The 143175-nt window shown below is 38.6% G+C and overlaps 11 protein-coding genes across 11 annotated transcripts in view; 5 read left to right on the top strand and 6 right to left on the bottom strand.

Moving 5' to 3' along the window:
• LOC140953986 (dihydropyrimidine dehydrogenase [NADP(+)]-like) overlaps positions 1-2870 on the bottom strand; it is a 35375-nt gene extending 32505 nt beyond the window's left edge. The window contains exon 1 of the mRNA XM_073403371.1: positions 2775-2870. Coding sequence (XP_073259472.1) covers positions 2775-2807 — 33 coding nt within the window. The 5' untranslated portion in view covers positions 2808-2870. The remainder of the gene's footprint in view (positions 1-2774) is intronic.
• A 12516-nt stretch (positions 2871-15386) lies between these two features.
• Positions 15387-18103, top strand: LOC140953730 (uncharacterized). Its single transcript, XM_073403130.1, has 4 exons — positions 15387-15504; positions 15751-15887; positions 16816-16924; positions 17901-18103. The coding sequence occupies exons 1-4, from the start codon at positions 15441-15443 to the stop codon at positions 18101-18103; spliced, it is 513 nt and encodes a 170-aa protein (XP_073259231.1). The 5' UTR covers positions 15387-15440.
• A 9282-nt stretch (positions 18104-27385) lies between these two features.
• LOC140954060 (RING finger and CHY zinc finger domain-containing protein 1-like) lies at positions 27386-39684 on the bottom strand. Its single transcript, XM_073403463.1, has 10 exons — positions 39554-39684; positions 38304-38423; positions 36899-37017; positions 35731-35809; positions 32995-33039; positions 31259-31317; positions 30284-30313; positions 29569-29689; positions 29086-29109; positions 27386-28096 (listed from the first exon to the last, which is right to left on the bottom strand). Exons 1-10 carry the CDS (start codon positions 39596-39598, stop codon positions 27800-27802), a joined length of 939 nt encoding a protein of 312 aa, XP_073259564.1. The 5' UTR covers positions 39599-39684; the 3' UTR covers positions 27386-27799.
• A 3317-nt stretch (positions 39685-43001) lies between these two features.
• LOC140921362 (dipeptidyl peptidase 2-like) lies at positions 43002-61731 on the bottom strand. The gene is made up of 11 exons (XM_073371363.1): positions 61499-61731; positions 56000-56136; positions 55155-55318; positions 51888-52026; positions 49808-49895; positions 48752-48810; positions 48306-48587; positions 44766-44922; positions 44382-44446; positions 43810-43880; positions 43002-43125 (listed from the first exon to the last, which is right to left on the bottom strand). The coding sequence occupies exons 1-11, from the start codon at positions 61650-61652 to the stop codon at positions 43044-43046; spliced, it is 1398 nt and encodes a 465-aa protein (XP_073227464.1). The 5' UTR covers positions 61653-61731; the 3' UTR covers positions 43002-43043.
• Positions 61732-63306: 1575 nt separating this feature from the next.
• On the bottom strand, positions 63307-77857 carry LOC140953967 (dipeptidyl peptidase 2-like). The gene is made up of 11 exons (XM_073403353.1): positions 77633-77857; positions 74046-74182; positions 73169-73332; positions 70043-70181; positions 69009-69096; positions 68132-68190; positions 67293-67583; positions 65436-65592; positions 65218-65282; positions 64579-64649; positions 63307-63621 (listed from the first exon to the last, which is right to left on the bottom strand). Exons 1-11 carry the CDS (start codon positions 77787-77789, stop codon positions 63540-63542), a joined length of 1410 nt encoding a protein of 469 aa, XP_073259454.1. The 5' UTR covers positions 77790-77857; the 3' UTR covers positions 63307-63539.
• An 83-nt stretch (positions 77858-77940) lies between these two features.
• Positions 77941-101696, top strand: LOC140953966 (dynein axonemal intermediate chain 3-like). The gene is made up of 25 exons (XM_073403352.1): positions 77941-78285; positions 78373-78477; positions 79863-80021; positions 80193-80351; positions 82372-82412; positions 83440-83559; positions 84479-84590; positions 85100-85178; positions 86295-86419; positions 86826-86915; positions 88530-88622; positions 90927-91052; positions 92677-92750; positions 93701-93833; positions 95283-95370; positions 95803-95927; positions 96462-96525; positions 97324-97454; positions 97561-97633; positions 98517-98574; positions 98872-98945; positions 99638-99729; positions 100134-100256; positions 100807-100860; positions 101247-101696. Exons 1-25 carry the CDS (start codon positions 78037-78039, stop codon positions 101331-101333), a joined length of 2634 nt encoding a protein of 877 aa, XP_073259453.1. The 5' UTR covers positions 77941-78036; the 3' UTR covers positions 101334-101696.
• Positions 101697-105483: 3787 nt separating this feature from the next.
• Positions 105484-108408, top strand: LOC140921567 (histamine H2 receptor-like). The gene has a single exon (XM_073371568.1). It carries the CDS (start codon positions 105618-105620, stop codon positions 106722-106724), a length of 1107 nt encoding a protein of 368 aa, XP_073227669.1. The 5' UTR covers positions 105484-105617; the 3' UTR covers positions 106725-108408.
• Positions 108409-109076: 668 nt separating this feature from the next.
• Positions 109077-110551, top strand: LOC140921695 (beta-1 adrenergic receptor-like). Its single transcript, XM_073371705.1, has one exon. It carries the CDS (start codon positions 109148-109150, stop codon positions 110252-110254), a length of 1107 nt encoding a protein of 368 aa, XP_073227806.1. The 5' UTR covers positions 109077-109147; the 3' UTR covers positions 110255-110551.
• An 8777-nt stretch (positions 110552-119328) lies between these two features.
• LOC140921557 (NADH-cytochrome b5 reductase-like) lies at positions 119329-127402 on the bottom strand. Its single transcript, XM_073371559.1, has 5 exons — positions 126406-127402; positions 123992-124079; positions 123328-123432; positions 120858-121061; positions 119329-119997 (listed from the first exon to the last, which is right to left on the bottom strand). Exons 1-5 carry the CDS (start codon positions 126759-126761, stop codon positions 119794-119796), a joined length of 957 nt encoding a protein of 318 aa, XP_073227660.1. The 5' UTR covers positions 126762-127402; the 3' UTR covers positions 119329-119793.
• A 2836-nt stretch (positions 127403-130238) lies between these two features.
• On the top strand, positions 130239-131884 carry LOC140921303 (QRFP-like peptide receptor). Its single transcript, XM_073371296.1, has one exon. It carries the CDS (start codon positions 130492-130494, stop codon positions 131494-131496), a length of 1005 nt encoding a protein of 334 aa, XP_073227397.1. The 5' UTR covers positions 130239-130491; the 3' UTR covers positions 131497-131884.
• A 4766-nt stretch (positions 131885-136650) lies between these two features.
• Positions 136651-143175, bottom strand: part of LOC140953729 (uncharacterized) — a 45295-nt gene continuing 38770 nt past the window's right edge. Inside the window, exons 18-24 of the mRNA XM_073403129.1 lie at positions 142834-143175; positions 141981-142075; positions 140808-140976; positions 139184-139253; positions 138073-138356; positions 137798-137942; positions 136651-136887 (exon numbers count right to left, since the gene is read on the bottom strand). The exon at positions 142834-143175 is cut by the window's right edge and continues 68 nt beyond it. Coding sequence (XP_073259230.1) covers positions 136688-136887; positions 137798-137942; positions 138073-138356; positions 139184-139253; positions 140808-140976; positions 141981-142075; positions 142834-143175 — 1305 coding nt within the window. The 3' untranslated portion in view covers positions 136651-136687. The remainder of the gene's footprint in view (positions 136888-137797; positions 137943-138072; positions 138357-139183; positions 139254-140807; positions 140977-141980; positions 142076-142833) is intronic.

Here is a 143175-nt window from a genome sequence, read left to right as displayed (position 1 = left end):
TTCCTTTTAGGTTTGTTTGTTATGGAGGAGGGAAGTCTAAAACGTAGACATGTACCTACGTTCGACTCTCCGGGTAAACCCGAGAGCAAGCGCCGATCTCATGAATCGTCATGGAACACAGATACACCTAGAGCAAGGCGCTCCATCACTTGACTTCACGTTGATACAACAAGGCGATTTTACTCCAGTTAATTTCGACATCACATCATCCGAGTCGGGCAACATTACTAGTCTTCGTTCCGACAAATCCCACATGAACAAAAAGTGGCCGTAAACAAGCTTGACCTTCAAAAGTGGAAAGCTTTTGACTGTAAGCTCGAATCGGCTTTCCAGATCGATACAATGAAGCCATACGTAGCGATTATCTTTGAATAGCTTCACGTCGCACGGCCTTCTCTCCACGGCGTCCATCTTGAACTAACAGTATCACGTGACGAATAGAGTTTGATAATATAGTTCAAACGCAAAGCATGATGGGATATATGCAAACTCCTCCTTTATCTGGGGAGAAGAAAGAGATGATAGCAGAAAAGAGAAGAAGATAAAAGAGTTCATGATGAAGTTCCCCGTACCAGTTTGTGAATCACAGAAAAGCCAATGAGTGGAAAGGATCCAGTGAATCAAGAAAGTCAAGCATTGATGTCTTAAGTCAGTGGAATTGGGAGTTGTTCCTGTATGGCCATGAAAGACAGTAAGCCTGCCTGCTTTACGAACTGCTTAACTTAATCTTTAACCTAAGTAATTATAACAGTGTATAACTAAATAAACAATAGTTAAAAAGGGTAACTGCTCATTGTTACACTCTTGTTGTGTGCCTTATATCATACTCAGGAGTTCTTTTAACTTATGCCTTGTTCGCGGACATCTCTTGGTTATTCCGGCACGTAACAATGGATATCAAATGCACTGCTTTTTGTTCTGAATGCATGAAAAGCTAATGATCAAATTTTCTCCATGGGCAGCAAGCACTTGTAAAGCATCTTGTTGTTATTTAATAGAGTGCAACTACTGGACAAGAGCTTTTTTTCAAAACAACCCTCACCAGGACGATCAGACTATATTAACTACACTGGACTAATACTTCTGGGTTCCAACCATTTACTAAAGAACGCATTGTAATTAGAGGAAATTGACCATGAAAAGCTAATATAATAATTCTTCTTTCAAGCAGAAAGGCTACATACAGACATGTAGATGACCTGAGAAAAAAGAATATAATATTGTAATCCTCATTTGCATACAGACAGACATGTAGATGACATGGGAAAGAATTGTTATCTTCGTTTGCTTTCACCTATACGTACGTAGCTGACAGTCAAATTCATGAGTTCAAAACCAAGGAGATATTAGTTTATTTCCGTACAAAAAAAAACACAGAGAAGGAATTACAAAATTTGGAGTGATCAACAACTTCGTAGGCATGCAAGTACTTGTAAAGATATGAAAGGAAGAGCAAGTGAGGACTCGGCTAAACTATGTAGGAACTCTAAGATTAATTTTGAAGGCACCATTAGATACCCTTAAAGTAGATAAAGTCTAGTAGACCTTTCAAGTTTAGGATTGCCTGCTTTGCTCACACAAGAAAAAAAATTCACACTCAAAACATTCAGTTAAGGCAATGACAAAAAAGAAAACGAGCCATGTAGTAAATCCTTCATTGACCAAGCACATTTCCTCAAACAGTTTTTACATGTTCTGCCTTAGGAACTTAAGCCAATACCATCTTGACCATTCAATGACCCATATATATCATATACTATGAATATAAATATTATATCCATGACTAATCTTTTAGTAAACCGTTAATTGAATTAAAAGTAGTAAATAGCTATCAAAACTGCGATTTAATAGCCCACGTTCGATGTATTAAAATCTTAACATGACTTTGAGGCTTTAGAGGTCAAAATTGAAAATTTTTCACAACTCCATTGTCTCACAATTCCCAGAAGAGACTTAAACAAAAAAGAAAACCAAACCAAATATAGAAAAATGACCAGAAAGCGTCCGAGTCATTATTTTAATAATTATATCGAACGTGGGCTATGATGCGTAGTACTACATATAAAACACACATCAATGAGTCATTATGATGACTATTAAACAATGAGAACACTTTTAAGAAAAACAATAAAAATCTCACACGTGTAAACTTATACATGGACCTGAGGTTTGTGAATTTTTCTAAGAAAAACTCAAAAGCACCCAAGCTTAAGTTTACTTGCGCTATAAGAAACACAATTTACAATGTCTAATAGAGTCGAATACAAGTTTACATGTATGGTTTCAGCTTAAGTTTAATGAACAACACGTGCGGCGGCGATTCCGATATGACGGGTTATGTAATTATATGATACATCAATAAACAGAAGTTGCGTTCCGTTTTACCGAAGTTAAGACAACATAAGCTGCTTACAGTGCTTTCTGTGATGCTTTTTTGGTTGTTTATTGGTCTTTTACTGCAAAAGACCAAGCGAACAAGTTGATGAGGCCTACGTGAAGGCTGTAGCGAGCCTCCATCGAATACCTAGTGGTTGATCAGTTTCTTTCGCTGCCATTTGAATAAAGCCCCTCTACAATGAAGACGTTTTTGCAAACGTACCTACAATCGACAGCTCCACAACTAGACTGCAAGGTCGAATGACTTCCCTCTTGCTTAACCTACCTTTTGATTTCCACTAAGGTTTAGACCACTTGGCGACCATTTGCATGTGGATATTCCTAAGATTAACAATGTTTTCTCATTTAACGTTTGTTAAAGGCTGATTGCAACTTACCTCGATATCCGCGGAGTGTTTAGACAAAGCCATTATGGCACCATGTACTTGGAAGACTTCACTTACGCACGCCTCTGATTGTGCAATTTAGACCACGTGACACGATCCGTCTGGACTGCGGCGCATGTAACATCATTATGTTTTGACCGGCAAAAAGACCGAAAAGGTCTCCTCAGCTCCCAGTACAGTGCTGTCAACTCTCCCGGGAGACTCCAGATTTTGGACCGTTTTTCCCGGTCTCCAGATTAGAGTTTGAAATCTCCCCGATAATCACCGAAGTTTACCGTTTCTTCAGTAGACTTAGACTACTTTCCGACCATAAAATTTCAACTATTTTGCATTGTTTGAGGTATTTTAATGTTCACATCAAATTAAACGTTTCCTTATAAACGGCTCCGATATTTGATGGGACATAAGCCAATGAGGTCATATGTTACGAGACAAAAAACATCTTTTTAGCGCGTTCACGGTGTCATCGCAAATTCATGAGGATGGGAGAGTATTTTATGTACAAATGACGTCATGTGCCGTGCGTTATGACGTCATCTACCATCCCTCCCCTATCAATTCTCAATTCAAAGTGGACAGACTGCAAATTATAGTAGTTGCTAAAAAATATATATCTACGTGTCGCAACTGTTCATCAGTAGGATGCCTAAAATGCGTTCAATTCCACAATTGGTTTCGGCTCCACTAAATTTGGTTATCTTTAAAATAAGGAACGGGGAATCTGGGAATGGGAATGGGAATGGAAATGGAAATGGGAACGAGGAACGGGGAATCTTTAAAAGCGGGAATCTTTAAAATGAGGAATCTTTAAAACGGGGAATGCACTTTAAAAGCGGAAATCTTTAAATATTTAGAATAAAAGGACACTGTTTATTAAGTCGGACTAATATCAGCTTTATTAATCATTCGAAGCCAAATATTGCAGCTATTCACTTTTCTTCTAAAATCGAGAAAACCCATTTTATGAAGGATTTTTAGCCCGGGGAATTTTAAAACCACGACAACATGAAGGTTGGTGAATTACAAATTTGAAACAACGACGACATAAATATGTATTATTTCAACTATCATCTATGACATGTAAAAAATATAATAATATAATAAATGATGTACCGTAAGATACGTTTCGGGCGATCTTCAATAACAGCAACAGTAACAACAGCAATTTATGTTTTCCTTTTTCTACATTAAATTGTCCCAAAGATAGATCCAGTTTTAGGTTTTTAACCACTACTACGGAAAAGAAAATTTACACACATTCAGCACATTGTCCTAACGGTCAACCGGAACAAGAACAAAAGGAACGCAACTGTGAAACAAAACATAAGGGTGAAACAAGACTTTAAACGATGTATTTTTGCATGTGTTTCTGTCTAGGGTAATGTGAATATCCTCTCTTTGCTTAATGAACTAAATCTAGACAGTAGGAGATCGACTGGTGCTGACTACCTCCGTCGATGACTAACAAAAGTCCTCTTGTTTTCCTTTGCTAGAAACGCGCATTATGTATTAAGGTATTGAAAACCTCGTAATGTACCTTGCAATTACAGGTAAAGCCAGCCACAGGATATTTAACAAGTACCACGACGGAGCAAGACTGGCAGGCCCTACCGTTGGTTGCTGAAATAACGGCCTAAAATGAATATCGAAGTTAATATTTTGGGCTACAGGACGATCGAGGCATGTAAATAACAAAAATTTGGACCTAAGGAAAATGCAATCTAACTCTTGTTAGCGGTTTGCTTCGAGTTAACTATGTCTTGATTACTTTCTTTCTTGAGGTTGTAAGTTGAAATTACCATGACAACGGTAGAACCACATGTTGTAAAGAGGTAAAACGAAGCACGTAGTGGTTACAACTACACGAATATTCCCGCCAAAATCCTGGGCAAAAATTGAGAATTTCTCTTTAGAGCACTGTATAAAGTCGTCATGAAATATGGGTCATGAAATATACCGGGGGGTCTGTTTGATTTTTATTTTTTGAAAGGTAAACCGGATCGCAGCTTATAGATGAATGAGCTACAAACTGTAGTAGCTGAGCGGTGATAACCATAGTCTTTTTAAGAGCGACCGCCAAGAAAAATTGAGCAAATTCTCGATTTCATCGGAGGGAAGGAAAAACATTTACACACAACACTGTATCTTTTCACGCGGTTGCTTACCCGTTAAGATGGCGCCCAAAACCGTGATTCGATTTAGTGCCCTCCTTCCAATAAGTCCCCCTTTCGAATAAGCGCCCCTTTAAATCACTGCGGGCTTTTTAAAGAAAAGTGAATATAAGAAAGGAAAGTTCCATTGGCACATGCCCAACAAGTTTCAAGGTAAGTCCCTCACGTTAACTGAACATTCACCGTCATTATTTGTTACTCTTACAGTTTCAAATATTTTTCGTTTTTAAATAAATATTAAAGTTTTTTTTAACTTTTGGTTGTTTCTCAAAAAAGAACAAAGCGTCCTGTCCCGAATAAGCGTCCTCCCTAGAGGCACCACAGTAAATAAGCGCCCTGGGCGCCAAATCGAATCAACTAGTTCAACTAGTTGATTCGATTTGGCGCCCAGGGCGCTTACCTAATTTTAAGCTTCAGGCAAAAAACCTGGAGATATCGCATGTATTACTAACAGTAAGTCTATTGTTTTACTGGTCACGCGCTTAAAACATGGTTCGGGTTATCGAAGGTAAAATTGTATAGAAATGATCTCCCCGAAGAGAAACAAAACCTAGTATTACTTGTATAAATTCCGTCTTTTAGTATATTCCGTATATTTCGTATTGTAGGATATTCCGTGTATTCCGCCATTCCGTTCCATCATTCCGTCAGTCCGCCATTCCGCCCAATAGGGTCACCCTTTCGAAAGGCACGATACATTGACGATCGTTATAGAGAGCGAGCTATCGTGAACTTTTACCTGGTCTCAAATGATAACTCGTCGGTGTAGGTAGGTGCAAATCTGTCTATTTCATCCTCAAGAGCGTGCAACATGTGGGTTTTATGCAATTTTTTTTTCAAGATTTATCAAACAACTTTTACGCACTGGTACTGCCGGATAATTCACAGCATGTTTTAAAAAAAATAAAAACTGTATTAAACAATGTTATGAAAAATATAACTTGATAAGGATATGTTAAAATATCATTAAAAAAAGGAAAACTCTTTAATCCATTTTACGCCCACAGTGCAGTTTAAACAGGGGAAGGTCATGAAATCTTAAAACTACCCACCATAGCTTCTGGAATTTGTGCGTGCATTTTTTGCTCTTATTCCCGACAAGGCTTCCTCGCCCGAAAAAGCTATATGACCTATATACAACAAGTATATGTGCTGTATATGACTGTATGATACATTTTTGGTTCTAACTTCAACGATCTTAATCTGTTCCAGATCAGCCTACTCACTATTCTGATTCTCAGAAGGTACAAGTCACTCTCTCCAGAGCGATCGATCTGGATGGCTGGACCGTTTCAGATTCAGGCTACCTGTTTACAGACCGTCTAATTTTCTTAAGGGGGTCTCTCAACATCATCGAGTTTGTGCATGAGAACAAAAATACAACCTTAGGGATTCGATTGCAGAAGTGCAATTTTTGAAAGCATCGAACAATTATTTGAACTATTTGTCATGCTCTCATAAACTGGCGAAGACAAATAGGGGAAATACGAAACAAAAATATATATCCACATACATCCTACATTAGTAAACCACGGAAATTTTTAGGGTAATTGGAGTGAAAATAACGTCGGATCAACGGATCAGGCAAAAAAATAGCACGGATCGGGGGATTTGCATACCCCTACTCAACCCCCTCTTCAAGGTTTCGGAGCTGAAGCGGATCCAGTGATGGTTCGGGTTTGTTCGGTCGAACACCATAAACTAAAACATCACCAACTTTAACTATACGTTTGCTTTTGAAAATGAAGGAAAAAGTGGCGGAAAACACGGGAATTCATGTTGCGTGTTTTGTTGTACCTGGGGGAGTATACACCCAGAACCCCCTAGAGGCTCCACTTTTCGTGGAGAATTCTCAGACTTCTCAGAACCCCCTTAACAAAATCCTGGATCCGCAGAAGACTTTATACTATGTGAGGTCTTGTGATGCCTTATGATAGTGTTTGAGGCCTTGTGATGCTGTGTGAGGCCTTTTGATGCTGTGTAAAGCCTTGTGATGCAGTGTGATGCCTTGTGAAGCTGTGTGAGGCCTTGTGATGCTGTGTGAGGCCTTGTGATGCCGTGTGAAGCCTTGTGAGGCCTTCTGATGCTGTGTGATGCCTTTTGATGCTGTGTGAAGCCTTGTGATGCCTTTTGATGCTGTGTGAGGCCTTGTGATGCCTTGTGACGCTGTGTGAGGCCTTGTTATGCTGTGTGAGGCCTTGTGATACTGTGTGAGGCCTTGTGATGCTGCGTGATGCCTTGTGATGCTGTGTCTTGTGCCCAGGGGGGGTACTCGGGATTTCAAGTGACGGGGATGATCGAAGGATTTTTTTGGGTTTGAAATTTTTGATTCCGGGATTTTTTTGGGTACGAAAATTTGGCAAGTATTTTTTTGGGTAGCTTGATTTGAGTAGAGATTTTTTGGGGTAATAAAAAGAATCGGTTGTGCCCTGGCTGCGTAGTTCTGCGAATAAAGTACAAACAAACGTGTTTTGCTATTGTTTAAATTTCCAATGTTTTTCTTTGTGTTATAGCATTACCCCTTTCTGGAACTTTTAAGGGCCACAAAATCGGCATGAGATTTTTTGGGGGTTAATTTTTGGTCCAGGGATTTTTGGGGGTTTTTCTGGAAGCCCTAGGGATTTTTTTGGGTCTTGACTTTTGCATGGCTCCATTCGATCATCCCCGTCACTTGAAATCACGAGTACCCCCCCCCCCCCCCCCCCCCCCGCGGTCTTGTGATGCCTTGTGATGTTGTGTGAGGCCTTGTGATGCTGTGTGATGCCTTGTGTGAGGCCTTATGATGCTGTGTGAGGCCTTCTAATGCTGTGTTATGCCTTGTGATGCTGTGTGATGCCTTGCGATGCTGTGTCAGGCCTTGTGGTGCTGTGTGAGGCCTTATGATGCTGTGTGAGGCCTTCTATTGCTGTGTTATGCCTTGTGATGCTGTGTGATGCCTTGCGATGCTGTGTGAGGCCTTGCATTGTGACGCAGTGTGATGCTTTGTGATGCTGTGTGATGCCTTGTGAAGCTGTGTGAGGCCTTGTGATGCTGTGTGAGGCCTTGTGCTGCTGTGTCAGCGAATTCATAGTATTCTTGGTCGTTCAGTAGCTCTTTGAAATATACCGATTCATAATGAAGATTTTCACATATTCCATAGTATTGCTGGTTTTCAGTGTCACGCCATTCAAAATAGATCAAAATAAAAATCAAAACCGTTCAATAGATAAAGTCCAGAATCCGGGAAATGAAAGGAGGTACATAAACAAAGACCCTCCCCAAGATTCAGGTCAGAAGAATATTTCGCATACAAGATATCCGAAGAAATGTTTTATTCAAACTTATAGAGATTTGTATGGAGACGCCATGCTGGTGCTCACCTGGATGATCTCCAACATGGCGGACGGAAACCAACAGAAACATCTGTTAGTTTTGCTACAAAATCGTTAATTTAATCTCCGAGAAACTCATAAACATTAACGTAATGCTTTTTCTAATACATGAACTGTTTAGATAGCAAAATTTCCTGAAATAAGTCATTTTTTTAATCTACATGACAGCTCTCTTGTCCGTCATGTAAATGCCGCGTCACGCAAAAGCTTGGAAATTCAAGCGACCTCTATCACAAAACTAAGAACCCTTTTGAGGCGAAAATTTGTACGGAAATTAGTTTTCAGCTGCTTTAATGCATCGTGAAAGTAAAATCTCGGTAGGATAGATAGTTTTTTGGTTTGAATTTTAGTGACGTCATGTGAAAACCAACAATTATATCACCTGTATTATAGTGTTCAGTACTCGATGGAAAGAAAGTCGACTAAACGGCGTTTAAACCGGCCATAGGACACAGAATGGCTATGAACTAAAGGTAAGGGAGCTTTTTGAATCAATATTTCGCGTAATCATGATTTTTTTTTGCTAAGCGTCGTAGATTCGAATACATGTTATAAAATTCGAACAATAAGGGCCCGAGTCACATGTAATAATGCAAGAAATATCGACCTTCGTTATCTTAAAGGCTACTAGTACAGATGGACAAACAAGAAGACTTCATATCTTTAAGATTTTTGCATTTATTTGGCATCAGATAATACACTAATAATTCTAGAATATTCCGACCAAATGACCTCTGAAGCCCGAACCTTACATAGTGTACTTGGGCTGCCTGTGCTAAAAGTCTCCGAATCGCGATAAACGTATTGAAATTACCTTATGAAGCCAATGGCAAGCATCTAAGGTCACTATGAGATCTTGAAAATTCTCCGCAATGTTTTTCAGAAAAGGAAGCAGTGTTTTGACCCTGGTTTTGATTCATCTCTCTCACGAGATTTTTATTTTTATTTTTTATTGACAACAAATTAACAACATTAATACGCAGCAGAAAGTAAAAGAATAAATAAGTAAATAAATATGTCAGTAAGTAACAAAACAAATTATAATAAAAATAAAAAGTATTGGACAATATATATAAAAAAAACCTGTCAGTTGCCACACATATTCAATATTGTTTGCAACAATTTTCAATGCGACATTGTTCAAAGACCTTACTAGCCTGCGTAGCTGGCGGTATTGTGTAGTAGTCGAGTGAGATTTGGCGGGGGAGCCGTTGTAATATAGTCGAGTGAGATTTGACGGCGGAGCCGTCACGAGCGGCGAAGCCCTACTTTTTTTGGAACTTTTTTTGGAACACGGCTCCGCCGCCAAAACTTTAATCTCGCACCCACACAATACCGCCAGCTACGCAGGCTAAGACCTTACGTAAAAATTCCTCCAAATTAGGTTTCGTTACAATGTTCTTGCAAGTATACAAGTATTTCTTTTGCAGTAAAACCAATAGACGAAGTTTGCGTTGAGTTGAAATTGGCATTTGCATTGGAAGGGAATCATGGAACGTGTTAAATAAAATTTGCTTGTTCGAAAGTTGTACGGCTCTCTTTATGATATTCATTAAACCACCTTAAAGTTCTGGAAAATAATTCCTTTGACTCTTGGCAATATAAAAAGGTGTGTTCAACTGAATCTGGATTAAGGCAGAAAGGACATTTATCATCCGAGGCTAATTTATATTTCAGTAGTTCTTTCTTTGTCGTAATTATTCTGTGCACAACCCTAAAAGTGAACTGTCTAAGCTTATTATCTTTCGAGGACTTGTATATATTCACAAAACAATCACGCCAATCAGGAAGTTCTGAAAAGCTTTTTTTCCAAGCCCTTACTGCGGAGGGTTCTGAAACAAGTTTCTCGATGAACAGACTGCAGTAATTTTTACAGCTCGCATCTCTCTCACGAGATGCGAACTCGACCGGGTCACGATTGAAATGAGGCACATAACAGTTTTACCCATGAACCTTTGTGAGTCGTGACGCACACCGCCTGCGGGGGCAATAAGCGACACGTAGGCAAACGACCTCATCGCCTGATGAAGACTAGCAGAAATAGTAGTTGAAACGTCGCGATTAACATCCCAAAGTGACTCCATCGTGAGACAAATAAAAAGGGGTTCACCTATTAAATATCCACGAATTACGGTTAGATTTGAACCTAGCAGAGACAGATATCCCACAAAAAACTTTTTTTTTGGGGGGGGGGGGGGGGGGGCAGTACCCTGGGTACCAGAATTTTTTTTTTTCTCACCTGCGACGGGGAGCTTCGTTTCGTCGGCCTACACGTGTTCGCGGGAGACGGGAAACCGCGCATGAAAAGCCCCTGGCACCCTAACCTGAGATCAGGCGTTATTATTATTTTTTTTTGCTTCTTTGTTTCTTTGGCTCGAGAGGGAAAAAAATAACGCCTGATACATTCACTTAACAAGCCGTTAACCGCCCCCTAGTTTACATAATCTAACGTCTGCTTGACCTGTCATGTTATTAGCCAATAAGCGTTTACCAGACGGGAATCAAATTTTGGCGCGAATAAGTACTGATGTCTCTTTTGAAATCAAATTTTAGGGAAAAGAAAATTTTTAAGTACGTCCATGTTCAGATGGCGCTTCCTAAAAAAAAATTTTAAATGTGTTGTTTTTGTGATGAAATACTGCTAGCTGGAGCTGCCTTACCTTTATTTAACAGCTACAAACAATAAAGAATTCACTGGTTAAAGTTCGTTGACTTCGTTCTGTGCCGAAAGCAGTGAAAACAAAATTAGGCTGAAGCACCATATTTTACGAACTGAAAGGTGTTGTGAAAGCAAAGATCGCTCAGAATAATTCGCAGGTTTCTGAAGGAGGAATTACAGTCAAACCAGGTCAAGATTCCATTCATGAATTGATTATTTCAAAAGTGAACCCGTTTGTATCTTCTGTAACTTGTAGCCGATACCAAATTGCATTCAAATGATCGGTGAATTTTTGACTGCAACTTTTTGGTACACGATGAGATGGAAAATATTTCAATGGATGAAATTTCTATTTAGGACTCATTTAGGCATTCTTCAAATTCGAGAAAACTGAGCCAGCAGAAATTTTATAACGAACTCGTATGTGTATTCACTGTTCATTACGCAAGCAAAAATGCAGACTGAAATCAACAACAACTAACGGATGGCGGCATTTTGGCCAATTGGAACAGCGCAAATCATCCGTATTGTTTCCTATCCAATCAGAAAAAAGTCCAGATTCTGGCTTTTTTACATGTGATCCGACAAAGAAATGTATCATGCCCTCTTCCCGTGAGAGACATAAAGGGATAATAGGGAGAGGGCATGATCTCAGGCTACTGGCACCCAGGGTAGGGGAGCAGAGACACATCGACCATCAGTTTATCGCTGGCTAGGTAACTGTGTAATTAGCGATATGACTGTTAAGAAGATTTGGATAATCTGGATATAATTCCTGGAATTAAAACAGTGTGGGATTTGATAGAAAATAATATCTTGTACAAACTGTATATATTTAACAATTATTCGCCGAATACAAAGTTGTAACTTAAAATGTTGTTGAATAATCCCCGAGACAAAGTCGAGTGCATTATTCAACAATATTAACTGAGCCTGAGGTGAATTGTTGTTTTAGTATATACATACGAAAATCCTGCGAACGGCAAACGTTTCTACTTGCTCATCGCAGCTATGAAGAAGAAACGTATATAGAAAACAACGTCAGTCACTTAATTTGGGTGCACCGTCCTAATGTACCGCCAAGCAGTTAGAAAGGAGAATTAGAACCCATTCAAATTTGCGGAGACAGTAAAAATCGGTGTAGTACGTGTATATCTGTAAGCCAGTTTTTATCAAGAAGGATCCTTGGGGCGTTTATCGAGTAATTTTAACGCAATGAACAGATGAAGCCGCAGGGGCACTCAACGACAATTTTTGGAAAATATCTGTTCGGAAGACGATTTGAGATCTAGAATTTTCGGAGCATTTGTTGTAAAATTTCTTGCTTGCCTGCCTCTCCTAGGATTTTCGAACATCTAAAAAATGGTATAATTGCCCATTTTTAATGGATTTTTACCCCAAAAAGGTCACCTAGAATTTTGGGGAGCCTTTTTTCTGGCTGAAATTTTCGAAAAGGTAAGTTTTGATCCCTACAATTTTCGCATCACTCAGATAAAAATATGCTATATATCTGCCGTTTAAATACTGAAATACGTTCAACAATGCTATGTTTAAGTGGTTTTGAACTATGTTCTCGTTAAGAGCCCCTAAAGCCGCGTATGTAAAACAGATCTTCATTCAGTATACAATTATCTAATCACACAGCCTGTATATAGAATAGTCAAGTTCGATGTGGAAGAGTGCACAATGAATTTGTAATTCAGTTTATCTCTGGCGTCATTTTAGAAGTTACATTATTTTTACGTTACTCTGCTCTTTAACTCAGTGCAACAAAGCGGCGAAATGCGTGTAGCGATGCGGTCAATCTTACTGTTACAATAATAGTTTACGTGAAGAACCTTGTAATTTGCTATAAACGTAGTCTCCTCGCTTTGGCGGACAAACTTCGATTCAACAACGGCTATCCGGAGGCGGGCATGTCTTCCAGCTTGTGACCCAGTGTTACAGGTTAGTCTTAACGTCTAATCAATTTCAGACAGTATTGATCCCCTACTTTCCTGAAACGAGCTACCAATCATTGGTTATATGTTAAATTTTGAAACAAGTTAAAGCTGACTTGAACAGTGTAGTCTTCCAATCTGAATACAGTGAATAACTTTGTTCATACATTTTCGTTATCTTATGAAATAATTTTATTTCTATAGCGCTAAATCCACTACCTTGCTCTAAACAGCTACCCTAGTTTTTAGCTGTCAAGTTTTCCGCTTCTAAAATAGTGCTGTTTAACAGTTAGTTTCTGGAGTAGTGAGTATGATATAAGGGGCCAAATCCTACGAGCAGCATGGGTAAATCACTCAAGTTATGTGCACTAATTGAGTATTATTGCGGTCACTTCATGACTTTGAGTCAAGATTTGCTACGTGAAAGTTTTTTTTAAAAAAATACCAGTCTACATGGTCGCCTTCTATCAATTTTTATACTGAAATGTTAAACATTTTGGGCCATTTGTTTGGCATGCAGGCTCTGTTGTCATTTCAGAAACTTTTGACCCACTGTAACTCGGCCAGTGGTCAGTTTGAATGAAAAAATACGTAAAGATAATTTTAAGCTAACTCGAACCTCTCGCTAGCTCGAACCAAAATCGATTTCCCCTGGATCTCCGTTAAACATTTACTGTAATTCTTTACACTCAGTAACTCGAACCTCCCGCTAACCCCCGCTAACTCGAAGTAGTTTTTGTTTCCCCTCAGGTCATTTCTTGATAATTTTGCCCTCGATAACTCAAAGCATGTTTTGAGCCCTTAAACTGTCGGAAAAAAACGGTCTACTGGCGTCCGAAACATTGAATTTCCCACTGACGTGTTGTAGGAGTATAGTTTACTGGTGGAGGCTGATTGTCACAAATCTAACGTGAAACAGCTTCGTTAGCTTTACTTCTCAAAACAGTAAAACGCATGCTCCATTTAGGCTATGTTTTGTTACGTTACGTTACGTTCTGATTATAACCTAGAAGTATCTTTCAATTGCAGTCAGTGCTGTGCAGTTAAAAGTGATTAAAACGTTCACTATGCAGTGAAAACTGTTTTTTTTTCCTTACTCCCGGCTATTTTCTTCGAGCTCCCGATAACTCGAACTTTTTCCGATTTCCCTTGAAGGTTCGAGTTATCGGGAGTCGACTGTATCTGTTTTGTTTGCATGTAACTCATGCTTCAATGAGCATCTAGTCGGGCATAGTCCGATTTAGTCGAGAAACTAAAAGAAAAATAAGAGACTGCTCGCAGTTGTGTGCGTTTAATTTAAGACTTTAAATTGATCAAAATTTTATCCATTGAAATAGAGGCTTTCTAATCCATTCTAAACAAAATCAAAACCTGCGCCAGACATGTGAAAATTCCGGTTGGATCAAAGGAGCGAAACCATGTGTTGCCGAACTTGATGGAGGCAGCGGCCGGATCAAATTAATATACACACAAAAAATGATTATCAAATTATCCTGGCAACACAACGTCGAATGGAACTGTTAACTTATTAATAGCCGGGTATCACCCCTTTCCTGGCTCCCAGAGTCAAATCTTGAAGTCGTGTAGTAGTTCTAACTTTTGTAAGTAAGACTACAAATAACAGCTCGAGGCCACATTCGGTCAAGCAATTGGGCGAAGAATTCGCCACGAGTTAACCAAATTTGCTTGAGAGGACGGTTTCTTCGATGCAATAATTTAACGCGTTTTGCTTTTGAGACTAAACTGAATAATATTTGCATAAAACTTTCAACTGAGAAAATTTTTTGCCCTTTTTCCTTTGTTCGGTCTGAAAGCGATATTTTGGGACAAATTGATGTACCGCCAATTTCTCATAACTTACATTTGTTTAATGTCTGCAATCAGCAAGGAGAATTAGAACCAATTCGCCAAAGAAACGGCGAATCATTGTGCGTCAATGCCAATATTAGTAAATTATTAGTAGTACAAATGTCTTGACGTTTCATTCGAGGAACCTTATAACTGCTATGAAACACTTGTCCTCGCCTTGGCGGACAAACTTGATTCAAAAACGGCTATCGACCCGGCGTCGCTATCACCAGCATGTCTTCCAGTACATGGACTGCAAAACAGTTTATATTTTTCCGTATTCAAGTACGCGCGAATACTAAACCGGTTTTGAGAAAAAACCGACTGTTTTGAAGTCTAGTCAAGTTCCAGCTTAATTGTGACTGAGTGTTACAGGCTAGTCTTAACGATTTATCAATCTCTCATTATTTTTATCAATATTATTAAAAGTGAGTTAAGGTTAAATAACAAAAGAAACAGCACTGTAGAAATTAGCCCCGTCTTTGACTTTCGGAATACGTCGTAGGGTTTCGGGAAGTTTTTCATGTTTAGTAGTAGCCCCCAGACATCTTTCACGGGTATAAATTAGCATCATTTCAGTCTTGGTTTTACCAATTATTTTTGGTTTGGAGGCAGTCACCTTAATTTGCCTATTTTTCACCGTTGATTCAAGATTACTTCGAGTGAAGATGACAGTGCTTAAAGTTCACCTCAGTCTTTTGGGTTTGTTCTGGCTTTTTTCGACGATTGTCGGTAAGTCATATTAGGCTCAGCTCTTTAATAGCTCTTTAATATCTAACCACTGTTTATTTTCATTGTTTTGGCTTTGATAGCACCTACATTTTAGACATGAAACACTTTATATCGAACCTGCCGTATACTCTCAGTGCCGATATTAGAGTGATTTTACTAACCCGTGAAACAAAGTTTCCAGTAGTCGGTGCTTATTATACCAAAATGGACACAATCACAATTTCGCTTGTTTTTCTTTTTTTGCAGATGCCACATCAAAAGAAACCTTGACATTAAAGGTGTTCAGTCCGGACGATCGACCCTCGGACGAACAACTGAAGGCCATGTTAAAGAAAGCAGACCTTGAGAAGAATGGTTACAAGAAAGAGCTCACCAGGAAGCTAGTACGTGATTCCGGAAGTGACAAATCAGACTACAGTGAAACCCCGCTATAACGAAGTGTCACGGTACCGAAAAAAATGTTCGTTATACCGGGGTCTTCGTTATAGCGAAGACCCCGTTATAACGAATTATCCGGTCAACAACAGAAATATTCGTTATAGCGGGGTAATTTAAAATTACCAAAAATTCAATACTACACGTAGAAATCATTACTTTTATTCATTTTATATTGTAAACTATAAGTACAACGGTTGTCAATCGAGACATAAAATTCAAGAACATTTTCAATTTAAAACTTTAAAATTCAGAAGTAACAGTAACATCCGAGGGAAATCATCGATGTCGTTTCCTGTAGTAATCATCTCATGTGCCATTGACACTGTCACGTGTATTTCACTTGTTCTTAAAACACGGAGGACAAATCTCAGTGGAAGTGACTGGTAAACGGAGAAACAAGGGCATTGGACTAGAAATTCCGGCTACTTATTTGTTTTATCACAAGAAGCCTTCGAAAGTGAAGAAGTTAATAGAATTAATAAGAGACAAAGAAGAGAGCAGAAGTTAATTGATGTCGAAATACTGTATAACGCCAATGTCTATGACATAATAAGCCGTTGACTGATAGGTTGCTGTCAAAGGATTTGTTGACTGTTGATCTGTACAGCGTTTTATCTTCTGTCGCGTGTTGAGAAAACCGGAATAAAGCAAGCTGTGAATTCTACTCTACGCTCAAATCTGTCGTTGTTACTGACTGCGACCGAGCAACAGGACAAAATATTATATAGCGAGGTAAATTGTGCGTTGGGACCGTCAAAATCTTTCGTTATAGCGGGGATTTCGTTATAGCGGGGTTCGTTTCAACATATTTTACTGTAAATCTGCCGGGCTTTCAAATGTTGTTCTTTATAACGGGGTCTTCGTTATAGCGAGGTTCGTTATAGCGGGGTTCCACTGTACCAAAAAGCGTACCTCTACTACAAGATGGTGAACTGCTCGCGGCTGCAGGAGATTACCCAAGAGCTCGAGACTTTGATGCCAGGTAGACACCGAGTTCTTCCTTGAAAAATATTCTCATTCGCTTCTTACTCTATCAGCTTTCAAAAAATACAAAAAAGAAAAAAGGTCGCACTCAGCTGATTGAGTTCGCGCTCACAATATAATACAGTGCATGTTGAGCTCATGAATACGACACGATACAACGACCTTGTTTAAGCAAGATAAACGTTCCAGCTGACGTTTTAAGCTTTACAACTCGTTTGGTCGTTTATTAATAAAAAGACATAAAATATTACCAAAAACATGGTTCAAGAAAAAAAAAACCAGCAATTTCACTACAACCACTCTGAAACAACGATCAGCCCGAAGATAATAGAAAAGAGAACGAAAAGGGAAAGGGAGCAAGAGCAAGGGTGTAAAAGACTAGAAATAGTAGTCTTTTGCCTGTTTATAGGAGAAACATACTCCCAGGAGCTTCCTCAGAGCTGTATGATTTTTAAAATCCAGTCAGATATACAAGTATAAAAATATCATTTAAATTATAAAATGCTCAGTAAAATGTGAAAGCGACATACTAAAGAGGCGCAGTTTGTACAGATCAGTGACATGCCAAAGTTAATTTATTTAAGACATTAGCTCTTTGGACTATCTCCGGAACATCGCAGAGAAATTTTGCAACCCTGCGTTTCTAGAGAGAAGGGGGATCCATGTTGATGCAACCATCTTCTTCAAATTGGTCAGTTCAGCATAGGTAACGGCCGCGGGATAAATATCAGTGTGAAGTAGTTGGTACAACAGCATTTCATGAAGCAGGAATCTGCGTGTCCATATCCAATTGAATTTTCCCCCAGAACCTTTTCTAACATCCTGTGTGTGTCATAACCACATGAGTGTTTTACACTATGATTTCCAAGGTTCAGATAAAAAAAAAGCCGATGAAGTTGTTTCTATGTAAAATCATTACATCGGACTCAGTCTTTGGGAGGAGTATAAAAATGATTAACTTTATTTTTGTTTAGTTTCCTATCTGATCAAATTGGGTGCGAAGTTTAACAGGGAGGCCAAAGCCAGAAATCTGTCCAACATGAAGCAGTGCAAAGTGGGTTTAGAGATCCATTTCAAGGACGGTGGCAACTGCGCTGTCAAGAAAACTAAAACTCGTCGTCAAAAACGCGGATGTTTTTGCATCGGTACGTGTATCAGCGGTGAAGCAGAAGTTTGATGAGTAAGAGTAAAGATCCGCCTTGCCCGTGAACACTGAAGAGCTTTATGGAAGCATAATATGTAGTCAAAAAGTTGTCACTGTTTCACTAAGAACACAGCAGATGCTGGAGTTGTAAACTAATAGTTAAAGCTTCAAAATAAACGCTCATTCAAATATTCCTGCGACTGATTAAATTACTTACTGATTTTTGGCATGGTCAGTATTAAGCCCACTTAGTACTAAGTTTACCTATGTTAGTACAATATTTCTTGAGGCGCCTCTTCCATGAAACTCTCATATTAGGATATCCAATATAAGGGGGGAAAACTACTGTTAGAGGAATCCTCGCATAAGCAGATCTACATACAGTGGAACCTCGATTTAACGAACCTATAATGAACGATTTTCTTCAGCCCGGCCAAAACTTACATAGAGGATATTACACGGTGGCGCGAAGATATGAATTTTATTTTCGAGTGGCAAAACAATATTTTACGAACGAGCGCAGCGAGTGAGTAAAATATTGCTTTTGCCACGAGAAAATAAAATTCATATCTTCAAGCCGCCGTGTAATGTTCTTTTTATTATATAGACAAAAAGACATTTGATAAAATAATAGATTAGTAATTGTGATGACTCAAATTTACAGTACAACAATATAAGACGTTGTTTACAATAATCTTGAGAAATAACACTGAACGGAATAGGGCTCTACAATGACAAAATATAAGCAAAACTTAATTTGAAAAATGTATAAGTAAAATTCAAAAGACGCAAGACGCCTACAAATTTCGGAGGGAAATTACCAAAATTACGTCATCGATAAACTCATGTGTGAGATTATGGAAAATAAACCACTCGGGTCCCGGACGTAGCTTTTATGAATTTTACGAGAGGTATATTTTCCAGTAAAACACTCTCGTCTATATAATAAAATTAAATATATGGAACTCCTATTTGGGCGAGCGAGCGGCGAAGCCGCGAGGGGCAGAGGAAAGCGAGGTCTCCTTTCCTCGGCCCCTCGCTCGCGCGTTCTCGCGAGGCTCGCCCAAATGGGAGAGTTTGCTCGGAGGCTAACCAACGAGCCAGGATAAAATTTATGGGTACGGTAGTTTTAAGCAGTTTTATTTGCCTGTTCTTGTGTTTCTAGTGCCGTAGCTATGTACAGCTCTGAACTGAGACAACGCGCTTAGCATACAAATGTCTACTACAGAAATTGTTCGGATCCGGAAATGCTTGTTTTCCCAAAAATTCTTTAAATCGAGGTTTTCGACATAACGAACAAATTTCCCAGTCTCTTGCCGGCACTTCGTTGCACGAGGTTCCACTGTTTAGTGAAACCTTTTGTCAAAGCATGGTCTCTAAAAGGTAAAACTACCAGCCCTAGTTTAGCCTGCGAACAGCAGACGCATTTCCGGTCGTCTCCCTCCGAAAATAACTATTTTTCGGAGGGAGAGAAGCGACAACCGGAAATGCGTCTGCTGTTCGCTGCAGGCTAGTCCTAGTTCTCCTAACACCGCTGCAAAACGTCTACGCATGCGCCAGGTTGAGCATTTCCGGTCTCTTTTTCAGTCACACTTTCCAGTCAGATCAAAGTCTCCCGCGCGCGCTCGGCTTCACTCTGTGTGCAGCTTGTGGTTCAGTTGTTCTGCTTCATGCTGCTCGTGTTTTTGACTATTTCTTAGTTATTGAAATTGCTTTTATGGATAACCAGGCACAGATCACTGAAACAATTAGTCGATTAGATTCAGAAAAGGTAAGTTGATAATAACTCAGTGTGTAATTTTGGCTAGAGCGTCAGGTGAACTGATTTTCATTCACGAAAACAAAGTTTTTGACTGTTATTTTTCACTTAACCTGGCTGAAACTAAGACATAAAAAGTTATCATTGCAAGTTGGTGTATTGTAGTTCTAATCTTCAGTTCTTCAGTGTCTCAGTCTTCATGCCTTAAAGCCAATTCGAGCTTTATTTATTTATTTTTTATTTTCGTGTTTTGAAACGAAACTCTTCTGAGTTGATTGCCATGAAACATAAGCTTAATTATACTGCTGAAGTTGGCAGCAAGTTGACAACTCTATTTATTTTTTTCATTCTCAGAATCAGAGAGCGAAAGCTGGTTCTATGGCTTTTAGAAGTCGAAATTTCATGCCATGTATTTAGTAGCTGAAAGTTTCGCGTTTGCGTGAGATGCAGCCGAGCCGCACAGTCTGAAATTATTGAAGTCTTCACCGACCAAAGAACAACCAAAGAAAAACCATGTAAAAGAATTAAATAGGCATTTTCTTGAATGAAAGTCTTTATAGGCATGTTTAGTTTCCCAGCACTGAAAGCTCGGGGTGTTCGTGACTGCAGTCATCAAAGTCGAGGTTGTTAGTAAATCCCGCACATCTTTTGTTTTGAGTTCTTGTTTTCTCTGATAATAAAAAAATTGTTGAACAGACTAAAATTTCATTTCCTGGTTCTAGTGTTAATGATAATGATGACGTCTTTATTTTGCTTTCTTTCTTAAGTATTGCCATTCTTTTCTTAGTTATCGCCTTCTCCCAAATTACTTATGCTAAACCAGTAGCATGCAAGAAAGCCAGTGAAAACAAATTCATCTTGTCGAGCGCTCGCGACCTACAAACTTCAAACATCATTTTCACCGTTGGTGCAAACAGATAACCATGTGGTGCAAAAGTCTGACACTAGAAAAATATATAAGCTTTCGAATGAAGTGATTTTTTTGGCCCCCTTTTTTGTCTGTTTCGCCCTTTTTGCTTTTAAACTTGGCGCGACGGCAATGTCATGCTTACGCAATTGGTTTATATACTAGACCGGAAATAAAGAGCTGACCGGATGCTAAATTTTGTGCTCATGCACAGTGCGTTTTGCCGCGGTGTTAGTTCTCCTTAGCCTGCGTGGCAGGCGTTTGAAAGGGAAGGGAAAGGGAGTTTTAGGTGCGAGAGAAACGCGAGAGGCGCCCCTCGCGTTCAAAACCCCCTTTCCCTTCCCTTTCAAACGCCTGCCACGCAGGCTAAGTTCTCCTTTATTATTTTTTACATAACTCTCTCCCTTATTTAGATCGATATTTCTTTTCATTAAAAAAAAAGCATCATTCGAGCTTTCAATAAAGAAGGAATATGCAAATGTAAAGCTCATAAATAGCGTGAGAACTTCTTATCCGGCTAACCAACGTTCTCTTTCAAGAGTAGGTTGTTCCTCCAAAGTCTGTCGTTGTTTTACACGAATCACTAGACCTCTACCTCCCCCCTCTACTTTCCGCTTATCTTGAACCACCCCGTTAGGGTAAAAATGTGAAATGGCGTGCAGGGGAAAAAGGCGTGCTGGCTTAAATCGGACATCGACCACATAGTAATATTGTGAGCATCGTCAAAGCTAAGTTAAAAATTGCTTGAAGCAGACTATAGCTACGATTGAACCTCGCCATAACGGCCACGTTTGAGGTCAGGTTTGGATTGTTTCAATCACAGAGCTTGGCAATGGCCACCACCGCGGTCAAACGTCTAAATCGTTATTTTTGTTTTTTATTGCAGGGATTTCATTTACCAGTTAGAGAAAAATGGGCAAAGATGTATAAATCAGTTAGTCAACATCACTATCTTTCCATTTTTCTCAAAATTTTGAGCTTTTTTCGCTGAAAACGCTTCGCGCTAAAAGAGAATCATGTTTGAAAATGGCGCCGATAATAACGTCAGCATCGGTTTTCAATCACTTAGAACTTTTTTAGTAAACTTTTAAAAAGTTTAGTAAACTAACAGGATGTTGGTAACACCCTAAACCTTCGATAGTGAAAGTAGCAACCTTAACTTTGAAGTAATTTTTTTTTTTGCAAATTTCACTCTTTTGACCGCTGTGAAGGCCATGGCCATGCTCGCGTAAGAGATATAATGGACTAAGTAAGTCTATATATCCGTGTATACGTAGTACTTACTACCTATCAACCAGGGCGGATAAAGGTTTATCAGCCCTGATCAACTAAAGACCTATCAAGCCTGTTTGCCATATAGGGAAGCACTGACCGTCTTAAACAATCTTTGAGCGCTAATGAGGCAAAATATGACGTACAGTAGTAATATGCATTATAATGCGCAATGCAAGGGAATCATCTTCATCGGCTTTAAGAGAATTGACTTGTAGTTGTAATAGTGAACTATAGCGAACAAAAGGATGCACGGATACAAGAATATACTAGGGCGAACGCGAAGGTGAACTACATAAGAGGCAGAACAAGACGCAAAGGATGCAGATCGAACAACTTTATTTTATTGTGCAAAAGGAGCCAACAAAATAAAAACATAATAACAATCACTCGGAACTGGGATCTTTGGCCAAATGCGGAAGTTGTGGCGCTTCGCCGAGCGTAAGGCCTAAAACTTACAGCGGTTAGCGTATGGCCAATCCAACCGCATCTGAGACAGGCCAGGGGGGTGGAACCGGACACGGCACGGACTGCAGAACGAGACTCTTACACTAAAATGTAGCAACAAATTACTACTCGGAGAATATAGAAAGTTCACAAAACAAAAAGTTCATGTAGACTGAAACGTTCAAAAAACAAACGGGACCTATTGTTAACCCACGGGGATAAAAGACTCCAATAAACAAGCAGACTCTGTGCTCAGATCCGAGAAAAATAAAAACCGCAATAAACAAATGGGGCCGCTTCTCTTAACCCGCGAAAACAAAAACTTCAATAAACAAGCGGGGGCCTTCTGTTAACCCACGAAGACAAAGAACAGCAATAGCGATTGGAAGCTTCTGTTAACCCGCAAAAATAGAAACCTTCAATCAACAAGCGGGACCTTTTGTAAACCCGCGAAAATAAAAAACAGCAAATAAGCGGGACCTTGTGAAAACCCGTGAAAATGAAAAGCTTCGACAATAAACAACTGGGGAACGTTTGTGAACCCGCGAAAAATGAAGACTCCAAAAAAACAGTGGGCCCTTCCGTTAACCGGCGAAAAATTAAAGCTTTATAAGCCAAGTGGTAACAAGATAAAAACCCGAGCGCAAAATGGGAGTGAGACGAGACTATAAGATAAGTAAAACAAAGTGATAACCAAGGAAAGAGAATCGAAGGGCAAGCGGAAAAAAAAGGCTACAATGTGCAAAAGACACGTGAAAATAACGTAGCATGCCGAAATCAATACAAGACTCATACAACCGGTAAGGCGTGCAAACAACAAGTCAGAAAACAAACTGTAATTGCATAATAAACGAAGCTGGAAAAGAAAAAGGCAAAACCCAGCATTAAGGCGTACACTGAAACTAAATAAAAAACTGGAATCTCAAGGGCGCGAGAGAACAAAATGGGAAAAAAAAAAACAAAGAAATAGCACAATAAGACAGGAAAATGAAGTGACCTAAAGTTGTTCGGGTGAAGGATTTGAATTCTCCTCCGGTAATGGAGCAGGTTACTGCCGCCGGTGGCGGTTCAACTTGCGGGACAATTGACCACTCCAGAAATACCATTACATACCATATGCAAAATTTGGGGTGACAAACAAAGAGCATTATGATATGTTATGGTATTTTCTGGGGTGGTCAATTACAACTGCTTGAGCAGCATGGCATCCTGGTTAGCCCTTGGCCTCCCGTGGCAGGTTGTTGAGCATGAACCATAAGGCGAAGAACGGCACAGTGTGTGAAAATCGGTTTTAGGAGAACAACCAGATATGAACAGCACATGGTTGTGCGGGAAAGGAAAACGAATTGATAATGTTCTCTTTATAATAGGCCATTTCCGAGTTCCCTCGGGCCTCTGTTTCAAAACGAGGGTAGGTGCTCATCCGTTGATATGGAAATCATTTTTCATTCTCATGCAAATAAAACTCATTTTCACGAGAAAGGGTTGTGCACCTAGCCTCATTTTGAAAGTGAGGGTTTTTGGAACTCTGCCGGACCGCTGACAACAGTTTTTCAAATGATTTAAAAGGATGTAATTGTAGGATTGTTAGTGTTAGGGAGGCGGCTCTAGGCATCATTTAGCTTTTCCAACCACGTCACAGTTCCCAATAATCTTAGTTTGTGGTGCCAGACAGAGCTGAATTACGCACTGTGCATGTTCGTTACGTCACTCGTGAATTATTCACCGACGGTTTGTGAAGTCTCGGTCAAGCTAAAATTTCACCCTGTTACAGATGGAACGAAAAATTGCTCAAACTGAAATTTTAACGATTATCGACGTGGCTGTCTTACAACGCAAATAACATTCTTAACCATTCAACACAGAGCTGAACCATTGGCATTGTTTTTGTTACAGGAAAACCCCATACGTCGGTTATTTGAAACAGCCCGCCGATTGGCTCCAGGTTTCCCACGTGATCGCCCTCGTTTGGCGCCGCTGATCCCAACCTCGTCCCCAGGGCGCTTTTCCCTAGCTTTTCCCTAGCGTTGCGCTGACCCCTGAACGTTATTCAGCTCTATCGTGGTGCACATTATCTAATGATCATGATGAACAAAAAGAAAGCGATCATAAAAGAGGTGTTAAGGTGATTCCCTAGTAAAAGAACCTAACATAGATTGTAGATGAAACTTGGTACACTGATGTAACTAGTCAAGAAGATGATAAAAAGGTAATAAAAAGTGGGGGTCACCGTGCTCGTTTTGACGTCACAATGCTGACAAATACGGCTATTTTGGACCCTTTGACAAAAACTGCCCGAAGCCCAAAACTAGACAAAAAGGAAAGATTTTTTCAATGATGCATGTGCTATCGCACAGAATTTGACTTTAATGTATTGTTTATCCACTTACGTATTACTTATTAAAATCATGAAATAAAAAATGGGGGTCACCGTACTCGTTTTTTCGGTAGAGCTGCAGAAAGTGCGCACCAAATGCATTTTCCTTCATTTTTGAGAGAGGACTGGGGCGAGTTTCAATAGAATGTATGCGAAAGGGGGAAGACAGTATTAAAAAATCCGTTTTTACAGAATTTACATCGAGATATCACATTTAGGACACAATGTGATAAAGAAAGCGTTTAAATGAAAATCAAAGTGAATAAGCACAAATTAAACATCCACTATCGAGGTTCTCCGTGAGGAAGTCGAACTCAGCAACACGCGTACTGCTTACGTTATGCACATTCCCACCACACTGAGTCTCACCTCGGCAAGAAACAACCGCAAGCGAAAATTGCAATAGCGTTTCTCTTCGGTCAACTTCATTTTAACAATGTTACTTCACATGCTCTTTTTTACGGAGGCCATCTTGTTATGCGCAGTAAGAGATGCGCAGTGCAAAACCAGGGAATCACCTTAAATAACAAGCCCACCGAGAGATCGAGAAATTCTAATTTCTTCTTAGAAGCTCCCATAGATTTTTCCAGGAGCCCATCCCTGCCTTTTTTTTCCCATTTCATACCGGCTTGGTTAAATGATAATAGGAATGCAGGTCTTCCAATTTCTTATACTACTACATGAGAAATTTCTGCAATCTGATTGACTTAGAGCAGTGGTATTTGAGCTTAATTTGAAATACCTACATGTGAAAATTACAAACCTTTTGTGGGTAGTAGTATAAACAAATAATAGCATGATTTGTACGTGATATATGGCATAAATGCCACTCGTGATATTTCAAAATTGTCTCAAATTTCACTCGCCTAACGGCTCGTGAAATTACGTATAACAATTTCAAAATATCACTCGTGGTATTTATGCCAAATATCACTACATATCATGCTATTACCTATACATATAGCATTGCGCGCTCTAATAAAACCGCCAGCTACGCAGGCTAAATTTCACATCGTCTGATTAATTTATTAATTGATACTAGCAATTCAGGTCGTCCAAGTCGGTCTGTTATACTACTACATGAGAAATTTCTGCAGTTTGATTGGCTTAGAGCGGTGGTATTTCAGCTTAATTTGTAATACCTATATGTGAAAATTACAAACCTTATGCGGGTAGTAGTATAAACAATTAATAGCATGATTTGTACCTGATATTTGGCATAAATACCACTCGTGATATTTCAAAATTGTCTCAAATTTCACTCGCCGTATAACAATTTTGAAATATCACTCGTGATATTTATGCCAAATATCACCACTAATCATGCTATTACCTATACTAATCATACGAGTGATTAACAAAATCGGACGAACATGTAATCATACTCGTGACGGCAACAGATCCTTTCCGTTGCTGTAAAAACTGTATCTCTTGCAATTACATTAAAGACGGTCTCCCTCAATGCAATTTCACTTCTAATGGTGACGGATTCGGCAGATTAAATCTCACATTAGATGCAACACTAAAGACTACAATGATCATGAGCCAACTTGTGAATATGAAAAAGCTTTCTGAACCCCCCCCCCCCCCCCCACCTCTTTTACGTGTTTTGCTCCACGGAACGCACCCCCTCCCTCGCTCCATCCTCTACATCCAAATTCACACCATCAATTAATTATCACAGTGTCAATTACCAAACACTAGCAGTAATCGGGGATTAGTAAGGGCGTTGGAGTATTTACTTTTTAATTGATTTGGAATTACGGTTTCAGATGAATGTCACTACAGTGGACCAGTTTGTACGATTCAGTGAACTATGGGGACGAGTAAGCCAGGGAAATACGCTTGACAGAACCACGTTCTTTTTTTTATCAAGACCAGCGTATCAGCAGTATCTCCTATGCTTTTGCAGCCTTTAAATAAACATAACCCGCGTGAAATAAAAGAACGCTATTAGTATATTTAACAATGAAGTAAAACACTTTTAATTGTAATTGTGTTTATTACCGTATATGAGGACAGCATAGTTGCAACGAGTGTGTAAAACCTTCCAATTAAGACAAACGATTCACATAAGATGGTATAATAACAATTTTCTAAAAATATAGCAACGACAAGAACAAATCATAGCTTTACCGTAGAAGACCAGTCTTGTAACTGATATATACATGTACGACAGTTTCTCGGTACCAGACCAATCTTGCGACACAGATGTAACTTGCAATAATCATAGTTCCAAAGTAGACCAGTCTTACAACAGATCAGCTACAAGATCATTCCAGTGTTACAACAGCTATATTGATAGCCTTACACTTGCGCGTCATCCCTACTATCTGAGAGCCTGGAACAGGCTTCTATGTTAAAGGCCTATCTGCACTAGCGAAAAAGCTGTTTATTTAAACAATTTTTCTGTCATCACCAACGCGAGTAGTTTGTCGCCATTTTATAAATTTTTGATTTTACAAAAATTTGCATCGGGTAAAAACTGGACAAGCCATTATTCCTTCCGTTTTTTAAATGCAAGTGTTGTCAGATGTAACGAGAGTCACCATAAAACTTTTGGTTTTAATGATTCAAAGATAACTCCAAATTTGTCTGCTAGTGCGGATAGGTCCTTACATAGTTGCACTAAAAGACTTGTAAGTACACATTATACAACATGTAGACCAAACAACACAGAGCTTCCACTGTTAAAACTTGTCTCACGACTGACATAATCATAATCGCATAGTTAAAGACCAGCCTCATATACGACAGTTTCAATACCATGGTGCCACTGATGAGACCAGTCTTTCAACAGGTATAGTTTCAATAAGACCATATCACAATTGCACAGTAAAAGACCAGCTTTGCAAAACCGTAGTTCCAGTATCTTAGTTCTGGAGTAGAAGGCTCATATGACAAAGCGCTATATCACATACACCTGCACTGCAAAAGACCATTTTGAAATATTTTAAGCTTCAGACCTTAGTCCAAAGGAAGAACATTATTACTGTCTCCATCAATGTCTAACTGTACTTCAGCTAAGTTTACTCCATCATCCTGTCCTTGTTCCTCATTTTCTTGCTCTGCATCTCCTCCTACTATTTCTTCCTCTTCCTCTGTTTCCCATTCATCCTCGCCCTCTGCAGCCTCTGTTGCGACAGCCGCTACTGGTATCGGTGGTGGCATCACAGGAACACCCTCCTCTCCTTCTCTGCTGGTGTTATATGAACCACACTCTGCGCATTTTAGACCAACGACATGAAATTTGACCTTGCTTTCCTGAAAAAGAAGAAAATCGCTGTACTCTGACAAGAAAGAGAAGTATGCAGAAAAAAATAAGTTGGTTTTCCGAGAAATGGGTCCTCATTTCAGCACAATATAACAAAAATAGACAATTAGATAGACAAAAGACAATTTTTCAACGTCAGAGTCATAGCTAAATCAACCTATTATGCAGGTTCGATACGTTTTTCCTCACTTCTCTAAGAAAGCGTATTTGTTAGAAGGTTGATACAAAACACAATACTTAAGTTAGAACTGTTTTTCCTGAACTAGCTGCACCGAAAAAGGAAAGCCTACTCGAAGGAGGGTGGTTAATTTATTAAGTTCTTCTCCCAACAAACTGAAACTTTATTTTGATTAAAATAATCTTGATATGAAGAAAATCTGTACTTAATGGAGAAGTAACAGTTCTCCTGTAATGGTGCTAAAGAAGTTCAAGAATAAAATTTGAGAAAAAAGGCTTTCTTTGTGATATACAGTACAAACACCCGCATATACTAGGATGTGAAGAATTATGCAGATCAACGAGGATGTTAAAAAAACATCCAATGTTTAATTACTTACGGGTACTTACTATTACGCACTGTTACGTACTATATGGCTCTTAGAGTATGAATGGTCCAGCACACCTTTGTACTTTAACGATACGAGTTACTGTAATGGTTTCTTATACTTTCACCCTCTTCCTTTTTATATAAGAATATGTTTTATTTATCAGACAGAATTGGTTGTTATATATACATTTATGGTGTTTTATTAGCCAACTTTCCGCGTAATGTTCTTAATGCAGGTGTTTCCTATATTTCCCTACACAAAAAAAAGCCAGAGGAGGCCTGGAAGGGGTTCTGATCACCAGGAAAGCTTATATTTACTAGTTTGGCCAAAGAGGTCGGTGATTACCGCAGCTTGGGGGCTTATTGGACGAAATAACATAGTGTCCTCTAAGAGAATTAAAAACTTTAAGAAATTACATCAGTACAGCCTACCTTGTGACAATCACGACAGAGAATCTGCAATGAAAACAATAATGTTCAGACCATTGTTGACTGAGCAAAATTTCCCTTACTTTTTCCTTACACTCCTAGATTAAGTTATGGCGAAATGATTTGCCACTAACTTGTAAATCTAAAGACAAAATCCAATAGCAGTGAGGGGAGGGGGTGGGGATCACTCCCCTCTCCCCCTTTTCCATTTATTCCCCTGCTTCCTGAGTTCAAGCTACACTCTATTATCTGAACGCCTGCAACAGACCATTTATTCGCTAAGATTTTACAAAATGAAAGAATATAAAAAAATTGTCCGTGCTTTTTTTTCTATGGCCACCTTTAGGGGTGAATGGGTCAGCAATTTGCAATGCTAAGAATTCTAACAACTCCTCACAATACGGAGGAAATTCCCACAAAAAGTTGGACACTATTATAAACAGCTCAAGGAAACAACTGGTTTATAACAGAAAATCATTAACTTACCAAAACAATGAAATTATTATATTCTGCGGGCATTGGTGTACGTGCTATCTCATTATCCAACATCCGCCATGCACGACTCATATCAACCATAGATCTGTTACATATTGGACAAGCATACCCCCTAAAACAAAGAAATGTCTGACAAGGTCAAGAGGGGAAAAAAATTGGCTTTACAAAAACATGAAGCAAAACAATTAAAACAATTACTATTTATAAAAGCTACATTGTATGTGCCTCCCATTGCTTTGGCTTCCGACATAGTGGCAAGTGGTGGACTACCAAGTAGATGAATGCCCCATTAAATGTGCCCATTTAACACTGGTTTTTACTGAGCATGGCAAGAGATAAAAATCTACCAAATCACCGGCTTGCCCTCTAATTGTTTCTCTTTATCTGCTAAGGTCCGTAAGATGAACCTTAAGTTTGTATTTATAGTCAAATTTATTTACTTTATTTCTTTTGTGGGCACTGAATTTACATCAAGGTTATGCCGAATACAAATGACCATAAAGTTTAGTTAGAACAAATGAGGTTATGTCTCCACCGTTTTGTCTTTTTTCGACAAACATGCTGCTCAAAACTTAATTGGGCGTTGCCCTTTACTCACGTGCAGCGCAATAAGAAATAATAACTCTGATTGTGGATAATAACATCTCATGACAAACAGTTTAAATAAGGCCATTTTATATAAATAAACTGGCTAATACTGACATACCCCGACTCCAGTAACTTTGAAAAACAGGTACTGTAAATGAAGAAATTTTAAGAATATATAAAAATTCATAAGAATTTCAAGACTAGATTGCAAGATAACTGTACAATATAAAATGAAATACATGTAGATTATAAACTTTAAAATTTGGTACAAGATGATACCCCCTCCACCAAATCAAGGAGAAATAATGGAATGCATTTCTGCAAAAAACAACTTGTAAGTGAAACATCTACTAGTTAAATAATGGCACTCTACATCAGAAACAAGTTTGAGAAAAATTGTGTCATCACACAATGCTCTTCACCACAAACAAAACCACATTCCTTTCTCTTTCTGCTTGTGCTTGGAAACGAACAGGCTTCTCAGTTTTCAACAAATATGTCCAATAGCAGAAAAAAGGTTCATCTTCAGAAATGTTTGTTAAAGGAGGTTACCAAAGCTCCTAAAGATAAAAAAGGGTTTGATAGGGGCCTGCACGACTTTTACTTCCACTGTGCATATTAAATTTTGATGTATTTCCTGTGCTGGATGTGCTCTTAGTGTTCTTTCATGAAGTACTTATAAACTCTCAAGGGTTTAGTTCACACAAAAACACGCTAATAACTTATTGGTAAGCAATTTCCAAACTGGCACCTGGCAACTTCACATTAACACATTGATCATTGCTTTTTGCTACATTTGCTCAACTTGCTTGCTGCTGCTGCTTAACAATGTTATAATTTAGTTTGAATAGGACTACAGAGACAACACTAGATTGATCGCTTGTTTTAATACCGATAGCCTGAATTTCATCCGATTACTTCAAGTCATTATTACTCCCTCAGTAACGTCATTGCAGCTATTTGTGGGGAGGAGCAATATGTGATGACACAAAGAATGGCCATAGAGCAGACTAAATCCACATTGGTCAACATCAAAATTCTTCCTGTACGTCCAAGCATTAGCTACACTAATCTGATCATGTAAGTTACTTACCTATGTAATAGATGTCCACAAGAAGGAACATGCGATGGTATTCTAGACGTATGAATATCCTATTTTAAAAGAAGAAATAGCAAAAATAACTGTAGCTACATAACTTAAAGTGTAGTGAAAACATCATACCAGCAGAATAGAGGGTTATTTATTCATTTATTAAAACATCATAGCAGCAGAACAGAGGGTTATTTATTCATTTAACTATTTTTTTTTTCCATTTGTTTCTTTTCATGTCAAATGTCAAATGCCTGACGTACATTGTATCTATAAGTCAAATATTTGGTAATGAAAATCAATCAAAATTAATCAAATGATTAAGTTTGATGGCCAAACAAATGATCACACAACATCGAAGTCACAAAAAAATTTTGCCAATTGAACCATCCAACATTTCCAAAGTTTTGATTGAACAGTTTTTGGGCAGTTGATAATAACTGGTTTTGCACTGAGATATAAGTAAGTAAGTAAGTAATAAAAATATTTATATAGTGCTTATACTTTTCATCACTTATTATTATTCCTCTTTAATACACATGATTGTCCTCATATTTGTGATTCTTTAAACTGACCCCCACTCAGAAATTAGCAGCTACAGCCATGTAGACATTGGTATAGAGCAATTCTGGACCCTGAGTGAGGACTACCAAGGAAAATTACACAGCATGAGAAAAGATATAATTTTTATTTAGTTGAACTGCTTTCTTGTTCATAAGGTACAACCTTTTTGTTTGGAAATGTAACAGAAATGCACTGAAAAATGAATACATGTGTGTCAGTGTGTTTTATGTAACACATGATATCAACATGAAACTAGCTGGAAAGGTTGCAGTTGTTGTTTGATATTCGTTTGTTGCTAAAAAGAGCAATTTGCCATTCTGCTAAAATGGCTATGTATTCACCACACACATCAGTCTTTCTTAGACGAGATTGAGGCTACGATTTGGGTTCAATCAACAATTTGTTCGGTAAGAAAACAAAATCAAATGGTTCAGTTTGATTATATTCGATCTGTTTGATAATCAAACTCACAAACAATTCCATGTCAAATTTTATCTCATTGCCAAAATCAATCGAAATCAATTTTGTTCAGTTTTGTTAGATTAGATATGCTGGGCAAATGCAAGGACTACATTAATTAAAAATAGAAACAATCTGGCATATATGTAAAAGGTGAAGGAAATGTAACCACGTGAATTTTAATTTGGTTGCCAAGGGTGAAATCAATATAATCATGTGTTAGAAATCAATTCTCATAGTTGCGCAGTAAAATAAATAATAAACTTAAAATGTTTAATTTTTAAAGAAAAACAACTTGTGATTATGTGGCTGAAGTCACACTCTGGGGTTCAATAATGATAAAAACTAAATCTCAATTATCCTAAAAATCACATTTATCAGCTGGTTTATAGGAAGTTCCCTTCTCATTAGCTATCTGGTGTTACATATACCGGGGTATAAGAAAAACAGATTTAAACAAATGTACTAATAGACATTTTACATAATAATTATTTGTAGCTGTTCTGCAAAAGGTGCAAGAGAAAAAAATGGAAATTTTAGTCAGCACACACACACAGGTGGCAAAAACAAAGAGTTAAGACTAATAGCACAAGGAAACAGCCGCTTTTGTTTGGGAGGGCTCCATACAGGTGATGCCATGATAATCATTTTTTTAAACCCTGAAGTGCATGTGTCCTAGACAAAATATCTGATCAAGAAATAGTAATTGCTCTCACCTCATAGCATATTGGACAATTTGAGCGTGAACTCTTTTCAACGCACTGAAAACAAAATATTTAAACAGTCATTGAGACAATATGAAAGAAAGAAAGAAAGAAAGAAAGGAGAAATAAAACATCAGAAATCTTCAAAAACTTCCTAGCTCCAGATGAGATTTGAACTCATGACCCTCTCCAAGTTCTAGATCTATCAGATGTCCTACTACTGTGCTACTAGAGTCTCTAAGGGAACGTGTCCAAATATTGGTAGCGGGTCACACCGATGCCGATCAATCCATGCCGATTTTTGGTACTGAATGAAACAGAATTGGCAACGGTCATCAAAAGGTCATCAAAAATATATGGCAGCTCAAATAACCTGTCACAAAAGCAAAAGCAAAAGCAAAAGGGTGAATGACTGTTTTTCGATGCACAAGCACGTTAAATTTCCAATTTAAATGTTGTAGACCAGCAGATAAAGTGTTTCTTCTTATTATTAACCTTATTTTTCTCATACAGTAAATGTGTCCTATTTGAACCGAAATTTAATGTCACAGTTTCAAACATTTGTTTGTATTTGCTATGACAGAGTATGACCAGAAAAGATTTATAAATTTGTGTATCAAAATGGGCACGAGAAGAAACAGCAGGTCATTTGGCGCAATGTACATTGCAAGTGTACGATCTCAAAATGATAATTTTAAAATAGCTTGGGCCTGTGCTTACCAGAACCCAAAACGCATGAGTATAAGAATCTTTGGAGGAATAATCAGTTTAGGACTTTAAGCGAAAAAAATTAATAGAAAGAAGTCAGAACATCCACGACCAAAATGCAAATGTTGTTACCATGTTGTGTACTTTAACTTTCTAAATTGCCACAGGAGAGAAGAGGACATCGTCTGAGAATCAGGCTGCAAGTTGTTTATTGGTTTCATATGAACTCAAAAAAGTGACTGAAGGAGGCGTTCAACTGGTTTTCTCTTTCTCAATTCTCTCTCCGCTATTAAATTGAGTCAAACTTACCGGATGTATGCACAGTTTGCTTTAGTTGAACACTCCGGTAAAAAAGGTTCTGATTTTTGGCAAAAAGTCAGCCACCTTGAGTCAAGCGCAAATTTTCCTAAGTGCTGAGAATGGAAAGCAATTTCACGTGGCACCAAGCTCACAGAACAGCTAAGTCACTAAGCCATTCTCTCTTTGGTAACTCCAGTATGAAACTTCGCTCCATGTCAAACGTGACTCACGAGTGTGGGAATATCAGTTCTTTTTGCTAATTCCCTGGAGACAATCCTCAGATTGCATTGCACGTTGCGTTTAGGATTGTTGAATGAAAGACGCAAATTTTCGTAAAAGCTTATTCCGTGGTTTTATATTATCCATGGTTTTGCTCTCACTCCGCTTGCTAGGAAACCCGTTGAGGTCTACTTGTAACAAGTCTATGCATCCAGTTGAGTTTCGAGAAAGTGAGTTCCAGTCATGTTTTTGTATTGCATTGTTAGAAAGTATCGAGTAAAGTACACACTACTCAGTATGGTGTTTTGTTTGCTATGTATCAACGAAGAACAGTGGTGTTTTGAGTCGTAATATTTAACTCCTTTTAATTTTCATAGAATAAATGTTATGGAGCAGCGTGGTGTTTGCGATCGACTGAAGGAAATACCTCTGCAAAACGTCGAAAATCACATGTAGGCACGCATCAAATCAACAAACTCGAAACACAACATACAGGAACATACAATATTGTTATTTGTTATGGAGTAGGAAAAAGGTACCGTTGATAGAAATTACTTTGGAGAGAAACGACTCTTTCATCATTTGGTTTCGTGACACACTTCATTTTATATATCAGATAAAATAATATGATGATGACACATATGAACATCGAAATGTCAACTGGCTCCAATTGAATCAGCGAGGTTTTTATTGTAATCAGAAACGGCAACTGTTGCCTACAGACCAGTACCGATTCCGAACAATCGGAAAATTAATCAGGCCCGTTTCCCATGATCAGGTTCCCTACCGATATTTGGACGTGCTCCCTAAGGTGACTAGGGACAAAATTTAATTACATGTAATATACACCAATCATAGCAGAAAACTTATTAAGATGTAAATAAACATGTAATAACAGTTACCATGGAAACAATACAGCATCCCTAAGAGAAGTTTCAAAGCTCAGTTTTCTCATAAGTACATGTACCTACATGTCGTAATGTACTATGGTAGCCTATATACAGTATATTTATACAGTGTCATTGTCTTTTACTGGCTAAGTACAACCAAGTCATTTCTAATCTAAAATGTTGCCTTTAGACTGTGTAAAAACTCATTTCTACAGGTGACCTAACAAAAATCATTTTATTGTACAAAGTTTTCTGCAGTTCAGACCTTCTAATATTTACATTTTACATTTACGTGTATTGGGTTGGTAAAATTGTTAAGATATCACACCAACCATAAATAGGGTATGAAAAATAATATTGGGAAAATATGGTAAAAAATGCTGCTGTTTCATCTTTGGATAGCTGTGACCTATTTCACTTTTTTTTTATGTACTACATGCAGTCTCATGCCTATTAAACAGCTAAACTGCCATGCTGGTGTCTTGCATGACATCAGTGATTGGATATTGCAATAAAATCATACGAAAACTGATGTAAGAGTGACTTGACTGGATGTGATTTCTGTCCAACTGAGCTTAATTGCACAAATCCATTTCAGCAGACACCTTGAGTTACCGGTATTGTTTGTTACCTTGTGTGAGTTTTTCAGCTGAATTCCTAAGCACATGTCACATCTACTGCAGTGAAAGAAGTTCTCCTCTCCACCAACTCTGATGTAAAATAAAAAATATAGTAGAATAAAGTAGTTTGGCCACACGTCAGTGAAGACAAAAATGTTGAATGCAAAAAGTAAAGTATAACCTACATTGTAACTAAAACTTAGTCTCAGTGCAGGAGTAAGGAAAAATTACCTTCTTGATTGAAGAATAATTAGATCAAGTCATTATTAATTTACATTGCATTTTAAAATGCAACCTTTTGCAGCTAATAAATAATTGAAGGCTTACTAAGCAGCCAGCAGCTACAACACAATAATTTTAACACATAAAATGAAATAAAATAAATGATCAGAGTTCTACAAGTGAAAGTTCCATTTATCCATATACTTCACACTTCACAGGGTTCTCCCCATTAGCTGCTCCTTGCTGATTCATATTCAGTTTAGTCCATTAACAATAACAATATTGTAAGAGAGTGTGCTATTCAGTGTAATAACACATGTATTGTAGCCTTAGCACCCAGCTGATTGAAAGAAAGTTAATCCCATAAACACAAGTTAAACACAGTTAATCTACATGTACCTGTAGTGTCAAACAGTGGTTAAAATTAATTGTGAAAAACTCGTGTTTCAATTAAAATGCTGATCTTGGGTTAAATTGTTAAAAGACAGTGCCAGGAAACAACAAATCTGGCAGATTTGTTGCTGACTCACTTTCAATAACAACAACCAAGGAGATCCAAACACTAAAAATTGTAGGAAATTTTTAGGCAAAATATAGTATGTACAGTGTATAGCTGTTAAGGTCATAAATGTAACTAATCTTCCAAGTGAACTGCCATACAGCTATATTGTATCAGTTAACTCTACACTGTAGCTATGGGACTATTCAATGTATTTACAACTTTTTCTGTTTTTTTGTTTTCCTTTTTTATATATATGCAGGGCATAATACTGGTTTTTCTTTTAGGTTTTCAACAACAGGCTAGGATTTGTGTTAAAACTAAATTGCGTGTATGCACACTGAATCAGTAATGCTTACCTAAATAATATTGTAACCTTTTTATCACTGAATGTGTAGCTTATGATAAAAGTGGATTCAACAAATACTGCTGAATAACAGTGCACATAATCACAACACCTGCAAATTCCACAACCATTGCAATGAAACTGTCCCTTTTCTTGATCATCATACAATCGACAGATCATACAGAAATATCTGCCAAACTTTATACCACAATCTTTGCAATGAGATGCTACCTGCATTCATAAAAGAAGTTAAGTACTTAAATTAGTAAATGTACGAGAAATACAAAATACAAGTCAACAACAGCATTATCCAGTTAGTTACATTTCAAGACAAAACAATGAGGTCATCAATATAATATCAGTTATTATTGTTCCTGTTCTCTCTATGGCTAAACCTTTACCTATCGTAATCTTTGGATTGAAAACAAAACTGACTAGTGTAAGGCATGTTTATGTAACAGGTCAAAATTTATAAATTCAGGTAAAATTTTTTAAACTAGTTTAATTCTCACTTCTTTGTCTCCTAGCCCTAATTCCTGAATAATCATGGCTAGGAGACAAGGGAAATGGAGAATCAACCTAGGTTAAACAATTTTCACCTGAATTTAATTTTGAGCTGAAACATTTACATTTTCAAACAACAAAATTTTCACCAATTTTGAATTTCAAATGTAGTGCTATTTTTGATTAGCGTAATTGCATGCCTGCCCTTTACCGGGAAATACTACAGTCTTGCTTGATATTTCTGTATGATCTGTCCCTAATAAAGCACACTAAAATGAGATCATCAGCATTTTTTACAAGATCAGGCAGTCATATATTCAGTCACAGGGTTCACAAATATGCCAAATTTGGCGTACTTTATTCCAAAATTTTCAAGATGACTCCACTGAGGTTACAAAGGGAGTCACTTTGACTCCAGAAAGTTTTGGTTGCAAAATAGTTTTTTCCCCTACCTTTTTCAAAACAAATACATCTACATTAACTGCAAACGTTACAACCCTGATTTAAACGGACCAATTCAAGGATTATTCATGTATGTATGTTATGGTTCAATTTTATCCTTGGTTTAATTTTCATTTTCTTTTGTTTAGGGGTATGGTAATGTATGATAATGAGTTTAGAACAAAGGAAAATAAAAATTAAACCAAGGATAAAACTGAACTACAACATGTACACCTACAGGCTAAATCACAATAAAGACTACTCAAACGACGATCATCATGATGGATTCTAGCTTTTCCATGTCAACGGACTTTCACATGAGGCTGCTACTTCATGTTGCCATCATAATAGCGTACTCTGTATACGTGCCAGAACCATGTGCTGGAATGGCATCCTCATAAAAAAGACTGAGTAAAGAACCGTTTTTAAACGGTTCTTCTCTCCGTTGTGTTACGTGACTCCAAATATTCCATAATGACTCCAAAATTTGTGAAGCACAAGTCACACGGACCTCACCAATCAATAAAATTTGCAAACCCTGCAGTTACATTATTTCAGAGACTACAACTTACTGTTTGACTACTACCACATTGAAGGCATTTAATTTCCTGCACAGTCTTTCTGTCTAACTCATGATCTTCTTTGTCATTATGACACAATCTGCAGCTGTAGTATTTAACACAGCATGGTGCCTATGGACGCAAATCACACAAGAGACCCTTGTTTAATAAACAAAAATTTCTAAGGTGACTTACAAAATAATAAAGGATGCATTCAAACACAGTACTTTGAAGACTTATCACACAATGCAAGCTTAAATGCTATAGTAGGATGAACTTTTGTTTATTTAACCATACACCCAGTGCAGCAGAGTAATGTGCTTACCTGAAATTAAGAATTGTACTCTAAGAAATTACTTTTAGTTAGATCAGTCAAGTGGTTAAATAAAAGCTGGGGTTTAACTATTTCCATTTTAAACAAGAGTCAAGTGATCACACAAAATAAAAGAAGACAATCAGAAGATTGAAACAACCACACTTTCAGGGGCGGATCTAGGGGGAGGGTGCAGGGGGTATGCACCCTCCCCTGAGATTACATGCGGTTTTCTAATACAATTGGCATTCTGCAAAAAAAAAAAAAAATGTGGTTTATTGGTGTTGAAGTAGAGGAAGAGACGAGTGCACCCCCTCCTAAAAAAAAATCCTGGATCCACCCCTGACTTTAAAGTACTCAAAACACCATGTGAAGCTGATCTGTGTGGGCAGTTACCATGGTGAGCCAAAGGCAAGCTACATGTACCAAAAAGCCCAAACAGATCGGTTGTGAATATTTTATTTTGCTTGTGACCTGAAACAACCAGTAAAGATCTCTTCAAAAAGTCTAATTAGCCCTTTAAAGAACTTGGTCTTAAACCAAGGAGCAATGTAGATGTATGGAGAACTTCACGTGAGATCTAGAGTTAAGTACACGTACTTTGTAGGTTTTTGCTACCCTGGTATTCGAGATTTTTTTCTTGAGAGAATCAAGAAAAACCTAAAAGACCAGGTGAGGTTGCGCTAGTTTTTGCAATGCTTCCATGTTTCAACTAAGCTTTATATACACTGTACGCCGTATCAAATCGAAGTAAGGCAAACAAGTAAAAATAATTGAGTTACAAAATGACTTAATCCTCCAAGATGACGCCAGTATCTTGTGTGGTATTAGAGCTAAACTAATCCACCGCTTCTTCAGCTAAGTGAATTATTGTTTACTGTAATGCAGTAAATCTGTTCACGTCTTTTTCGAGTATATGCGACATAAAACAAGAATCAGAGAAACTTACCAGTAAGGAGCAACGTCTTATGTAATGCTGACAGCTAGTGGACATAACTATCGCACCTTAAAAAACAACTTTTCCGCCTCTTTCTACAACAATCATGGCGGCAACCAAGATATCATCAGGCAACTCGTCACCAGTTCTCCAGCGTGTTTCTTCTCTCCGAAATGCGGAAATGAGCAGGAGCTCACGGTTCAACGATAGCAGCAGCATTTTACTGAAAATAGTCTAAGTTAACTTAACAAATGCTAGGAATAGGGGAGAATATATCTCGCCTGGTCCAGTCTGTAAAGAAAGTCTGGGCAAAAGGAGACAAAAATTCCCAACCAATCTTTTTTTGAACCTCTAGGGGTCGCTAGCTGAAATGATCGCCTTTTAATAGGTGGAATGGATTTTCGCTAGCAACGATTTCAAGCTCACACGCTAGGCATTCTTTCATGATGGGGAGCTGCTAATCGTTAGTTATAGCCTAGTACATGTCAGTCACTTCTAGCCTACAAGCCCTGGGGGGACTCCCATATGAAAGGGGCAGCGGTGCTCATCGTCTCGCTTAGGGGTGAAAATTTCGGATTTTGGTCTCACTTAGGGTGTCCTGGGCAATATGCCATTATATTTAGCCGTAAATATCTCTTTTGCACGCGAAGAAGTATAAAAAAGTATATACTTTCAATTCGTTTTATTTACTTGATTCATGTAATCAAAGTTTTCTATAACATCAATACCTGAAGAACATTGTAACAAAATGTCTTTGTCCAGTGATGGCTAGGGTAATACGAAACTAGATATAAAAAATGATGACTAGACATTTTCCTGTACTGTCCTTTACATAATAGTGTATGTCGTATATCAGGATTATGGTAAACTACGTGCAAAGGCGTAGATACAAAATCTGACTGGCCACTAACAGCTTTCAGCCTTCGTAGTCTTGCGTGTATGATGTAAATATTGTTTAATGATATATTGCACTTACAGTTCTTTTCAACATTTTCAAGTTTGTTGTTCCACCAAGTGCCAAGTGCCAACGATAAAAGAAGCGAATATGATGAACTAAAGATTTATGACGATGCTTTTTAAAACAACTTATGGGTAAAAGTCAGGATTCGATAATGATGTCTTTGCCACCATTAAAGTCGCTGTATTTGTTATTTAGGGATCAAAAAAGGGTTGGGCCACGCCCAGATTGGTCTTCTTTAGGGGTTTAAATTGAAATTTCCTACTAGCATCCCCGCCCCTTTCATATGGGAGTGGCTTCCGGGCCTACAACCAGTTTGGCCTTTGGTACATGTGAATTGCGCAAAAGTTATTTATTGAAGCAAAAGTTGGTTTCCAGAGGGGCCACCACAATTGTTCAATCATGCAATTGTCGCAATTGCAATCGTTTAACTTCATCCTTAAAAACGGCTCTTCATCGATCGTTTAATCTCTGGCTATCAGACTAGCTTAACTTCTGTTAACAATTACAATATAGGTGTGTATGTTCGATTGTATGTGTATCAGGTATTTGTCCAAGGAAAGGTAATCAAACGAGAACTAACGTTAACTAGTTATGACCAGAAGCAAAACACTGATGCCACAGCTTCCAACTGGCACGTTGAAACTATCTTTATAATTTATAATGGTTTCAAATACTTTAGAACAATAAAAAGTGATATAACAGCTTGTGTAACTACTGCAGACAGCTCAATGCACTTTAATCTTCTAGGCCCAGTTGTTCCAAGGTCGATCAGAGCTAACTCGGGGTTAAATTTTAATTCCGTTTATTTTTCTTTTCTTTTTTTAAAGTATTTTATCAGAAAATTTTCTCTATTCTACTTAGAGCATCCAATCATCAATTTGTAGGCAAGGAGAATTAAATTAACTGAATTTTTCTTTTAACCTTTCAAATCTGAATTTAAATTTCGCACTAAGCTATAGGCCGGGTTATCTTAACCCAGCTTTGAACATCCCAGCCCTGTACAGGTAGCCTGTTAGCCTGAGGATTGCACATTCAGGATTGTGATTCCTCGATATGTTGCTCGGTCCCCATAAAAGTAAAAAACAAATTGTCTGATTTCAATAGAATTATTGCCTTAGTTAAAATTCTCTCAAAAATTCCCTGATGCGCTTCTCTGTTTATTAGCACGCAACAGTTTAAGGGTGATCTTGCACAGATTAATAGTTTGGAGTCGCGTAGCGGAGAATATGCAAATACCGATCCAGAAATAAGATCAATCCGTCCCACAAAAGCTCACAAACTTTACATGGGTGTGATTTTTCCATTTTATCCTTCGCTATATGTCGAGCACAAAATGTCCCATTACACTATCCCCTTCCTAAAAAATCTCAGAGTTCCAAAATGTTCTAGCCTTATTTGCAATTTTTGTCTCAGTATGATTATCCAGTCCTTGTTCTTTCTTTGCTTGCCATCCAACATCTTCAAGCGGACTTCGATATATTTGCTTTACACTATCTGTAATCCATTCACCATAACGGTCTGGAGGTTTCCTTATGCGTACTGAACAGATGACTCCACTTCTTAGACATCGTGTTGCTCTTTTTGTTCACTTCAGCACGTGTGACCATTTTGAACAGCTTGTAATCAGTACAGTCAGTAAAGAAATCGGTAAAGCGTGGCGTAAGCGTTACGGGCGCGGAAGCGCGCGAGCGCTCTCTGTTTTCAGCCTCGTTCCAGACCTTTTGTTTGACTGCTCGCGCTTACTTGAATACGCAAAAATACGGACTGTTTTACAGTCTACAGAGGAAGCTAAATTCCAAGAATTGACTGGAAAAACGTTAGTGGTAAAGTATATTTTCTACTCAGCTATAAGTAGGGTCCCAAGTCGTAAAGATTTCTGCTTTCATCCAGAAAAAGCGTTACACAGACTGAGCAAAATCTGCGATTCCTACCAATTGTTGGGCTCTAAGAGACTGCTTGCACTCCGTCTTTCCTCTTAAAATCCGTCTAGTTCTTCTGATTTTTCTCTTCTCGTTATCGCGGCTCGCGGCTTCGCAGCTCGCATGCTTGGGTTACTCGTTCAGTAACTTTGCAAAGAAAAATAAGAGACTGCTCGCAGTTTAGGCTCTAAAAGAACAGCTGACTACTCCCGGAACAGAAATCTGACAGATTTTGCAATTATGGTGAAAAAAAGGCCTGCTGTGTGATAAACTCATACCAGCCTTTCCGTGAGCATTTTCTATGAACAAACAGGTTTCAAGTTCTGCGATAAAATCAGTTCGCTGTTTCTAGGAAAATAAAAGACTGATTTGGAAAAACAAATTAAAAACAAATTTGACCATTTTTATTCAACCATTATTATAACAACTCCATCTTCATGCAGTAAAAGTTACACTTGAAAATAACGTGCCTTTCTTGCTTACTTTTTCTGACACACTGCACTGCCTTGCACCTATTGAAAAAATAACACTTGGACTTATTTATCATAACGCTTCCCATCATGATTAAGTTGTATTTCTTAGCCACTTATTTTGATGACTTATTTTAATACAGGGAGTTGGCCTAGTCTATGAACTGTCGAATTAGTTGCAGTTCTTGCTGACGGGCTTCTGTGACGGTTGGTGGATCCTGAGGGTTGGATGCCCTGAATAAAAAACAACAATATATATTAGAACAAAGTATGAAAGTATTTCAATGGATCTTTCCCTCGATGAGTGATAGTATGTAATTTCATACAGAGCACTGCATTTGTTTTACCCAAGCCTTGAGTTGGTGCCTTTGTGACAGAATGCTATTACCATGTAAAGTTGTTTAACCTATCGCCATTCACGGCCACGCGACCGCAGAAGGCGCGGATCCATACCGGTTTGCAAGCTTTCACTTCCGGCGCTCGTTTAGGAAATCAGTTAGTATTTATTCTAGATCTGCGCCTGTGCAGGACCTGGGTGGAGTCCAGAAATTTTACTTTTTCCCTTTTATGCCATTCCTCTCTCCATAAATGGCATTTCAAGTCATCTGCTGGTCAACAACAGCGCCTCCTAGAGTAGGAACAGAATATTGAATACAGGAAGGTCCTTTCGCCCGTAGATTATGCGGTTTAGATTTGCTTATCTGTACACATGGACCAAAAATTTTTAAATCTCTTTCCTTAACTCGTGCTCTTATAAGAGGGCCAAATTGCTTGAAGTTGGATTGAAATTACAAAATCATAATCACCTGCAAATATTAGTATGCAAGTGCTTTACCAATCAGGAAGAGAGATTAACAAAATAATCTTGAACGGCAGCCATGCAGATTTTATGGGGAGGCAACATTATAACGAAAATACCTTAGGTCAAGATGATGGGCTCCGCCCTTGACAAGCACTGCAACAAGTGTTGAGGAAACATTTTTAAGAACCTGGTAAAAACATCATAATGAGAGTGAATAGTACGAACTAGTATCAACGACATAAAAATGCTAATCAAAATTCAGATGTAGTGGAAGAAGTGATCAGGGTAATTGGTAATTAAGGTAGGGCGAACTTTTGATTGCTAGGGGAGGAATGAATGGGTATACTACCATAGGTTGAAAACCGTGAATATCCACAACAGAGCCAACGTAATTATTTCTCTGAAGGAGCATCACTTTTGCAAAGTAAATAAAATTCATCGGAGAGAGAAAGCTTAACCGACATTTTCAGGCTAAAAGAAGATTTGTCTCAACTTGTGCTCTTCACTGTAAATTAGGGCACACTGTTAATAAAACCACTGCGGCAGCTTTTATGTCAAAACGGTAACTAGAAGAACATTCTTCCTGTCCCAAATGGTCTCATTGTAGTATGCATCAGCTGCCCAAACGTTGCCCTAATCATGTATTTATTACATCGTGGAATTTCAGCCGCTACGCTTAATAACATACCCCTCCTGGCCTCCAAGGATCTAAGTCACCATTGGAGAAAATAATGTTGGAAGCAGAGGATATATCTGAAAGGGACAAATAGAAATAGATTAACTATGTACTTACGAAAAACTAATAATAATTCATGGACATAATAGAAAAGAAAATTACTGTGTAATGGGTAGATGGCTTTCTTGGACAAAACAATACCAAATGTAGATATTGGTGCAAGAATGAACAGATCTACGTCCCCTGCATCAGAAGTTTCTTGAAGTCATACAATATACAACACACTTGGTTGCACCTTGTGTTTTAATCTTTCGACTGTAGTCGGAAAATTCAACTGAAGTAAAATTTCAGTTATCACTGTGTGAATCACAACTTTAAATCTTCAGAGTAACTGACCTTTTCCCCATAACTGAATGATGGGCCAGTTAGATCGCTGAACCACACCCCATTTATGCTGGCAATATTTTGCTACCATTTCAGGAGTTGAGGGTAAAACTGGAAACATGTCTGTCCTGTTATTTGAACCTGCAGGCAAGCTCATCTCAGTGCAAACCTAAAAAATTGACAGAAAAATTGATAGAAAACCCTTTTGATAGATGTATATGAAATAAATCATATAAGAATCGCGGAAATGAAAACCCTTTTGTTAGATACGATACCTACCCGTATTTACAGTTCTATTGCTATGGAAATGCAGTGAAACCCTACGTTTTCCTTATCTTAAAAAAAGCAATGCTCTTAACTTTCATTTTTAGCTTTTAGTTATCTAGTTATGACAGACTTGATATATGATTTGGATAAAGCTACAAAAAAAATAAATTTTTAAATAGTCTTAGAAAGAACGATGTTTAAGCAAGAGTTTAATTTACATTCAGTGTTCGGGCTAGGACTAAGAAGGGCTAAAGTCATGAAAGGCACTTAAGGTGACTCGACCCAGTTTTTTTGGGGGGGTACCATCCTACTTTGAAGCTCTCTGGTATCCCCACCTTTACTTTTATCGTAAGTCTAACACATAGAATGGATAACATATAGATCAATCTACAATATAACATAAAATTTTTGGCGATCGGAGTAAATGTCACGTGGTTATAATGCCACGCCCCTTTGAGGTCTGAGTCGAAAATCTGCTGTTGCCGGCATTTTTTCGTGAAAATCTCTCGGCTACACATAGTGCGCATTAGTGCCTTGCGCTGAACAGAGTTTCACCAAAATCGCAAAGACCCAATTCGAGAAATTCAGTGGTTTCCAAATTTAGGTCATAATTTATGCGAAAATGATAAGCAAACTTTACACGGATTATATCTAATACACTATGTGATTCATCTCTGTATTTTGGGCATCCTTATAACAGATGGGTCCTTGCAAGTCAGCAAAACAATTTAGGGCCTTGTAAATGCGCGCGATTTCGAGCAAAGCAAACATTTAGAAATTATAGTTTTCGCTATTTGTTGACGTTTGTCAGCGTTTAAGAGTCAATGTCACGAAAAAAGCATTTTCTTAAAAATTCGTAGTTTTTTTTCCTTCAAATTTTTTCAGGGCCACAATTGATTAACTAACAACCCGGACTCTGAATTTCATGGTCATTGAAAAACTGTGACATTATCTTCTATAAGCCCAAACTTGAGTAAACATTGAAGATTTTTAGCGTTTTGGCTGAGTTTGTGCTTTGGGAGTTGTCTATTGTTTCTAGTCTGTCATTATACAGCATTCTTGTCCAGCACGCGTGCAATAACCGCGCTTGGCTGACTTCCGAATATGATAATTTTGGTACAGTGAGACAGGCCATCGAGGGATACATAGAGGTTTAACTCACAATTTTTCATCAATTCTCGTGCTTCTTGTGCCTTTGAAAAAAAATCAAGAAGTGCTACACACTAAATCTACTTACTATTAAAAAAGATATCATTTTTTCATAGGTTTAATGCGAACCACGGGAATCCCTTCTATTTTCTTATACTAAATTATCATATCTCGATGAGCATTCGGAAGTCAGCCAAGCGTTGTCATTGCACGCATGCTGGACAAGAATGCTGTATAATGACAGACTAGAAACAATAGACAACTCCCAAAGCACAAACTCAGCCAAAACGCTAAAAATCTTCAATGTTTACTCAAGTTTGGGCTTATAGAAGGTAATGTCACAGTTTTTCAATGACCATGAAATTCAGAGTCCGAGTAGTTAGTTAATCAATTGTGGCCCTGAAAAAATTTGAAGGAAAAAAAACTACGAATTTGTAAGAAAATGCTTTTTTCGTGACATTGACTCTTAAACGCTGACAAACGTCAACAAATAGCGAAAACTATAATTTCTATATGTTTGCTTTGCTCGAAATCGCGCGCATTTACAAGGCCCTAAAGCGTTTTGCTGACTTGCAAGGACCCATCTGTTATAAGGATGCCCAAAATACAGAGATGAATCTCATAGTTTATTAGATATAATCCATGTAAAGTTTGCTTATCATTTTCGCATAAATTATGACCTAAATTTGGAAACCGCTGAATTTCTCGAATTGGGTCTTTGCGATTTTGGTGAAACTCTGTTCAGCGCAAGGCACTAATGCGCCCTATGTGTAACCGAGAGATTTTCACGAAAAAACGCTGGCAACAGCAGATTTTCGACTCAGACCTTAAAGGGGCGTGGCATTATAACCACGTGACATTTACTCCGATCGCCAAAAATTTTATGTTATATTGTAGATTGATCTATATGTTATCCATTCTATGTGTTATACTTACCACAAAAGTAAAGGTGGGGATACCAGAGAGCTTCAAAGTAGGATGGTACCCCCTAAAAAAAACTGGGTCGAGTCACCTTAATATTACGTGTACTTAAATTTTTTCAGAATGTTGGTGAGTTGATGTTTTAGCGAAGTATAAAGGGAAAGAGGTTAGCATAAGAAGGGCCCGCCAAGCTACGAAAATATATAAATAAAAGTTTTGATTAATTGAGTGATTGCGATTTCCATTCTGGGTTGTGAAATACTTTGCTTTTAGTTGAAACACTTTCAATAGCATCAGTTTCAAAATTTTCTAATTACCTTATGGCATGGCTTGTTAACGTAAGGGAAAACTCCCACAAAGGGAGCCTCATCGAGCATTCTTGATGTACAATGGATTGAAAATTTTGTACCATGAACGATGAGACTAAAGGGATTTGTTGGTATATGTTTATTAGAATTGCAAATTCAAAATACCATTTATAATACCATGTAGACTTCCTTTGTCGTCACGAACTCTAAGCTTGATACATAACAACAAGGTAAAGGGGATTCCAGTCTTTTTGGCGAAAACTTCACCTCTGTGCATATATTTTCTACAAAATTTCTCAAGAGAGCGTGGTGACATTACCGAAAATAGACGAGGTCTTATCAACGCCATAATCGAAAAAATTCATGCAGGAAATCGTGCAGTTATACAGCTCATATTTGCCGCTCATAAGATACCGTAAAGTTCCGAAAAAAGGGCCCCGGGACTTATATTTTTCAAAGGCCCTTTTTGAGGGGCTTATTTTTGGAGGAGCTTATAGGAGGGGCTTACCTATGGAGGGAAATTTGCGTTTCAAAATCGATTGGGCTAGCCTTATAGTAGCTTATAGTTGGAAGGAAATTGACCGTTTTTGCTTTATTTTAGTTTGTATTTGAGGGCAATTTCCAAGTACAATCCCCCGGGGGGCTTATTTTCGGAGGGGCGATTTAACGAAGGGTTTTTTGCGTTACGAGTTTGGGGGGCCCTTCATTTGGAGGGGCTTATTTTCGGAATTTTACGGTAGTGCAAATGCATTCATGCACTAGCATTTCCCAGAAGGCACAGCGGTCTTATCGTTTATCTTTACGCTAAGTCATGAGACGTTGTTTTCAGTTGATTGAATCTTGAAGATTGCTCAGTCAGTCGCAAGGTATCATACGATTTGTGCTTACAGGTTTCTTCGCTATGTACCTGATAGTCCCAAGCAAGGCTATCTGGACCAAGACCACAACCTGTAGGATCTGCACATTCAATGTACTCAGTATCTGGATCAAGGCATGATAGTGTTCCGTTGGTTCCATTGTACACCAAAGCTGTGGCACCAGCCAGACCATCGAGCTTGGAAGATGCATTTGCCATCATTTCGCACACCACATTAACAGGGTACCCAGGCAGCGAGTCTGTAGGGTATGGGTAATCCTCCATGGCAAGAGTAGTGAAGGCATTTCGAATCCAGTGTAACATGTGATGAATCTGCAAATTAAGAGGAAAGTAGAGATTGGGGAATAAGTGAGCTATGCTGACCTCACACAATAAGCTAAAGGAAATTGTAGCTTGTCAAATGCCACTTCGATTAAAAAGCCTTTAATATTTTTCTGATAATTAAGAGTTCTTTTCCCTGTTGGCGATATATATACCTGCTCTACTGAGTCAAGTGATTTGCAAAGCTTAAAGATCCTTGAGAGCTCAGACAGGCCTGCAAAAGATTCAAACTTCTAGTTACGACTAAAAACAACACTTGAAGCAGTCGGGTAACTACAACTAACCGAAATAAACCTGATGTTATTCATTATAGTGATAGAAGATTGAAGACAATCATACATACGTAGACAAAAAAAATCTACAGGTGGCGTTATGAGCGACCACTATTTTTAAATATGATTATTTGGGCTATTTTGAGCTGTGTCAAGAAATTTATCCAAATTCAAACAGCGACAACTGCCACCAAATTGAGTGAAACATACAAGTAACCGCTCAAAACGTGAAAACAAGGTATAACTCAGTCACACTGCACATACAAAAGGAGATACGGATGGACAAGCTTAAAGAACATTGAAGCGGATTGCAATTGTGGTTTTTGAAAACTTGTTAGCTTAACAGTTTTTTAAAGTTCATTTTTGTTGTTTTTAACGTTAGATATAATACCTAGAAGACATACTTGTTTGACACGAATCCGTGATTTTGTCATTCACAAGTAATTTCTCAATTTTCATAGGGAATAAGGACGCGTTAATTAACTAGAAAGCCGTAACAAGGCCCTTTTACCTGCATTAGTTTTTTCCATATGCCAGCGGATAGATTAATCGATCCACCAGTACCCTGGTTGATCATGCACTCAGATGCTGTTGGGTCTCAGAATTTTTCTTTGTTCCACACTAATGAAATATCGCGGTTTACATATTAATTTTTTACAGGACCCTTTTGGTAACAGTTCTTTTTATTAGAACTGATAGGTTATCCTGTATAAATATTCGCGTTATTATTATTATTATTATTAATATTCGTAAGGTACATGTAATGTCTCACGAACTGATTTTTAGGGCAGCAATGTTGGAACAAAGTAACAATTTGGAACAATGCAGCAACAATATTGTAACGCTGTGATGCGCGGAAAATTGTGGTTGCGAATCGTCCCGTGTAACATCACTTTAAGTTGTTAAAATCGCAATAAGATAGGAATACGTTAAGGGCACCTTCTGCTCCTTGATTTTTCAACATCTCAAGCATTTCAAATGCAGTAACAATATAGCCAGGGCAATCAGGATCAGCCTTATAAAAGTCCTAGAATTAAAGCGTAAACATAACAAATACTTGATATGCAGCTTTAACTAACTACTGAGAAACAATTACACTGTATTTGTGACAAAAGTACACTGTACTTCAGTCACAGTGTGTAAGGCTGCGTGCAAACGGACGCAACAACTCCCAACATTGTTGCGCCAACAATGTTGGGAGTTGTTGCGTGCGTGTTGGTAGTGGTATGCAAACGGATGCAACAACTCCCAACAATGTTGGGACCTGCAGTGCATCGTGGGAAGGATACAACCCATAAGTCTTTGTAAACCATGCGTAATGAGCGTGCGTGGTCCCAACAATGTTGGAAGATCCATGCAAACGGATCCAACATTGTTGGGGCCGCGCACGCTAATTACGCACGGTTTACAAAGACCTATGGGTTGTATCCTTCCCACGATGCACCGCAGGTTGGGAGTTGTTGCGTGCGTTTGCACGCATCCTAAGAAAGTAAATGATTCAAATTACCCCGTCCAAAAAGTATTTCTGTATCGCCCGATTCAAAACAGCTTCCGAAAATTTTTAAATTCTCCCCAGTCTATAACTTCAACTCATGTTCCCTCCGATTTTCCGATCTGCATTATTTTTATGTTCTTTTACGCTTTAACAAGACTCGCAAATTGAAAATTTAAACCTTTTTCCCGCCAACAAAGTCTATTTTAAAGGGTGCGCGAGAGAAAGAAAATTTGTCTTTAAGGGTCATCTGTGACGCTATTTGCTATCTTTTTAAAAAGCTAAAACATGTGTTCGCATTAATTTAATTCCGAAAACAATGGTCCAGTTTGGTTATTTAAGACGATATTTTAATACTTAAAAGTATTAAAACTATTTCTTGTCGTTTGTGTAACGGATGCAAGGATTGGACATATTGCAAAATTTGAAAAAGTTGGGCTTAAGTTTTTCTGTTACTACTAACATGACAAATTTCTGCAATTTGATTGGCTTAGAGCAGTGGTATTTCAGCTTAATTTGAAATACCTACATGTGAAAATTACAATCCTTTTGTGGGTAGTAGTATAAACAAATAATAGCATGATTTGTACGCGATATTTGGCATAAATACCACGCGTGATATTTCAAAATTGTCTCAAATTTCACGCGCCTAACGGCTCATGAAGTTACGTATAACAATTTTGAAATATCACTCGTGGTATTTATGCCAAATATCACTACTAATCATGCTATTACCTAAAACCATGCCTGCAAAAATCCTCTCCCCCACCCCCCCCCCCCCAAATATTATACCTAGTGCTTCCTTATGAAACTTGTTTGATATCTTCCTCAAAGCTCTACAGGATCATTATTTTGTGTTTGGGTAAGGGTACTAAGTAAAGACTACAGAACCGAATTGGTCTAAAACAGCAATATCCTGCTGACAAGCTACTTTAACAAATTGAAATTTCTTGGGAGAGTAGACATACCGTATTTATTCGAATAAGCGCCCAACCTCGAATTAGCGCCCACCTCGAATAAGCGCCCACCCCTACCCCACCTACTTGAGTGACAATGAGATTGAAATTGAAATTGAATAAGTACTACTAAGAGACTTCCCCGAAGACGGAGTTTTCTTCAGAGTAGTTTACAGAAACCTTGGTTTGTTACATCTTCGCTTTTTGTTATTACCATTTATTGTTTTGTTGCAAAATAAACGTACTACACTTGCTGAAAATGGTTAAAATTTAATAAGCGCCCAATCTCGAATAAGCACCCACCTCGAATAAGTGCCAACTCTTAAGGTCCTAAAATTTAATAAGCGCCCAGGGCGGTTAATCGAATAAATACGATATTTGAAAAAAAAATGCCTCAACGAAAATAATGTTTAGCACAATACATCTGATGTACATCGGTAGTAAGTTTCAGTGACTGTGATAATAATGTTACATGATGCCTAACAGGGTATCATTTTAATTCATCTTACTCATTAAATATCTTTAAATGATACATACCGTTTAAATACTGTGGTGGTTTTAAAGTCCTCACCTGAGTTACTGCCGAGAAAAAGAACTGCCTCTCTCTCCCTTTAAAGGTTTTCATGTAAACTGGTGCGCTGGCTGCCAATGCTGTATCAATCACATTTGGGTATTTGAACCTCATATAGGCACTTAGCTCCCCACCATAACTGACAAAACATTCAATTTTTAATGGACTAATAGGTCTATAATTATACTAAAATAATAAATTTAGACTAAAACAATGCGTTATAAAATTAAAAGTGAAATAAAATAATTATTTAAAAAATTCAATGACAAATAAATAAATAAATAAAATAACTAACTTTCAATAGAGTAAAAAATTCAGACCTCTAGACTTAAGTCACAGACTAAAATAATGCAAAAATGCAAGACACCAAACTGAAGTGGAAAAATTACTGCAAAATTCTTCCTGCTAAGAAGGCTTTTTTCACTTGTAGAAGACTATCGTCGCATATCCAAAAATTGTGGGAGGTAACGCTACGAGCGAGCTCAAGCTTCTCCGAGGATAACGACGGAAAGGAGGAAATAAAAAGCAATAGCTTTAACAAGCAAAAACAAAACCTCTGAACCTGCATCACACTTTTGGCAATATGGAGCGGAAAAACTTGCTATACCACTTGCGAATCTGTACAATTCATGTATTACAAATCGACAATGGCCAAACAACTGGAAAAGGGGGGAATGGACGCCCGTCTTTAAGAAAGAGGATCCACAAGATTGTCGGAACTATCGACCAATAACTGTCCTTCCAGTGGTTAGTAAGGTGTTCGAGCAGCTACTTAGCGACCAGATTTCTAAGCAATTCGACAGCCGTCTGGATTCCCGAATTACGGCATATCGTAAACGCCACAGTTGTGAAACAACATTGATAAGTCTTATTGAAGCGTGGAAATCAGCACGTGATAACCAGCAAATTGTTAAAATCTTATCTACCGACTTGAGTAAGGCTTTTGATTCGCTTCATCCGTCCTTAATGATCAGCAAATTAAAAGCGTATGGTTTTAATGACGAACTATGTGATCTACTTCGATCTTACTTGTGTAATCGATTGAACCGAGTGAAACTGGGAGCTTTCAGAAGTGAATGGAAGCGTACAGATAGGGGTTGTCCACAAGGATCGGCCCTTGGCCCATTGTTATGGAACATCTTTCAAAACGATCTGACATACGTAATAAATTCGCATCTCTCTATATACGCGGATGACCATCAAATGTTTGAAACAGCGGGGAACCTGAAAATGGCTGACACCAATCTTATGAGGAATGCCAATAGGGCCTCCGAATGGTACGCTAGCAATCTGCTACAAGGAAACCTGAGCAAATATCAAACTATGACTTTAAAGCATAACAAGACAGAAAGTAACACTCCATTACACTTTCAAGGAAACACCATCGAATCTTCTGACTGTCTTAAGTTGCTAGGGGTCACCATAGATGAACAGTTGAATTTTAACACTCACATTAATGAAATATGTAAGAAGGCGAGTCAAAGAGTAGGTGTAATGTTAAGGCTTAAAAAACTTGTCCCTACCAATGCTAAATTAACTCTGTATAAATCAGCCATATTGCCTTACTTAACCTATTGCCACCTGACTTGGCATTTCTGTAGTGCTACCGACAAAAGAAAGCTTGAACGGGTCCAAGAAAGAGCACTACGCGCAGTTTTCCTAGATAAGCAATCAAGCTACCAAGCATTGCTGGACAAAAGTGACCTAACGATTCTTCAGAACAGAAGACTGCAAGATATTGCTATCCTTATGTATAAGGTGAAACACAAACTATGCCCCATCAAAATATCCGAGCTATTTCACGCGCATTGCTCACCCTACAACTTGAGGACGGCAGAGTTCGCCATTCCCAGATTTAGGACCAATAAATATGGTAAACACTCGCTCACCTACCTGGGACCAAAGTTGTGGAATAAGCTGCCAAGCGAAATCAGAACTCTCCCATCATTATTTAGTTTCAAAAATTGTATTCGTAAATTTGATCTAGGTGTAATGATAGACGACGACAATTGCTCCAATTGCATCCTTTGTAATTCTTAATCTTTATAAATCAATTATTTCATTAGTTGATAGTTAGTAGGTTTTTTAACTATATTATATTGTTAGGTAACTATAATTGCATCCTTTGTAATTCTTAATCCTTTGTAATTCTTAATCTTTTTAAATCAATTATTTCATTAGTAGATAGTTAATAGGATTTTAACTATATTATATTGTTAGGTAACTATATTATATTGTTAGGTGTCCCCAATTAGTAGAGGGGTTCTTAACCCCATCGGCTAGACATTCCAAGACACATTAATAAAGTTTATGTTATGTTATGTTATGATTCCTTTACCTTCATCAGACGACTTAAATACGTTGTCAAACTTGATCGGAATGGCCGGATCGTCACCTTGATCTCTAAGATCGTAGTTTCATTTATAGCGATCGTCGCGACTTCGATTAACGAAAGAATATCATTAATCATGTCTTACATTCTTTTTCTTCTAACAGGCAAGCAACAAGAATCATGCAATTAAACCATGACTTAGCATGTCCTTGGTTTTTCCAGATAATACATTGTACTTGTAACGAAGGAGAATAGCTCATGGTAGATATTCCTGTTTTTCACCCTTGCTTTAAATCATCACCAACAACTGGTCCAGTGCCCTTTTCTAGTTGTTTTCTACATGATATAAGATCTGAAAACAGACACTACTAACGGATTGAGCCTTAACAGATGCCTGAAGCCGGCCAGCAAAAAGGTCTTATCATATATCGAACTCAATCCACTTCGATTGATTTCTGCAATCGAACGAAAGGCCGATGATGGACAGAGCCTCCTTGAACGCTTTGAAGATCATGTTTATAATTAATAGGGTACATCAGCAACGAAACATAACACACAGGGACGACTTAATCGAGATCGTAAAGCGCCACAGTATTTGCGTTAAATTAAATCACGAGGTTTTGTACACGTTTGTACGGTGGGTTGCACAGACTTTCGTGCCTTTAATTAGCCATATTTTCGTTGCATTTCAAACTTTCACCCTCAAACTTCTCAAATTTACACCAATTTTAATGCAATCTTTCAAGTCATGTTGATGAATTGTCCTTAAGTGGCTAACGGTTGAAGTTTAAGCAACCGTGGACTGAGTATCTAAATTGAAAATCCTGGCTTTTTGCCATGAGCACTGTTGATATGAAGACCGACCTCATTTAAAGCCTTCCATTTAGATCATGCAACAAGAGTGGATTATGGAATTTACTAGAATCATATCTCACCTTCCACCAAAGGCTACAACTTTGCTCTTCGTTGCATTAAGCTGAATCTTAAGTTCTGTTATCAATACAGCATAGTCTGCCATGGCTTGTTCTACTGCAAGGTAACCAATCTTGTCATGCTCAAATGATTCACTACCAAATGGAAGAGATTCCCCATAGTATCGCTTTAAAGTTAAAAATTACACATCATTATCAAGGAAATGACATATACTCTAACCGGGACGTTAACCATCTTTTTTATGGCCTCAGGCAACTAGTGAAGGGTACAGTAAAAGTATTTGTTTATAGGGAACTGCAACGCTAAGTTGCAAAGAAATATGATTTGAAAAATTTCACGAATGTTTATATGGATGACATGCTATTCTACCCATCTCTAGCTTGCAAAAAATACGTGTTGTGCGTGAAAAATGTTATTATCATTCGATACAAATTTTTGTTCCTTTGCATTGGCCGAGAGCCCACCACGTGACCTGCAAATAACTGCCTAGAAATAATGGTGTGCTCATGCGCAATGTCGTCCAACTGTGTTTGGCTTAAGCCCTAATATTCTGCTCTTGCGTAAACGAAACCACGCTTTTCTCCTTCTTGCGATTGCTCTTTCGTGAAGAATGGCAGATCGCTTCGCTTCCCGAAGATATTTATTAGAAAAAAATGTTGTTAATTATTGGTTTCTTATTTTTTACATTATCGTCACATGGTATCATATCACAGAATCCATACCCTTAGCCAATTCTAGACTGATAAAGCCTTTGGTATTCAATCCTTTCTCGCGAGAGGAAGAGAGAGGACCCTGGGAAAGAGAGTACATACACAGTATCACTGATACTGTGAAAGTTGAAACTTACATGTTCGGCAAATATGACTAACGCATTAAACTGCTCAGCTGCTTCAAAAACAAAGCCAGAATCTTTCCAAAAGTCGGTGATAGAGCCTTCATTACCAGTGTAAAAGAAAATGGGCCCGTTGTTATTCCAGTATTGATCTACAAAGAAATATACACAGACTTAAAATAATATATAGATTTAGCTAAGGCTAAACGCGAAGCGTCCATTCATATACTAGAGTTACTTTTGAAAAACTCGAAAATTAAAACGAAGAAGCTCCAACTTATGTAAAGAAAGCCAGAAATTTATACTTAAACTGATTGTAAAACAAAAAGAGAACATTATAAATCAAAATCGATCACGGAAATAGTCTTGGAAAAGAATTCTTACCCATACGTCTGCATCACTGCCCCCCCACCCCCCCCCCCCCCCACAAACCACACCCATTTGAGAAGCTAATAGCCCATGAAATTTTTATGTTTTATAAAGGCTGGTTGTCATTCGCGAAAGTCTTTGGCTGCGTCCAGTTCACTGTTTATGTTTATAAGTGAATCTTTCCGTCTTAAAGGGATTCTACCCAAATGGTAAATTAGGCCGATTTTTGTGTTTAGAATATGTTTTCTTTGGAAAATCTGACTGACAAACCGTTACGTGCAAATTACATGTACATCACAATATCTGATACTCAGTAACCTTTACTGTAAGTTATACTTTTTGTTTCCTGTGGCAAAAAGAACCAGGAAGGTTGATAACATATTTTACATATCCCCCAATGAATAACCATAATCTTGCAGTCTACACAAACTGCCTTTTGCGTGTTGTGTACTAAATGTGCGTTAGACCTAGAACTCAGAACTCAGATTCAGTGATAAACAATGTCGATTCTGATACTAGCTTTACACATTGTGGAGTGCTTCAGGGTTCTATCCTTGGCCCCCTTTTATTCTTAATATATATCAATAATGACTTGCCAAACTGTAACCTTCTGTCAGATGTCAGGATGTATGCTGATGACACTAATCTCACTTATTCTTCTAAAAACCGTGATGATTTGTTTTCATCCCTCACTCATGACCTTGCCAATCTGAAACAATGGCTCGACTCGAGTCGCTTTAGTCTGAATGTTATATGACCAAGTGTCTCTTCACGGGGATCCGACACAAAATTTCTCTACTCCCTAGTGAACCAGATATCTGTCTTGATGGTCAATCAATAGAAAGATGTCATTACCTAAAAAAAGCCTAGGCGTGTGGGTGGATGAAACACTTTCTTGGGGAACTCAGTGGTAAAGTCGCAAAAGCACTTGCTGCCCTGAGGAGACTGAAACCAATTTGTCCCCAGGGGATTCTTGTCTCAGTTTACAAATCATTGATTCTGCCTCATCTTGATTATTGTGGTGTTGTCTGGGGAAATATTGGCACTGGTCTTAGTCAATAGACTGCGAGCAGTCCCTTAGGATGGTCACGCGAGCGAGGAAAGCGCAAGCGAGAAAATCGAGCGAAGCGAGCGAGCGAACCTCTCCAGTCCTGCCAAGCTTAGACTTGACGGACTGAAGAGGGACTGCTCGCAGTCTACTTAGTCAAAGACTTGCGTAAATACAAAACAGAGCGGTACGTATAATAACTGGAACCGGCTGGGATGTTAGATCACCCCAGATCCTTCGTGATCTCAATTGGATGAGCCTCTCGGTCAGGCGAGCAAACCAGTTAAAAAAGGTTCATGTTCAAAACAGTGAACAGATGAGTACGCGAATGTATATCAGAGAAATTTGCCCACACCAACTCCATTCACAGACAAAATCTGCGGGGCTCGCAACACAATCTCTTCGTTCCGAGACCATACACTGAGGCATTTAAGAAGTGTTTCTGGTATAGGGGTGCTGTCCTATGGAATAGTGTGTCGGTCGAGGCTAAGCAGACCACTAGTTTAAATAATTTTCTTAATTCAATTTTAAAATTAAGTAATTTTTATAATTGTAACGACATAGGTTCAGTATTATAAATTATTAAATATGTGTAACTTATTGTTAAAGTGCATGGCTCCTTGGGAGAGCACTTTTTAGTGAAAAGGATTTCATGGTTAAATAAAGTTATTGAATTGATTGATTTAATTTGATTTGAACTACAAATAATAATTGTAATAATAATATTTAACGTATTCTAAAAAGGCGAAGTCATTTTGGCACAGTTACGAGTCAGTCGGTAAAATGATTGACGAGGGGGGCGTAAGGGTTTGCGGTATTGCGGTACTTTTTTTTTTATTGGGTTATTTTTGGTGCGGTGTTGCGGTAATTCCAAAGTACGGTATTGCGGTTTTCAGGGTCCAAGCGGTGTGCGGTGAGATTAAAATTTCATGTTGCGGTAGTCGGTGAAAAAATCATTGTGTCGCGGTGATTTGCTTCTTTTTCATGACAAGAGGATACAAATCCTAAAAGGTCTCCCTAGCTAGCCTGCGTGACTTGCGTGTCTTCTTATAGTTGCACAGTCGGGGATCGTATATTGCGCAAACAGTACATCCAGACAAATCTTATGGTTTGTAATTTCAGTTAATACTCGATATGATTAACGACATTAACTTTTTTATCCAATGATACGTAAACATGTCGCATTATTTACGACCTCATGGACCTTGTGGGAATGGTCAGCTTGGTTAACCTCTTTACCAGTTTTACTGCCACTTTCGTGCCAGTCGCGAAACAATGGCAAGCGATCCAGAGGGTCAACTAAGTGATCAGTCAGATATTTCAGCAAATAGTGAGGTCAGTGAAATCGTTATAAATTGCGTAGTGTTGAAAGATAATCTATGAAGATGGTGTGGTCTAAAAATTACAACTTGTCCTTCTCGTTGCGCATGCAGGAATATAGAATTTACAAGTATTAGCGTCACCATGTGTGCTTAGTCTACGTAGCAAGGCAGCCCAGGAATGGGGGGGGGGGGGGGGGGAGTTGGAGTTACTTCCTTATAAGAGGCTAATGGGGATGTGCCGCTGTATGGGGTCGCATTTCCAAGAGAGTTACTAGAATGGGGTCGTGCATTTTCTGAGTTTTGGGGGTAAGACAGTTCTTCATGTTTACGGTTAGCAAACGTACCAGAATGTTTGCTCTGTAGATGAAAAGTAAAGTGTTCTTCATTCAGTTTAAAAAATGTTCAATTCATAAAAATAGAAAGTGACTAAGCTGGCATCGCGAAAATTAAATATTTGTCCAAAAGTGACTTAGATGGGGTCTATCATTGGCCACAGAATAGACTATAATGGCGGTAGGGGCACTGGGAGGCCAGCGGCACATACCAAGCAAAAATTAACCCACGTACCCCCGTTGTATCATTTACGTAAATGTATACATGTAATGAACAAAATTAAACGAGTGCAATGATCTTATGTTTATCGCACGCTTGACTTCGACGCACCTTGACTTGGAAACACTGACATAAAAGTATTATTTCTTTTTGAAAGGAGGATTTGAAATATTGACAACGTCAACTTTTTCCCATTTGTAACTGCGGTTTCGGTATTTGGCTAAATTTTGATGCGGTATTGCGGTATTCTAACGTCATAACAAGTTTCCTGGCAGCGATAGGTACGGTTCCCATCTTCTATAGCCTACGTAGCTGGCTTTGAAAGGGGTAGGGGATAGGGAGGGAGGGAAAAAGGGTAGGGGGATTGGAGTGAGAGAGGGCTCCTTTCCTTTTTCCCTTTCTCGATCCCCCCTCCCCCTCCCCCTCCTCTTTTTGCGACTGCCACGCAGGCTACATTTTCTCCTCTAAAACCACAACAGGAAAGTTCCTTTTTTTCACTTTAGGCAAAGTAAGAGAAGAGAAAATTTGACATTATAGGGGCACAAATAGTGACAGAAACAAATGAAATATAAAAAATAGCATGTAAGAATCTCAACTAGCCGAAAATCACACCAATTCACCTGCTTCTCTCCGACCCTCTGAGCATATTCTTCATGAGTACGTTTCTAGGCCACTAGTACAGGTTTCTTGCGCCGGGATCAATTTAAACACATGGTACTTACAGTTTGTGACATTTTGCTCATAAATGCATATTTCAATATAAGTTTAAATTAAGTAAGAGAATTCATGAAAAGATACCATGTTCACTTTTCAGTGCCCGAGGAAGAACTGTAGAGGCCCAAAACATTCAGCACAGAGAAACCAAATAGAAGCTGTTGGTAACGCTGTCACTTATTGTCTTCGTTGATCCCATCTTTCGCTCTGCGTTTGCCGTTACGTTTTAATAACAGCCTTAACATTGTGATTAAAAGGGAAAATATCTTTGATGTACGAAACAGCGATTAATAGTGATACTATTTTGAGCGTAAGTGAACTTTTGTTTTTCCGCCTTTACATATGTAAGGTTTGTTAAAACATTCGTCTTGTCAAACTGCCTAGACTACTTGTCACAAAAACCAATCAAGTTATAACGATAATATTGTCATGTTTTCAGCACTGGTGAGATAAAAACTACAAAAATACTGTTTGTATATCTGTCTGGATTTCATACAAGGTGCCTGTACTGAGTCTCTAGACGGGTAAGTCCAAGGAGCAACTACGCACCCTTCCCACCCATGAAGCTTATGACTAGTCAATCGCTTCCCCCAAGCTCTGCTAGTAATGCTGTGATTATGAGTCACCGCATTGATTTGGCTAGCCTAGGCCACAGGAAAAATTCTCTGACTTTGCACTGCTTTCTGACATAAAACTCTAATCAAAGTGACAGAATCTCCCCTCCCTACCCCCATGGTTTTCACACAAAACAAGGAAGCCACCACGCACGGATCGGTCTGGGTCAGGGCTCTCAGCTGACACCTAGCAAGACGGCAAGCCCCCTGGTTTTTTTCCGGCTACACTGGCTTGAACACGGGCGATGCCCGTGTTCAAGCCAAAACTTAGCGGGCACCTTTTAGCAAAATCACACAGATATTCATTGTCTTGTTTCCCCTAAAGATGTAAAATAATTTAAAAAGTCCAACTATTTTCAAGCTACCACATTTGACCAAACGTGCCTGTTTGTCCAGACAATAGTACTACAAATGTTTCTGTATTGCATTATTAAATTTATGAAATATGCCATCATTCTTTTACAGCGTGCTCGCCGTACAACAAGCAGGTGAATGCAAACTGCTGCTATAAAAATAATGATAAGCAAGCACCTTTTTATTTTTCTGTCAATTTTTGAATTGTCGGGGGAAATTTCGGAAAAAAACCGATGGTACATTTTTGAATTACAGTCGATTCTCCCTTAACGACTCAACGGACACCTCAATAAGACGCACATCTCGGTAACATGGACACCTAGAGTTGGTCCCTTGCTCTCTTTACTTTCTTTATAGACTCTGTATTAACGGGCAACACTCCAAGACGGACACTTAATGCCAGTCCGAGAGGTATCCTTCTTAGAGAGTTGACTGTACTTACAAAGACATTTCAGTCAACAGATGCCCTGATGGTAACTATAAGATTCCTGAAACTTACCTGCTCTGCTGAAGTTTTAAGTTGCCTCGGAATTTAGCTTACCTGTGTACAAATACCTTTGTGAAAATGTTGTGTCTTGGACAAAGTTGAAGTGATCAAGTTTCTGCTCAAAATATGCAATGTTGTACTGAGGAATAATGGCAGCAGCAAAAGAGAAGAAAGCCAAAACAAGTGAAACGAAGAATATGTGATCCATGTTACAACGAATTTAAGTTCTTGGAGGTCAGTAGACCACAGGGACCCACACGGTCTTTTCGTGTGTAACCGTTTGTAATTTTTAGTGACGAGCTTAAGTATGGAGCAGTTTTCATTTGCTCGGCACATTCAATTATGTCTGTTTGTCATTCAATTCTGCCTGTTTCTCATTCAATTTATAACAAATTAAGTCTGTTTGACATGCAATTATGCCGGCTTGTACGTTATTCAATTGTGACTTTGTTGTCACCAATTATCAATATCGATCATGGCCGATTGAAAAAATGACAGGTGTGCAAGATGCATTGGGTCAACAAAGAGGTAGCCTTAAATTAAAGGCTGGTTTTCACTAGCGACGGAGTCGGAGTCGGAGTCGTAATCAGTGTTCAGTACAACGAACGGGGTTATGTTCTATGAAATTTATCTAAAGTCTGCCGCCCACTTCACCACTGATCCACGATTTATTTATTTATTTATTTTATTTTCAAGTTCTTTTTAACCGATCCTCGATCCTTGATTCCTCCATCCTCGATCCTGATTTTCCAGTAAACTTTGAGGTTTTGCTCATTAAGATTATTGAATTCTCTTTTTTTTCGAACACTGAAGTGATCATTTGTTCCAAAATAATCAACACTTTCAAGCGATAGAATTCTTGGACCAACACGTTCCGGAAAAGCTCGATATGGGATTTCTATTCTATGGACATGAAGTGCTGCAAGTAGAGTGCGCGGATAGTCAAGTTCAAAGCTCTGAAAGCTACCCGTATAAACACATCCGTGATACATACGTAACGTTAGGGTGGATTTCCACTGACGCGTTTTTGGCTGTGCACGTTAACGCACGTACATTTTAATCACGTAAATAAAATAGAGGTAAGATATAAAGTGTTGAGATTAACCGTCAAGTCGAGCGAGTTTCTACTTTTACGCTTACATAATTGTACGTGCGATCTTTCATACACTGCCTCTATTTTATTTGCGAACGCAAATTTTACGCACGTACGCACGTAAAAATTACGTGACAGTGGATACTTGATATCGCAAGTATTTATAAAGTGCAACACGACTTCACATCTTAACAACTGCTAAAATCTATGAATTAAATACATAAAACAAAGTGAATCTATTTAACCGAAGATTTCCAGTAATTGCGACAATATTCTGAGAAACGTAACGCCTTAAAACACCACAAAATAGAATTTCCCCGCTATAATATTTTCTCATCCTACTTTGGGATATTTCCTTTTTAATCAGTGCCTGCATGTCGTGCATAATCACACGAAAATCAAGGGCCGCCATTCGAGGAAAATTACATCATTGCCAAACTTACAAGCGTCATTTGAGTCATCGCCCAGAGTCATCGCCGAAAAAATAAGCATGCTCATCAGGAGACTCATTTGCATACAGTGAAAGTCGCCACCATTCTTATCCCCAGTTTCCACGGTCTTCGCTAGGAACGCGTGGCCTACAAACTAGGTCCCACCGACAAAAAAAAGAAACGACTGCATTTTTAGAGTCTCGCTCTGCTAAAAGCAAGCTCGACTAATTAGTACACATTGCGGTTGATTCCTAAATACTAGAAAATTTAATGCTATGCAAGCGAATAACTAGGTCTCAAGTTCTGCCATGAAAATAAGACTAATTTGGACAAACAAATTACAAATAAACTTGGTCAATTTTATTAAAAACAGTTATAAAAATTCCACTTCATAATTACATCGTAAATGTAAACCTATATTTTTAAAGACAAGTTGCAGGTGACCTGTCTCTTAAGTTAGTTGCTTTGCACTAATTTAAAAAAGATTCAAAAAGACTTATCATGGTATTCCATCAAGATTAAGATGCAAACACTTATTTTGGAAGCGAATACTTTTTTATAATAAGTTGGTCTACTCTATGAACATGCGAATAAGTTGCAGTTCTTGTTCACGGGCTTGTGTGACGGTTGGTGGGTCCTGAGGGTTGGATGCCCTAAATGAAAAAAAAAAAAAAACCCAGCAAAACCGGTGAAAAAGAGTCTCCCCACATTCCGTTCCACTGAACGCACAATAATAATAATACGAGATCAAGGCTCTGGATAATTTCACCGAAAAAAACTGTATTTTGTCAACTCAAGCTTTAAGTTGGAGCCTCTGCTCATAGGACTTCAGAAAAGTTGTATCGTAGTTTTTATTGTGCTTTAATATCCCTTGGTAGTGTAATGTAGTTTAGGTTACCGTAAAATTCCGAAAATAAGCCCCTCCATGCATAAGCCCCCCAAACCGGTAACGCAAAAAACCCTCCATTAAATCGCCCCTCCAAATATAAGCCCCCCGCGGGGCTTGTACTTGGAAAATTACCCTCAAATACAAAGTAACACAAAGCCAAAACGGTAAAGTTACTTCCAACGATAAGGCTAGCCCAATCGATTTTGAAACGCAAATTTCCCTCCGTAGGCAAGCCCCTCCAAAAATAAGCCCCTCAAAAAGGGCCTTTGAAAAATATAAGCCCCGGGGCTTATTTTCGAAATTTTACGGTATTTCATTCAAGGGCACAACACTGTAGGCATGGACAGTGTCCAAACTCGCTTCTTCAATAATGCATTGATTGTATCAGTGTATAGCATATTACGGTATGCTGTCAGCAGGTTGTGATGTCACTGCCTTCTAAAAAAGGGACAGAATAGTCGACAGGATATTCAATGCAAGAAGGGCTTTTTACCCAATCTGTGCTTTATAGATTCACTTCTCAATGGAACGCCAATCATTATCTCGTGCTCTTGAGCTACAGAGAAGAGAGCAAACTTTCAAGAGTTGTGACTGGACTGAAATTACAAAATAATTTCCTGCATTCAGATCTTATGGTGTCTAATGCGTTCTCTAAAGTGGTCAAAAACGTACTCTTCAGAGATTTATTGGGTAAGCAAAGCAACTATTGTACAGCAAATACCTCAAGTCAAGATGATGGGCTCCACCCTTGACCGGAAGTGCAACAAGTGTTGCGGAAACATCTTCAAGAACCTAAAAAGAACAGAAAATAATCACTTGCATGTTTCTCGGCAAGTTCATGATATAAAGACATGTTTAGTCCTGCAGATATTCTATAAATAGCCGATGTCATTCATCGAGTTGTATTTTTGCTGTTCTTGCTATGTTTTTAGGCTGAATAGTTCGGCTATTTCTTCTTCATGAAACGTGTGAAATGCTCCGCCATATTGTACTGCTCTAACAGGGAGTCCATTTTTCTGGCATTTATGCTGTACTATTGACGTCATTTTCCAAATATCGCAAACGTCCTCCAAATTTGGTCAACGCTAGCTGGTAATAAAGAATTAGCCGCAGGATTTGAACGAATCAAAAAAGAGAAAAACAGTCTAGGAGAGAATAGATCTCACAGTACTATCTCAATGTGGCAACAGTTGCCCAAAAGTATGTGAAAGTGAAGTCTACGCCAGTTTACTGAATACATTGTTGAGTTACAGCAGTCTCCCTCGCAGGAGGTTTTTGTCTCGTCAAGAAGCGTTGCGTGACGAAACAAAAATGGCTGCGCGGGAGACTAGAGTTGCAGCCGCTACGTTAAATAACATACCCCTCCTGGCCTCCAAGGATCTAAGTCACCGTTGGAGAAGATAATGTTGGAAGCAAAAGATATATCTGATGGGAAAAAATAAGACTACATTAACTTTGTAAATAATTTACATAGAATGAAAATTTAGTCAGAGTGAGGTGGGACACACAACAAACTACAAAATATGATCTTCACGCCAGGTCAATAAAACGCAACAGCAAAGTTTCAGTGTAACTCACCTTTCCCCCAGAACTGAATGATGGGCCAGTTGGATCGTTCAGTCACACCCCATTTATCCTGGCAATATTTTGCTCTCATTTCAGGGGTGAAGGGTAAAGCTGGAAACATGTCTGTCTTGTTATTTGAGCCTGCAGGCAAGCTTACCTCAGTGCATGCCTGAAAAACAAAAATAAAATTAAATAAAAAAAAATCGCAAAAGATAATTTTGTTACTTACAATGTCCGTTGCTAGACTACTCCAATAACAAAGGAGATGACCCAAGAATTCTTTTTAAGTCTTAAAGGGATTGCCATGTGGTGTGCTCGCGGCTACCTTGCAGGGTTTTTCCGCCGCCTGCTTGGCTCAGTTGGGAGAGCGCCGGTCTGCTGAGCGGGAGGTCGCGGGTTCGAACCCCGGCCGGACTAACACTCAGGGTCTTTAAATAACTGAGAAGAAATTGCTGCCTTTGTAATGACATCTGTAAACGGTTAGACTTTCTAGTCTTCTCGGATAAGGACGAAAAAACCGTAGGTTCTGTCTCACAGCACTTACACTTATCTGGTTCTTGTGGGATGTAAAAGAACAAACACCACTGTTCGAAAAGAGTAGGGGACGTAGACCCCGGTGTTGTGGTCAACCTTCACACATCACATCATTCACATCATGGAGTGGGTGGGTACAGTAAGCTCATATATGGACTAAGGGCGGCTGCCAGTGGCACCTTTGTATGCTGACGTCCGAGCTTACTGTTCACATGTTAAAATGTATTGTAAAGAGGGCACGTCTGTTGTCCTCTCATCCACGACTCTTCATCATTCATTCACTCCTGGAGGATAATATATCGCATAGCTCTCAGATCAGCTGTGTGAAAAGCCAGGGATAGCTTTGAATGCCGGAGGGGATAGCCTTGGACATTCTAATTTGTGATGCATTCATTACAACTCAGAAAACAGGTCATTTTTTTAAATAAAAAAATCGATGAAGTAACAACAAATGGCAGAGAAGATAAATTGTCCTTTACTACTCCCTGCTTTCACTAAATCATCGTAAATTCTTTGGAGTAGTTTTTCAGTTTCAGTGCCTCGCTACTTGTAAGCAGCAATACCTTGCCCAAATATTTGTTTTAAATTTTTGTTTTTGTTTTTCTAACTACAAACAGTATTTCCTAATCACTCTGTAGTTTTCTGTAGGTTTAGTTGAAATATCACTAAAATAACTGTTTTGTGTTGTCAGTATCGAAAGCTGTGACCTGAATAACTCAACTTTGCTGTTTATAACATGACCTTTGGTAAGCAAAATGCAACTATGATAAAGAGCATCTCTCTTCGTTAATTCTACCATTGAATGTAAAAAGAAATAAATAAAAAATTATAATAAAAAAAATAGTTTAACAATAGATGCATTTTTCTTCAGTGTAATTCTTGGTCCCTTCAGGAATCCCAGCCAATGTAAGATAAGCTTTTATTCAGGTACACAAAGACTATTACAGTAGCCCAGTGTTGGGTTGAAGTCTGTTGAAAGCAAATAATTTAATTAACTATTGCAGTATACATATGAAAATGAAGAAATGATCGTCGCAGTGAACGCAACTTATGCAATTGTGTAAAGAAGCCTGAAAAAAATTCAGGACTTCAATGGGGTTTGAACCCGTGACCTCACGATTACCAGTGTGATGCTCTACCAACTGGGCTATGAAGCCACTGACGTTGACCAAGTATTAGTATCAGGCTTCTTTACGTAATTGCATAAATTGCATTCACTGCAACGATCATTTCTTCATTTTCATTTCATTTCGGCAGTTCATATATGATTTATTTCATATATCATTACCACAGTATACATAGTTTAATGCACCAACAGGTTTCTTTGCTATGTACCTGATAGTCCCAAGCAAGGCTATCTGGACCAAGACCACAACCTGTAGGATCTGCACATTCAATGTACTCAGTATCTGGATCAAGGCATGATAGTGTTCCGTTGGTTCCATTGTACACCAAAGCTGTGGCACCAGCCAGACCCTCGAGCTTAGAAGATGCAGTGGCCATCATTTTGCAGACCACATTAACAGGGTACCCAGGCAATGGAGCAAGAAACTCTGTAGGGTATGGGTAATCACCCATGGCAAGAGTGGTGAAAGAATTACGAATCCAGCCTAACATGTGGGGAATCTGTAAATTTAGAGTAAAATAAACCCCAGCTAGCACATGTGCTTTAGTAAATTAGGTTAAATCGTTGAGGAATCAGTGAGCCCCCCAAAAATGATGCTGATCTCTAAAGGTGCAGTAACTTGCAGTGTTCTTCAGTACAGTACAGGTCAAAATCTTAGAATCTTTTCCCCATCATACTACTATATGAGAAATTTCTGCAATTTGATTGGCTTAGAGCAGTGCTATTTCAGCTTAATTTGAAATACCTACCTGTGAGAATTACAAAACCTTTGGGGGTAGTAGTATAAACAAATAATAGCAAGATTTGTACATGTTATTTCGCATAAATACCACTTGCGATATTTCAAAATTGTCTCAAATTTCACTCACCTAACGGCTCGTGAAATTACACTAACAATTTCAAAATATCACTCGTGATATTTATACCAAATATCACTACAAATCATGCTATTACCTATACTAATTTAAGATTAAGCAGAATTCTTTTCTCTGTTGGTAACCAAATCAGCCTGGCATTCTAATAATGAAATTCAAATTGAAAAATATACCTGCTCCACTGACTGAAGTGGTTTGCAAAGTTTAAAGATCCGTGAAAGCTCAGACAGGCCTGCAAAAGATCCACACCTCTGGTTACAACAAAAACAACAAGAAGTTCTAGCAGCACGCAGGACATCAGAACCACCTAAGATAACACTTATAATTATTAGTAAAATCCAACTAGTGGTCTATTATCAATGCTGCATTCTGATGGGTTGAGCTACTACTAGGCTATATGTTATAGTCCACTAGTAGCAAAAAGCGCTGGCTTTGCAAATCACTATAATGGCAGCTGAATTGCATTTTGCTAGCTAAAGTTGTTTTGTGTGGATACTTTTGACCAACTAGTCGGATTCTACTAAAACAGTTATTCCTCTCGCCCTCATCGCCTGTGAGTCAATAGCAAAGTCTTGTTCAAGGGCTATTGATGACTCAGGGCCCATTCGGGCTCGAGGAATAAACTGTTAACTATCCATCATATCAGACTGATGGATAATTAGAGACTATAACAATTGCATGAGATATACAGGATGATGACAATATTATCTTTGCTGAGCTTGGCAGATTTCATAATTTTAATAACAGTGAAATCATACATTATTACATGTATGGCTGTAACAGTACATGTCGGATTAAAACACTGTAAAGTAGTTTTACAAGCTGCTTATTTTAAGGGTCAGTCATCTTAATAAATCAATCACATACCGGTTAACAAGCCTTTCCTTAGGTCAAAAGATAGCTAGACTGCTCAACGAGTATTTTTGGTGTGCTATGTATTCAATCTTGTTGGGACTCAAGGATTTTCTTTGTCCAAAACTCATGAAAATAATAAAGAGCTTGTTGTTATGAGGTGAACACAAACTCATGATAAAGCTATTTTCACTGCACCTTCTGCTCCTTGATTTTTCAGCATCTCAAGCATTTCAAATGCGGTAACAATATAACCTGGGCAATCAGGATCAGCATTATGAAAGTCCTGAAAAGTATATAAATATATCATACATACATGGAGTACATTCTTGGAATTAGTAATTTAATACTAGAATGCATTAAATTTTCCACCTTAAAAAGAGAGAAAAGGAATAGCGCGCATTGTCAAGCGAGTGTTTACAGCTGTATTTAATACGAAAAAAATACTAAAAAGGTACCCAGCTTTTTTAGGATCCAGTCAAGGGAATCTATTAAGCTCCATAGCTTACTTATTATATTTTTACCAATATAGAGTGGCCAGCCCAGTAGCAATCATTTGCTCCACACAAGAGGTAGTTATACTATGCCAGTTCCAATTTTTCTTTTGTTCTTTTGCATTAACAGTAACCTTGAACTGTGAACCAATTCATCCCTGAACCGCCTGTAACCGCTTGTGTCCCATGTAGCTTCTACTGCTTTTGATGTCATCGGTTTTAACGATCAAGGACAACTTTGTTTGCTAACTTGTGCAGGGTAAGAGAGATCTTTCAAACCATTCCAGAATGAGCAGTCAGGGAGGCCGGAGAAAAAGGCGAAATAAAGCCATATGACTTTGACCCAAAAATTCTCATTAAAATCTTGTTCCACTATCCACCTATACCATAGATTCGTATCATCTTATCCTAAGATCCTAAAAGCTTTCCCCAAAATGTTTCCCACTGTAGACTGCAAAACAGTCGTTTTTTTTCTCAAGACTTTTTGTTTGACTGCTCGCGCGTACTTGAATACGCAAAAATACGGACTGTTTTGCAGTCTATTCCCACTGAAATGAAGCCTACTAATATTACTATAATTTATATGCCCAGCAAAAGAAATGCAAAACAAGAGGGGAAGAGGGAAAGCAAAATGAAAAAGTTTCAAAACTTTGCTTTCTTCCCATGCCTCATATTTTGCATCTGGATCAGAAGGCCACAAAGTGTACGACCTGTAAATGGATTCATGTAAGTCCTCACCTGAGTTACTGCCGAGAAAAAGAACTCCCTCTCACTCCCTTCAAAGGTCACCATATATATTGGTGCACTGGCTGCCAATGCTGCATCAATCACATTTGGGTATTTGAACCTCATATAGGCACTTAGCATCCCACCATAACTGATATAGAATTACATTGTTTAAAAGATTTAATAAAATAAGCAAAAAATAATGTAACACATATTGCCAAAAAAATTATAAAAGGTAAAGCTGGAAAAATTGCTACAAAACTGAATTGAATTAACACCAGCAAAGAAGGTATTGTCATATCAAGCTGCTAGTTAGGTAGCCTGAATTTCAGGTTGTATTTCAATTGCCATTTTGCCTTTACAGTGCTCCAGCAACCTTCTGAAGTCTAACAAAGGATGAACTTGCTTATATACTGGAAACACCATTTCAGCCAGCAAGCTTTGTTTCTGATCATGTTGTTGAGACAAAAATAAAAAAATTTGGTTCCACATTGCTCATGTCACTTCTCTGAAAAGGATACATCTGTTAACTACTGGAGGTGTTCATACTGTTCAACAACAACAACAACAACAAAACCAAAAATGTTATTGGTAATTAAACATTTTGACAAAAAGCACTGTCCATAGTCACCAAAGCATGATGTATTTGAGGCGGGTACTGCATGCAAATATAGTCAAGTTTAAAGCTCACTAAGCCAAGTTCATAGTAGTGCTAAGTTAATAAATAATTATTGTAACCATTGAGAACTAACACAAGATGAAAGTTAAATCTTAATGAAACTAAGTGAATTGTAATAAATAGTACTGGCATTTTCAATTTGAACATCTTGTACACCTCCAGATGGTACAATTTATTGATAGCTTGTAAACATGTAACATAGTACAACTTCTTTATGGTTGGATGGATTTGTGACTAAACTGTTTTCCCTGGCTTACACAGTTCCCCAGATGAGGAGAATAATCTGGAAACACTTTAACAGAACAAAAGAAAACAAGACATGCCAAATGGTAAGAGGGGGGCTCCAAGCAAGCCGAAGGTCAGCCGACATGGGTCCATACCTGCCAACTCTCCCGGTTTTCCCAGGAGTCTCCAAGTTTTTCATGAAATCTCCCGATCTCCCGGTTAGAGCACCAAATCTCCCGGATAAAATGGACTTTTGAGCATTTCTGTGCTTTAGTTTGAAATTTAGTCCATTTTTTCACAAAATTCGAACTTTTTTTATTCATTGTACAGTTTCTGGGACATTTTTGCACATGTTTAGTCAATGACAAAGATTAGTTAGTCATTACAATGATGAAAGCGCATTTTGATCCCATGTACGTCATGTAAGACGTCATATAATGTCCTAAGGCAATTTGTTGGCACGAGCGGGGGGGGGGGGGGGGTGTTGGTGCTGTTGACATTCAGGGGTGGGGGGGGGGGGGTGTAGTGCAAAATAGAGAGTCTCCAGATTTTAGATCTCCAGAGGTTGGCAGGTATGTGGGTCCCTGTCACCCCAGCAGTTACTGTTAGTAGTTATACTGCTGGCTCATATCTTTGAGGGGGTGGTATTGCTGGCTGAAATGTATGACCAGAGCCTGTGCGCCTAGTAAGCACAATATTGGACTTGATCCAGGTGCCAACATCAAGGGTTGCAGTGTGATGGCTGCTTATACAGTCTTTTTTCGTATAGGGAGGCTTCATGTCCTGCTTCAGCAACTATAGAGAACTTGAAAAATTCAGTGTCAGAGAAAAAACTGAATGGTTATACTGTCGAGCTTTCTGGCATTTCGCTGAGCACTGTCCACAGCTAACAAAGCTGTTTGAGGCGGGTAGTGCATGTGAATAATAATGATCAAGACTAAATCTCACCAAAGGCAAGTTAATAAAAAAGGAGAGAACAAGACAAATTTCAGCAAGCATTAGAAGGTAAGGAAACTTGTCTGGATGCACTTTTTGTTTTTCCTTCTCATCTCCATCTAGCTTGTCTTTCTCAACTTCTAGCTGGCCCAACCAAACAGCTTGTTCTAAATTTCTAGATCATTAATTTAGAGTCCAAGGAGAAGAAATCTGAAACATGCTTTTGTGTCTGCCACTGCAACGTCTTGCCATGAGTAGTCACATGTCGGATTCAGTTGAAATGGACTGAGCACAACAGGATCCAATTCTTACATAAGTTACTTGGCCAAAATGGTGACAATTTATGGCAAGCAAGTAGCCAGCAAGAAGTTTTATTCTTATGTCATTTTCCGCTGCATTTGGAATTCTCAAGTGAAAAACTGTTAGTGTCGAGCCCTAGAGGTATTAAAGCTCCCAAAACAAGGCAGACAAGACTGGTGGGATGCCAGACAGCTTTTGCCAGTCTTATTGAGGAGAGATGCACATCCATGAAGGAGTAGTAGTTTCACAACGTGGAGGCTTGTAACAGAAATGCACCACCATCTCGCTTTCCACTGCAGACTTATGTAGAGTAGAACTTGGAAATTTGTAAACCTGTAGTGGGAAAACCTTGAAATAGCCGGAATACAGATGGCTAGAGATTCTGGCAATATTATTTTGTGAAACATAATGCTGGAATCAAAACTGCAACACACTGTTGGTCTCTCAAAGAAGATGGATGTACCATCACTTGAGGATGGTAACCTCCTCACTGACAAAAATCAGCAGCTACATTAAAGAAAGACTCAATATGGGCCCCGAACAACAAGCCAGAAGTCATGAAATGTTAAAAATGTTTGCTTGGTGTGGGCACAAACTTACAACTTTACGTGTACAAGACTTTGCTGAGCCAAAACTTTGTTATTATTTTTTTTGACAGGTATGCTAAAACTTGCAGTGTCATAAAAATTAAGGTACTGTTATTATATATTTTCCCTACATATATCTGGTCCATGACAAAGTTGAAATACAATGTAACAGTGGAAGGGTCTAATCTGCTCCCTTTAGCTCTCTACTAGACCAGCTCTGTGGACATGAAGACCACACTAAACAGGCAGATCATGCTTTTTAGAGCTGCCTTGTTTCATTCAGCCAAAGAAGCAACTGCACAGAAAGAACAGTGACAATAAAGGCCATCGATTTAGACTATACAACTAACAATAATTGTACAGAGTAAATTATGGAATAAATGATACAACAAAAATGTAAGCATATCTCACCTTCCACCAAAAGCAACAACTTTGCTCTTTGTTGCTTTAAACTGAACCTTCAGTTCTGTTATCAACACAGCATAGTCTGCCATGGCTTGTTCTATTGTAAGATATCCAACTTTGTCATGTTCAAATGACTCCATGCCAAATGGAAGAGATTCCCCATAGTATCTCTTTAAACCAAAAACAAAAAATGATGTTAAATATTATAAAGAAAATAACATGCATGTGTAATTATGCTGAATATGGAGAGGCATTTCAGGGCAAAATGAATTCAAACTAGTTTGATATCTATTTTATTTTGTTTTATTTTTATTATGATTTATAGCTGTGAATGAGCAGAATAGTAATGCTTTACAAAAATGTGGAAAAAGAAAGCGAATCGTTTGCAGTCAAGCATGCGTGTAGTAGTCATTGCAATTTCACCCTTATTGATCACACTATACATGTCATATGAGACCATACATGCATGATTACATTAAATGTAATGGCAAGGATATAAGATTGCAAATAATGAAAATTTTGCAGACATTTATACAGATGATATGCTTAGCACTGCAGTTTACTAACCTCTCTCCAGTTTACAAGTCAGACATAAGCAGATACCTCATAATCAAATTTTGAACCTGCTCGCCACAAAGCCTCCTGTGTCTTAGCTTAATTAGTGGTTAGAGCATCCAGTCCAGGAACTTGAAAGGTCGTGATTTTGAATCTCATCTAGACCTTTGAAATTTTTCTGAGATTTCTATTAGAAATCTCTTTCTTCTAAAACTAAGAAAAAACTGAACCACAGTATCCATGCACACCCTGAGCAAATTTTAGACTGATGATGCCTGCAGTACAGTCTAGCACACAGTATACAAGTAGAGTGAAAGTTCAAACTTACATGTTCGCCAAATATGACTAAGGCATTAAACTGCTCAGCTGCTTCAAAAACAAAGCCTGAATTGTCCCAAAATGAGGTGATAGAGCCTTCATTGCCAGTATAAAAGAAAATGGGTCCGTTCTTATCCCAATATTGATCTACCAAGAAATAATCAATTAACATTGATAAGCACAAAAAGAAATTCATCTGTTTTTCAGATAATGCAAAGACATACACATTGTATTTGTAGTTCCTGCATTCTCAATACACATGCACGGATGGAACTAATCGAGCTGTCTGTAATTACATTATGTTCAGGACATTGCCACAGTTCGCTTTTCAGAGTACATACTATACTGAACAAAATCTCTAGCCCTCCCCATTAGTGAGGCCCTGCCCAGGGGGCTCCCATGTTGCCCGTCTGAATTTTAAAACGTCTTGTGTCGGTGTTTATAAATGCTTGTCGCTTATTGTCATCTTTGCCGTCACAGTCGCAATTTGGCCGAGGGAGGTTGTCTCTTGTCACGATTTCATTTTACGCGCTGTCGCTCCTTTTTGGGCCATGTCGCTTGTCGGACTTTACCCTGGCAGGGCCTCATTAGTTTGACTGGGATCACGTTGGAGGATGGTTTACAGGCATTAAAAAAAAACAACAACAACAAAGAACATAAAATTATTATAGACGTACAGTTTGTAAATCACCTGCCCATGACAAAATTGAGACAAAAAAATAATGGTGAAAGCAATAATGTACACTGTTGTACTATATATATATATATAGCAATGGAAAATGTTGAATTTTTCAGAAAAAGTACATAAATGAGTCCTGGGTGCGTCCATCTGGACACAAACATTTGTTTCATGCCCAGGGCTATTATCGAGTTTGTTTTGGTAGCTGTCAGTTGACCTTAATAAGGATGTCTATCATCAAGTTAAACACAGGTTATGCTCTCCCACACTAGCTTAGAAAGTTTGGCATTTCACATTGGTTTCCCTGTGGTGAAGATGGACCGGCAGACAAATGGTCACGTAATCATCAAAATTTCTCGGATGGACAGATTAGCAAATTTCATAGGTATGCATGGGGCCCCGCTTGCATGTGCGATTCGCACACATGGAGCTCCTCTATTGGTAGAAAGTTGAAAGGTGCTTTAAAAAATTTGAAGAATAATGCAAATATGAATGAATGAATGAATGGCAAAGCTTATCAAAATATGCATTGAAAACTGCTGGAAAAACCAGACATTTCAAGGGTGCTCCCTCTTTTAAACCACTGAGGAAGAGGAAGCACCCTTGAAATGTCAAGTTTTTTCCAACCTTTTCAATGCATACAATGTATTTTGATGAACTTTGCCATTCATAACTATAATATACTTCAATAGGGGAATCATTGAATGGGTTTGGGACTCATTCATTGATGGAATGTTGAGTCCCAGGACTCAGTGATCTAAATTTGTAGATGGATTGATCACTGAATTTTTTAAACAGTCATACATGTACATGTAATTTTGCAGAAATCCATAAATCTTAGTCTTTTGCACAGTCTTCTCTTTAAGTGGCTTTCCAGCTAGTTTTTGCACACCCTTAATGCCATCCCTGGTATTGTTTACATTATATCCCATAATTTTTGCGTCAATGTCACGTGACTACGTGCTGTAGAGGACCTACAGTGCATTTGCAGGGATGAATGGTGGGTGCTTGATTGATAAAATACCCTGCAAAACTATGAAGGGAGAGAAACCACTGTGAGCAACCGTTTGCTTTTCCATCGAGCATGCTCGACGTCTGCGAGAGTCTTAACTAGGTTTTTCCTTTTCAAAGTTAATTTATTCATCCACAGTGCTGAAGTCAGCAGCTTGATCAAAGAAGCAAACAGTTGCTCACATTGGTTTCTCTCCCTTCATAGTGTAGCGTCCAGCCTGGAGAAACCACTGCTCGCAGGGTACTTTAAAAGCTGGGCTGTCATTAAGAGGTGGGGGCAGGAAATTTCCCCCGGCTACTATGAACATGGCCCAAGGCTACTTTCAAAGGAAAATAGAAGAAAAATAGAACCAAAAGAAACCCCTAGCCATTTGGTTCCCTGCCTACTTGTTGTATTTACCCTGCAATTTGAAATCTTAGTGACAACCCTGAAAAGAAGGATATGACACAAAAAGAAAAATCTGAAGAGGGAAAAGCATCTCTGCTAAGGCCTTAATTATATCAGAATAAAAGCCAGATCCTTTCATTAAAAACAAAATTAAATTAGAGTGAATATTTATATTACATGTATAGGGCTCAATTAATCAATAATTAGCCTGCGTAGCAGGCGTCGAAAGGGGTGGGGGGTAGGGGGTAGGGGATAGGGAGAAAGGGAAAAAGGGTAGGGGGATTGGGGAGAGGGGGAGGGGACGCCTGCTGTAAGAACCCCCTTTTGTTCATATCTGCGGACGCTGGCGTCCGCAAATTCCTGATTGGCTGAGCCGTAATGAGTAACATATTGAAATGCGCGTTTCACAAATCAACAAACAGTCGAGATGGCAGCGGTAGACGTGGATATTGTAGAGAGTGCTTTGAGAGATGTGAATTTCTCTAGTGGTAGAGAAACTGTTTTAAAACCAGAGCAAGAATCAGCAGTTAGGGCTCTTTTAGCCGACAGAGATGTTCTGGCGGTTTTGCGGACCGGATACGGCAAGAGTTTAATTTACCAAATGTTTGTACGCGCGAAGAACTACGAGCTAAATGGTAATGCGGCGATTCTCGTCATTTCGCCACTGAAAAGTATCGAAGACCAGTTGCAGGAGATGGAATTGTTGGGCTACCCAGCGAAAGATTTAGCCAATTTATCAAACGATGACATTCGCTGATGTAACTTAGCAATAAAAGAGGGTGGTTTTACCTCATGCCAAAATGCTGCTTATTCCAATAAAGTTGTTTTTATCTGCTGGGTAGATTATGCTCTGGAAGGTTGCATTTATACACTGAGCAAATGTTATTTTAGCCGCATGTTTCACACTGAGAGGTCATGACATACATATCGATTGACTGTAGTTATTGTTTTCTGGTGGGCAGGATTTGCCCTCTGACGCAAGCGCAATTTCTTTGACCTCTTTTGAAGCTAAAGCCTTTTTTATTATGGCTGAATAAGGGTTCCAATTTTCTCCAAAGTGCCTTCTGGATCTGAATAACTAAGCCAATTTCTTTAGTCCGTGAGTGTAATGTTTTTCTGCAATGGCGAGTGTAGCGACACTTGATTGACAGTAAGCGTAATCGGATTACTAGAAAATTGGTAGGCGTTATGCAAAAACATAGGCTCTTTAGCGCAGGCGCTCCCTTCCCTTTTCCCTTTCTCCCTCCCCACTCCACCTCCCCTTTTTGCGCCTGCCACGCAGGTTATCAATAATCTACTTAGTATATTTTAAATATAAAAATGAGGATCAGCATACAGTGTACGCTTGTAGGGGTACATGTAGAAGCGCCTTCACGCATTTGCTGCTTGCAAACGTTTGCGGTCTTTGCGATATCATGCTCACTAGGGTATCTTGCTCCTCAAGCCCAAAATTAAGCACCGAATTGGCAGAACTGAAGCTTAATCTAAGTGTCATATTGAGGTTATTTACTGACAGTACCTGTGTAGAGGTATCGCTGTGAAAATGTTGCATCTTGAACAAAGTTGAAATGATCAAGTTTCTGCATAAAATATGCAATGCTGTACTTAGGAATGATGGCACCAGTTAAGGAAGTGCAAGCCACGAACAGAAGTGAAACGATGAATATGTGATCCATCTTCACAACAAAACTCTGCTCACTCTGCAAAAAGAGGACTGAATGCGATGTACCAGCAGCACGAGCACGTGAATGTCAACTGACTCAGTGAATTAGTTTATGTAAGCTGCATGAAATGTCAACGGCACGTTCTCATGGTTACTTGTGTTTGAATTTTTGATCCGGGATATTGTTATTCAAAATGGCGGCAATTAGAAGCTCACAGTAGCCTACGGGGTTGCAAAACATAAAAGCATATCCTTAAAAAATGCCTGAGGAAAGAAAAGATGAAACAAACGCCAGTAATGCCGGCGAAGAAGAAGGAGAAGAGGAGATTCCAACGGATATAATGCCACTCTTCTTCACGAGCAAAACCCAAGAGATATTTGGGTGCAAGGGAGACGAAGATGTCACCGAGGAAAATCCCTACAAGTTGATCCCTAAAGAAGCGGTATTTCAGGATTTTAAAGACCGAGCAGCTGTCTCAGATTTTCATCCAGCGAAACAAATCGTCTTGGTAGGTTTGCAGTTTCTTGGAGCACATAAGCTTAAGCTCAAGTTAACTACTTTTTGCATGTCATTGGCTAAGTTTTAATTTATGTAGGATTACCCAGGCGACGAACTTCTTGTGGTGTATGATTCTGTGTTCAAGTATGGTCAGAATTTTTACCTGGTTCTTACGGAGGAAGCTAAGGAAAGAATCCTAAATGTAAGTGACCAATACAATTTAAACACTGGTTTACACGTATGTTCTTCCTTTGTTGCAGACCCAAAGACTTACGACAGATGCAGTTCATGCTGTTCAGTTGTTGCTTTCATTTACTGCGGGCGACAAGAGGAGCCCGCAATTCTAATCTCCAGGCCCTGGTTGTTCAAATGTTGAGTAGCGCTATCCACCAGACAAAAATCTATCCAGTGGATAGTGCAATTGGTTTCCCTAATATTTATCTGCTGGATAGTGATTCATCCAGTGGGTAGCACTATCCAATGTTTGAACAACCAGGGCCAGCATGTATGTAGCCAGCATTCGTTCGGACTTCCACTAAGAATTCATGGAATGCGCAGAACACAATTTGATCATGCATGTTTAGACCATCCTCGGGGACCCAGGGGCAGTCAGTCGTGCCGGGTTAAAAGGCGCGACAAAAGTTTTCAAGCATGCGCGGAAGAGCCCCTGGGTACTGACTCTCACCGGACCATTTCCAAACGGTCAAGAGAATGCTGGTTCCTGATTGGGCACAAAAAATGCTTTGTATTATTGTGCCCAATCGGCGAACAGTTTCTCCTGAGTTCTTTTTGTGAGTTCGTACACTTTAGCCTGAATGTCTTTGTTACTTACACACGGTTGTGCTCTGGCGGTGCTTGGTTGCCTCTGGTATCTTAACTATGTTCCCAGGCAACTGGAAAATCAGTCCCCCTCCCCCCTAGAAATCATATATGGGGCACCTTGACAGACCTCTCAAGCCTCATGGATTTGAGGGTAATCTTAAGGTCTCACGATAAGGCACAAAAATCTCACGGTAAACAGATTCACAAGCCGATGGAATACACTTTCCTTGAATATTTTCATTTTTGCCTTGTAAAATTGATTTTCTAGCACTAATTCTGTAAAAATCCACAGTTCTAATGCATATTAATTTGTCATATTTGATCAACTGGTTGACAAGACATGGACCTCACAACCATATGTACCAGTTTGTCGCATCTAGATGCGTTTCATCCACATGGTCAAAATGGCGGAAAGTGGTGAATATTGATAAAGAGGAAAAAAAACTATATTTTGATGAACACCTGGTTTTGGTTCTTTTTATTTCCCAAATCTCCAGTCACTGTTTTTTTGACCTTGATCTCCAGATTTTAGTCTTTTTGGGGTTGAGACGTCTGCCATGGATTTCACAGGTTCAGAGCACTGGTCTCCTTTCAATTATAAAGAACACACATAGAGCATTTCTGTAACACTCCTGCTTTAGAAATGGGGTACTTTTAGTCATGTCTCCTTAACAACTTAGTACTAGCTAGAATAGTGCTGTGCTGAGGCCTGGTTTAATAACAGAGGTCACCATACTTTGTATTTTTTTAATCCAATCTCATTAGCCTCCTCAAGAGGAGCTCCAAGCTGGTGAAGGAGAAGAGGCTGAAGAAGAAGATTTTGTTTTAACGCTTAGAAAGTTTCCTAGGACTCCACAGCCTTGGATATCACTGGGAAGTGAAGTGGAAGTGGAGGATGAAAATGTGATAGAAAACAGACCAAAGGTTAGAAGATTATTGACAATGACATTGTCATTGCTGTGTGTACTTGTAGCGCTATCTAAAAATGATTTCATTGTGCTGTCAGTGCTCTGTAGTCTTATTAATGTCTGTCTCTCAAGAACATGCTGACTGCTTCATAAGCTTTTTTTGTGTGATCTCGTTGACTACATGTAGGTGAAGTTTAGGATTTCAAGGAAAAGGCGTGAGTTTGGAGCTCCTGTTTTCTTAAGTGACCGCAATGTATCTGATGCTAAAGATGGCTTTGTGGAATGCCCTTCATTTGATGATGACAGTTATGGACTTCTGAAGAAAGAGTTGGACAAAGGCATACAGGTTTGTGAGAGCCCAAAGCATACATGTACTGAATGACTAAAGTCAGTCAGGTGAAAAGCTCACAGAGGCAAGGTTGTCAAAAGTAGCCGGCTGCCGGTGAAAATCGCCACCTACTTGGTTAGTTTCGGCCAGCTAAGTACTCTGCTTGGCATTTCTTTATGGATGGCCTATTTTTAAATAAAATATCCCTGGACTGGCCGCTTACTTTGACAACTCAGCCGTCTACTTTAAAACTTTCTGACAACACTGAGAGGGTTAAAATTATTGGAGAGTGTAATAACTAGGAACTGTGCTGTCTGCTTTTTTGTGCGATAAAAGACTGTCGTGAGGCACCTTTGTTGATTTAACAGAACTACATTTTTTAACTCTGCAGTGCTGTCAGTTAACACAGTTTGCCAGATTTTATAACCTTGAATAACTTTTCTCAATCCTTTCTCTTTGGTATTCAAAGTCTTTGGATTTTCAAACAGCTTTTGTGCATTCTGCTAAAACAGGGCAGTGATTTTGCTAGAAAAAGTTATGGTTAGTCTTGGGACTCATCTTGTGAAAAATCATGAGTCCCAGTCTGCAACCAGTGAGTCCCAGTTAAAAAACCAACGAGTTTGAAATTGAAAATGCTTGGGCCTTTATGTATCCAGACTGTTAATTTGAAGACAGACTCTAAAACTCTGTATTACAGTTTACTGAAATTAAAATATAGTACTTGACTATTTTAAAGTTCAACAAAGTGTAAAAGAAATATGCATCATTATAAAACAATAGCCATAAACAACTTCCACAGAAATTACACAAACAGGATTTTTCTACAAACGCACATGTTCAGATTGATACATGTAGATCGATCATTGCATCCTACTGGACGCATTTCATGAATTATTTTGCATTTTTGCATCACAGGACACAGAGGTAACAAAATCACTGACAGGGTATAGCAAAGCTAAAAAGGGTTTTCCATGACATGTGATAGGTCCCAAATTATTAGCATGATATGTGATCGGGCCCAAATTAGCTGCTTGAGGTGTGATTAGACATAGCTGGGTGGTTTGTGATTTACCATATTGACAACACGTGGTGCATCATTTTCCTTTTAGTGTTCTGGATTTTCGAATATCATTTGTAAATAGAACCACAGACATCAAAAACTACAGATATTCATGACATCATTTTCTGGTCCTTTTTATTGTCCCTCAACCTCTGATCTCCTGTCAAAATTGTATTATGACCCGGGGGAGGTACTTCAATCACATCAATCGTGCAGGCTGACAGACTCACACACATTTAATTATAAACTCTGTTCAGGACAGAGAGGGCAAAAACCATACCCCGTTCAGCAGCACGTCCTTGTTTTGTCATATAAGGGAGCGCGTCCCCCCTCCCTCCCCCCAGGATTATGATCTCTATTCTCAGATCAGTGAATACCAGTTAATAATGGTTAGTAAATTTCAGAAAACCCACTTTTGAGCAGTTAAAGTCATTAAATTAACTGTTAATGTGCGATCCTATCCAATGGACACTGAGAACAATTTATTAGTCAGAGCTGATTCATTCAATGGATTGAGATATTTGCCACATTTACTTACCATTTCGCCGTTTCCGAGATGCTCCTAGTCTTTGTTTTATAGTGAGGCTAAGTGTGAAGCTATTGATATGAAAATTATTTTTTATTCTCATGCAAATAAGCTTTTTTTCACAAGAAAGGTTTTGTTACTTACAGCCTTTTGAAAGCGAGAAATTTTAGAACTCAGAAGTGGCCTATTGCACACTTAATTTACATCATGCATAATGGCCAATTTTTTTCCCGTGATGCATGATGGCTCAAAAAAATTAGGCATGATGCATAATAGGTACCCCCTCCTTTGCCACCCTACAAAAAGGGTGCAATGTCCTTTTGTACATGATGTTTACTAGACATTATATGACAAGTTTCAATTAAATAAACCTGGTTTATGTGCACATTTAGTGTGCATACCACAGGAAAGGAGTCTGAATTGCATTTGGCTGTTGGTGTCTTTCTTTGCAGGCTGTTCCAGTGTTAACTGACATTGGAAATCAAACAGAATGGTAAGGTGCTGATCAGGGCTATACTGCATTGCTTGGTAAAAAATCAACTCTTTGAGAGGGAAATTGATGTTTAAGGATAATACTGTAAACTGTTTAAATGGATGTTACCACCATTCAAAAGGAAGCTAATACACGTGTAGCCTGTGAATGACAGACGTTTTTCCTCACTCATTGCTGCTGAGGGACGTTTTGTGAGGAGGAACGTCTGCGACTCAGCGACAGAAATTCCATACTGCTGACGTAAATCAATGTTTACATAAATAAATCCGGTAGTCATGGGTTTCCAAATGCAAATTAATTGTTCAATTTTACGTTTCTCCTGGTCGATTTTGGAGAAGTGTTGTGTTCATCTGCGAATGACCTGGAGCAAAACTCAAATGCTACTTTTAGAGAAGACTATATTCCACAAATATTGACTGTTTTGTTAGAGATTCATCGCGTTTTACATTTGACCTTTGTGGCCTTTTGTCTTTTGTCTGTCATTTGTAAACAATAGCTAAAACAATGAATCTACTCTGTCGACCAATTAGCACTTCTGACCGGATTCCGGACAGATTTTGCGTCATCAGTATGGAATTTCTGTTGCTGAGTCACAGACGTTCCTCCTCGCGAAACATTCCTCAGCGGCGATGAGCGAGGAGAAACGTCTGCCGTTCGCAGGCTACTACACGCGTAGTTTGTGAACAGGCACAATGTATGCAAACTGTTTAATTAATGTTTTTTCTTCAAAGTTATGTGTGGCTTTATTTCAGATACAAAAGAATAATGAGTGACCATCTCCTTGAAACAGATAACTGTTGTTTTGATTCTGATAATTTTACAGTCACATAATATACACTCGCTGTTTTATGTCTACTGTGTGCAGTTGCTGTATGGTATTATTGTGATTTTTACCCTCTGCATTTTTTGTTTCCAGAGGGGACTTAAAGCTACATACTTACAGCTGTAAATAACTTGATTTATATACATGTTATCATCACAAAATTATTTCAGTCATACACCTGTACTACACAATTTATTTCTACAGGAGAAAACCTTGTAATGCAGTGACCCAGTATGCTCCACGGACCATAGAGGAAAAAACTAAAGGGGAGATACAAAAATCAATGGTTGACTTACTTAGTTTTATGGACAAGGTCACACCAAGGTACATGTATTATGATCAAATATTATATGTATGTGCTGGCTATTACTTTACTGCTCAGTACCTGGAGAAAAGTATTTGGTTTTTGCTATACCCAGGGTGCAAAGAAAATTATTTTTACAGCTTGCCATTCAGGCAAGCTGAAGCCAGCATTTACCAGCCCAGACATCATTTCAACTAGCCCCCATACCTTTTGACTGTGAAATAATAACATGATGTACAGTATTTGCACTCCATGGTATCCATTCACTTATCCTACATGTACCCCTTGATCTCACTGCATCTTTTTTTGGATCTGCCAATCCATACACCCACCTAAATGGGCTGTTGCAATTTTTATAAAATACTTGTAATAATAATAAAATAATGGAACTAAAATAATACATGCCATTTTCCATTTCTGGAATTAAAGTTGAACCTCCATTTAACAACCATCTCTCCACAACGTTCACTTCTCTACTACAGCCCTTTTTTTGCGGACATTTCATACATCATGACTCTTCTTTAAACCTCTCTACAATCAAATGGCCACTTTCTTCTGTCCCCAAGGTGGCCGTTGCGAAGAGGCTCGTCAGCTATAATCTTGTACATTTTGTTAGTTGTGTGATGTTCAAATGTACATCATTATCAGCATGCAAAGAAATAGTGTCCGATAACTCGGGACTAGTGGATTTTGCTATCAGGCCGGTGCGTTCTATTCTTAAGTTAACAGGCAAGTGATGTTTTTCAGGGAATTCAAATCACAAAGGAACCGTAATCAAACCTGCTCATCAAAAATTTTTTTTTTCGTGTTAGTAGAAACGACTTTTGGACTAGTACACGCTAACTACAACTTACCTGAATGGCAAGCTGTAAAAGTCCCTTTCTTTGCACCCTGCATTATCATGTATAAAAGATTTAGACGTATTTGTTGTTGTTGCAGATTTGAGTTGGCTTTACAACAAAATGAGATTTTAGATGTGTTTTATGATGACTATTTGTCCCTGGCAGATGATGAAACTACTTTTGGCGCAAAGTCAGACAACTATTTAAAGGTTATGTGATACATCATGAATCATAACACAAAACCAATAAAAACTTACAATTTTACTTGTTAGAGAACTCATGCACAAGAAAGATATTTACCACAGTGTTTTCAAGTTAGATCCGATGAAATGAGAATATGTTTGTTAAACACATTATTGAATTTAAGTGTCACTCAGCAAATTTTCATTCTTTGGCATATTCATGGAAACAACATGTACATGTACCGTAGTTGAAGTTAAGATTTCTTTTGGTAATAAAAAATATTATATGTAATTACTAAATTTATGCTCAAGTGCATTTTTTGTCTAAATATATTGTGGTTCTGCCATTAGGTAGCTGTATAGCTACTTCATATTAAAGCAGAGATCTTTTTGCTTAGAGGCCAGGTTTACTGAAGTCTCCTATACTACAACAGTTTGCAGAATGTTCGTTTGTCTTCTAAGTTGCAGGAAATGTTTTTAACAGTCTTTCTGATTTGTATTCAAGGTAATAATTTGCAATCATGTGATGTTTGCAGGAATACCAGTCCTTCACTGATCTTCAGTACAGCAAGGAAAAAACTATCACAGACATCCAATGGCATCCTGCTATCAAAGGTAACATTAACCTTTAAAGTTGCCTGTAAAGTTGATTGTAAAATGGCCTGTAAAGTTGTCTCTAATTTTGCATAATGAAATAAAGAAAGAAATAAATAAACATTAACTATGACATTCCAGAGGATTTTTTGCCTTTAATGCAGGTTGCCATGAGCAATCTCTACAGGATACAGTGCAGTAGATGTTTAGCTAAATTGTTTAGTTTGACACCTAGGACTCTGTTTCTCTGTTATTTTTTGAGCAAACAGGTTTAAAAAATCTAGAAAAACTAGTGCATTAATTTTTCTTTAAGACTATAATGCACTAACAAGGTGACATAAAAAACAAATAGTTATACAGATGTACATTAAGTATTAATTTTGTGAATCATACTGCCCTGTATAAGCGTGTCAGTACTTACAGGGAGTGTAGAGTGTTCTAGACAGAAATATTTATTCCCCTTTCAAAATTATTTTGCATCTATGTATGAATGCAGTTAAAGACAGATGAGTTTATCTTTTGGTTCCCAAATAAATGCTGGGTATGAAAGGTGGAGTTGTGGATCCAGCCAGAAAAGTTTGAAGTAAACAGCCGGATTTGCTTTAGAGAATATTGTAAATTTGTAATTTGAATTTTTGTAAATTGTAATTTGTTTACCCACGGAGCTCTAAGGAGTTCTTAAGAACTCGTTGAAACGTGTCCGTGCGTTCCAGATGGAATTGGAAATTGAAAGTGTTGGTTTTTAAGGAGAGGGGAAAACCAAAGTACCCGGAGAAAATCCTCTCGGAGCAAAGGAGAAAACCAACAACAAACTCAACCCACATATGGCGTCAACGCCAGGATTCGAACCTGGGGCACATTGGTGGGAGGCGAGTGCTCTCACCACTGCGCCACCCTTGCTCCCCGATATAAGAGCAAAACGGCCTCAGAGAGAAATTTATGAAAGCGTCTAGATTTGGGCATCATTTTGGGTTATTACTGCCACGGACATTGTGAAGAAATTGAAAAATACAAGTTAGTTATTCAAGAAGTTAACCCTTATCAGATGCTTAAAAAAATCAGTGTCCGTATTAACGGGGTTTGACTGAAAAGTGTTTATTGATGACTTGTCTTTCTCTTGTTCTTCACGTTCAATAGGCATCATTGCAGTTTCCTGTGGTGAAGGTCTTTCATTTGATGACAGGGTGGATTACTTTTCACGTATTCTTATGACTTCTTCGCTGGTACTTATTTGGAGCTTCTCTGACCCGATTCATCCGCTGGTATGTGTTTTTTGTAATTAAATAAAGCAAAGGGTACTTTCAAAAAATGTAATAGACAGTGTTATTGATGTTAATGTTTTTCCAAAGACATAACAGACTTTACAATAAAGAAAATGACATTCTGATGGTTTTACTGAAGATGCATTAGCATGGTAATTGCGCAAATTAAACGACGGATGATTAAAATGAACATTTTTACGTGAAACTGTTCTTGCTAAGAATGATGTTATTGAATTCCCGTAAAATTAAATGAATTTATATTGTCTGTTAATTAAAGCCAAAGGTGTATTAGTGAAACCAATTGTGTTAAACACTGGAGAGAAATTTATCCAGTGGATTGGGTTATCCACATGATAAGTGGCGGTGTTCAAATAGTATTTTTAAAACAGAATGTATTGTTCTTTAGGCTCTTCTTGAAGCTCCTGATGATATCTTTTGCTTCAAGTTTAATCCTTCTGACCCAAATATCATTGCTGGAGGCTGCATAAATGGACAGGTGACAGTACAATTCCATGTTTGTAGAGCTGCAAGTATTTTACTTGTCTCTCTTTAAAAGGACATAGCGTGTGGCACGAATTTTTTGCAGGTTCTAATTTTTGCGATTTTTCGAGGTGTTCGCAAACATTTTTCCCGCAAAAATTTACTCCTGAGTAAATTTTCTCTAATTCGCTACACAAAAATACAGTGCTAAGGAATCCTGTCTGTTCAATCACAGCTTGTCTTTTTCATTCAGAAACAAAACGGTATACAATGAAATACTGGTTTATTGTTTGAAAATATATATTTTTTATTGAACGTAGTCAATTGTAGTCAATAAAAACGAAAATATTATCAGTGCTGGGTACTGGGCACTTTCTGAAATCGCAAAATTTAATTCCCAGCAAGAAAAACCAATTTGTCCTAATCGCAAAAATTAATTCCCTGCAAAACACAAAAAATCGCCAGTCGGCAAAAATAAACTTCCGCAAAAATTTCGTGCCACACGGTCAATGCATATCCTGTTTTAAGTCATAAACTACGAGTGGTCCCTCAGTTTCCTCAGGAATAATTCGCAAGCGTGCGTGAGAATTGCCACGCGCGAGTCACGAGAGGAGAAGCGAGACGTGAAGGAAGCAGAGAAGCTTACTACAGACAAAGCCAAATCATAAATGTTTGACTTTCTATCTTATCTCCGCATGTCACCTTCCTCGTGGGTGGTAATTTTCATGCCTGCTCGCGTGTTCCGCTCGTTCTACTACCCCTGAAGAAAAACGAGGGAGTACTCGTAGTCTACAGTGTTGCTAAGCCACCATGGTTGGACACAATCATGGTCTTTAACAATTTTTTCCATGGCAGGCGTGGGATTCATAGGACTGTATATTCACTACCATTCGTAATAATCATTGATTATTGATCCGCGTTCGTCTTGCACTCTTGCCTGTTGGATTCGGGCAAAATGAGCGGGGGGAACGGGGAGGGAGGGAGCGGAAGAGTTAATGAAATGTTTTGAAGGTGCTGTTTTTTCTGCGGGTATCCGTCAAATGTAGCCTATTTCCCTTTACTTTGTGGTATGATCAGCTGTTAAGCTGTCGTCCTTGAGGGCAATGGGTCTAATTCATTCTTACCCTATTACTCAGACAAAAAGGTGATAATAAAGTTGAAACAATTTCTTTTGGGGGGAAAGAAACGCGCTTTGATCGATTGTGTTTTTCACTGCTAGAGGACTACTTTTAATAATCTTGTAGTAGTGAAGCCAGTGAAATTAGTCCACTAGTTCTTAACATAATAATAAGATTAGGAACACGAACCAGTGAATTTTATTGAAGAAGGTTTGAAAAACAAATTGCTTCAAAGAATGCATGTACCTTTTGCGAATCACCAACCCCCCTTGCTTTGGCTTCAAAAGAAAGCCTCTACCCAAGGCGTTTGTATGAAGCAACATTGAGTTGGAGAAGTGTGGCCTCTTTGCTTGATGCGGTTGGTATGGAATGGGTCATGCTTTGTCAGCTAGTTTGCGTAAACGCAAAAAACCTTCCCCAAGTAGTTATGTCCAGAATTGCTGGTGTTAAAATGAATGAGTTTGTGATGAATATCAGTTGTAAAATTATGTGAATTATTTTGTTATGTTTAGATTGTGTTGTGGGACATAACAAACCATGGTGACAGATTACGCAGCCACAGACAGTCCCATGGTCAAACAAAGAAAAACTCCATGAACACACTGGTAAGGAGTGCTCAGCATACTATGGCGTCTATCAGTAACTGCAGTTGTGGTCCGGATAAAGAAACTTTGATCTGCGTTAAGGCGGAAAACTGATTGAATGATTATATGTAGAATCTGATGCGTTTTTGGCCCGCAAGGAGGGGGGATATCGTGAAAAGTCATGCACGAGTGGCACGCGTAACGAGACGGAAGAGCGAGGAGTGGGTTTGCCACTCACGCGTATCACTTATTTGCCTGCAAGCAAGGGGCATATCGCGAGAAGTCACGCTCGAGTTGCACGCTTAAGGAGACACGAGAGCAAGGGGTGGGGCCATCTGCTTGGGCGTTCACTTTTTCGCCACGAGTATCATTCCGTTCGCCAAACGAAATGGAGAGCTTGCTCACAGGTTAATGTGTATTCAGAAATGCCATTTTCAACATATCGGCTATTCTAATGCACGATATCTCCAATAACCGGGCTCCTTCTAAAATTTCTGAATTGCTCGTCCCTTCTTTTGCCGCAGGTAATTTTTATGTCTGGAGATCTAGACTCAATCAGCTATTATTATCTTTTTCTAGAAGTGGTGTAAGAATTTGGAACAAAATTCCTCTTACGTTACGTGAACAGCGCAAAGACCCTTTCAAGCGCAAATAGCCTGCGTAGCAAGCGTTTCCAATCGAGTTATTGCGCGAAAGCTAGAGCGGAAGCAGAAAAAGAAGGTTGAAGGGGGAGGGGGAGGGGAGAAGAGGAAACGCTTGCCCGCAAACCCCACGATTCTGGAAAACGCCCCTTGATGTTTCACGGTTCGGTTCATTTGTAAATTGACAGCTCGTCAAAATAGAAACATAACGAACAGATTACCCCTGGAATACCAGATATGTAAAATTACTTTGTTCTCTAACAGAACACGTTGCAGGCGATTGCAAGAACTGTAACAAAAAAGATTCACGATAAAAGAAAGTTAAAACTATGAGCGATTGCTGCGGAATTTCTTGTTTTTTTATTGTGTGGCTTTATCTCGTCTGAAACCTTGTCGACACGTCAAAGATGATTTTTCCGGAATTCACTCCGCCGGCTATAAGTTTTGCAGAGCGGCTGCTCTTCAGCCTGTGTCGAAACGTTCTCTACAATAGATGCCGCTAAATTTCCAATAATCAAAAAGAATCTTTTCATTTCAAAAAGCTGACAAATCGCTTGTCCATGGCGCCTTTAGCTAGTGTCGAGAACCGATGTTCTCATTTATGTTGATGTTATCTCCAACAAACAGTCTATTTTTCCAGTCAGATCCGCACGCCGTCATTCTCAATAAATTAGCCTTCCCTAGTCTCCACTGCTCGATCTCCAATTATACTTTGAAGACTCTGATCTCATAAACCTTCGCACAAACACGATTCCAATAAATAACAGTCCAAAGCATTTGTAATCTGCGACCACAAATCAGATGAGACCAGATCTGTGACGCACGAAAACAAAGCATACCTGGTTTGATTGATGTTTCGAATGCTAAATAATCAACACTACACGCGCCGCGCCAATCAGAAGCTGCGTTCGTGGGCGAACGCAGTTTTTCAAAATCGTGGGGTTTGCGGGCAAGCGGTTCCTTCGTTCCCCTCCCCCTCCCCCGTCATTCATTTTTTTTATCCTCTTGTCCCAGCTTTCTAGACGAACCTCGCGAGGAAACGCTTGTCGCTATAAATAAAAACCGCGAAATCATTGCCGTAAAATGAAAAATTAAGGCAACCTGTAACGTTCCCCTCCCCCTCCCCCGTCATTCATTTTTTTTATCCTCTTGTCCCAGCTTTCTAGACGAACCTCGCGAGGAAACGCTTGCTACGCAGGCTAAAGCGCAAATTACATAAATTACTGATCAAGGGTTTGGAGACTAAGAAGGTGTATGTTGATTTGAGTACCATTACCAATTCGTACCTGAACTCCTTATTCAGTTAAAGTGTTTTCCTTCCTTATATCTATAGGTGCTACATTTTATTTATTTATTTATTTCATTTTATTTTTGTTTTCTCTTCACCTACCGTTCTTTTGCCGAATTTATAGGAGACAATATTATTATTGTATTGTTGCCCACTTAGAATAGCTCCACTAATTGTGGGTAATATAGACTTAAATGTTGTTGTTGTTAAAAAATATCTCATCGCGCCATAAGGCGCGAAATATGCTTTATGCAAAATATGATCCAGTGCTTAAAAGTGTTTGTTTGCCGGTTATATTGGTATTTCAAGTAGATTATTTTTCAAGCAAATTTAATGATTTATCATTTCAGAGAGAACATCAGTCAACATAAGCGTTTTTTTCTTTTCTTTTTCAAGCCTGGATTTGAAGATGAATCAAGTTTCGACCGTTCACCCATTCTCCGGTACTGTGCAGTGTCGTCTATTGAACACAGTCATAAGACAGTTGTTTCAGACATTATGTGGATACCTGATCATATGGAGGTAATCAGCAAGCTGAATTTGCCAGAATAATCACTGACTTCATCTCTGCAAATAATACTAGGATTAACCTTTTTTTTAATGATCTGTTGTTTTATTTAAGATTAATAAAAGAGAAGTAGCGTTTGTGTAAAGATAAGTAGTCAATTCAGATGTAGATGTCTTTTTCGGCCGATCAGTGGTTACACAGCGCCATCTGTATATAATTATCACGATGGTCGACTGTGATTGCTGGGAAGATGTTGGTCCTTTTTTAATAGGCCTTTTGCATTAGTTGTTCACGTGATGAACTTTCGGTAAACACAAAAACAGATCGTTTTTGAAAAATTTTGTTAGCATGAACTGAAAGAGCATATGAAAATTAGGTAACCTGTAAATTTTCAGCCGTAATGAGCTCCGTAATGCTTAAGGAAATATTTCACGACAGTTTGAAAATGTCGTAACTTACAAGGATTTGTATAGAAAACTATTCAAGCGTGACTGGGTGGCAAGAGGCTTTCTTCGCCGTTCTTTTACTCTCTTAAAATGCTTAAAGGACATATTTCAACGAAGATTTTCATGGTGAAATGTTTTAAGAACCCGCCAATTATTTGTTTCATTACTTTTCTTAGGGTTTAAGAGTCACTCGCGCAAATAAGCGTTATTGCATAGCCCTGTAAAATTGTTTGATATATGTAGAGGTATATTTTTTCAAGTTTCATTGGCTGGGTAAAGAACCCAGACAATCCACCCTCACTTTGGTGAATAATTTTTCATTATAAAACGTTATATGAATGGCCGTGTTCACACTAGAAACGGATCATGATCCATCTTCAAAATCCGTCAAAATTGACGGAAAAAGGATGGATAAAGTCAGGCGGATTGTCCATCCAAAATTAAGACCGTTCCATTTTCAAATTAATCAGCAATTAATGAATTCGGCTTTCGTAGGTTATGAAGAATTAAGCAGATCTCGGAGGGTGTTATCCACCTCTGCCTTCGGCCTCTGTGGATCACACCCTCCTCGATCTGCTTAATTCTTATTATTCATTCAAAATAACTCCTAGTTTAAAAACATAGCTAAAACAAGCTTACCTGCATCGATGTTAAGTTTATCTTCGATAGTGTACGTCTAGATTGTCCAGCTATGTTTTTAGCCATTATTTCGCCTAGTTCCAGCTGTAGTGGAAGGGTCAGTGAAGGGTCCGCCATTTTAGTTTTCACAACGAAAACAACTCAATTTCGTCCCCAGGTCTTCTCGGTTAACGGTGCATTAACCTGTAGAAGGCTGCATTTTTGATCTTATTTCCTCGTTAAACACAAAATTCTTCCAAATTTGGTCATCTGGTTATGGTGAATTATGCGTGTGTTTTTAGCCAAACAGAATTGGGGAAATATTTTGAATGAAAGACGTATTATCTGTCTGACCCGAATTATCCAACGGATAACCCGTCTCAGACGGGTAATCCGTCTCTGGGGTGAATACGGCCAATTTATATTAATCAAAAGTTGAAGAAAGAAGAGCGAACAAATGTACAAACGAACGACAATAACATCAAGTGTGTTTCATGTTTGTTAATACAGTATTAGTATAATTGTCATCCACAAAAGTAAGCCTAACAGTTGGTTTAATTGCATGTGTCTTCAGATCGGGCGGATGGGTGTCGTAGTGGAAAATAAAACACAGCAGTGTAATCAGTTGATGTCATGTGCGGCTGATGGGTGAGTACCATATGAAAATAGTTTTAAGTTCTCCAAACTATTCGGATAAGAAAAAGTTGACATCTGATACCATGCTATAACTCCTGAAAGTCGATGATCTCTGTAAAAGATGGTGCCCGAGAATTTTGTGCTGTTATTAATTGATTGTGACCAGAAGGCACTGTATGAAAAGCTTTAGTACTAAAGCCTGTCACCATGTAATTCGCAAATTCATTGTTTGATGTTTAATTTGTTCTCAGTGAAAGACATTTCGTCGTGATTTGCACTGTTTCTCCTGTTTCTGTTTCAGCTGTTGGCATTCTGTCTGAGAAAGTTAACATTTCTTGATACCCAAAAGAAACGACTCCCCTACGATAGAAACGAGAATTGTTACTCGGAAACTAACAAAGTAACCGTACACATATCATGACAATGTAACTCTCTGTTTTATTTGCTTTTTAAACTTTGCCTTACTCTGAAGTGGTATGTTCAGACAAATATTCAGTGAAGTGAGGCAGAATTGAGTACATTGTATACTGCACAGTCACATGATGTATTATTCGGCATTCCTTTTGATCTTAACAAGTAATATTCTATATGATCTGTGTTAACTATATCTGCACAGAGCGATCTTTCTTCGTATTTTGACCTTGAAAAATGGTTTTCGTAAGTGCTCGGGGTTTTTTTATCAGCCAGTGGTTTTTTCTTTTTAAAAAGATCAAAACTTGGACTCGCCGACACCAAGGAAAACTGTAAGATTAGCGACTGGAATGCATTGTATCGCTAAACCGACCGAAAACTGCGCGCATTTCAGTAACCATTTCCAGGTCAAACAAAAACAGTTCTAACAGGAAAAGAAGAAATTGAGGCCACCGTACTCCATTTCTCTGTGTATGAGTTGTAACAGTCCACGATTTAAAAAAGTAAACAAACTAATGTTAAGTGTGGCCGGTTGTTTTGTTTCTATGTAGGACTGTTCTTGTTTGGGACACACGGCCAAGCAAATCTGCTGCACCCACTCAAACTGCTGCTGGTCATAACCACCCAGTTGGAATTCTTCCCACATTTAAACACCTGGATTTAACATGGAAGCCTGTCCTCAGGGTAATTTTATAATCCCTACTTGAATAGCTTAGCAAACTCGTGTGTGTATGTGTGTGTGTTACTACGTGAAAGCTATTTGTCACTTTTAACTGCTGCGGCTTGGTTATACCACGGAGATGCTGCTCTGATGAGGGACCACCGCTTAAAAATCACTACTTGATTTCCATTATAGCGGCCAACTCATGCTCCAGAGGACCCTTCTCCAATTATCTAGGATAAAATAAACGCACCAGCGTTGAACTTCGTTGTCTCGGCTTCGTTGCTCGTTTTTCGCATGATTTAGATAGAAGAGGGTCTGCTACTCAGGATAACTAAGAACACTAATGTTAAAAAATTTTGCAACCCGCCCAAATTAAAGCAATAGCGTTATGATCGGCGCTAGGGATAGAGCCACCCTTGTGCCTCTCTGTTCCGAGGGGTGGTATATTCAATTGACGTTGACTGTGAGGTTGTTATTTTGCGCAAAACAGTACTGTACAAGTAGAGTGTATGTCTAACGTGGGTGCAGTTTGTCCGGTGACTTACGATCTTGTTCACACTTAGAGCCACGTCCTTCCTGACGCGTAACGTTTCAAACATATTGTTTTTCTCGACTAAAAAGCCAGATTTCTTTTATGCATGCTGCTGAATAACTGGCAAAAGCATCTCAAATACATAGAGGCGATGCATACACTTACTCTAGAAGTGGCCCTTATCCATACTGTAGTGAGTCCATTCTATCGATACAATAGACCAGCCTTTCGGACACGTAAGTGGCTATTCTACTTAAAGAAGAACTATAACTGACAGGGATAAGAGGGAGCTTGAGCAACAACGACGGCGACGGCGACGGCTACGAAAACGTCACTTAAAAAGTGAAGTCGCGCTGCTTCAAACTCTATTGCACTTGTTCCATCTCGTTCAATTCGTCAAGAGTTGCAGTTTTTCTCTGGAGATTAATTTTAAAAGACTGTCTCGAAGTTCAGGGAAGAAAAAAGAAAGTCGTCTTGTGTTCACGTCCTCCCCAAAACGTGAAATTAGGCAGTTTCACGTCGTAGTCTTGCAGTGAGTGACGGCAACGACAGTTATAAGAAAGCATGATGCACTTGCCGAGTTGTTGTTTTTGCCGATCTAAACCTATTGCTTTTTAGCCGTTCTCGTTGACGTAACCGTCGTTGTTGCTTAGGCTTCCTAATTTCTAGGGAGACCTATTTGATTTACAGTAGCTTTATTTACAAGTATAACTAGACGTAATCACTGATGAAGGATCCGCGTTCGTCACTTACGCAAACGAAATCGAGTCGAAAGGAGTCCAGTTTCCTGACCGTGATGCCCTTGATAAAATCTGTAGGGGCGGCCAATCGGCAGTCGCCCGCAACACCTCGGAAATTTGTGTCTTTGTACCACAGGAACATCAAGACTTATTAGGATACCTTCTGAAGAACATTGGGCGTGTTTATTGTTACTTAGGTTACCGTATCGCACGTTTCTGGCGGTGGTGAATTTGGACCAAGTGTTTTCAGTATTTCAGAACGTCAAGGTGCAAGATCAGCCACTGGTGAGTTGTAACTGCATGTGACCGTCCATATAATAGCCTAGGACTTTTTTTTCGATGAAAGGCCCATTATAGTTACAGGGTCTGGCCCTCTTGTGAAACCTAGTCATGCCTAGTTGGAGTTAAAAAGTCTACAGTTTTTGGTACACATATGTACAGAATTTCCTGGTGATATTCAGTTATTGTTGGAAGAATCTCTTTGCCTGATTGATACGTTGGTGGACACTAAATTGAAGATAGTCGATGTCAGTTTAAAGTGGTGTACTTGTGTCTTCTTTCATCATCAACGCGTTCCTTACCGTCCCAAATATCCCAAACACAGCGCTGAAAAGAATTACATAAGATGTCTTTGTTATGTGGGATACTCTGTAAACTACAACTGTATTACCAGTAATGGAATCCTTTTTTAACATTCCAACTTCTGTGATATTTTAGCACTTAAACCACCTGAAGAGAAAGAATCCACGGTTACTTCCAATTTATCATCTAGTATTTCCAAGGGAAAGGATCAAGGCAAGCTGCTGGAAAATGTCAGCTCTAAGTTTTTTGTTGGCACTGAGGTGAGCTGCTTTGTACACTGTGTAATTTTACCAGAATGCACTAAAATGATGAGCCAGAGTCCTCGGGTTGCTTGGTGCGAAATGTGATTAAAAGGATTGTTTAGGGGTGAACCGTTACAAATGACTTCACACGAATTGTAAACAGATAATTTATGAGAGAAAAATCAGGTAAAGGCGATGAAAAAGGTATCCAGACCGCTTATTTATAACTTGACCGCTATGCTCCCTGTATTTCAGTAAGAAACCAATTGTGCTTCTCTAGACCTGTGACTTGTGACCTGCAAAATAAACCCTGCTGTTAATATACAACTTGAATCTGGTGTCTAACTGAGATTTTGGTTGGAAAAAAAACTTGAGATTCTTTAAAAGTCATGCCATGTATACACTCAGGCTTTTAGGTTTAAGTAGATAACTAATGTCGATAATTTGAAATATGTTGTGAACATGCAAGGGCCCAGGTATGCTTGTTTCATGACAGGTGGGGCTACGCGTCTCACTTTGTTTGAACTGTACTGTGTTCTGTTTTGAATTTAGGAAGGCGACCTCGTCTACATGGACTGGAAACCTGAAAAAGATAATGATAGTGGCAAAATAGTCAGTAAGTGCCGCTTATTTTATTGCTAAGTATTTCTGCTTCTTATAATAACAATAATGACTATTTATTAAGACTCACTGCAGCAATATACAGAATGGCTGAATTACAGAGCTATTTACAAAACATATAATACTAAAAGATAATACAATAAATCCAATAAATACTAGAAAATATAATTGTACAAGCCACTAGGTATACTTGCGTGACAAACTCTTGCGCGCGCTTGGTCCTACAGGTAGGACGCGTGGAGCGGCTAGTGCCAGATCTAAGATTATAATTATGCACAACCTCCTCCTGTTTGGGGAGCATAAAATGCAAGGGGTGATTCTCATTCCGGAGTCTATCAATATAAGCCTGGCATAAATGAGCGCGTCTGTCACTTAGAGTTGTTAAATTAAGGGCATTTTTAAAATGCCTCGTTGTAACTCATTAAAGGAAAATGATGCGCATAGCCCTTTTTTTTAATGCTCTCAATCTTATAAGATAGAAAATCTGGTATATTTTGCCAGACAGGGGCAGCATATTCTTGAACAGGACGAACAATGGTTGTATAAATCTTAGCCAGTGAAGCTGGAGGTGCACCACATTGCTTAAGGACGTACCCTTAATGAGTAAAGCCTCCTGTTTCCCTTTTGCACTATAACTTCTACATGATGATTCCATTTCAGGTCATTACTTACATAAACGCCTAGTAACTTATATGTCATGACTCTCTCAATTGTGTTACTACCAATTACAATAGCTTCTTTCAATCTTGCCACTGATGACATTAAATTATATTATTTTAATTGTTGTGTTTAGCTCCCCGCCCTGAGCAGGTCTGGGCAGCCCATGATGGTCCTATATCCTCTCTTCAGAGGTCACCTTTCTTTAGAGATATCATCCTCACTGTTGGTGGATGGACATTTGCAATTTGGAAGGAAGGCGTTACGGTACAGTTTCTAGTTTTTACTCTTAAGTGTACCGGATGGATTGAAAACTAAATGTGCATGAGTAAAAGAGGTCACATTTTATTTCTTTGATTGTTGTACTATATAGGGTGGACCTCTTCTTCAGTCAGCGAGTCATCTAATGAGGCTAACAAGAGGACACTGGAGTCCTTCTCGGCCAGGTATAATAAGATGGGAGGGGTATTAGTAACCAGTTACTGTGTATCTAGGATGAAAGGTTTTACGATAGGTTTGTTAACAATGCAATTCAAATAACTAAAAGTTCTTTAACACTCGTTTAGTGAATCAATTGCTTGGTTTATCCGTAATTTATCAAATACTTTTGTCGATGTAATGACATCGTTTTTTTGCCGTTGGTTATTTAACAATTAGTGAATGAGGGTGAGTAGGATGTGAAGAATTATGCAGATTTCGGAGGGTGTTATCCACCGAGTCTAAAACTTACGAAAGCCGAATTCGTTGATTACTTTATTATCCATTCAAAATAACTCTTAATTTAAAAACAAGTTAAAACATGCTTACCTTCGTCGATGTTAAGTTCACCTCGATAGTGCATGTTTAGAAGATAAAGGGCTGTTCAGGTCTGCAAATATACTCCAAATAGCAGATGTCGTCCGTCGAGTTCTCTTCTTGCTATGTTTTTAGACTATAGTTCGTCGTGAAACGAGTAAAATGTTCCGCCGGCTGTTCGGCCATTTTCCTTTGCACAATCAAAACAACTCAACCTCGTCCCCAGGTCTTCTCGGTTAACGGTGCATTAACCTGCAACTGTGCTGCGCTTTTGACGTCATCGGTTGATTAATCGAAAAATTCTTCCAAATTTGGTCAACAGTAGCTGGTTATGGTGAATTACGCGTGTGCTTTTAGCCAATTAGAAACGGAGAAATATTTTGAATGAATAATAATGAAATTTAATAATCTTCGTGAGTAGTCTAGAAAAGGAGGGAGCCCTGGGAACGAGGCTGAACGAAGAATGAAATTTTCCTTGCATAGCTTAGCTGAGTTCTGCTGCAGTGAGTAACACATTATTCTTTCCGTTCTTAGGGGTGTTTTTCATCACTAAAACAGACGGAAATGTAGACGTATGGGACCTTCTTGACAGGTATGTGATTGTGAAAGAAATTTGTCGTTTAAGGCCAATAGGTCATTTGTACGATGACGTCGTTTTATTACATGTTCTACGACCAGAATCCTTCAGGCTTTTGCTTTTTGTGTAAATTAGGGCTTTTGTCATTTTAATCACGCTTGGATTGCCAAATTTAAATATATAATAATACATACTGCATTATTATATGGGAAATCAAAAGATACAAGCTAAAGAGGGAGATATTTTATGGTGGAAAAAAAAGGATTTGTCTATTTATTCGGTTATGTTACTCAGTTTTGTTGTTATTGTTAGGTCACATGAGCCTTCGTTAACACAGAATGTTACTGCTGCTCCGATTACAACAATTGCACCTCATCAAGTCTCAAGTGAGTTTGAAACAAGCATAATACATGAAGTATAGTAAATACTTTTGTTAAATGAAGATATGATCGTCGCAGTGGTAATTGCAATTTAAGCAATTGCAAATTAACCCGAAAAAAGTTTCACATATCCAAAGGGGTTTTAAGTGCGAAATACATTAAAACAAATAGTAGCAATTAAAACCTATTAGACTTACTGCTTGAATTCGCTGTGACGAAGAGTAAGGGCTCCGGCCCCAGTTGTTCAAAAGCTGGATAGCGCTATCAACCGGATAAATCACTATCCAACGGATAAGTGTTAGGGAAACCAATTGCACTATCCAATGGATAGTGAATTATCCGGTGGATAGCGTTATCCACCTCTTGAACTACTGGGTTCTGAACGTCAGTTTTTCAATCTTGTTACGGTGGAAAATTTGACTTTGTCGACTCGTTTGAAAAAAAAAGCCAGTACTGAAAACTTGTGTACTATTTATGACTGCTCAGTTGTTCGGAGGTTGGAAAGCTCTTTCCACCTGGTTAATCACTATCCAGTGGATACACGTTTCGTATTAGGTAGATCACTTGGGTTATCTACTGGACTGTAATTTGTCCAATGGGTAGCATTATCCACCTTTTTAACTACTGGGTGGTGGTTGCGATGCATTATGACCTGTCTGCACCTACAAGCCAACTTGTCTTGATTGTTTGGTTGTTAGGTAAACAGCAGCTTTTAGCTGTGGGTGACAGTATGGGCACGTTACATGTCATGGAAGTACCATGGAATCTCAGACACCCATCAGCTAATGAGGTAAACTGTACAACTGTTATTTTCTTCTTGATTCATTTAGTTGAATTTACTGCTGGAAACTAGTTGAAACAAAAGAAATAACTGACACATGACAGGCATTGTTCACCCATAGCCTTTTTTGCATGAGGTGCTTTTTGGGATACATGTAGACTTTGCTTAACCTTCGCAGGCGAGAAAAAAAAGCGACTTTTATTTTCATTTAATATAATTTAAATTACGTTTTGTTCGTTTGTTTGTTTGTTTTTCTCTTTTTTTGGGGGGGGGGGGGGGGGTGGTGGGGGCTTGCCCATTAATCTGTTCGGTAAAGGTGGTTTCAGAGTGTGAGTTTGAGTAGCCTATGTGCAACTTAAATCTTGGTGTAATAATCAACTTGTTATTCTAATCGCTGTATTAAAACTTGAAAGGCCACTGCCATGGAGAACTTCTTTGAGCGTGAAGTGAAACGTTTGGCGTTTGTGGAGGAAAGAATGAAAATCCGAGATCAGGAAAAGAAACAGCTTGATGCAGAGGAAAGTAGACGTCAACAGGTGAGGGCAGGCTCTAAAAAGGTTCCCTCTGGTGCCGGGAACACTATAACAGCTTCTTTGGCGGTTGATATTATGACATCTCATATAAACCTTCATGAGCCGTAATATTTCATTGTCGTGTCTTATAACTGCGATCGGTATTGTCCCTATTGATTCTTCCATGGTTGGCTTTGAGAAGCAGTATCGTTAACATCAATGCATATCTTTTTATCAGGGTTGACACCGGGTTCGAAGTACAAAATTAATAAACGCCGCGGCGTTTAATCGAATAAATTTGGTATTGGTATTAAGAAGAGTGAGGACTGGTTTCGTTTTTTATTTTTGTTCTCAAATAACACTCCATGATCGTATTCGTACTTGAGGGCATAACTTTTAACATTTATTCTGTGAATGAGTTCCTGACTTATTTAGCTGTAAGTTAACACTTGTCCGTTACATTTGGCGGTGAAGAGAGGCTCTTAACCACCAAACCCGCATCAGCTTCTATCTTTTACGTTCTTGACTGTAGTGCTGTATAGAGGTGGTCTTTGTAATGTATGTTTCATTGTAGGAAGCCAAGCGACCCGAGGATACTGAAGCCGACTTAGATGCTCGAATGAGAATGGTGAGCTTCCACCTCCTAATTGATTTTTACCAGTATCACTTTTTTATGGTTGTCACCCTTTTCCATGCCTAGCTCTTCTAGTGCTCTCTATATCTTTTTGTTTTTTTTTTTTCGTTTTGGTTGTATCGATGTAGCCTGAGAAAACACCCGGCATTCCGCGCCACCACTGGTTTCTTCGTGGTGACGTCGCGAAATGTTGGCTGTTTTCCTAGGCTAGATTGAAGGGGATTGTTGACGGTGTACATGTGTTTCCAATGGAAAATCGGGGAAAAGGAGCTCATCGAAAAAACGTTCTTTTTATAGCAAGACGTCCTCTTGCGTGTTACTGTTTGGGCTCCCAACCATCATTCTTCTTTAAAGTTAATTCACATATTTATCGTATACAGGAATATCAGGAATATTTGCAGATGGAAAAACAATTACTTGAAGAACTTGGAATCATAGAGGAGTCGGATGATCAGCCCGAAGTTTAGAACGGCGTACTCAACCGCAAGCTATGATCAGTTTTTTGTTCAAAGTGTAAATATTTGTTAAGGTAATCACTTACTTTCAAAGAAGGGATTAATGGGGCTAAAATCCTTTTACCAAAATCCTAAGCTCTTCTCTGAACCTTCCATTGCGATGTAAATACTTTGGTTTTCGAATCGTTTTTGGACAATTTACGAGGCGATTTTTAGCAATGACACTCTGCATTTAGTTAGGGTCACGTCAACGAGTCAGAAAGCATTGTACATATAATTCGATGAGACTGCCTAATTATAGTTGTAACCACCTAAACGTAACGAAAGAGAATGTTTGTCTTGTTCGTTGATTCAAATAAACTGAGAAGATCAGAATGCAAGTTTGATTCTCGGAAAAGTTAGTTTTTTCAAATACCGATTTTATTTGCTAAGCAAGTAGCGTAGAAAAATGTGATGTAGCTAAGACAAAATTAATGATTTCACCACCGTGCACCTGTCAAAGGTAGTTTGAAATAAGAACAAGTAACTGTCTGGCTTCTCCGGCTTCTCTGGCCTTGTGAAATCCCGTTGCCAATACTCATGGCTAAGCAACGGTCAGCAGGTTTACGTAATTTTTAATTTCTTTTTTTTCTTCTCCTCCTTCTCCTTCCTCATTTTCTCCTCAATCTTTTTTTATTGGTCGTGTGTCCAACCCTTTTCTCCCCAGTTCTTCTCTCGGCCACGCCCACGCTTTTTCTCTCACGTTCTTTGACCCCAAAGTCTTCCTCTTCTCAAGTGCAAAATAACAAAGCATGGAAAATACTGTTTTACACTCTCCGAGCATAGGTCTTTACTGGAGGCTAGTGATCGGTGCTTTTAACTCGACAATATCCGGCTCGTTAAATGAATGACCTCTCATAGCTATCTTATGACACATTGGAGAGATTCACGTTAACGGAAAATCGGCAAATGTCAATTTTTACCACTTGACCAAGTTCTCCCTCTACTTGTCGTTTATTATTCATAATATCTACACATAATAAGTATTATTATTATTATCATTATTATTATTATACATTGTACTCATTATCTGTCTTCTCATTGGCTAAGAGCTTACAACGAATTTTTGAAATCAGGGCAACCTACAGATTAGTTAGTTATCTCAAGAGAGGATAAAGGGGACAGAGACGGCATCCCCAATACACACCCTATTCCATAGGTAATTCGTCTCGAGTTATTTTTAAGACCACAGATTCCGAGGGGGATTAGACAACAGCCAATCACACGGCGGGAATGTGTTCCGCGTGGATGACCTACGCTCAGAGCCACGCGTCCTTCAAGAATTGACGCTGAAAAAAATGGCGAAAGACGCGGAGAGCGCTATTGCTATTCGTTTTGTCGACGAAAACGACTAAAGAGAGATTTCTGCTAAAGCAGTGTCAGCGAAACGGAAATTAAAAAAGAATCGCCCTTCCTCTTTTGTATAGAGCTAACAGTACAGCAGGGAAATCCTTAACACAGTGAATATTCTCTCAGGATCATTTATAATTTACAGTTTGAAGAGAGCAATTTCTGGTTTGATAATTTATTCTTTTATTAGTCTTTTATTATTCAACGAAAATAACACTTGGCGTCCTACTTGCTTTATTGTATAAACGACCGGTTTCAATAGACCGGCGAAATTTCTAATTTTATTAAAGCACTGAGGTTACGACAACGTCGAGTTAAACTGATTTCACGGGTTGTCAGAGTCCAGCGATTCCCTTTTCCCAGGTGAGCGGCGACTCATTTCGCTTCAATATTCAGGAATGCTCTCGATCTCTTTACGCTTTCATTGCTTTTCGCCCGACATGTTTTACACGGCGTTTAGGCATGCGAAAACTCCACGAAACATCCACGCAGCGCGCGAGGTAACTCTATCCCGATTCTAAAAATAACTCAGACGAATTACCTATGGAATAGGGTGTGTATGGGGGATGCCTTCTCTGTCCCGTTTATCCTCTCTTGGTTATCTGCTATCAGATAACTGATAATCTGTAGGTTGCGCGCGCAGTGCATGATTTCCACTAACAATTTGCGACGGTGTGTTTGTCGTTATTTTCTTCAATACAATGTATAATAAAAACAATTATTAGATTCGGTTTTTGTGATATCCTAAACAATCAAGGTCTCGGTAAGTGTTATCAGCCTGGGCCTTCGGCTCGGCTGATAACATTTACCTCGACCTTGATTTTTCCGGATATCATCAAAACCTCATCCAATAATTGTTTAGTATTTGGCACAGTTTTTATCTGCTGATTGCTTAATTTAAGATATTGCGCTGACAATGAATGCGACACTTGCCGTTTGCCTTAAAAGTGATTCTTAGTTTCTTTCTCGGAGTAAAAGAAAACTCCTTTCAGGGTCAAGGATATAGAGTGTAAACTGATAATGTGATATACAAGTTTCGGTTGTGAATTATGTGAATCCCAGTGTAAGAGGTAGACGGAGTAGCAGCGTGCCTCGAGGCACGTATGTCGCCCTGTTAAAACAATAATTGGCTATCTTTACCCTAGTTAGTTATCGATCACTTGACTTTAATTTGTTAATGGAAGAGTCGCGCACGATTCAAGATCCGCGCCTTTCAATATGGTCTTTTTTGCACAAAAATATAAATACACAGACGAAATATCGGAAGTATGGAATTCATTCAAGTTAGCTGTTATCGCTCTACGATTCTCTTTAAAAAAGTGATTCTGCCAAGATTGTGGCTGCGATTTGTCCGTACCTTTTTTGGGCCTTATTCAGACTACACGACTGGCGTCAACATCTGATAGCACTGATGATGTCTTTAAAATGAAAATGTTACGCTTACAAGACCGAATATTTTGGCCTCGGGCTTTAATTAAATCCTTAGCGTAACGGCGTGGATAACAATCGGACAACATAAAAGCTCCGGAAGTGGTTTATCTCCAAGATATTTATAAACGATGTATTTTTTGAGTAGTGCAATTGATGGGTTTAAGGAAATATCATGAGTTTATCTTTTTCTTCGTTGTTTTCTATCTCTCGCGTTGAAATATTTGCTGAAAATAGTGTATTAGACAGGTGTGTTTTAAGGCACTTGGAGATGAAATACAAAAAATTGCCATATTTCTTCGAAAAAACTCTCTCCTGCCTTTCCTTGAATTGATGCTTAAAATAATCTTTGGTAACGTAACTTTAATTAAATAATGCTCTTCATGAGCCATTCACCTTTTCTCGAGTACGAAATTATTAATATAAAAGTAATTATCTTATACCAAAAGGCTAAAAGCTTTCTTTATTCCTCTGTTCCGTGGACTGGCATTGATGGTCGTGATTCATCACCAATTTTGCTTTAAGACCGTCAATTTCATGCTTACATATCCAAAATGTCATAAACAGTCGGCGACTTTGCCTTAGCTAATTGTAATTTAGCTTATTAAGTCGGGGAAATTTCGTCTCGCTGCAGTGACAAGGGTGTCTAAATGGAAATAGAAGCTGTATTATTTCAGTTCAGTTTGATGTCAGTACATAGACGACATTTATTGGATTTCTGTTTTTTTTCTTGACATCCTACCATTTCTCTTGAAAAAGAAAATGATTATTTCCTTGCTCTGCCTTTGGTCTGTAATTTTTTAATTATGTATCTGTCTGAACAAAATTATTACTCGTGGTGGAAATTGCTTTTCTCGACCCGTGTTTAATCGCTTTTGTCAAGATAAAGAAGGATACATATTAAAAAAATGATGTTCTTTGACCAAAAAAAGGACGATGTCATTTACACACTGTCCCAAATTAAATAGTCTAGAAAATAATGGCAATAGAAACGCTATAAATCGAAGGTTAGTTATAAATCATCGAGGGCAACTAAATTATCAATTCGCTCGTCACTTTGTTTTGTTTAGTTGTTCATACACGTCGACGTAATGAAAAGCAAGCAATGTAGCCATCACACCCGCTAGCGCAGCTGTTTACATCTTGACCGACACACTATGGTGAATGACTGTATTCTTATTCGTGGCCGTGTTGTTATTGTAAAATGATGCATTCTTTAAATCATGCTTTGCTATGATTTGCACTAGTTTGGCTCTGTTTAAACACCGAAGGAACAATCAACGAATGTGCTTTCCATGAAAGGATGTCAACCATTTTTGTCATTGTCCCATCCGCGTGCAAAAGCTGGTTTTTCTGGTGAGTTTCAACGCTGAGCATCAGTTTTGTACAATCAGATGCAAGAAGCGTAAAATCAAAACGTTATTGGGAAGAACTCACTACACAGAAACATTCTTTTATTCTATTTGCGTCGCAGATAGAATGTCCCCCCTTAACAGTTCTTCCACATTTAGAGAAGAAATGGATGTGGTCAATTGCAATTTTCAAGCTGTGATTCCTTTCCCACACACCATGTCAGCCCGGCTGACGGCATTTGTTACCTGTATTATCAGTGCAATAGGCTTGACAACTGCTGTTTCGTGCAATACATTATTTATCTTGGCCTTTGCAAGAACGCGCGAACTCCGAACCTACGCGAATCTGTTTCTAGTCAGTCTGTCATTTACAGATTTATTGGTTGGTAGTGTGGTGGAACCGCTGTATATCACACGGCAATCTCTTGCTTTAACCGGGATTGATAACTGTGAAGTCTGGGTTGCATATCTCACAATGGCTTTATTGTGTACGGGCGCGTCTTTTCTTAACCTTACTTTGATAAGCTGCGAAAGATACGTTGCAATCTTCTCTCCGTTAAACTATATGAGACTGGTGACAAAAGCTCGCGTTTTAAGCATTATCGGTGGTGTGTGGTTAGCTTGGATCACTCTAACTTGTATGCGCTTCGCTGGAATACCAAACCGTTTTGTGTATCTGATATGCTTTGCTGTGATTGGATCATGTTATGCTATTACAGGATTTATCTACTTCTTCATATTTCGCGAAGCAAGGAGGCATCATCGGCGAATTGTTACAGAACAGCAAAACTATGACCCTCTTGCTCCTGGTGTAGCACGCGAGACCAAACTTGCAAAGACCATGGCGTACATATTCGGAGCTCTGTTAATTTGCTACACACCAGGAATGGTTATTCTTCTTATTCGCACGATCAAAGGTGATTCACCTGAATTACTATACAGTTTCTACCCCTGGGCTGAAAATCTGATTTTTCTAAACAGTTCCCTGAATCCAATGATTTACTGTTGGCGTAATCGAGAAATACGGCGCGTTGTTTTCTGTTTTTTAAGTCCGTTGACAAGTAAATTATTTAAGAATCGTGAAGGGTCTTTGATGAATAAGGCTAATTGTCAAGAAGGAAGATCGAAAACTCCAAAAACTGAACATGCAACATTTGCGATCAGGGTAGGGCCTCAAAACTCTAAGGAAACGATCAACGACCTTGAAGTGCTATCCATCTGCTCTAAAGATTAACTGGATATGTGAAGAGAGTTGCAAGAGATGGGATGCGGCGTTTCTTGATGAACAGGATTTTTTGTGCAACACTATACTTATTCGACGTGCGGCTATTCCTCGATAATTATTAACGTTTAATGTCCCGAAAAATATAACTCTAAAGGAAGAACACATGAAGATAAATGGAATCAAAATTAACTTTCCGAGGTTCACTGTGTGTTAGCCTGCGAAAACATCGCAGGCTGTGTGTCCACGGTTGCTTTGTACAGTGAAATGAAAAAATCATTTTCAATAAATAAACAACGATACATAAAAGAAGCACCATAAGGGAATATGCTTTGTGAAACAACAATGTCCTTTTTCTGTTTTATTTAAAATTCTTAAATATTTGAGTCAGGGTATAACTAAGCTAACCGACATTGATCGATACCGTGAAGCTATTTTTTAAAGGAACAATCTCACCGGTGTTTTCATCACTGTTTCGCTCTTAAAACTGAAGAGTATATTTCGTATTTTCTTCTTTAACAGTATATATTTACTCTACATATTTAATAAACCAATGCTTTGATCTTCCCGGTCGTAGCTAAGGTTAAGTTCCAGGGCACCTAATACATGGTGACAAGATGATGATAAAGGACCATCTTCTCCGCCTTGGTAGTAAGCATACAGTTGGCTTGAATTGGAAAATGCTCGTCCCTCTATGCATTTGAAATGCGTGTTTCTCCGCATGAACTTAAGAAGTGCCAAGTCTTAACCAAACATACACAAGTCTTAAACTCAAGGGGTACTTTCCATTATGCTAAAAATTCCGGAAAGGTCGTCATGACGTAAATGAAAAAGCTCTTTGGTTCGTTTGAAGATTTCAGTCTGAGTTTTTCGATCAGTGAACAATGTTGCATTTCTCATTTGGTGGTTCGACTGGTCTCTGACCGGTCGCCGAATCTGTTGTACTGCCACCTCTCCACAACGGCCACTTTTTCTTGGCGGACAGTTCAAGCACTGACTCTTGTTTAAACCTCTCGAAAACGGCCACTTCTGTACAACGGTCGCTCTCTTCTGTCTCCAAGGTAGCCGTTATGGCGAGGTTGAACTGCAGTTTTAGATAAGCTTGACTAAGAGTGTTTTATCACCACTATACGGTGGAAGCGATTTCATGTCCTGAGATTTTGCGTAAGAGAGTGGGTAATGATGCACAACATGTTCACCAGGGGTACTCTGGGCTACTAAAGTCAAAGTCCTATGTAAAAAAGAAACAACAGGCACTTGAGAACCGGCGGGAAGTGTGTTTTCATATAGCGCTAGCTTTAAAACTATATCTATCAAATATATTCTTATCCAGGCTAATAACCTTAAGTTAACTTAGAAATTTCTTTCGTAACAATGAATATTTACTTTTTATTATCTCCTTGAATCTTTGCCACGTCTCATTAGATTTTATACTGGTGCACTTTAAAAAATTGTGATAAAAATACTCACTATAATTATTTAAAAAATATATATTGCTGGTTTGCAGCCCTGTTGGTACACAGGAACAAAAGCCTTTCTCTCCTCTAGGAACTGTACACTTTTTTCATTGTAAATTCTGCGAAATAAAGGATTGTTTAGCCAACTAACATGGCTACCTTGTCAGGTGGTTGCGAACCAAGAATTTAAACATTGCCGGGATAAATTTCTTTTTCTTATCAACCCATATTTTTTTAACGTCCTAATAAAGACTGCAAAACAGTCAGTAGTTTTGCGTATTCAAGAACGCGCGAAAGGCTCGCGCGAAGGTGTAAGACTCTTACGCTAGCCTTACACTACGCTAAACCGATTTTGAGGAAAAACCGACTGTTTTGCCTTATGTTAATGTCCTGTTTTCTTATCTTTTTTTTCCATTTCAATGTTAGAACTCTTCCGGCTATTCTATTGCAAGTACGCATCTACTCAGTGCTTGTCATCAGTAAAATTTCTTCATTGAACCAGTGTCAAAAACTCTCATTAAAATCAATTGTGTTTTTGTTGGCACTGAAATTTGCATTGGTCACTTGACAACTCAAACTTTGCTTCTTAATGTTTATATGTGCAAAACACCGTGATGGTGTATATTTATTGGGTGTTTCTTCCATAATTGTCTCCACAAAGTACAATAAGGTCATTTTTTCAACTCGCTCTATTTATTTCTTGATCTCTTTTGATTCAGAGGTTTATGCCAGTTTTCCCTTTTTTAGAAGCCAAAGGAACAACTGTATATTGGGCGTTTTCAAAAGGACCCATGTCAACTAATTACGTCAAAGTCGCGCCCGCGAGGTTTATTCATTCTTGCTCGGAGGTCTTTGTATCGTATTTGCTTTGTCGTTGACAGTCAGTTGTTCACAAGCAAGTGGACGTCGTTGGGGTAGGTCGAAACAAAAAAGAACAACGCGACACATCAGCCATTTACCTCTAAAGGTTAAAAAAGAATGTCTACCCTTAATAGTTCTTCCACTTTTAGAGAAGAAATGGATGTGGTCAATTGCAATTTTCAAGCTGTGATTCCTTTCCCACACACCATGTCAGCCTGGCTGACGGCAGTTGTTACCTGTATTATCAGTGCAATAGGCTTGACAACTGCTGTTTCGTGCAATACGTTATTTATCTTGGCCTTTGCAAGAACGCGTGAACTCCGAACCTACGCGAATCTGTTTCTAGTCAGTCTGTCATTTACAGATTTATTGGTTGGTAGTGTGGTAGAACCGCTGTATATCACACGGCAATCTCTTGCTTTAACCGGGATTGATAACTGTGAAGTCTGGGTTGCATATCTCACAATGGCTTTATTGTGTACGGGCGCGTCTTTTCTTAACCTTACTTTGATAAGCTGCGAAAGATACGTTGCAATCTTCTCTCCGTTAAACTATATGAGACTGGTGACAAAAGCTCGCGTTTTGAGCGTTATAGGTGGTGTGTGGTTAGCTTGGATCACTCTAACTTGTATGCGCTTCGCTGGAATACCAAACCGTTTTGTGTATCTGATATGCTTTGCTGTGATTGGATCATGTTATGCTATTACAGGATTTATCTACTTCTTCATATTTCGCGAAGCAAGGAGGCATCATCGGCGAATTATTACAGAACAGCAAAACTATGACCCTCTTGCTCCTGGTGTTGCACGCGAAACTAAACTTGCAAAGACCATGGCGTGCATATTCGGAGCTCTGTTAATTTGCTACACACCAGGAATGGTTATTCTTCTTATTCGCACGATCAAAGGTGATTCACCTGAATTACTATACAGTTTCTACCCCTGGGCTGAAAATCTGATTTTTCTAAACAGTTCCCTGAATCCAATGATTTACTGTTGGCGTAATCGAGAAATACGGCGCGTTGTTTTCCGTTTTTTAAGTCCGTTGACAAGTAAATTATTTAAGAATCGCGAAGCGTCTTTGATGAATATGGCTGATGACCAGAATGAAAGGACAAAAACTCTAAAAACCGAATATGCAACGTTTGCGACCAGAGCAAGGACGCAGAATGTCTCTGAAACAATCAGGGACTTCGAAATAATGTCTGTTTATTCTAAAGAGTAAACGAAGGGTGAAGTCATATGTAACATACGGTTATGGCCGTAGGCCGTCGCATTTGCTCGCTTGGAAAAATTTAAAATTGAACTTGAAAAATAAGATGGCTTTACGCGAGCTTCTGCAAATAAATCCAGCGGAAGTTGATGCTGCAGTGAATGCACATATCCTCTAGAATTGTATTCATGTGAGTATTATTGCGAGAATGCCAATGAAATTTCAGTAGTAATTAGTGTCAGCTGGTTGAACTTTGAGTTCCGCTGTATTTTACATTTTGATTTTGAAAATAAAGCCTTGAAAAACAGAGTGAGTTCAGTAACGCACTTGAATACCTGTTCTTTTCAAATAGCAAACCTCTCTTTGCACGGGAAGAATTTCTAGCGGAGAGGGATAGAATTTGTCGTTTTGAAAGTGGTGTTTAAAAAACTTATCTATTTTTGTAATTGTAAAACTCTTCCTGTGTCAGGTTTTATTTTTCCCACCGTTTGGCCTCAAGCACCTTTCCTAACACTGTATGAGCAATAAATATTGAATTCACTCATAAAATATTTAAATCAACAAACCAATGTATTCTTATGTAAAGATTGAACGTTTTTTGTGTACCTAGTACCTGCCGAAAGTGATATTGGCTGGTTCTTCACACATAGATGTCACGAATTGAAATAATTGACAAATGTTTCATGCATAAAACCTGGAGATCTTCTCGGACCTTTTTAAGTGCACGTATATATGTAGTTCACTGAATATTTCGTCAACATTCAGTCTATCAACGAAATCCTAAGGTGTTCCTATTCGAACGAAGCCTTTCTTTGTTTCAGTGTTTCTATAAGTATTGTAGGGTGTTCCTCAAATGAAATCTTGAAATTATTTTAATTTACCCACGTGGGAATATATGAGATATGTGTTGGTAATTCGTTGTCGCTAAGGGAGGACTATCTTGCAACATAAAACTTTATATGTCTGAAAACTGGTCATATATTCTGAAATGAGCTCTTGACAAACTTATTTTTCAGTCAGAAGTACTGGTCCAGTCCTTTATCATCATTCCGGTCTCGAGCAGTTATTATCCCTGGCAACGTTTTATCTCCCTTGACAGTAAGAAATATCTTAATGAGGTTCTATCACAAAAGCCCCCCAAAAAATCGAAGCAAAACAAAAAGAGACGAAAATCAATAAATTGAAATAAAAAACATTGTTTTCCTCGACGTTCTACTACATGAATTTCCCAATTTTGAGCTCTCGCGCAATTTCCAATTAACAAGTGCATGAGTTATTACCCCTGCGATAAGCAAAACTAATAGATTGAACTTCAATTAAAGACAACAGCTTTTCAGTTTGTCAGCAGGAGAAATTTGCAGTTATGAAGTTCATATAAAGCAATGGCCTGTATCTACAATGCATGCGCGCTAAAAATTAGGTTTTGAACCTTACGCTTTCCGGTGTCTTCCTCTGTCACACTAGAAGTTTATTGTGAATTGATCATGACGTACATTACAAATGGAAGCAGAAAAGATTTATGCACTCATAGCCTCATAATCAAATGGCCATTTTCAATTAATGATTAATGGTAGAAATTTTATCTTCTATTACGTTCTCCTGCAAATTTTGCTCAGAAGGGAGTCAACAAAGACTCTCTTACTAAGAGGTGTCTTACAGATGGATTTGGACAAATGGTTATGTAAATCAACAAAAATACTTCACGAATAGAAAACTAAGGAAGCCTTTGTTCCAGCCTTCTAATTTGGGAACTCTAGATTCATAAAAGGAAATTACAACAAATTCGCCTGAACCTCATTGGACATTTCAATGATTAATTGTACTCTGTAGCTTAGAATATTTAATTCTTTTCTCTCTCTCCTTTTTTTTCCTTTTTTTTTTTGACTTTTTTTTTACATGTACATGTACATTCAGACGTTGCGCCTAGGTAGTTAGGAGAATACACGTAACCAGTGGCGGCTCCAGGGGAGGGGCCCGGGGGCCGCCCCCCTTATTTTTAGACCAAACTGAGGCCCGAAGGGCGGAAAAAAAATTGAGGGGAAACCGCCCCCCCTTTATTTAAGGGTCTGGATGATCGCCCCCCCCCCCTTTTATGAATCTTTGCAGCTAGCTATTCACGTGGCACAAAACCGCCGTGCTAGAGAGCAAACGTCGCACTGGGACATGACAAACAAAGAAAATTACAATTTAAAATAATGTATGTCTTTTGTTTGTCTTGTCCCAGTGCGACTTTGCTCTCCAGCGTGGCGGTTTTGTACCACGTGAATGGCTAGCTGCAAAGGGCCTATTAGTAATCTGAGGTCAGGCTCTATGAACTCAATTTTAGCGGTAGCCTTTAGAGAGAATGTATGAGAACCGCCAAAATTGGGCCTGATCTCAGGTTAGCCTATTTTTAGCCATCGTGGCACAATGACGTGGGCAAATGATATGCAATTTTTTAAAGAAAGTTTTAATGCACCGTGTTGTGCTCTGAGTTTGTGTTTTTTGGTTTTATAAAAAAATTAATATAAACAAAATATTATGATATATCAATATATAAAACACTAAAATCTCGTTATATCTCTTGTCATATCCCCGCAAGTAATAAAACCAGATTTCTTCGTTGCCCGTGCTACTAGTAAAACTTTCAAAATATTTTACTTATACAGTGCGTACAAATCAACTTCCGCCTGACGGACACCTTACTTTTATGGACATCTCGATAATACAGATAGCAGCTAAATTCCAACACAAACTCCCATTATTACGGACTCTCGCTGTTATGGACACTATCTAGGTATCTATCTAGGTCGTCCGCCTAGAAAGAGTTGTACTACTTCCCTTCAAAGATCTTGAAGCCGGAAGGCCGCAGTTGATGTGACCACTTTCCTACGCCCCCACTTGAGAAACTGGTGCTAAAAACCGTTCAGTGTAATGCTATCATCATCATCATCATTATTATTACTATTATAATTGTTATTATTGTTGTTGTCGTCGATGATGGTACTTATAAGGGACCTTAAGCAACTACGACGGAGACGACATCAACAACGTCAAAAAACAATTGGTTTTATGATCAAAACAACAGCTCTGCCGTGAATCACGCTCTTTAGTACATTTCTTTGACGTCCGCTGCACGACTACGACGTGAACTCCCAATGCGACGTTTTATGGAGGACGTGGACATACGACGAGAGATGTTCCTTCCTCTATTTGAACATGGATATAGCCCTTAAGAATTCAACTCCAGGAAAAGACGCCTACATTTGACGAATAGAGCGGTTCCAAATAGACGCGATGAAGTTTGAAAAGACGCAAATTCATTTTTTTGGTGATGTTTTTACTACCGTCGTCGTCGTAACCCTATTTAATTTTATTACAAAGTGTGGCAGGCATTACAAAGTGCGACAGAACACCGTTGCGTTGAGTAGCCTGCGTAGGCACCGGTTAATTCTCTTAAAGGCCGCGCAAGGGGAACACACGAAGGGGAGAGCCTCCCCTCGTGCGCGACTGGCGCGGGCTATTCGTTGAGTGGTTTCACCAGTTTCATGGTGATTTGCGGTTACAAAAATATCCGGGTTTGTCCAGCGAATCCGGAGCTTACCGTCGTCCATCCTCGTACTGCCCCTGGTATTCATTTTCTATAACCCCTTTGTGCAAAACACTGTTTAGCAGGAATGTACCCCGGCGACACGGTTTTATATCTTAGATAGTGGTCAAACTGTACACAGGCACTTTAAATTTCTCCATTAATCAAGATCTTCAGTGTTGAACTAACTTGCTGGAAGCAGTCCCATAATGGCTCTTGCTGGAAGACAAAAATCTTTTTCTGAATATATCAAAAACTAAGAGCTATTATTTACAATTCAAAGGCAGAAAGAGCGCGATTGTAATTTTGAAATTTGTAATTAAGTTTGAATCTTCTCAGAAAGGCCCTATCTTGTGAAACTACTTTCAAATACTCAGGAGTAGTGTTTGATAACTTTATGGCTTGGAAGGCTCACGTTGATTATGTAATGAAGTGCGAAGTGCAAAAGTGGCGATAAGACTTAGGGCGTTTACTATTGGTTAGAACTAGTTGGGCAGACAAGTATAGTCGTCTGGATATTTCCACTAAAATAAGGATTATCAGGCCAGATCAGTTTATTCCTAAATGGTATGTGGGGCAGTTATTTTTTGGAAGAAACTTTATTTAAGTATCAGCTATACGTGAAATGTGGCTTTATAGGGTACAACTGAGAACAAAGGGCTCAAAAGGTATTGAGCTTCGTGCAAACGGACGCAACATTGTTGGATGCTACATGTTGCGTCTGTTTGCACACCCTGCTGCATTTTATTGCGTGTTTTTGGGAGTTGTTGCATCCGTTTTGAACACCACTGCAACAAGGACGCAACAACACGCAAAATTGTTGGCGCAACAATGTTGTGAGTTGTTGCGTATTTTATATTTATATTTTATTAGATTTGCCCTGAAGAATACAGAGAAAAAAAACACTGAAGACATGCAAACACTAGTAATAAGAACGTAACAATACACTAATAATAACTTAAATATTTGGGCAGGGACACTGTAACAGCTAAAGCCAATTACTGCGGACCCAAAAAATAAAAGGATATAAAAGTAGCAATTTAAATCACATGCAGCAGCTAATTGGTGTAGAGTCCGGGTCATAGTTTATTGCTAGAGCCCGCGAGTAATAACCCTTTGCAAGTAGCTTAAGGACACGTGGCAAGAGTTGGATTTAAATGAGACCAGCAAAATTTAAAACTGTAATTGCCTGGACAAACGGTGATGCAAATATTTAATAATTATTCTTTGAAATCGAGGTGAATAGTGGCCAAATATTTACCGAGCCGCGAAAGCGGCGAGTTAAATATTCCTAAAGCCACTATTCACCGAGATTGAAAAGAATAATTGTTTTAGTATATACACACGAGGTGATCTTAGCAAAATCAGAGAGGAAACCATTAAAAAATACGATTTGATTGACAGATCAAATCACGCGAAAGTTTAAAAATAGATCTTTGTAGAATTTACGAACATGGCAATTCACAAGTTTATCACTTCGCAAACAACAGCGTAATGGCTCTAATGGAACCGTTAAAAGTTTGAATTGTTTCCTTACCTGAGAAGAAAAGAAGACGTTTGTTGTTTTCTCTTGACTCGCCAAGTTTATAGCCGAAAAGGTTTGTTGTATCGTTCTTCGCATGAAGTGTTGTCAAAAAATTATGGCGGCTCGGTTCCACGAGGTAAGACGTCGTCTTCATGTAGCATTCTTTGTCCTATTTACTTGAAACGTAGAATTTCTGCAAACATTTGCTTTCAAATTTGTTTGTCATAACTAAACTTCGATTTTTGGGCCAAATGTTTCGTATTAGGAAACGCTGAGTTCACGAAATGGCCTCTTCTACGCGAATAAACGGGAGTTGTAAACAATCCATCGACCCCAAAACTCGGTTACAGTAAATGGAAATACGCCGTTTTGAATCCTTCGACGTCTTTTCTTGCCAAAAAAAAAATCAACCCTAGGATTTTGTCGACTTTTAAAACATCGTTCTCTAAAAAAATGGGAAAAAAAGCGAGCTCACACATTATCCACTCGCTAGGAGGTGAATATTGTTGAATAGTCCGAGATAGCGAACCAATCAGATTGCTTAAATCACCAAGATCGCTGAGTGTGTATATTCTCTATTTTCCAATTGCCCATAATACACTCTGTTTGCCCCCCAAATTCTGCATAAACCATTGTTTTTAAATGCTCCTGGGAGTATTGCATTTTCCCAAGAGCATTTTAAGACAATAAGTTATGCAAAATTTGGGGGGCAAACAGAGTGTATTATGGGCAATTGGAAAATAGTCAATACTAATTCCAAAGATTCACTAGCATTAGTTTCGTGGCGTGTATGCAGTGTATTTGATAATGTCGAAGACAACTGCTGGTTAGCGGAATCCTTATACAAAGATTTTTCAAGTGAAGTTTTGAAAAACAGAAAAACAAAGGTACGTGGCAAACCACTACCATGGATGAATAGTATTATAAGGAAGATAATGAAGAAACGATACAAAATGTTGGTGAGGGCTCAAGCCTCACACAATGCAGATGATTGGAACAACCGTAGAAGGCTCAGGAACCAAGTGAGGAAGGAAATGAAGATTGCAGAAGCCAATTACTGGTTGCTGATCACCTAAAATGCAAAATGAAAATAGGGGTAGTAAAGAGGTTTGGAAATTGGTGAAGCATATGGAAAGTCGAAGATAAAGAGACAGATTGGCCCTATTGCAGACAAACAAGGAGAACTGGTGATTTGGAGAAAGCTAATGTTTCGGTAATTTCTGTTCAAAAATTGGTGAAAAGTTAGCAAGCTCCTCTCAGTCGGGTGAAGTTTTTATGAACCCAGCCTTCCACAGAAGTACTCCATCAGTAATATATGTGATATATCTTTAAGTGAAGAATCTTTCAAAGTTAAGTTCAGTGCGGTAAATGCTCGTAAATCATATGGTGCTGACAATATGTTTTCTAAAGAGATGAAGATTGTAGAATTCAGCCCATGTATTGCAAATTTAAGTAGACTGAGTTATTCAGCTGGTACTTATCCATCTCAATCGAAGATCGGGAAGGTAAAGGTATTGTGGAAAAGTGGCAACAAAGAGGACTGCTCAAATTATAGACCTATCACACTTTCGTCTATACCAAGTAAGATCACAGAATCTGTTATACGTGACAACATTGACAACCACCAGAAACTCATAAGGGGTTGAAACGTGTAACTGGCGTTCAATGCTTGTGAATATTCAGTTAGACCATATTTGGAAATCTTGGTGACGGATATCCATTTTCAACAAAATGGCTGCTGAGCGATCACCATGCAGATGTTTTAAGACAAGAGTTCTGCATTTCAAGTTTAAAAATACACCGTTAAAAGACAAAAAATGGAAAGAGAAAGTTCAAAAGAATGCTCAGCTTTCTTTTTGTGGAGAAAGGGAAGCTTTTCATCAAGAAATCGTCCTTCGAGGAATTCAACCTTGTTTTCTTCACGGCGGAGCCCATGGTCTGTTTTGAAATGCAACCAAGTCAGCGAAGATTTTGCTGAATTTTCAGGTACATTTTGCACTCTATGGCCAAGACAATTACGTTTTTGAAAGGGAATTTATGCACTTTTAAATGTTTCATAGACGCTTTATAAATTTTTCTCTTCGGCGCTAAAGAAAAATTACAAAATGTGCCCTGATTTGAGATGGATTTTGTGTTGAATTTTGGCATGTGCTTAGCCGATGTCACTTGCGTGAACGGATCCACGATCCAGATAGTGTTTTCCGAATTGCTTTAAAGGATTAACTTTTTGGACTTTGAATAAAAATTTTCAAGAAACGGCTTCTCTGTCTATTGTTTTGAGTTTGTTCATAAAATTAGCTCAAAACACGATCGTGACTACAACATCTAAGTTTAATTTAAGCTTTTAAAATGCTCCTCACATTCATTAAAAGCATCACTATTTGCGAAGATGTCAGGTTCAGGTTTTGGACACTTTCGATACGCAGCTAATGAATTTTATTCGAAAATATTTTTCACTGTTTATTCTAGACTTTTAACATAAGAATTTTAAAAGCCTATTTGCAGTATAAGTTTCCTGTGCAGAGGGTCAAACGAGGCATCGTTTTTTGAAGTGACAACTTCAAGAAGTTGCGAGGCCGTCAATGGGTTTCATAATGTTACGTTTGGCCCGTGTGGTAAGGCAATAATATCCTGTTCAGTGTTTCGGTAATATTCCTGGTTTCAACCTTTGAAAGCTTTCTCGGCTTTCGGGAGTTTTTCCCCCGCTTGTCGGCCATTTTTTTAAGCGGGCGCGGGAACCTGAAGGAAAATTACGTCACGTTGTTTACGAAGTTTGATTGGTCAGTTATTTCTTCTTCTCGTTCCAAATATGGTACTTTCGAGAATGAATAATCACGAGTATCGGACAAAGCAAACATATGAGAGTTACACGTTTCAACCCCTTATGAGTTTCTGCAACCACTTAAGTAATGTGCTTCCGAAAAATCAGTGGGGATACAGAAAGGGGGTCTCTACCGAGTCTCTTTTACTATATCTGACTGAGACCTGGAAAATAAATATAGATCATGGAAATGTAGTTGGAGTTATCTTCATAGATTTTCGCAAAGCATTTGAAACTGTGTATCATGAAGTTTTGTTCTACAAAATGCAAGCCTGTGGCTTTTATAGAAATGTGTTACAATGGCGTGTCAGTTACCTGAAAAACCGAAAGCAATTTGTTGAACCGAATGGAGCCAAATCTCAGTTATATTTTGTGTCACATGGAGTCCCACAAGGCTCACTGCTTGGTCGTCGCCTTTTTTTCAATATACCTTAATGACTTTGCAGAAAGCTTATCTAATGGGAACTGCACCTTTATGCGGACGATACAACTGCATTTGCCACTAGCAATTCGGTGGATCAAGTTATTCAACTACTAAATGTCCTACTCAAAGAAATCACTCAATGGTGTAGAGTAAATAAGCCAACAATTCACTGAGGGAAATGCGAGACCATGATCATAACAAAGCAAAGGTTCATTGGCCCTCTTCAGCAAGTAAAGTGCGGAGATGTGGTGCTACATTTCACTAAAGTGGCCAAATGTTCACCAAATTTGGCAAGAATTTTGTCATATTGAACCGATGACGTCAAAATGACGTCAAAAGTGCAGTCTGGTTGCAGGTTATTGAACCGTTAACCGAGAAAACCCGGGGACGATGTTCAGTTGTTTTGGTAGTGAGAACCAAATGGGGTAACAGTCGGCGGAACATTTTACTCTTTCACGGCGAAATATTGTCTATAAACATGACAAGAACAGCATGACGACAAACGACATCTGCTATTTGGAGTGTACTTGCAGACCTGAACAGACCTTTAACTCCTTAACTTCCCCATAAAGATGCATTATCGATATGAACTTACATCGACCAAGGTTACCATGTTTTAGCTTGTTGTTAAACTTGGAATTATTTTGAAGGAATAATGAAACAATTATTGAATTCGGCTTTCGTAGGATAAGAAGAATTCTGCAGATCTCGGAGGGTGTTATCGAGATCTGCAGAATTCTTCATATTCCACTCAGCCTCATTCAATAATTGCTAAATATCCTCAAGCAGAATAATGAACGTTACAATATCAGATATCGGAAACGACACTGATTAATTTTTCCCACTTTTTAAAATGATCGTTTAATGTGTTCTTTTTCCTTGAAATATGGAGTTCAACTGTTTAAGAGAACTACAAATTGATACAAATGTCTACACGTTAGTAAGGCTCTATGAGAAAATGTCACTGAAGAAAGTCACATGCTGCATCTCAAAAGTGTAGTGTTTTACAGGTTTGTCTCTCAATTTAATTTAAATAACAGTAAGGTATTGGTATCTGCCAACTTTTTGCCAGCCTGATACCTTCTATATACATATAATTAGTGTTAAAATATTTACAAAACTTATTGAAACATCACCTTCGAAGGCTTATAAAATGGACGTTTGTCGAAAAGTCTTGCGTTTGTTTTCTATTCAAAATTAACCAATAAAAAAACTAAAATTTAAAATACATATCGGAGGTGTAACCCAAGACTTTGAGGTACTTTATCATGTCCTTGTCAAAGGATTTGGTTCCACAGATCAGCACCTGAACATCACTTGACGGTCCAGGCATCTCACTTGATACGAGCTCTTGGTTGATTCTGCCGTAAGACACGTGATCTCCATACTTAACTTTTGATTGGTCAGAATCACTCCCCTGAAAAGAAGTCCAGATGAGATCAAAGTGCGTTCCTAACATCCAATGTACACAAACCAATCACATGCCCTTTGTTTCTGTTTGTGGTCTTAGAGATGATTTTAATTCATGACACGTCTAACTTACAGGGTAAATGCAGCAAGATAGCTACGACATACGTTTGACATCTAAAGACCCTCCGTGGGAGCAGTTTTCCGGATTGGTGATAACGGGAAGGAGCGAACGGGTCGTGAATAAAAGCGAGGGAGTTAAAACCAGAAAAGTCCTGATCCCAAATTAACTACTAGCCTCCACCCCTCCTTCCAAAGAAAAAAAAAACATGAACAAACAAACAAAAGCTTTTTAAAACAACGAATGTTCTAGTACTACATGTTCGTTACAAAACTTCAAGACAGCGTTTTACCGCAAATCTAGCCTTTCCTAACACCCTTAAATATACCCGTAAAAGTCCTAAAATCGATAAACTTCAAAACCCAAAAATGTCCTTAGCACCTTTCCGTCACCACAAATCCGCTGTCATAGAAGCAAGCGGAATTATTTATCTCCATCATTCACAATTCTCATTCGTGTCGTGGGCTTTCTTTACTGTTATGTGGTTATTTAAGAACTGCACAGTGTCAAAACTACATCCATCGCATTAAACAAAGATATATACATTATAGCCAGTCAATTTCTCCTATCCCTAAAATAACTTGATGCATGCACTAAACACAGACAGATTTTCGGAGAATCTGTTGAGCCTACACCGTAAAATATAATACTTTAAAATATTCTTTCAAAAGATGGTATCAGTTCGTTACCAACACGATTGCCATGAGTTACTCCTTATCAATACATCAGAAATAAAGCATACAACACACCTTGCTTATTACGTACAGCACTGAAAAGTTCCAGTAAGCCGTCATGTTATCAAGGTCTTCCTTCATTAGAATATCTTCGTATGTTCGACTTGAGTAGACCAAGTGGATAAACGTTTCATCCCCCTCATTGTCCACAATTCCTCGAATCACTTGAAGCATTGGGGCAATTCCAGTTCCTGCTGCTAACATGCCAATTCGACGGTACTGAAAATAAAATAACAGAGAGAGCACCTCTTTAAATTTTACAAAACAGAGAGCGTCTGGTTAACAAATAAGCTGACGGAATTGAGAGCAAAAGTGGTTTTCGCCATTTTTATTAAAGACATGTCCACTACATGGCTGGCACAACCAAATCCTGCAAGAGTGAACACGAGACTGCGTAGTATTCCGACAGAACAACAAGTAGTATTAACGCAATATTGGAAGATTCTGCATTTCGCAGCTTGGTATTCCCTTGAAAGTATCCTAGGTTTTTGTTAAAGTCTGCGTAAGATTCCACGTAAGATTTCGTAAGATTTTACTTCTGTTTCTTCCAAAGACTTAATGTGTTTCGTGAAAGATTCCACAAGACTTTACACGATTCTGGGTGAGAACTCAGAAGAATTTACAGCATTCTCGGTTAGATTTTTTTTGGATCTTTACACCATATAGGTAAGATATCATAACAGTAAGATAATACATAACCTGTATAAGGTTCTGGTTAAGATTTCGAAAGATTTTGTACAATTCTGGGTATAATTTCGTAAGATTCTTTTAAGAGTCTGAGTAAGATGTTGTAAGTTTTCATAAGATTCTAAGAAAGATTTCAGCGGAAAGCTCTACAGCGGAAAGCTCTCAAAATAATATTTGGCCAGGTAGACTACCGTATTTATTCGAATAAGCGCCGAACCTCGAATTGGCGCCCACCTCGAATAAGCGCCCATCCTAAAGGCCAAAAAAGTTAATAAGCGCCCAGCCTCGAAAAAGCGCCCACCCCACCCCACCCTTGTGGGTTACAATGAGATTGAAATTAAATAAGTACTAATATAAAGAGACTTTCCCGAAGACAGAGTTTTCTTCAGAGTAGGGGTAGTTTACAAAAACCTTGCTTTGTTACATCTTCACGTTTCGTTATGACCATTTATTGTTTTGTTGCAAAATAAACATACTACACTTGCTGAAAACGGTGAAAATCGAATAAGCGCCCATCCTAAAGGCCAAAAAAGTTAATAAGCGCCCAGCCTCGAATAAGCGCCCACCCCACCCTACCCTTGTGGGTTACAATGAGATTGAAATTAAAAAAGTACTAATATAAAGAGACTTTCCCGAAGACAGAGTTTTCTTTAGAGTAGGGGTAGTTTACAAAAACCTTGCGTTGTTACATCTTCACGTTTCGTTATGACCATTTATTGTTTTGTTGCAAAATAAACATACTACACTTGCTGAAAACGGTGAAAATTTAATAAGCGCCCACCTCGAATAAGCGCCCACTCTCAAGGTCCAAAAATTTAATAAGCGCCCAGGGAGGTTAATTGAATAAATACGGTATACGGAAGCCTTGGTTTTGGCCGGCCTGGCCTTGGCTGGGAAAGATTTGGTAAGACTTTGTGAGATTTTTTGAGACTCTCGGAATGATTTCGTAAGATCTTTGGAGATTCCGGGTAAGATTCCGCAAGATTTTTATAAGATTGTAGGAAAGATTACGTAGAATTTTATATGATTCTGGGAAAGATTTGGTAAGACTTCGTGAGATTTTATAAGAGTCTGGGAATGATTTCGTAAGATCTTTAGAGATTTCTGGGCAAGATTCCGTAAGATTTTAATAAGATTTTGGGTACCATTTTGTGAACTGTCATAAGATTCTTGGTATGATTTGGTAAGAATTTACAAGATTCTGGGTAAAATTCCGTTAGACTTTAATAACAAATTCTGATTACAATTTCGTACCGTTTGATTCTTATCTGTCATTTCGTCATCTGAAATCAAATAAACTTGTTATAGATCTTTCTTTTTCCCTCGTACAATCCCTGAATAAAACTCATTACTGTTGACTAAATGCAGTGCTATCTCAAGTTGAACATTAAGCTCTTGTCAATACTATGTCTTATTCTACTACATGAGAAATTTCTGCAATTTGATTGGCTTAGAGCAGTGGTATTTCAGCTTAATTTGAAATACCTACATGTGAAAATTACAAACCTTTTGTGGGTAGTAGTATAAACAAATAATAGCATGATTTGTACGTGATATTTGGCATAAATACCACTCGTGATATTTCAAAATTGTCTCAAATTTCACTCGCCTAACGGCCCGTGAAATTACGTATAACATTTTCGAAATATCACTCGTGGTATTTATTCCAAATATCACTACAAATCATGCTATTACCTATACTAATACCGCTGATCATTCCTGTAACTTCACATCCCATATAGGAGATTATACAATAATAATTTAGATTTAGATTTGAATTTAAAAGAAACTGAAATACCTGATTTGGTCTGTATAAAAATCTTCCGAATGGTCCTCTCCATTCAACCTTGTCTCCTACTTGTAACGTTTTGACATAACTCGACATCTTACCATCTAAATATACCTGAAACATGGAAGACAAGCAGTTATTTTTTTATGCAAAGAATTAAAGTGTTATATGTAGCAACTAACAATCATAAACGAACTTCACGACTCAGAAAAATTTAATTAATAAAAATGCGTGGAAAGAATTCCAAATTACCACATAAACTATGGCCATTTCAACAGTGAATTTCCAATCAGAGCCAGAGTGGAGACTCTACTTCAAACACCATGGTGCAATCACTCTTAAGTACAGTACGATGATGGTACTCTACGGTAGTTAAACTCAGCAGTTCAAAGGTTAATATAATGGCAAACAAAATCTCTTTCCAGTGAGAACTACTAAAGACAAAATAAAGACAAGAGCCCTCTTTAATTTTTCTAAATTGGCTTAAGCATGCACTTATGTAATGAGCAGCCCATGAGGTATGATGTTTAACCTCTGTAGCTTCTTTTTGTTAATTTTAAAAGTGGACTGTTACTATTTCAACACATATAAACTGCGGGAACTGATTCTTAGAAATCTACACTTGTGTTATAGCTCCAAAAAACAGAAATCTTACAAATGCAAAGACACATACCTTGATGAGTACATCAAAGAAACCTGAGCAATGTGTTGGAGATATTGGTGTGTATTGCCTAGTGATAGCCTTACCATCACACTTTCCACTGAAATATAATCACAATCAATCTGCTTTGAAAAACTAAAAATACATTAAAGATCACTCTAGGAGGTAAATGATTTTCGTATGGTCACTTTTGTATTTGCCTTGCAATTTTCTCAGTTTAGTAGACTTCTATGACACAAAATTTAATAAGAACAGGATCGTACCCTTTTTTAACAAAAAATTCAAGCACTTTTTGAGAACTTTCAAGGACACTTTTCCCATTTTTCAAGAACTTCCTTCAATGCAAAATAAAGCCTTGAGTCTATGTATTTTTTAGTTCTAAATCCACAACATGAGCAACTTATCCTGAATGTCTTTCTGTGTTTGCTACCAAAATTCAAGGACTTTCAAGGCCTTAAATTTATATTTTAAAATTCAAGGACTTCCAAGGTGCATGCAAACCCTGTAAGGGGTTGGTCAAATTACTAGATCACTCAGCCTCTATATAGCTTCAAATTGCTTGGTGTACAATGTAGTGTGTGGAAGCATATCATCTTTGAATGCTGTGCCCTAGTTTGAAATTGTGACCTCAACCCCCCTCTCTCTAAATAAATACATTATTTAGTAATGTTAATTTTTCTGCAGTGTAAAGGTACAAATTGAATCTTAAGCAAAATGAATGCATCCTTTTTGAAAAGATGCATTTTATACAACATGATATTAGAATTAGGCTCAATAACATTTGGGTTTTAATAATATGAAATGCATTCTGTTTTGGGTTCTATGGTACCCAGCATAAGATGTCTATGAAAAAACTATGATTACCTAGTTGCCCAAGAACAAAAGGAAGGCTCCAGGGGCCAAAAAACAATGCTAGAATGCAGCCTTGGGTTTGCATTCAATTTAAATGATTACCCTGGAGCCATTAAGCTATATATAGAGGATATTACATGGTGGCGCGAAGATACGAATTTTATTTGCGAGTGACAAAACAATATTTTACGAACGAGCGCAGCGAGTGAGTAAAATGGTGCTCGTTTGTAAAATATTGTTTTGCCACTCGAAAATAAAATTCATATCTTCAAGCCGCCGTGTAATGTTTTTTTTTATTATATAGACAAAATGACATCGATAAAATAATAGAGGGAAATTACCAAAATTACATCATCGATAAACTCATGTGTGAGATTATTGAAAATAAACCACTCGGGTCCCGGATGTAGTTTTTATGAAATTTACGAGTGGTATATTTTCCAGTAAAACACTCGTGTCTATATAATAAATACATTTAAACATGTGTTTAATCTATTTTGTGAGAAAACAATAATTGCATTTGTACAGGATGGATAGCCAATAATAATATTATTATTCATGATTCCTAAAAATTGCCCTTTACTGATTCATTCTTGGCAAGCAATGCATGTCACAATAACATGGTACAGTGAAGGAGATGTAAATGGTATAATATTATGAATGCTAGAATGGTTTCAATCCTGGTAAAATAAATATCTGCAACTGAAGATGAAATTGCCATCTTTGCTACAACATCTGCAAATGTTTCAACCTTCAAATGGCAGACCTACCAACCCCAAAAAGGCAAAAAATGAGAAATTCTGAACCTAGAGGTGGAAAAAGTAGTGAGAAATGGGTAAAAAATAATGAGATGTCCCAATTTTGCAAGTGGTAGGATTTCCAGCAGAGATTATGGGTGCATTCCTTTGGGATGATCCGGATCAGGATCACTAATCCAAGATCACTTGGATCATGGTAGATCAGATGAACCGATGAATCCATGTCCAGAAAGGATTCATCGGTTCATTTGATCTACCATGGTTCGAATGATCTCGGATCACTGATCCTGATCCGGATCATCTCAAAGGAACGCACCCGGCTATGGGTATTGGAAGTCACATATCACTTTAAAGCTGGAGCTGTGTACACATACATGTAACGATCCATTTTACAATTTAGGTCTTGTAATTTCTATGTTTTGCTGGCAACCATCTTGAAACATGAAAAACAGTAAGTCTGCGCAGTTGGTGGCAGGGACAACTTGGGGTAGGCTAAAAGAATGTAATCAAATTAATGCGACTACTAAAGGTTTTCTTTGTATTGAGCTGACTATTTATTGATATCTAGCTTGGAAATGAACCCTACAGCTTCAAAAATATTTTGGAGTTTGAATTTTCAAGAATGCGTAAGAAATCAGTTGCCAACTGGTGAGGGCGTGTGATTGGTTGTGAAATCGTGAGACTCATAACAAAGTGGTGAGACTTGGCAAGTCTGAAATGGCTATATTATGATGACCATCGGTTTGTACAGAAATTAAGAATCCCCTCATATTATGAAAATAATTACCAAGCAGAAAATCTATCATTCTTTCATACCTCATTATCAGATGCTGTCCAATCTTTATCCCAAGTTTCTTGTTTCCTGGAATGTTAAACCTGTATATGCAGGAATCGCCAGTAAGTTTAGTAATAGTTTCCAGTACAAAGGATCGAAACTCTGAGCTACTAAGTGCTTCATCACAATCTCCAAGTTGCACATCACTATTTTTCCCAGTTTTTATTTTGTAACATTCAACTTTCCATTTTTTCACTTCCTCCTCATAAATGTCAAAAACACAAGGAATGCATCCAGTACCACAGCAGTCACTGTCAAGTGGTTTTTCGGGCGGTTCAGGAAGACTTACAGAGATACCTTTTTTGTTCTCACTTGAATGTTCTCCATTTGCAGCCATTGTAACAAACGCACTGTATAATCGTAAACACTGTAGTGCTTTCAATAAAAATGATATTTTACGTCAAAAATAAATTACCGGTTTTCTTGTAATCATCGTGTGGTAAAAAACGCTATCATAAACTATCATAAACTAAGGTGGTTAGCTTTCTTGCTAAAGTTAAACTGCGCAAGAGTTTACCAGAGCTTAGTCACAGTACACGAAAATCCGAGTTAAGAAACTGTCGCGTCAAATGATAATAATTTCCGACCAATCTCCTTTTTCAAAAGGGAAGTTGGAAGTCTTGATTCTAGTTTTCTTCTGTACACAAGCTATTTTCAGGCTGCTTAAGTTCACATTCAGCAGTAGACAGTCTTGGTAGAGTAGAGTCTCTTTGTAGAGTGCAGTCTGTTCCCAGAAGCAACGAAGTCCACCAAGAAAAACCTTCAGAACGTAACTGCTTTGATCCAGTATAAACCTCTCCTTCTCGCTTCCTTTTATATTTCAGTTTTTGGGATCCTTGATTCACCGGCTTATTGTCATTCATTGTTATCTGCAGAACGTAAGTCTTTACAAGTAAGTCTTGAGACTCTCAGCCGCCATCTCAGCCGCCATCTTTAATAGATCTACAAGCAAGTCCAGTCCCTCCGCGATAAAGTTTGACAGGAACACAGGATCCCCAGTACGCGACCAATATGGTGAAAAAAACGTTTCTCACCACAAATTCGCGGCTCCAGCCATGGGTAATGGAAGGATTTGAGGTAGTGTTTTGGACCAGTCAGAGCTTCCAAATCTGAATGATCAGCTGAGTAATTATACCAAACCAGGGGCCTAAGAAGAAACAAAAAGTTAACTGTGGTGATAATCGTAAGGAATTTGTAACGCATTTTTTGAAAGAAATAAAACTTAAACTTGACGTTTCGCATGTTCAAACATTCATCTTCAGAAGTAATCATTAAATAACAACAGAAATTGAAATGCAGAGTAAGTAACTAGTTAAAGAAACTGCAGTAGATGACATTTGCTAGTAACTGATTTGCATATAAACAAAGCATGCAAAATAAATAATGGTAAAGTTTTTCACTGCTGACATTTTCATTTAGGGAAGGTCAGCGGAGTCCCCGTTATCTTGCAATGGGTGTCCGACCGTCCTCTTGCCAAATTTTTTAAATGGTCCCATTTGAATTTGTAACCAGTTGAAGTGACATTGTCTACAATAGAGATGAATGACTGCTAATCGTAATGCTGTGAACTGTTCAGTTTTCAGTCACGTTAACCACGTTCAGTTTTTACCTACCGGTACGTAGAAATCCTGGCAGTCCCAACAACTAGTCTTATAAACAATGGGCATTTGAGTACGAGTGAACCCGTCACGCGTGCTTTGGAAAATAATCTAGAGGTCAAAGCAACCGTAAAATTTATTGATCCAAGCGCTCAGCTGTTTGGTGAGGATTCTGCTTTGTAACCCTAAATAAGGTCGAATTGAGACGACTTTCTTCCTTCCAGAGCCTACTGTTACCAGGTTTCTGACCAAATACAGCGGCCGATCCAGACGTTCAGATAAGGTGAAGGGGGGGGGGGGGGGGAAGGGGCGGACGGTTTTCCAAACCCTGAGATAAGGAAAGCTGGCCCTCCTGGGCCCCTCCCCTGGATCCACCACTGAAATATAACTTGTCATAAATACTTCCATATCCACTCATTTCAGTACGTGTGCCCAAATTTTATCTTTGATTCAAGTATTAGTCTGGCAGGCAAGGTGGTGTCTGGCAGGCAAGCTACCGACGAACCTCCTCCTCACGTAAGCCACACCTCCCATAAGCGACCGCCAATCCAAAACACCGAAACTTTCCCAGTCAAAGCCTTACAGTTGCAACCTCTTGTAAACGACCACCTCGCGTAAGCGACCGCGACCACTTTTTGGGCGTGAAAGTTGAATGATTTTCTATTGTTTTTAACCTATTGTAAGCGACCACTTGACACTTAGAATATACGAAGAACTTTAGTAACAACATGGAACTACACAAGGCGTAAATTAGAAATTGTATGCAATAAATTATCTTCCATAAAGTAGATGTGCTCGGACCTCTTCTTGGAAGAGGCGCCCTGTGGTTCGATTCTTGTAAGCGACCACCTCCCGTAAGCGACCACTAAGTCTTTGCATTTTGGGTGGTCGCTTACGGGAGGTTAGACTGTTTTAAAAAAGCAGTTTGGTTAATTTTGCCAGTTGCCGTACAAGCTATTTATTTTTTCATATGACTTTTTCGTCTCATCCGAACTGTTAGCTACCCTGATGGGTTCAGTCATGGGCCGTGCGTTTCACTGTTAGAAGATTCTAGGGGACATTTTGTCTTTGTGCCAAATTTTTCAAGAGACCTTTTTTGAAACAATATAATAATCGCAATGTCGTAGGTCGTGATAAAGAAATGAAAAACCCAACCTCCTAATCTTAGGTAAGTTCAGGGTTCAGAAAAACTCCGACTATCTTAGACGAGTGGAAAAGTGATCTTGAAATTGTGTCTTTCTCGAGCTTTAGAATTTCTAGGCAATACTGATTTGCTCCTTCGAACCTACAGTTATTTTGGGTGCCCCTGATATATAAAATGTCAGCAATCGAGCAGGACCCCCTGGGTACTTTTTCAAGAGTCTTGGGCCCAGAAGACCAAAAAAAAAGAATGAAAAGAAAATAACAGCCCCATCGTAGCCAAAAGTGGCTGAAATAATGCTGAAATTGACGCTTGTGATGTTCTGGAAGAGTTGTCGAGATACAAGTGCACTTATGATAATGATATCATTATTAGATACTTGACGAAAGAGAGGGTATCGAAAAAATTGCCAACTGGTTCACTCACAAGACAATTGGGCCAGTGCGAGTCTGTTACATTTTCGGCATTTTACAACCTACTCTAGCCCAGTGGACACCTTGTTAAAATGTCGCTGACACTCGATCCAGAAATATGGACAGCAGCTCAATCCCAATTAAATAACGAACTTCAGAAGGAAATAGAGCAAGGCGGGTGAAATTCGCAGGCTTGTCTATTTGACCTATTTGTAATGACTTGGCCAGCTTTAATATAAAGAAACAGGCTACAAAGTAGGGTACGAGTAGGCACTTCATATGTACCTCCAATCAGCTAAGTTGGCTAATGATGCAGTAGTAGGAGTGGACTTCGTTTCCGTTAAACATCTGTCATCAGCGAATAAACAAATAGCAGGGGGCTCTGGGAAAAAAAACACGGGCATAAAGTGTTAGATTACCCACCTCATAAAGCTTAGCACAGTCTTAACGAGAGAACATTAAAAGCGCATGAGACGCAACACACGAGGAAGCAAACCGTCCCGACGTATCTTATTTGACTTAGTTTAAAGCATATCATCATGAAGCCATGAGATCAAAAATTCCATTGGCTTAGTGATACAAACCTGAATAACCAACATCAGACTGCATTTTTATGGTCGGTTACAATCCATCTGATTATCTATTCGACTCTATTTTCGTCTTCCGTTGCCACGAGCCTTCTTTTATGCGCCAAGAGAAGTGTACAAGGCTCAGAAAGTCCAATTTATTTTACGATCTCAGACGCTGTGGTCAACCTTATTTCATTCATGGTTCGGAAGCGGTTTCTTTTTCGGAAAAGTAAAGTAAACACAACTTGATCAACTTACACCAAACTGATTAATACTTGATGGATCGCACATTCCGGCTTAGTAGAGGGATTCGTTGACACGAAAAACTGCCAAGAACCTTGTAGCCATGGAAGAAGAATCAGCTGATTTAGGCTCAGGTCAAGTAGGCGATGAGTTTTCTGCGGATCCCTACATCAACCCAACATTATTGTCCCTACAAAGTGCATGGTATTCTTTCGTATTCACTCTCGGAGTGATCGGCAATATCTACATAATCTTGACGGTGTGGTGCCGAAAAGAAATGTCTTCTACAATCAACTGGTTCATTGTAAACTTGGCATTTAGCGATCTAGGGATTTTGCTGATCTCTCTTCCAGCGCAGTACATCCGAGACTATTTTTCGTGGCCATTCAATAAATTGACGTGCCAGCTATTTGTTCCCTTGAATGAAGTGTTTTTTTGCGTGTCAATATTTACACTCACAATTATAACCATCGAGAGGTTTCGGGTGATTTGCCGTCCGTTTAAGCCAAGGTTGACCGAGAAGAAAGTCAAAATAGTCATTGTGTTGGTCTGGATTGTAGCCTACTTGGCCGTCGGTTTACCAGTGTCGTTTCTTATGGAGGTAGAAAAGATGGACAGTGACCTAAAATGTGTTCTGAAATGGCCCGGTGTCCTGCAAAGACGCCTCCACACTTGTTTCATCGCCACTCTTGTAATCGTACCGTTGCTCATAACTGCAGCTGGGTATGCTGCGATTGTTTCAACAATGAGGAAGCAAAGCTCACGAATCCGTGCAAGAACAAACTCCATCAGTAGTAACAGCTTGACATTTCGCAGGGACATGATTTGCTTGCAACAAAATGCCAAACTGATCAAAATGCTTCTGCTAATTGTTATTGTGTTCTGGGTATGCATGATGCCCCTCGCCATTCTAGCGTTGGCAAATGAGTTTGGTAGCATAAACATCAAACATGGACTTTCTGCATTTTGTGTAGCACTTTTCTTCAGTAACAGCGCTTTTAACCCCATAGCTGTCTACGTCATGAGTTCAGAATTGCGAGAAGGGCTCTATAGATTATTTCGGAGAGTTTTAACATGTTTTACTGGTCAGATTCTAAACGAGTTGTGATAAATATCGTTTTGACCTCGCCATTGTGCTGTGTAAACAGCTATTTTAAAGGACTGTTTTATTACATAAACTCCCCCGACGCGGTGATTTCATTATGTTTATTCACTGGTTTATTGTATGTTACTTCAATCATCATGATTTAATTAACTTTGCGGTTGGTCAGAATATAAATTCGTGAGAGTTTGGATTTACTGAAAATTTTTACGCGCAGATTGGAAGTCCTTAGAATGTTCATCAATCAATGTGTGGCCTAATTAATCTGTTTCATTCATTTGAACTTCAATATATTGCTATGCGAAAATTTGAAGATATAATTGAACGATATGTCAAAAAGATAAATTTTTACCTATATTGATCATGTCCAAAGCGTCGCGTCGTGAGGTAGAAAATAATATATATAGTTTCGAATATCGTATAGGTGTCGTTTTAGATACTGGTACATTACTCGAGAGATTAGAGAGGAACGTGACTTTAAAAAGGTGTAGATAACAAAGCAAATAGAAGCAAAAACAAGAAACTGATGCAATGAAATTGTTGATTGTACGGTCTCTTCAACACAAGGGTTTCGATGGCCTACACGTTAATCTCTGACCTCTTTTCCCACCCACCTCCATCGAGGTCGTTTAAAAAATAACATTCCAAGGATGAAATTTATATCATGACATTTCATATTCGCCACATGGGAAAACTGTAAAAGCATTAATTTTTAGAAAACAGTAAATTATATAGCAGGGGGCGTGTTTATAGAGAGCTAATCAAATTTTATAAGACTTGTTTTTTGATGCATTTACTTTATATCAACATCATTTTTTCTGAAATCTATGCTCTTAGGATCTCTGGCAGTTGACGTATTATGTGGGTGGCCAGCCCATTTCTTGAACCTGCAGAGAATATCACCGTTAAAGATCTGGTTATCTCATCTGAATTTTTGCCATTGCAGAGGCAGGAAGTAGCAGTGTTGACTGATAAGAAATGGAAATTCAACTATATTTTTAGAGGTTCATGAATGCACTGAAGTATAATTCGTTCATATTGTCTCAGTTTAGTCCAATAAACGCCTCCTTACATCTTACTATATTCCCTGAAACAATATTCAGTCTCTTAATTCTGCTTTAGACAAAACCTGTCTGGATCAAGGATAGCGTGATTTAAAATTGCTAAGAAGCTTTGCTATCCACTGTAATCCGGATGAAAATGTTATCAAAGACTAGGAGATCTGAGCACTGATGACTGTGCTGATCAGTTGGAACTCACTGCCTTAAAACGCACTTCTGTCCTAATCGTAAATATGGTCTGTCGATAACGAAAAACCGGTGAGTCATGGCAGACTCACAAACAGGATACTTTGCAGGTAACTTCTGCAGTGTTAGTTCACTCGCAACTGCTCACCAAAAAAAGTCTGTATGGCAAGCATATTTATAATTGAATTAAAACATGTTGATCTCCCTTCGTGCTAAGCCAAAACGCGTGACAAAATTTAATCGGCTTGTCTCTTTTTTCTTTATCGCATTAAGAATCCTTTTCTTGTATCGATCATGATCGGTCAGTTACTGTAGGCTCGCATAATGAAAACAATGTCAAGAACATGAAAATGAGATAAAACTCGGCCAAGGTTATATCTGAAAGTCTGGGTTGGGGGATTGAGGGGGCACTCCTTTATAAGAGAGATAATAGACGTCTCGCTCAGGGGTACAAATTGCATGTTGTTGTTTTTACCCATAAAGATATCCTAATGGGGTAGTTGGTAAAGACACAGAAAGAAAACCAAAGGCCGTCACACAGTATAGGAGGGGTGGGGGAGTGTGTGTGTGTGTGGGGGGGGGGGGGGGGGGTCGGTTAAAGGCCAGCCCGGTCTGAATAGTTTGATATTTCAACCTTAGCCGGCGGACCTTTTCGAGGAAATTATTGGCATTTTTGTTTTAAACTGTTTTTCAGCTTGTTTTCTAGCGTTTTCGACCAAACTTAACTGAGGTGATATTTTTTTTTTACGCTGTGGCTATATGGCCAGTGACCGGTCAAGGTTTTCAAAACACTAAAAGGCCGGTAGTTCTATATTCTCAGTAAATTTCACAAAATCGAAAGGTTCCAGCTAATCTAAACTATCATATGTCGATTTAGAAAAGTCAAGCGATCCTGAAATGCTTTACAGATCTCAAGTCTAGTGTTTGGTTTACGCTGGACTCAGAGGAGCTTGACTTTTCTAAATCGACATATGATAGTTTAGATTGGCTAGAATCTTTCGATTTTGAGAAATTTACTAAGAATATAGGACTGCCGGCCATTTAGTGTTTTGAAAACCTTGACCGGCAGTCGAGCTGAAAAAAGTTCTAAGTGTCACAAAACATGGTTTCCTCCTCTGAGCCCAGCGTAAACCAAACACTAGACTTGCGATCTGTAAAGCATTTCGGGATCGCTTGACTTTTCTAAATCGACATATGATACTTTAGATTGGCTAGAATCTTTCGATTTTGAGAAATTTACTGAGAATATAGGACTGCCGGCCGTAAGTATTTTGAAAACCTTGACCAGTTACCGGCCATATAGCCACTGTGACAGCGTTTTTTTTATAGTTAGAGGTATTTGAATAATGGTGGTGTGAAGTGTCTCCTGATTTTTAGATATTTGTTGACATGAATAGTTGTGATTTCTTCAAGTTGCTACTTGCTGCATTTCATTGTCCGTAGTTGATCTATGGATTGATTTACCCAATCTTTTTCGATAAAGGAGCTTGATATCACCTGACATGATTTTCAAACTGTAATCCCTATACTCTTCCAGGTGTTATTATGGGAAGTTCAAACTTAATGATTCTCATATTGCTCTCCTTATTTTACATGGACTGGACAGCCCGAACTGTTTGTTTCTCATGTAAGCGGCTCGCCACGTTTTGCCTGTAACGGAATATTTATCGGTTAAACTCGGCATTAAACTTCATTATTGTAATTCCGCTTCTGTGGTACAGATGCCTTGTTCAAATGACGTCTGGCCAAATTATGCGCATTCTTTTGCGAACAGTTTGAGCACAATCCGTATGGAGAGGTAATACATCATAATATACACGTAATTCCCTATCCAGCATTAAGAGGTACGGGGAGACCCCTGCTGACTCATGAACAGCACCTAAACATAGGCTATCATGCAAGCTGCAAGCTGTGTATCCCAACCTGCTAAGTCCTGCTGGATCTTCCCACGTAACATTTAAATGAGAGTTCTGCTGAAACGCTTCACCCCCCGGGGGGGGGGGGGGGGTGGGCGCTCCACCTGTCCGTCAGACTGAGGATGCAGTGGAGTAACGCCAGTCTTCTCAATGTCTAACAACCTGCAGACTTCAACAAACACATTTGATTCGAAGTTAGTTCCTTGGTCGCTATGAAGTTGACTAGGTACACCGGAACGACAAATAAACTCGTTCACTATAGCTTCTCAGCAACAGTGATGGCCTCCTGGTTTGGTATTGGGTAACCAGTCTCAGTCCATTTAGTGAAATAGTCACTAACCACCAGCATGAACGTTTTCTTCCGCGGGGATTCTGGCAATGGGCTAAGAATGTCAATCGCGAATCGTTTCATGTGAGCTCCAACTTCATACTGCTTTGAAGGGGCACAACGTTTCCTTTTCGGGGTATTCTTAGTACCCACAGAAATAGCACCTGGCGACCAGTCCCACTATGACCACAAGGTCTTCATAGCACAACTCTGAGGCAACACATCTTCCCACAATGGTTTTTTTCTTATCGCCGTCTTCCTTCCAACGATTAAAAACTTTGAGATCAGAATCTGCTTCCTGCTGTTTCCTCAAGAAGTTGGAAGTACGGGTTGGTTCCAAATTGACGGTGACACAACGATCACCAACAGGTCCTTTGCTAGTTGTTCTTGTTTTGGACATGCACCACAGTCTGAACTCCCACATCAACAAGAGGCACTCGTTCCTGTGACTTCCAACTCTTACACCACTAAAAACGGACATCACAGGGTACACGGGAAAGTGCATCAGCATTATGAAGGCGGCAGCTTTTGAACTTTTGAGTTCCCATGTTTGTGAAAAGCGCGGTAAATAAAATTGGAATTTTCACAGCTTCGCATTAGTTACGGTTATCCAAACTTGTCTGTATTTTGGTACATAAAAATAGTAAATAAAATCTACTATTTTGTCCTTATGAAAAGTTTTAAGATTGGTGGAGGTGACTTGAGAAAGTCACCTCCACCAATCTTAAGTTTAAGATTCTTTGACAGTTGAAGAAAACTTTCAGTCAAGTATAAGGGCCAAGACAAATCCTGCTTTAGCTGGAAACAGTGAAAACCGGTCAAGAAGGATCAGCCGCTACTACCTTCATGTAAAACTGAACGTTTATATTTATTAAAAGTCGTTCTTTTGGTAGTTGTAAGTTACTGCTAATACCGTTAAAAATTCCGAAAATAAGCCCTTCCACGTATAAGCCCCTCCAAATATAAGCCCCCCAATCCGGTAACGCAAAAAACCCTCCGTTAAATCGCCCCTTCAAATTTAAGCCCCCGGGGGCTTGTACTTGGAAAATTGCCGTCAAATACAAATTAAAACAAAGCCAAAACGCTAATTTACTTCCAACTGTAAGGCTAGCCCAATCGATTTTGAAACGCAAATTTCCCTCTGTAAATGAGCCCCTCCAAAAATAAGCCCCTCAAAAAGGGCCTTTGAAAAATATAAACCCCGGGGCTTATTTTCGGAATTTTACGGTACCACCACACCAAAAAACACAATCTCCTTTCCTCAAATAAAACTGAGTTAACAAAACAAGGGCAAAAGACCAATTTGAAATTTCGTTGTAGTATAGCCCGTGAACAATTTTTCCTAATTGAAGTCAGAAAAATGAAGAAGCTTATGGTTGCTATTACTTTTTTTTGGATTTCATGGACATTTTTTTGAATGGGCCTCTTCTTTAAGCATTGTTGAGACATGTTTTAAAATTTTTTCATGCTTGATGTTTACAGAGATGTGAATGCGGCCAGTGGTTACTAAAATATAGCTATCAATTATAATAGAAATACAACAAATGTCTTCTGATCACGTGCTAAACAAAACGAAAAACGAAACGTAGCGTATACACCAATTGCATTAAGAATTGCCCGATGATATCATCTATAATATCAAAATTCATATAATAATGTCAACTTAATAACTAAGTATTACGAATATTTAAAGGCGAGTGTAAGGTTTACGCTTGAGATTCCCCAAAACTAAAATTGTAAATTCCCCTATGCTTCACTTTTGCCAGCTGTATCAACTCATTCTTGCATTTTTGTCTTAACTCTTTGTACGTTTTCATAAATGACTCATAGAAGTCCTCTACCGCTGTCTCCATAGTATCGTTGCCATCTTGGATTTCTTCATTGTCAGGAACGTCTGGTCTGATTCCTGTAAACGTGATACCGAATATAAAAAAGTTAGATTTTAGGTGTGGAAATGTAACAAGCACTAGTTTTCTGCATGCCATTCTCTCCGCCGCCGTGTACGGGGGTCTGTTCAAATATTACGCCTAAACGGAACGTCTCAGCTTTAGTGTATCTTGAGGATATACCTTAGCACAGTCCGGCCAGTTTTAGAGTATGCTGTACCAGTCTGGCAGGACATCCCTGCTTACCTGTCCGAAGCCATAGAGCGAGTGCAAAAAAGGGCGCTTAACATAATCTACCCCGAGGCAGAGTCATATGCTCATGCCTTACAGTTAGGTAAACTGAATAGGTTAGATGATAGAAAAGTACTCTTGTGCTACAAATATATGGCGAAAATGAAGTCCCCCAGTCACCCTCTGCACCACCTACTTCCCAGCCCACTTCTGGACGCGCCTAACTACACCTTAAGGCAGAAAACACAAAAGTATTATCTTTTCCGGAACATGCAGGTCTGTAGGACAAAGAGAGTGGAGGACTTCTTTACATTTAAATGTTTTAAGTGATTCAATTGTTATTTTCATTGTTATAACTGTAAATTACTATGCTCTAGATAATAGTTGCCTTAAGATTGTAAAATGTACTCGATAATTCAGTTTTTAATAAACTATTCAACTAGTGAGCAATAAGATAGACCCGAAGCCTTATAGTACAGTAGGACGCTGGTAATTGGAACTCTGAAAGGAAACGAAAAACATTTTCCGGGGAATTCGAGTTATCGGGGTAAATTTCAATGAAATTTTGATCAAGGGAAAGGAAGTTTAGTTCGAGTTAGCGGGGAATTCAAGTTGTCCGAGTTCGCGTTATCGAGGTTCTACCGTATATGCAAGCTTCAGCTTGGCAAATGCGCAAAGCAATAACTATTCTTAACTTACTTCCCCCGCCTCCAAATCTTGTTCTGTTGTAGCATGTCATGTGGTACAAAACTCCAAGGCAGAAGAGCACACCAAGAGCAGCTAAGCTAACGAAAAAGGTGCTTGTAAAGTGTGGGCTACTGGGATCAAAGAATGTTACCTGCTCCTCGGCAGTATCTGCTTCCTGTGTAGAGAAAAATAAAGCTCCTTAAGATACGACGAAATCTTATTGAAATGAAGAATAACTTTATTTTTCTTATAAGGCATTATAAGATAGGTCTGTGGCATGCCATTACCTCATTGGAGTCATCTTCTTGACCTTGGTTTCCTTGTAGGAGATAGTTCGTCTGCACATTTTTGGCGACGATCATTTTTGACAACTCGTCCGCCAAATGCATCGAGCTACCTTGTAGAATAAGGCCTTGAGAAATTTTCGTTTCAAAGAGTTCAGCAACTTCAAACCAGGAGCCATTAAATAAATCCTTCCTTTTAACTGGAGTATACATGTCCACCAAGAGTGCATCAATTTGTTTTGTCTTGAGAGCCTCCACTAGCTGATCTATATCCGGGAACGTTGAACCTTGAATGAATCAATAGTACACACTGAGATGCGTTGCATTGCTATCGCGATCTATATGAAAGCCAAAGTTACTTTTGGTCGTTAGCCATTGACATTAGTGTTTTGTTTAGCAGTTGGGGGTGGTGTAAGAGTAATAGATATTTCCCAGTTAGGTATAGAAAGGCAATTATACTGAAGAAGGGATTACTGAAAGAAAAAGATCTTAAAACTAAATAATATTGTGTCAAGAATTCCTCGCTTGTTTTTGTGGTTCCCATAATGAAACGGTTTGGCAATTTTTTTTTTTTGAATGTCCACTTAATACTGCTCCTACAACTAATCTGCACTTCTCTGCAGCTCCCATTTTCCCTAACAGATGGTCTTGTTTTTCTATTTGGATGGACGTTACTGTTGCTGCAGCAAAATCACGATTTAGTCACAGAGCAGTACCTAAATATGGAAGTTCCACTTGTTGGCATTCCTGTTAACTTGTCTGTTTTGCTGTCGCTCTTGACAAACTACTATTTAATGTAATTTGTTATTACGATTTTCGAAGTGAGCCCTCTCGATCAGTTCTGAAACTCCTAGGGCAAACTTCGCCTGTAGAATTGTTTTTAAAATTGTACTGTAAAACCCTCTAATTACAGCCTTCCCCAATGGTTTTTTCTCTCGGTGCCAAGGTTTCCGCTATGAGGAAATTCGACTCTGTACAGGTTGCATATGAATTGTTTTTTTTAGTACATCGTGGAAGATAGTAAAAAGTTTTTGGAGACTGAAAGAAACTATGTTAAGAAATGTGAACATAATGGGGAAACAAAACATAGCATTTTAGTGTATAATAAGCTTACCGATAGTTAGCTTGCCACTGAGAGAGCCAAGAGCAACGCGGTTTTCGGGCGAATCAGCTACAACTGCAACCTGTTGTAGTTGGGAAAATGTAATATTTAATTTGTTATTTCATTCCTGAAGCCTTTATAACCACAAGCATGTTTTTTCTCTTGTTTGATAGACTTTAAACTTCTGGCGACGATTGACTATTTTAGGTTTCACTCATTCCATTCCAACGAACGAGAAGATATTTTTTCAAGAAATAACAAGGGAAAGTGGACTTTGGATTTTCTTTGGAATTAGCAGCTTAAAGTTTTATGACAGTGCACATGCATCACTTGCCCTTTTGTAAACAACTTTTTCAAACATTTGAATCCCTTTTCACTTTCATTCAGTTTTTGTTTGTTTGTTTGTTTTATTACTGAACGCGCTATCCCAAAAGAGAACTGACAAAAACGACGTCGGTTTATTGGGTAGAGCTATAGTCACACTGAAGACCTGACTTCGAAAGAAGGATGACAGAAATTTACTAAATGTCAGAGCGAGGTAACGGTACTACAGAAGGGCCAGTTCAGCCTCAAGTCATAAAATGAAAAGAAGTAAACAAAAAGAAAAACGGTAGTAGTAAGGCAGTTCTCAGTAATAACACAATAGACCTTTTCACGGTTTCTTCAACTTTTGACATGGACAAGTTAGGGAAAATCTGTCGACACCACTGGAAAGAGGGCCTTAACATTATTAAAATCACCAAATTTTAAAGTGATACGTCTTCAGCGAGCGAAGATATCACTCCGCAAAGTTGCGAAAATTTACAGACGTTTGTATATGTTCCCCACCATGCAAACGTCTGTAAAATTTTGCGACTTTCAGGAACTATATTTTCAACAAATCCCTTTCAAACTAGGCAAAAAAAAAAAAAAAAAAAAAAACACCGTGAAAAGGTCTATTGAGTTCTTACTTAGTTTTTCGAAATTGAAGTTTCAATTAAGGAATTTTATAACGCTTCTGAGGCCTCTTAAAACCATCTTCAGGGTACGAACGTAAGTTCATTATTAGAACACTAAATCCCTTCCTGGAAAGGTGTTTGCACCTGCGATGTCCAAGAAGTAGATAATTAAGGTAACGAGCTTTGTTTGTTTAAGAGGTACGTTCGTTCACACCTCTACGTACAAAGTTCGCATAATAATCAGTTTCTCCAATTCATTAAAACTTAGGTTGGGCAGATCAGCTCAATTTCAATTCCTTTTGTAGGCCGACCTTAAATCACCTGCAAACACCTATCTTGTGCATATAAATACTGATGAAGTTTTTTAAAAACCAGTCAGGTAAACTTTATTGAATAACTAACTTGTGAGGTAAACGTCAGTTAAGACTCTACTGAGGAACTACGAGCGTTGTAATAAATCGTGTCTTCATCTCAACAGCCTGTGCTCTTGGACGTCTTTTAAAATCTGTACTCTTAACACTTTATGGCACTTACATATAGGCACGATGCATGACGTAACAAGTGGTATTAAAGATTTTACATTCACTCTTTTTTACTTGAACACTTTTTTCCAAGAAACTTACACCGTCGTTATTGATGTCACTGGAACGCTCTGAGGGGACACTGACTTTGAACTCAAGAGAAAAATCAGTTATTACCGTTTTTGTGTCGGTTCCAGCTGTTGATCCGATTGTATACTTCACTGTGGTTACAGTGAGTAAAGAAGCTAAAGTACCCATAAACACAGCAAACAAGACCAGACCAACCAAGAACCATAGAATTGCAAACACTTTTGCTGGGATTGATTTGGGACAGAGGTCTCCATACCTAACATAAACAACGGAAATGATAACTAACAAGAAGGGCTATGTTACCATAGAACTTTAACAAGTTACACTATTTAGTGATATACCTTTGATTTTCTAAGGGCTATACAAGCTATACTAGTTTTAAGTTATGGTACAACATCGCTTTTCCACGCAGCCGCTCGCACAAGCCGAGACTGAAATGACTTATTCATAAAAGGACAAAATGAGGTGTTCCGTTAATAGAGTCGAATCTTCCTGTGCGGAAGATTCTCGTATATGGCTTTTTATCCAAAATACTAAGACTTCCCATTGAAACATCATTGTTACTTCCTGGAAGTGACCACGTCTCGATCGTAAGCAACCACGATCATTTTCAGGTACTTATTTTCAACCCTACAGGTTGAAATATATACTGCGTATTGTGTCAAAGAGAATAGACATCACCAGAGTGATCCAAGAAATGAGAGTCAGACCGACCGCTCTCATTCCTTGGTTTTCCCTGGCTTATTCTTTACTGCGCTTTTCACAAACACGCGAACTCTAAAATTCAAAAGCCACCTTAACAAAAATAAAATATTGCGTTTTTGCTGCCGTCAATCATAATTACGATCACAAGCAATGACCCCTGAAACACAGAAACACACAAAACGGATCGAAATCCACCAATCACAGATCACAAACCATGACCTTTTCAACCCGTTTAAGCAAAGTTCTGTTTCCTAAGAAGTCCGTTAAGATGATTGGCGGCAACGAAAAACGCAAACGTCAGTTGGTTTTTGAACTTCAAAGTTCGCGTGTTTTTGAAAAGCGCAGTAATAAGTTCTTGCGAAAAGGATTGATTGCCTCCTACAGAAAAAGTCTGAAAGTTTCGGTGAGAGTGACATTTTTCACATTGATCTTATTAGAAGTAGTCCTCTGTCCAATTTCTAAACATTTTATGTCAAACAACTAATAAAACCAAAGTTTCTGTCGACTCATTACCGTGCAATAGTTGATGTAAACAACAGTCGTCAAGTAACCTACCCGACTGTTGTCATGGAAATGAATGACCACCAGAATCCCTGACCAGCTCCTTTAAGGAACTGGTGCGGAAAGTTTTCAGGATTGTCCTTCGAATCCTATAGGTGAAGCAAATATAAAAACAATCAATGAACAATCAGAATCACTACTACATGTAACAGTCAGTAAAGAAGTTTTGGGACAGCAATCCTTTAGAAGACCTTAGGTAGATAAATCTTACCTAACTAGGATGTATGGTGAGTTGTTAACTTATTGTACGTGACTGGCTAAATAACGTCAGCTTTTGAATTTTTCCACTTACAGTGGCAAATTTGATTTTAATAATCGTTAAGTAGCTTTATTTTTTTGTGATGAAGCATAACCTTATAGCATATTTTAGTGAAATATGGAATGGTACGGAAATCTGTCATTAGGTTTTCTTTCTGGATATTAAAGTAACTTCACACACCCATCTTATGCCGGTGGAAATTACAAGAAAACCTCCTGTTGCAGCGATTTTTACATGTTTAATAGCTAATAGACGAGCCAGTTACAACACTTAAAAGTGTGCAGTATTCTTTTGTACGCCTCCGAGACAGGTACCAATAATCAATGGAAGGTAACATTACAAAGGGTGTACCAAAGGGCAAAGGTTAGGACCTGGGGATGGGGCCTCCCCCGGTATAAAGCTCTGTAAATTGCCCCCTTCCCCTTTCTGCAGTGTACCACACCCTAAATGTACGAGAAGTCGATCATTTGATATGGGGAATAGGCATTATCTACATTTTGTATATTGCAAAGGAAATAAGATCATAGTCGACGAAGTGGATGTAGATGGAAACAACGGGATATTTTCATAAAATATAGATTAACTTACAAGGCACCACATTGTAATGCCTGCTAAAACAGCCATCGTAAACGTAATAATTATAATAGGCCAGGCTTGCAATATCGAACCACTCGCCGCTTCGGTCAGAATCTTTCCCAGTTCTTGTTGCCTTGTTATTACAACAACTCCTGGAACTTGTATAACGGGTATAAATTTGCTATACGCACTGTGCCCATATGAAGTCTTTGTCACTGGAAATATTATCTCTTGTGAGTTACTGTCGTTATTGTTAACCAGTTTTGTTTTGCCATGTTGTTCGCAGTAACCGCATGACTCTATGACAAGATCAGAGATGACTTTCTGTAGCTCATTTGCGACCACGTTTAAATT

This window comes from Porites lutea, chromosome 12 (genome assembly GCF_958299795.1).
Source record: "Porites lutea chromosome 12, jaPorLute2.1, whole genome shotgun sequence".
NCBI lineage: Eukaryota > Metazoa > Cnidaria > Anthozoa > Scleractinia > Poritidae > Porites > Porites lutea.
The sequence above is the reverse complement of the archived record's forward strand: the minus strand, read 5'-3'. Positions and strand labels throughout refer to the sequence as shown.

Bases quoted from the DNA above. Each gene is read 5' to 3' on its own strand.
- LOC140953730 (XM_073403130.1), top strand. From the start codon at position 15,441: ATGACAGTGCTTAAAGTTCACCTCAGTCTTTTGGGTTTGTTCTGGCTT. The intron at 15,505-15,750 runs GTAAGTCATATT...CTTTTTTTGCAG, and splicing joins GCTTTTTTCGACGATTGTCG to ATGCCACATCAAAAGAAACC. The intron at 15,888-16,815 runs GTACGTGATTCC...CGTTATAGCGAG, and splicing joins AAGAGCTCACCAGGAAGCTA to GTTCGTTATAGCGGGGTTCC.
- LOC140954060 (XM_073403463.1), bottom strand. From the start codon at position 39,598: ATGTCCACTAGCTGTCAGCATTACATAAGACGTTGCTCCTTACTG. The intron at 33,040-35,730 runs GTAACAAACAAT...TTTTGTTTTCAG, and splicing joins AGCTGAAAAACTCACACAAG to TGCGTTGAAAAGAGTTCACG. The intron at 28,097-29,085 runs GTAGGCTGTACT...CTTCTTTTTCAG, and splicing joins TCTGTCGTGATTGTCACAAG to GAAAGCAAGGTCAAATTTCA.
- LOC140921362 (XM_073371363.1), bottom strand. From the start codon at position 61,652: ATGGATCACATATTCTTCGTTTCACTTGTTTTGGCTTTCTTCTCTTTT. The intron at 48,811-49,807 runs GTGCCCTTAACG...AATCTTTTGCAG, and splicing joins GAAAAATCAAGGAGCAGAAG to GCCTGTCTGAGCTCTCAAGG. The intron at 43,881-44,381 runs GTATGTTATTAA...TGTTTTTACCAG, and splicing joins ATCCTTGGAGGCCAGGAGGG to GTTCTTAAAAATGTTTCCTC.
- LOC140953967 (XM_073403353.1), bottom strand. From the start codon at position 77,789: ATGGATCACATATTCATCGTTTCACTTCTGTTCGTGGCTTGCACTTCC. The intron at 74,183-77,632 runs GTACTGTCAGTA...ATTTCTTGGTAG, and splicing joins ACAGCGATACCTCTACACAG to ATCAATATTGGGATAAGAAC. The intron at 63,622-64,578 runs GTATTTGCTGTA...TTTTTCATTTAG, and splicing joins GCCCATCATCTTGACTTGAG to GGCATCCAACCCTCAGGACC.
- LOC140953966 (XM_073403352.1), top strand. From the start codon at position 78,037: ATGCCTGAGGAAAGAAAAGATGAAACAAACGCCAGTAATGCCGGCGAA. The intron at 78,286-78,372 runs GTAGGTTTGCAG...TAATTTATGTAG, and splicing joins CAGCGAAACAAATCGTCTTG to GATTACCCAGGCGACGAACT. The intron at 85,179-86,294 runs GTAACATTAACC...CACGTTCAATAG, and splicing joins ATGGCATCCTGCTATCAAAG to GCATCATTGCAGTTTCCTGT.
- LOC140921567 (XM_073371568.1), top strand. From the start codon at position 105,618: ATGTCCCCCCTTAACAGTTCTTCCACATTTAGAGAAGAAATGGATGTG.
- LOC140921695 (XM_073371705.1), top strand. From the start codon at position 109,148: ATGTCTACCCTTAATAGTTCTTCCACTTTTAGAGAAGAAATGGATGTG.
- LOC140921557 (XM_073371559.1), bottom strand. From the start codon at position 126,761: ATGGCTGCAAATGGAGAACATTCAAGTGAGAACAAAAAAGGTATCTCT. The intron at 124,080-126,405 runs GTATGAAAGAAT...ATTATATTTCAG, and splicing joins GGACAGCATCTGATAATGAG to TGGAAAGTGTGATGGTAAGG. The intron at 119,998-120,857 runs GTGTGTTGTATG...ACTTCTTTTCAG, and splicing joins TGCTGTACGTAATAAGCAAG to GGGAGTGATTCTGACCAATC.
- LOC140921303 (XM_073371296.1), top strand. From the start codon at position 130,492: ATGGAAGAAGAATCAGCTGATTTAGGCTCAGGTCAAGTAGGCGATGAG.